The sequence below is a fragment of the Apteryx mantelli genome, chromosome 15 (assembly GCF_036417845.1).
Source record: "Apteryx mantelli isolate bAptMan1 chromosome 15, bAptMan1.hap1, whole genome shotgun sequence".
Lineage (NCBI taxonomy): Eukaryota > Metazoa > Chordata > Aves > Apterygiformes > Apterygidae > Apteryx > Apteryx mantelli.
The window spans coordinates 14,511,781-14,655,959 of NC_089992.1; the positions used below are offsets into that span (position 1 = coordinate 14,511,781).

The 144,179-nt window shown below is 40.6% G+C and overlaps 3 protein-coding genes and 1 long non-coding RNA gene across 12 annotated transcripts; 3 read left to right on the top strand and 1 right to left on the bottom strand.

Moving 5' to 3' along the window:
• Positions 1-14,620: 14,620 nt before the first annotated feature.
• LOC106496558 (tropomodulin-2) lies at positions 14,621-50,223 on the bottom strand. The gene is made up of 10 exons (XM_067305606.1): positions 50,168-50,223; positions 39,946-40,154; positions 38,050-38,206; positions 25,740-25,862; positions 23,421-23,507; positions 20,516-20,646; positions 19,761-19,868; positions 19,351-19,494; positions 18,879-19,023; positions 14,621-18,089 (listed from the first exon to the last, which is right to left on the bottom strand). The coding sequence occupies exons 2-10, from the start codon at positions 40,069-40,071 to the stop codon at positions 18,055-18,057; spliced, it is 1,056 nt and encodes a 351-aa protein (XP_067161707.1). The 5' UTR covers positions 40,072-40,154; positions 50,168-50,223; the 3' UTR covers positions 14,621-18,054.
• LOC106496559 (uncharacterized) lies at positions 38,144-52,538 on the top strand. Its single transcript, XR_001294633.2, has 4 exons — positions 38,144-38,242; positions 49,589-49,719; positions 52,186-52,302; positions 52,389-52,538. It is a non-coding gene; the product is annotated as an uncharacterized lncRNA (long non-coding RNA).
• Positions 52,539-57,811: 5,273 nt separating this feature from the next.
• LOC106496488 (tropomodulin-3) lies at positions 57,812-83,511 on the top strand. Of its 6 annotated transcripts, XR_010885737.1 has the most exons (12): positions 57,826-57,874; positions 64,176-64,229; positions 64,902-65,088; positions 66,496-66,652; positions 73,456-73,578; positions 74,205-74,294; positions 74,802-74,932; positions 76,108-76,215; positions 77,517-77,660; positions 77,999-78,143; positions 79,250-79,390; positions 80,389-83,511. XR_010885737.1 is itself a non-coding variant. In XM_067305740.1 (10 exons), exons 2-10 carry the CDS (start codon positions 64,963-64,965, stop codon positions 80,418-80,420), a joined length of 1,056 nt encoding a protein of 351 aa, XP_067161841.1. In that variant the 5' UTR covers positions 57,812-57,874; positions 64,902-64,962; the 3' UTR covers positions 80,421-83,511. The 6 variants fall into 6 exon arrangements, 1 of the variants encoding a protein (XP_067161841.1); XR_010885734.1 differs by lacking the exon at positions 64,176-64,229 and having other exon boundaries at positions 57,812-57,874; XR_010885736.1 differs by lacking the exons at positions 57,826-57,874; positions 64,176-64,229 and adding an exon at positions 58,332-58,527.
• Positions 83,512-85,910: 2,399 nt separating this feature from the next.
• LEO1 (LEO1 homolog, Paf1/RNA polymerase II complex component) lies at positions 85,911-100,503 on the top strand. 4 transcript variants are annotated; one of them, XM_067305222.1, is made up of 12 exons: positions 85,911-86,000; positions 87,232-87,957; positions 88,219-88,326; positions 89,103-89,197; positions 89,821-89,966; positions 91,530-91,614; positions 91,970-92,064; positions 92,355-92,489; positions 93,092-93,227; positions 93,557-93,743; positions 94,010-94,107; positions 98,232-100,503. In XM_067305222.1, exons 1-12 carry the CDS (start codon positions 85,943-85,945, stop codon positions 98,334-98,336), a joined length of 1,974 nt encoding a protein of 657 aa, XP_067161323.1. In that variant the 5' UTR covers positions 85,911-85,942; the 3' UTR covers positions 98,337-100,503. The 4 variants fall into 4 exon arrangements, with proteins under 4 accessions (XP_067161323.1, XP_067161325.1, XP_067161327.1 ...); XM_067305224.1 differs by having other exon boundaries at positions 88,222-88,326; XM_067305226.1 differs by lacking the exon at positions 93,557-93,743.
• Positions 100,504-144,179: the final 43,676 nt, after the last annotated feature.

Consider the following 144,179-nt stretch of genomic DNA (forward strand, 5'->3'; position numbering starts at 1 on the left):
TTTTTCTTTTTACTCAACCCAGTTCCATGTATTTAGCCATATAGATTAGGTTGGGCAGGTTGTTGATTGCCAGTGTTTAATCCATGAGTTGAAAAACAGGATGTACTGAACATATTAATTTCTTAACTGTCATTAAGGACCCAGTTGCCATCTACTTTCGTTAATTACTAAATCAATTATGTCTGTCACAGGAAAGAGATTGATTTTCCTTCATTAGAAGTAAGATTTCATACAATCAATATATTTCTGCTTACTCATATGACTGATCAGTGTGAAAAATTTAACTTTAAGGGCAGAGTAATCAAGAAAAAGGAACTTTTTTTATGTAGGATATTACATATTAATTACCTTTCCAGTTGAGGGAGAAGTTTGCTTATGTGATCAGCCCAACTAAGAGCTGGGGAGAAGTATGTTACATTATCTAAGAAAAATCAAGGAAAAGAACCTGCTAATGTCATGATTCTCCCCAAAAGGTGTAATGACTGTGGATCTCAAGTGGGTCTGAGCGCATAATTTTTGTGAAGTTGCAGGGATTTTCACCCCTTATTGAACACCCTTAGTAATTGCAGCGAATATTAGTGCAAATGGCTCAAACAGCATGAGAATCCCTTTAGTAAGCAATTATACTCTTCCTGGGGCGATGATGAGTGCATTAAAATTAGCAGGCAGGAGGATAATGTTCAGTATTGCTTTTGAGATGCTGGCTCTGAATTAGATATTAAAATGAGAAGCCTGTTTCACAGCTTTGATTAGCAAAAAAATGGTTTTGAACAAGAAATAGTGTGGTGTTTTTTTTTTTTTTAAACCAGCAAAATAAACCTGCTTGAAGGGAAAGGCGTTGTGAACTGCACCCTGATTATGCAAAGATCTTTCAGCTTGTACTGTGTTTTACTGAAGTAACATTAATAGAAATGTTTAATCATCCAGTGAATTAAGATCATTATTTTAATATAGTCATAATTGCAGAGAAAAATAATGGTGATCACTGAGATTGGATTAGGCAGTGACCTTTTCAATTCATAGTGTTTGCAGCTATTAGACTTGTTTCAAAGTATCAGTCACAAAGCATTTTTAGTAGAGGATGTTTTGGAAATGCTTTAAATGCTTCTGTCCAAAAAAACAGCAGAATCAAAGAAAATGCTAATTTCCAGTTATTGGTTTTTGAATTCTTCTTATAATCCATGCCATAAATGCATAGGAAGTTCTTCAGTGCCTCAGTAAGGGCCCTGAAAAAACAGTGGTTTTCAACTTTTGTAAACTTGTGATTTTTTTCTCCTTTTTATCTTTTAAAAGGACTTTGTCCAATATCTGTTGACCAAATGTTTTGATTTGATATTTACATTGAAAGTGGAAACAAACCAAGTTCTTTTAGGCAGACCTTTTTCCCCAGTAAAACTGCAACTTTACCTTTGAGTTCTAGCTTGGTGGCTGTGACAGGGCTAGTTGGTTATATGGGATTTCTGCGGGGAAGGCGTCCAAGACCAAAGAAGGGTTTATATGTAGGGCAGTGGACTAGGACTAGGGGATGTCTTCCTTGCTCTGCTTCAGAGGCTGGGTGGGATCCCAGGGGAGTCAATCAGACCTGAGTTGATCCCATCTAACTTCAGTTGCTTTAATGAGGCTGCCTAGGTTTGAGGTCACTGCTCTTACTGGAGAAAGCAGAATACATGAATGTAGATGCAACTAGGCTGTGTTGCAACATTAGGTGTGATGGAGCTAGACATGTGTCTGCCATTTTGAACTGTAAAATAGAAATAATAAATCTGCCTTTTTAGTTTATAATCTCTCTGGAACAGGAACAATACTTTTGCTGTGTATTTGTGCCCTCCATGGCACACTGAGGCCTTCCATTCAGCTGAGACTGCTAGGCTCTATAAAATATAAACAGCTGTTACAAATGCACATGCAAGCATTAGAGCTAGTTTTGTAGCTTTTAATTGACCCGAGTGATTATCTGGGCTACGATGAGAGCACTACCTGGGCTGCTCCAGTGCAGGGCTTAGACTCATCTTCTTAAAAGCCTCTTTATGAATCGTAACTCTTTCTGCTCTTGAATAATTTAAAACCTAACAGCATTGCAAATCTTAACTGTCCAAGCCCCTTAATGATGGTTGTTTTTGATGCACATCTGAGGAAGTAGGTATCATTACTCATCCTTGTTTGGGCTAATCCTTAGGTCCATTTTCTAAAACTGTGTAGCTCTGTTTTTTCATCACCAACTCCTCACCTGCCTCTAAACAGAGAGGCTTCTGTGTTGAATGTTAAATCTTGCAAACACGTAAATCAAGTAGAATGTGTATTCAGGACTTGCATTTCAAAGGTAAAACCTATGGAGATTAAAGACTAGGATACCCATTAACTTTGTTTTTCTAAAAGTGATTACACTAAAATGTATTTCTCCACAATGGAATACATTATGCCATGCTAGTCATTTATTCACTAACTAGAATCACTGGTCTGGAATTGTCAAAACAAATGTGTTTGCCTGCAGGTATGGTCTTCCTTGCAAGGATTTCTGCTTGTCATCAATTGTCAACATCTCACATATGTGTACAAAATTTACTTTTAGTCTCACTGAAAGTCTATAAAACTTCATTTTAAAGTGGCAGCTATTATGTTAATATATCCTTGGTGCTTTTATTCTCTCAGGCTCTCTGGTCCTTCTTGAGTTTCTTTCTAGACTCAAACCTTAAGCAGAGTAGTAGCATTTCCTAATAGAGAGCTCCGTTTCCCTCCATCTTTCCTGCATGTGGCTTTGTTTTAGTTGGTTACATCTGGTTTGGAGATGAGGTTACTATTGTTTCAGCTGTGTCATCATATAGAGAAGCTTAGTCATTCCTTATAGCTAAATGGCAGTTACTGTTTATACTGAATTTCCGGGAGACTTATGCCAGTCTCTTGCCATAAACTTTATCAGTTTCTACCTGTTTCTGTATTTTGTCTCCTAACAAGAACGTGAATGGTGATTTGTCTATGGTGTAAATCACCAAACCCAGAAATCTTTCAAGTCCATGTGAATTAAAATTAAAAGCATGATTCTTCTCAAAATTGGAATGCATAAATGGGATGATATCAAGACAAAAGTCGTTCTTGATTTTATTGATGTAGCTGGAATCAGAATCCAGTCCTGATCCTAGAACATTTCTTCAGCTGACCTGATGCTGGATGACCATTTAAATTATCCATTGTGAGTACCACGATAGTGGCATGCTTGGGACCCTGGGACAGAGGACGCTAGTGATAGCATCTTAGGTGATCTTGTTCCATAGTCTCATGAAGTGAACCTTTTCTCTGGAGAAAGCTACCTGTAGTCATCTTTGCCACCAGCTAATGATGCCATAATACGCTGTGCTCAGAATAGATGTTAAAGAAAACCAGATGCTGAGGAAAAGAAAGGTGACACGTCCTGCGTAGAATCTCTCTGAGAGTCCCTCTCCTCATTCCCCAGGCCTTGTGCTGTGCTCCCAGGTCGGCGGGTGCCCTGACGCAGCACTACCCCCTCTGCCTTGCTTTCAGGGCAAACCGCACATGCCACAGTTGGAGAGATGAGGTCTGTTGTGCCATGTAGCCTTTGATGACAGAGTAAGCAGTTGCTGGTTGCAAAACCGTCTCTGAGAATTATAAAACATTTTCTGATTTACTGTATTTCCTGTAAATTGATGACATGAATAAAAATCTTTAAATGCAAGAAATCTGATGAATCTTATCTTAGGGAAAAAAATAACAAGCAGCATTATCCTTTGTGAAGAGAATGCAAGTTTATTACAACTGGACTGGTCATTTTGAAAAAAGTTTGATCTCTGTGTCATTCTAGCAACAATACCTTGTAAATTGGTTACTTCTACCTTGTTAACATCACACCCCCTTGCATCTCAGTCCTGAAGTGAAGGACAAGATAATGCCTTCTCGCCAAAGACAACATTTTGTTAGTCATGTTTTTCATCTGCGCCTAGACAGGTTTTGCATCTGTAACTCCCATTTAAGAGGAGGCAATATTCTGGAAAAATAATGTGTCCCTACTCTTTTTTGTGCCAAAATGAGTCCTCAGCTCTTTAGACTGTCCTCAGGAATTTCTGCTGGGCAGTCAACCTTTTGGCCCTAACAAGATGTATAGCTCTTGCTGAACTTGCCTTAGTGTTTTCTGGGAGACAGAGCAAACTACATCTGAGCAGTGGGGTAGAGGGGGAAGTCCAGATGCTGATTTACATCACTAAAACATGCTCGCATTTAAAATGGGGAGCTCTGAACAAGCCAGAGCTTTTAGCTAAAGGCTTGGCTGTGTCTGGAGAAGAGTCTTGTCTTTTGTGCTATCTGCATTAAGGGAAAAGAGCACTTCAAAATACGAGCCTTGAAGTCAAACTATAAAGTCTTGGAAGCAACAGAACTGTGGTGTTATCCCCCCATACTGAGTGACTGTTGGCCACCTGCCTATGCAAATCCTTTTTTATTGGGGACATCAGGCAAAAGGGAGAAAAAGCTGGTCTTGTTCTTCTGCATCCTATTGCATGCCTGGTATGTGTTAGCAGTACTATTTATTTTAAATCTATTTTATACGTGGGTAAAGTAGAGATCAACTTGAGTACTTTTGATTAAAGGGAAAACAGATTCTCAGTGCGATGCTGTTTGCTGCTGCTGGTAGATCTGCAGCCCTTTCCTTAGCAGTGTGAAGATGGTTGGGTGCAGCATATATTAACTGGACAGGAAGCTTAGAGAACTGGTGAGGAGAACTGGGCTCTGTAATATGACTGGAAACTTCTTTTTAATGATGTATCTGAACATGTGTAGACGGGATGAGCATCAGTGATCATATGTATATGGTGTGGCATATGTAATGACCTTGTGATTAAGAACAGATGAATACTTTTTCCAGCTGTTAAGAATAGTCATCACTCAGGTACCAATCCTAAAAAAACCTGCAGATGGTATCTGTGCAAAGGCCATGTACTCAGAGTAATGTTGCCGCTTCATTCGGCTGTACTGGAAGAACATGACCTAGCAGAACAGTTTTGAGTGGTTACAGTGGGTACATGCTATTCTGGATGTACAGTGATTTAGTCATGAGTCAATATTAGTTTAAATCAGGCCCGTGAGAATGCAGGTTTTCATAACTGAAAAAGTAAACAAATTGCATCTTATTTTAACTTTTTAAAAACTATTTGAGTATTTTGTTTTCTTGTCTGCCCTGACACATTTAATTTTTTTTTCCTATAGGAGCTTATCATAGACTGATCTGCTAGGTGAACTGCAGTTCCTTTTAAAAGTGGATTCCTTCAGTACTTCTTATATACCTTCTCCAAAGTTGCTTAATCTCTTTCCTAAAAAAAAAATCTATTATCCACTCTGTTTTCTTGTGTAGCCCTAAGAGAACTTTCCCTGTTGTAGCTGGAATTTCCTTTACTATATATTTTGAAACTGTCATTGTTAAAAACTACAAATATGTACAGGGTCTGTCTGGTTTTCTGTTTTTGATTTGCATTTTGCGTTTCTTTTCATGAATGATCATTTGTATAGACCTTCACTGAATACTGAATCAAAACAATATTTCCTGCTGTGTCTTCATTTTTGAACTCTCTGTACTAAAGTGATTTCCAGCCATTGATCTTTGAATTCCTGAAGGTTAGTAGCCTACTTTCAATTTATCAGAATAGATAAGCTAATTTCTGGTAAGTCTTAATTCTTCTACTGAGAGGAGAATGGGCAAACCCTGACCTCTTCCTTCCCTGAGCATTGACGCAATAGAGGGGACATTTGGTGAGCTTTCTTTTCCGAGTATATTCTCTGCTCTATTTTCCTTCCTTACCCTGATGCTGAAGGGACTTCCTGAATGTTAGAGGCTGATCTGATGCTGGTAGTGAATCTCAGGTCTTTTAGGGATGAGTATAACGGCACAAGGCAGATCTTCTCCTCAGCATCTATCGGGTGGGCACTTCCTTCCTTTGAGGCAGTGGTTAGACTAGTGGTCCAAGGCTGGCCCCGCTTCAGCACAGCTTCTCCAAGCTCGGTGGCTTTCTCCCCTACACTCTTTGGACTGCTTTAGTTTCTGCTGATTGCTGCCTATTTGAAGTCTTTTAAGTGGCTTGCAGGAAATGAGGTAAATGTTAAGACTGGGAAGATGGAGAAAGAGAAAAAGACCATTAATTAAAAGCTACGTAGTCTGAGTAATACAATGGTTAAAAGCACTGTTGCCGCAACAGTGCTGCCCCTAGATGCTCCAGCATGAGTCATGCTCCTGCTCCCCATTCTGTGTTCTGCTCTGCTTGGGTGCCTGGCTGCGTGCGTGCCGCGAGGGTGACTCTGCTCCTTGCTCCTACCCAGACAGGGAGTAAAGGCTTCGGTGACTCACAGCAGAGATCAGAGGGGAAAGAGAAGTATTACTGCAGCCCCGATGAGCTGCGCTGGAAAACCAATGGGTGCCTAGCAGACAAATCTTGATTGACAGGGAAATGCATCAGGCACTACAGGGAACCTGCAGGTGACTTCTGTTCTTAGCATTTCCCCCAGTGAATGGGAGAAAAGTATTGAATGTATCTGTGCCTCAGCGTCTGCCTCTATAATATGTGAAGGATGCTTACAGTACTCAGTGTTTAAGTACTTTGAAATTTTTGGGCCAAAACTGTTGGGCAAACTGCCACGACTTATGATTTATTATTGATTTAAAGAAAGCCTGTAGACTGAAATATTACCTGTACCAGTCAAAGGGGGAGTGCAGTTGATAGCTGGGACTAAAGCAGGTGTTAAAAAGTGTTTATTTTCTAAGTGTAAAAATCCTCATCAGAGGGGATTTTCTGAGGATCAGTCCATGTGAAGATACATCACCCCAAAAGTATTCTTAATTTTTGATGCTCTTTATTTGTTCTACTGCTTTGCAAAAAATCTCTGAGTTTACAGTGAGGGCCACACATTCAGCCCAAATCCCTTCCTGCCTCCTCTTCCTCTACAGTTATCCATAAGTAACTTGTTTGTCCTCCTGCTGTTTCTTTGCTGCTTGAGGCAGACCTGCTGTGCTCTGTCCCTGGGAAAGCAGCAGCCAGTGCTAATCTACCCCATGCCATGGTAGAGTGCACAAAGCTGTACCGTACAGGGAAGCCCACTGAATGCTAACATTTGTTTCAGAGCTCTTGTTCTTGCCACCTGTAAAATTTGCTGAGCTAACTTCACCATTGGCCTTTGCAATACATTGATGTTAATTAATAGTAGGTGACTGTAGCATTCCCAGTGCAGTGCATGTACATCCCCTGTTAAAACCCAGTGAATTAATCACCATGCGGTGACAATGAACAGGAAAGAATGAGCAGTAATTTGCTGCTTGCTTCGGCTTTCCCTAACAGTTTAGAAACTCTGCTGCTGTCCAGTGCAGCAGGTAAGAGAAGATTTCCATGTATGATTCTGCCCAGCAGCAGTATTTATTCTAAACTCTTAAAGGTGGATGCAGTCTGCTTAGGCACTATCAGCACATGTTATCCAGGTTGGATGTGGTCCAAGTGAAATCAGTTAAAAGGTGCTTGCTAACTTGGATGGTTATTAGATTAGACTCTGGTTATGTGGAGCCCAGATTCCTCAGACCTGGGATGAGAGTTTTACCCTATGCCTTTGTAGTATCTAAACTGTTTTTGAGGTAAATTTCTCTTTCATCTCGGAGCTGTATTTAGGGGAGGAGATTTGATGGGTCATCCAGGGGGTTGATTAGCCTGGCCCTAGTTTACACATCTACAAGTCAGTTAGCCTGCTGAGAACTCCTTTGTTAAGTTCCAAGGGGAGTGAATGATTGGACTCAATGTGATCACCGGAAAAGGATCTAGAACATTGGTGCCAATGCTCTGAACTATCTCTGAAAGCTCCTCTTGTGCCTAAGTGGTGTGTCCTGCTCGTGTAGCCAGGGTCAAGTTAATCACCAGCTTTGAGCTGATGTTTCCCCACCAAGCTGGGCTGGCAGAGACCTTAGGCTTTTCACTTTCTCTGTAGCAGGTGGATTTTACTTTCACCTTGTGCAAATACTAGCATATATTCTGCCTAATTTATTTCTGCTATTATATCACTTCTGTGATATATCGCTATCTGTGATACACAATTTTGCAGTTTCAGCTTTTTTGTTTTATTCCAAAGGATTTAAGTATTTGGTCTAACTGAATTATAGGCTGGATACAATGTATTGTGCCTGCGGCTTAAGAATATCAGATACACAAGAGGCCTGACTGGGTGATCCCATAAGTCCCTGTGATGAAAAACGGGACCCAAAGGAATCATTGTTTCTAAAGCAATAAGCAGTTTCAAAACAGCAAGAGCTGACAGTAAACCACGGGCAAAGCAGTCACGTGTACCATCAGGGTGATTAAGTACACACATGGCCTTTGCAACAGATCATCTGACACTGATATACATGACATATAATTGAACATTGCAGCCACTGTGTGCACCAGCGGAAAAAAATAAGACTTTTTACAAGTCTGTTTTTACAAGCCTGTTCATGTCTTCCTCAGCACCTAGAGCTCCTCCTTGGATTTTCTTACAGTGATTCATTCTGTCTCCAATCCAGCAACACAGCCCAGTGAGTCCTTCACAATAACAGCAGGTACTTCAGCTGGTGTTTCTGGGGATTGCTTCTCTTGGTGCTGGCCATGCACAGGCTTGTGTCCCAGCTGGCTTCAGGACATACAGGATCCTGCCATTTCTCCTCCGAAAGGGAATGCTTTCCATTGTACAAATATTAAAACTAACTTAGAGTTCTGACTTGCTCCTTTAATTATGGAGTCAGACTGAGTGTCTCAAAAGTCTGAAAGGAAATCATTTTTTTAACCTATATTTTCTATTTTTGTACCTATGAGAATAGGAAATAACATAAAGATATTACGTATAACTGTATCCAGTTTTTAATGAAAAATGTGCAACAAATGGAAACCTATACATTTTTGTTTAAATGTCATCATTTATCTTCATTTAAAGCTTCAGTTGCTTTCTCATCATAGAAATGATCTTTCAGACTCTGAGTAATGCTGGAAGGGACTGAAGCTTTTGGCAGGTGGCATAACTACTTATGTCCCTGCTGTCCGGGTCTGTTGCAGCTGCTGAGCACTTTTGTCTGATCACAGCAATCAAACTGCCGTTTCCCTTCTGTGATGCACTGTGTTGTTCTTCTCCATGTATGGGATACAGTGCTCTGCATAAAAACATGGTAAGGGGAACAACTGAAATGCGAGATAACTAAGTCTAGCTTCATAAAAGGTGTTCTTGACCTTATTCCAGTCTTAGACTGTGCATTTAAGAAGATACCACAGTAGTTAGCTGGTTCAACTAGAGCACGTGAAGTATGAAGTGGGGGGAGAGCTTGCACTGAAACTTTAATCAGCAGCCCCACAGCAATTGGTTCTGAGCACCAAAATTTAAAGGTGATGATTTTGAGGGGCTATTCTTATTTTCTGGTGGGCTTGACACATTGCGTGACACATTTTTTTTCCAAACAGCCTAAAAGCATGCAGAAAAACATCTCAATGGAGTAGAGCGACCGTGCCGCCTAGTGGGCAAAGGCAGCTGCTGGGGGCTGTGTGGGCTGGGCTGCAGTGGGAGATCCTCTGGAGCAACTCCTGCAGATGTCTTTTTTTCTTTTTCTATCCCTGAACACAGAGCTAAGTGACCTGTCATAATAATAAGAAAACACATTCAACTTCTAAGCAACCTAATTAATTTGGATGATGAACACCATGTTCAGTGTACCCCCATTGCTGGGGTACAAACTAACCAGGAATGCCAGCACCCCAGTACACCAGACACGTGCACCTAGTGATCTCTATTCCTCCACCATCATTATCTGAAAGCTCCTAATGCTGGTTTAGATAGTTGATGAGTATACAACCTTTTCATGGACCAGAGACAGAGTTAATGTAAGATTCTCCAGTCTGGGTAGTTCTTACATATAGTGTTCACCAGCATAGATTGACTGAGAGTCCAAGCAATGTTTAGAAGCGACCTGCACCTGTGGTGGCAGATGGGAAACAACAAACAATTTGCAGTATGAAATGTTGCTTCCAGATTCTGTTGTTCAATATATCATCAATGCAATCGTTATCATAAAAGATCAGAGAGCAAAACAATACATGCAGTTGCTTTATCTGAATGCCTTGTTTTTCCCTCCCTTGCTCATTTAACAAGTCTACCTAATGTCAGACTCAGTCAGGCAGCTGGCTATAAGAAGCAAACAGACCCTCATTAAGGGAGGTCCCTCGTGCTTCTTTTGTTTGTACTCATCTGCTCTACTGGAATGGACAAGAGAAGCATGAATATTTAAAACACTTTACTGAGGCTGGGAACCATCTGAGCACAATTCTGTGGTGTATTTTTCCCCTCCTCCTCTTCCTCAAACAGCAAATCTCAAGGGCCATTGACCATACTCCTTTGCTTGATCTATATCAGGTGTTCTTTGAAGTTTGAACAGAGGTTAGAATGACAGAGCTTTCTTGGTTATGTTTAATGTGCAAAAGCTGACATTTAATAAAATGGTTGAAAAGTCAATATTCATTTATGAGAGCTGCATGTTTAGTGATTGCTGTCCAATGTTCCCTCACCCCCAGCAGAGTGCCGTGTGTATGGCCATTCTCCCCAGCAGTGAGGGCTCTCCCCAAACTGCATTTCGTTGCCAGCCTTCTGCAGGTTTGGCAGCAGTTCAACATTGGACGCAGAATGCAGAGCTTCTCGCCGCATCTAGAGGAGCGCACACAAAGAAACAGATCAGAAATACTTCAATATAGCAGAAAATTTAGTCAACTTGCACCTCTGTTTCTTGGAACTGCCTGTCTTGCGTATCAGCCTAAACTGAGAACATCTGACTTTTGAATAGATATATCAAAAGAACAAAATCAATGGACTTTTTGCATGGTAGAAGCAGGAGATGACAGGCCAGCAGTAAATTCAGCTTGCTGCAGTGAGGCTGTCACTCCATATCAATTCACGTGGGAACTGGTTCTGCATTCCTTGTAGAAGATGGAGCACCTGGTATTTGTGCTGCTGTCACTCAGGCTTGGGAGAGGAGTAGAGAGATTGGATTAGCAAAGAAATGAAGACATGCTCAGAAACTGTAGGAATAGCATCAATCCACTTTTTGTAAATGAGCTATTTTTCAGCTGTTCATATTTGAAATGTTCATTCTGAAAAGAAACAGAAATGAGAAGAGTCTGATTGCTAAAATAAAAATTTAGAGTGAGAAGGTGGGATAGAGTAGCTGTGGTCCTTGGCCCATATCTCATTCACAGCCAGAATTCCAGGTGATGTCAACACAACCCACGTAACAAAAGAGATGCAGGACCAAGACCAGTCTTTGAAGAGCCCTTTTCCTTTGTTTGAAAAAGCTAGGAAGTATGTAGAAATAATATCCTAGCTTAGGGATAGGAAATGGAGTGCATGACCTTACAAGCTTCTCTGCAGCTGGATTCTCTCTTACATTAAGATCTGGGAGTTCTGCTGCATAGTTCCCATGACCACTTCCTCTAATGTTAGGCCCTGCAAATCCCAGCAGAACCACATACTGGGACACAGAGATATGTATCTTCTCTCATTGTGAGATATTTCCTCATTTTCTTGAGAAGTCTCTCATCAATTTTTTTGGCATGCAAGAGAGGAAAAGTAGAAAGATACTGTGAGATTTCAGAGTTAATCGAAGTATTAACAGAAATAAAGGCAATCTTTAAATGGGCAGGGAAGATGTTTTCTTTCCTTGTGCCTTTTGTTTAGTCAACAAGCAGGAGGGAATGTGAATCTGCTGGGGAAAGAAGGGTTGAAAGCAAAAAGTTGGCCTTCCTGAGAAGCCTCACATATGGAAGTTGGAGGCAGGCATTTACACTCTGTTGCTATCTGCATACCAGGATGAGATGTACAGTCCTTCACTGCTCCTCTGGTAGCTGGAGGGTGATCTGTGCAAAGTCTGCAAACAACCAGAATTATAACTGGCCTTATTACAAGTGAGGTTTATTGAGGATGGAGAAAGGATACCCAGTGCAAACAGGAAGACTGATGTGTCTCAGTGAGTAATACCATGTTGAGTCCATTTAGGTTTCGTTCCAGTGACTGCTGGAAATAGCTTTGTTGATTACTTTTGATTCTGAACGGCAATCGCTGTGGTGGCAATACAGATTAAATGAACTGAGGATAATGCATGACTTCTCTCCTTATGCTGGCAGATCTAGTTAGCAGCATGGGGCCTCCGTAGAAGGTGAGAACTTCTACTGATTTCTTGCTACCTGCAACGTTGTTGTTTTTTTTTTTTCCTCAGCTCTGACAGTGTAGAGTTTTTACTGAGTTTTTGGTTTTCACACCTTGGCAGACAGATGATGGAAGTTGTATTTGCCTTTAGATATTCTCTTGGGGAACCCAGACTATTTTAGCACCTTATCAGGTTGCATCCGGATTGCAAAGAAGTAGCAGTGTTTAACTTCCCTTGTATTAATAACACAACTGAATTGCACTTAAATTCTGAGATAGAAGCTATGGGTGACTGAATGAAGCAGCGCAAGCAGCAGGTTAAAGTTTACCTGATAGAAGTGGGATGGGCAAGAAAACCGAGAAGTAGGAGTTACTGAGGCAGTTGTGACGTGAGCTTGAAAAGGCTTGCTATAGCTAGCGCGATATGCAAAAAAGTGTATTTGCCTAGTCTAGAAATTTACTAAAAGCTTCTTGGCAGAAAGGTTTATCCATAACAGTTGGAGAATATTCGTAAAGGTCCTTTCAACTGAAAAAGTATTTGCAGATTAGCACATACTCTGGTGTGCAAAGACCTGTTTTAATAGACTGGGTGTTCTCAGAGGTGACTCCTAGTTGCTTGACCTCCTTTGTCTGCCTGTTCCCAAATTAGTTCATATTTTGGGTAACTTCCCTGGGCTTGTGGAGAGCATATCATCTGTGAGGATACGTTTGGGTGTGTGGTGTGTGTGGTCTTTCGTTTCTTTTTTTTAAGAAACTGCCCCTCTTCCCCCCAACACACACACACTGTGGACTTCTTTTTATGTGTGGCATAGGTTCTAAGGGTCAGCTTAACAACTTCATTAGGGGGCCTAAGGGCATAGACTGATGGCTTATAAAGCCATCAAAGCAGGCAAAGTGCTCGATTGCCATGAAGCTTGTAGAGTTCTCTAGACATCGGAAGGAATCCGTATATGTTTTTAGTGTTAGAATCTAATGAGGTGCAATATGGAAAATTACTGAGACATCATGTGCTGAGGAGAGAGGGCAGGAGATAAGTAGTCCCTCTCTGCCTGATGCTCCTGGAAAACCTATTTTGCAGGCTTTCTGAATAGGAGCTGAGGAAGGATAATTTGATGTAGTGCTTGTGCTAAATGTTTTGGATGCAAGATCCTGACTGGACAGTATCATTTTTAGGCTTATGACTGCACATACTTTTTCATCATGTCCCTGTAAATAGTTATCCTTTCAGAACTGATACTGACTGGATTTTGTTTCTATATTGTATAAAAGCTTCTGTAAATGAAGTCACATATTGGCCATTCTCCATTAAATACCAATAGGTCTAGATTAAACCTGCTTACATCAAAAGATGGATTATCTGATTAATTTTTATAAGGAATAGGAAATGGCTCATTTTTTAGAAAACTTCATTGGCTTCACTGGAAAATTTTCAGCTCTATTGAGTGCCAGTGCAGATGTGTCAATGACAGATAATTCTCAGTGGGAACAACTGATATTTGTTTTTTAAATGCCAAAGCCAAAATTGTGAATTGGATTCTAAATTTTGCATAACAGTGAAATCTCTCCCTCTCTTTCTCGCTCTCTGGAAAAACTGAATTCATGATGAAGGAAACATGAGATCTAGTCTTTGCAGCTCCAATGGCTGGAACTGTGCAATAAATTGCACTTGTTTTTACTTCAAAAAAGAACAGCAGCCTGCAGAAATCTATTACTGCTTTGTCACATAATTTATCAGAGCTGTAAAAATCAAAACCAGAGCTATAGAAAATATTAAGCATATTCTAATAAGAGTTCTGCTTTTCAGTCTCCTTCATTTTTCACTGTGTACTTAATTTTACAGCCCTGACATATTAAAAAAAAGGCTAGTCTTGGAATATGGGGCATTACTTTCAAAAGCATCTAAGATGCCAAAAGGGGGTTGGACACCTGGGCCAGATTTTTATGATAAGAACAGAAACCAGTATGTTATGTAATTAAACTTACATTACAGTTGGTGAGAGTTGGTGCGTAGTCACTCCTGAAATCCCGTGGGTTTTTCTGTGCAGCTTTAGATGCCTAGATGCATCACAAAAATCTGATCCAAAGTATCTCAGATACTGACATATTCTGAAAATGGGAGATTTTAACTTCCTATTCAGCTGCTTTTGGAGAAACGTTGCATCTTCCTTTGAGAATCACAGGGAGGTCTGTTAAACCTGGGAAGAGAATCCAGATTACTCTGTTTCCGGGCCTGGTTGCAAGCACACAACAGTGATTCAAAAAGTTCTAGCCCAGTGTATGCAATGTGGGGGAGAGAGAAGCTGAAACCTTGCAGATGATCCAGACCAAGCAAAAACTGCAAGAGCCATGGTGGAGAAAGCTGCTTAATCTGATGTCAAGCTCTGAGGCAGGCTTGATTCAAGGCACAAAACCACAAGAAAACACAAAAGCCAGATTCTTTATGAAGATTTATTTAGAAAAACCACATTGTTGGGGAGTCACTGTTACACAGAGTGGTAATTCCCTTCCTCTTGAGTAATATGCACCACACTGTGCGCATGCAATTATTTATGTTCCAGAGATAACATCTTCATCTAGCATTTGACATGTACACCATACTGTCCTTAGTGCACGCTACGATACACAAAAATGTTAGGACATGCACAATGTTGAGCTTTTCCATGGAAAAAATGTATAAAAAATACAACCCAAACCTAAGCTGTCAACACGAGAAGCAATCTGCAAAAGTAGACAAAGTTACTCCTGAATGTTTGCTTAAGAAAAAAAGGCCTTATGTCCCTGTGTCCCATTCACTTGGAAGTGTAACAGATGTTGTTCAAAAGTGGAACTTTAAAAGGTACTAGTCACATCCTGACCCCCTTCATGTTAGCTGCAGGGATTTTAACCAACTAAATCATCCTGTATTAAAGTTTATATGAAAATCTGTTGCTGTCACCAGTAAGGGTGCTGATTTGCTGTCGTTGTATTGAGCAGACTCTTATATTGCTGCAACGTTTGATTTGAGATGCTCAAGGCCGGATAGCGACCAAGCTCTTGTGTGGAATGTGCAGAAGAGAGAGGACAGCGATGTTCCCCGGGCAGGCCCGGCAGTGGCTGCGCTGGAGCCCGCTGGCTAGACAAACGGGCCGGGGATGAGGAGCTCGCCTTACACGTGCTGGCAGGAGGCAGACCTCCCAGGCGCCCAGCCGAGGGGTGGACAGCTCCAGGCGCTGTCTCCTAGTGCATAGTGGGACTAGTGTTTGAGACCCTGCTCTCAAGTGCCTGAGGAATCCTCCCTTTAGGAGAAACGTGCCTGTGCGAAGAGCATGGCAGATGCAGGGAAGAGGAAGCCGCTGGGCCTTCCCCAGCCGGTTACCTTGGTCCGTGATGTATGCTGTAGCTGACCTGGATGGAGCCACCTGACAATATAACCACTTGTGCGTGGCTCTGAGCAAAGCTATACGGGATGACATGCTGCAGACATCATGAAGCAGCCAGACCAATCCATCCTTATAAAACTGCTGCATGCAAATACCAACACTTTAAATGGCAATTAAGACTAGAAATGGATTGCACTTGTTTCCCTTGAACATATACACACATCCTTTTTAAAAAAAATTAAGAAATCAAAATATATTAAAAAAAAACAGTCATAGGGACTTGGGATTTCCCTGCTTTGATCAAAACACAAGGAGAGGAAAATATGGACAGTGTGATTCTAATCACTGAATTTTGTCAGCATCCAAAATCATTTGGCTTTGGAGATGAGACTTCTTTCTACTCATGTGACTTGATGCTGCAAGCCCATTATCACCCTAGTAATCCTCACGTTTTTAAGGGCTATTTACCTAAGACCGTGCAGAGTTATGACTTTGTTACAGAATTTGACATTTTTTAATGGAATATCAAAGCTTTTCACAGCAAATCCTGCATGGATCTAGGAAAAATCTCAGCAAGACTCCCTCATGTGTTGTGTTTTTCACTTGTGAAGAAAAGGTTTTAGCCTTAATCTGAGGAAGGGAGGGAGAGATGGAAACTAAGGACTGGGAGCTCTCCAGGGAAGTAAACTGTGGATCCTGTACTTTAGACCCCAGTTCAGCAGAGCACTTTAACAAATTATTTTAAGTGGGATCTAGGTGTACATTATTCAGTTAGGGCTCAAGTATGAACATCAGAATCCCCCAGAAACAGTGCTGCCTGGGACCTGCTCATTTCCATTACAAAAGGCACAGAGGGAGGGTTCAGCTGCTCGCTTGCACTGCAGTTAGGCTCAGGAAAATGCCAGGCTCAGGGCAGTATGCCAACCAGCTGCTCCCGGGGCTACCCGCTTTCTAGCCCTGGGTGCCCAGCTGTGCAGCAGATCACAGCTCTCCCCTAGGTCGGGCGTGCAGCGCAGTGACGCTGACCCCCGCAGTCCCTCTGCCACCACAGCTCTGCGAGGAGAGGCTGGTGTTTTGCAGGAGCATGTTAGCCCCAGGGAAATTCCTGCAGCTTTCTGAAAGCAGTGGGATCAGTGAAACACCTAACTGGAGTCTCCCTTAACTCTTGCAGTATGTTTAATTTTGACCAAAAGGAACCTCTGGCTGCTCATCAGAGACAACAGTTGGCAGTATAAAGTAGTGGTAGAGAATAATGTTTTAGACTGTGAAATGCATAAAATAAAACATTATGGACTAAATTCCTACTAAAATTTTTATGCTGTTGAGCATTGGGGTTAGCTGCTGCTTCACAAGAATTTTCCACTGGCTTAAGAACATGTACAGGAACTGAATTAAGGCCCTGATTTAGCAAAGCATTTGTGCATATGCTTAAATCTGCCCTTATTCAGCTAAGTACTAATGCAAATACCTAAGTGCTTTATGATACAAGGACAAACCTGAACTGGTCTCTATAAAGGAAAGTTAAGTAGTTGGTACAACTACGTTCTTACTGTTTTTTCCTGGTAGCACAGCTGCTGTCCTGGATTAACTATTTAATTAATCTTCATCTAAAAGGTCCTGAGTTCTATGACACTAACAAATGCACATAAATACCAGAACTAAAAAAGGTCAAACACATGGCTCAAAGCAAAACAAATATTGCTGTAAACTGTGTGTTCTAGTAACAAATAAAAACTCATTGGACTAGAAAAAAGCTAATGTTTAAGGTATCTAGGATTGGCAATACTACTACTACCTTCCATTGTGAAGTAAGGTTAACAAATCAGTGTAGCATTGTGAAATGATCCTCCTAGCGAACCTCAGCTTATGTAAACAAGTAGGCTTTGACAATGCTTATACACCTAGGCGTGATCCTGCTCTTGGACCCGCATGGGCAGAGACCCACACGAGGTAGCAGGGCTCTGTCAAACGCAGAGTTCCTGCTGTCCAGGTTGGAGAGCAGGAGAGAGGCCCGTGGGTGTGATCCTGCAAACCTGCACTGGCATTACTGGAGCATCACATTGAATTCAGCAGGACTACATACATAAGTTAGGATTATTCAAAAACATAAGGCATTGTAGGACTTGGCCCTAGAATTCCCATTTTAAGCAGAGTATCCCTTATCCATACACAAGATTATATTTTAACATGGCAAAAAGTGTCTAAAATAAAGGTCAATGTCACCATATGTTATGCTCAGTAACACCGTAACATTCTGCTTATTGGCTTCAGATATTGTAAAACAATTTTTTCATTAATATCAAACCAATGATCAATTTTTCTCATAAAAGTTGAATTAACTGAAAGTTAAAAATGATCAGGCTGCATTTTCAAGGTTAAAAGGAAACATTAACGGAAATGAGCAACTCCCATTATAATGGTTTTCCAGTGTCTTCCCTTCTGACCAGTGAACACTGAGATTGCAGTTGTTGGCTGCCTCCAGTCGTGTTTTGCATCCTCTCTGGCATGGCTACTGCCGCTCTCCTTCCACTCGCTTTTTCCGAACTGCACCAGTAGAACAAGGGAAGAGTGTTCGCTCTTGCTTTCCTGAGAATCTAAGCATTTTTCTCAGTGGTACTCTACACTCCCAGTAACATGAATAGGAATGAAGGGGCTTCTACAAGTATTCTACTAAAAATTAAAACAAAGGATCTGAGTGAAAGAAGTGAATTCTAGCTCAATTTTTATCTTAGTTCTTGCAGAGAGAAACCCAAGCTGAAGCCAGTGAGGATTTGCCTCAGTGGAGGCATCCCGGTTTGACACTACAGTTGAAGTGGAATTGATTAGTAACACATAGGGTCCATTTTTACTGTAAGCTACTCCTGCCCAGTCAGCTCCTCCGTATTTCGTGTATTGAGCATGCAGGGCAAAGCACATCACACTTACTCGGGTAGAACGTGCAAAGCTTTATTTTTTATTTTATTTATTTATTATAGTCTTTGCCTGTGTTTGGTCACTCAGGCAAGTAAGTCTTTCTAGTTCCCTTGTTGACCAGGCTTGGCTCTCTCTACTTACTGGCCAGAACAGCTGACTGGGCAGCTGGGAAGCCTGGGTGCTCCAAGGGAAAGGCTCACCTTTCCTGGGAGAAGAAGAATAGTGGCTCTTAATCACAATAAGATCATTGCTATCCTCTACTCTTGAGGTGATGGAGGTATGCATCACCCCTTTCATATAGCAGATTGGACATTACAAAGTTAAAAATCAGTCTTACGTATGGACAGGAATAGCTACGTCTAGGCAAGTCGGGGCTTGGCTCACAAGAACAAATGATGAGTGGATGTAGTAGCATCTTACCCAGATCATTGTTTTTAGTGATAGCTGCTGCCACCCTGGTTCTTGGCCCTTGCTTTGTGAACTGGTATCCAAACTTGAGAATCTTGGAGTTCTCTTCCAGCATCTTGGCAATCTCCATCTCTACAGCTGTCCCCAGCTGCTGCCTCTGTTGGTGATGAGATGAAATGCCCCCAAAAGAAAAGAAAATACTTAATCTCAAATGAAAGAGAGAGAGAAGTGGTTATATTTCAGTGTCATACTGCAAACTCCAGGGAATCCCATCTCTGGAGATTTTGCTCTGGGTTTTGTATTTGGCTTTGACTGGTTTTATTTAGATGTTTTCCATTGTTTGGTTGCATGGGCATGGGACATGAGCTGCAGAATAAGCGAGCCGCCAAAGGCTGCCTTGCCTTTGCCAGACCCTCTGGGAGAACTTATGGAATCTGTCTGGAAGGGAAACAAAGCAGACTCAGGTTCAGTGCTCTCTCTTTACCTGGTTGTCAATTTTAATCTCTGTCAGGGATTCGTTCTCTTTTAGTGCATCAATCAGTGCCAGAATACCCGTCCCAGTGATGAAATTGGATTCTACATTCAGACTCTTCAGCGTTTTGTTCACTTTCAACATATCTGCAAATGCCTGAGGGGCCAAAAAGAGGGAATATGAGATCAAATTCCTGAAAGCTTCAGGAAATAACAGAGAAGCTGCAAAACGTGGCTTTGTACCTACAAAGAAAGAAAAGACAAATAGGCTCCGAATAACATAGAGGTGGAACAGAATAGATTACCCTGCCAATATGCATTGTCACAGGGAAATTCTGCAAGGGAAAATGAAGGATGCATCCTACAGTAGACATAGGCCTGCTTGAAAATTGATATTTTTTTCCAAACAGTGTTTATACTTACAATAGCTACAGGGTCATTGCTTCGAGTAGCTGCAAGGCTGAATGTCTTCACATGGATGTTGCTTTCCAGAGCTTTTGCAAATTCTTTCAGTGTTGGAATAGGAATATTCTACATTAAGAAAAAGATTATATCCAGTAATCAGGAAAGCTAGTCATGTCAGTAGACACCGATTCTAATTATTACCAGACTGACTGATTAACAGCCACATGCAATAGTATGCAATTTAATCATCCTCAGTGCTTTTAAGAGTATCTCAGAGTGGACAACTCATTCTTCGCTCATAGCTGCCCTCCAAGGCCCGCTGGAGGCCTGCGGGAGGACGCTCTGTCTGTCAGCACCACCTCTAATCAGGTCAGGCCAATGCAAGCACGTGACCAATCTCTGAGCTCCTTTCCTATTTTGCTGCTGGTTGTTCAGAGTCGCCACATCCCAGCCACTTCTCTATTTGCATGTGTGGGCTAATTGAATTAGGCCAGTGATGATTATGTAGTGCCCATGAGATATCTTGCTTTACGAGCTGCTAAAGAAGGGCAGCCAGAGGGAATCACCCCTTGGGCTTTTAATTGGTATCTAATTCAATAGCAGGCATCGATGACCTTGGAGCCTCTAGAACAATTCCCTCCACAGCCCTTTCCTGTGTGTCCTGCTTCTCCTGTACCGGAAAGAGAGAAAAAATTTGAAGATAAAAGACAAGGGCTTTGGAAATATTTCAGTAAACCCTCCTATGATGACAGAAATGAAACCACAGCATCTACCTTTATGTTGTTCAGATTAACTTCTACAAGACTAGGATCGTTTGCTTTTATCCTTTGTAAGCTTGCTTCCACATTGGTTGGGTTAGGTGGCTCCTCAAAAATGGGCTTGACCTTTTCACCTTTGACCACATCTGCAACACAAGATCTCATTAAATTTTGACATGAGAAACAGGCATCCTCAGAAACGGTCAGGCTTTTCAACTCTCATTTAGGTTTGTACTGTAGTGTTCAAGCAAGGGTTTATAGGAACCAAAAAACTTGTAACTAGGAGGATTAGATTTATATCCCTGCCATGCCATCTTCACCTTCTGTGCATCCAGAAGCATGGTACTTGGGAATGCAGTCACAGTGGCTGGGCAGCATTGTTGAGGGAAAATTCCTCCTTTATGCACGAAAGTCCCAGTGCAACTAATTTGAGCCAAAGCAGCTTTTAAGACTACTGTATAAGATGTAATATACTGCAAGGGCTGCTGTGTTCTTAGCCTTAAGTCTGCAAAGCAAGGTGCCCTCAGAACATAACCATTACATTAGTGAGAAAACATCTCTGCACCTCACAAATAGACTGTGCTAACGTAAAGGAACATGGTCAGGAGGCCCCTCAGTTTCCTCCTCTAGTTTGATGCTACCAGCCTTACTATAAATTCAATTAACTCTTGTAAAATTGCAGCATCTGCACTTTCTAAATAATAAAACTATCAAAGAATGAAAAGCAAGTCTGTCTGCCAACACCAGGATTTATGAAGTCTTTGAGTATCTGTGCTCCAGAGATACAATTTTTAATGTTGGCAGCTATGAGCTATAAATACTCTTAGAGATGCATAAAAATCATAGCTTAGAACACAATTAGTACTTCTAATTCCCAGGCATATAGTTGTGGAGATTAATTTATAAGCCCTGACCACCCAAGCCACTAGAGGCAAGAAAGGAATATGTTACTGACCACAAGTATGTTTAAACCCTTTTGTTTTACGCAGCAGACAGTGAGTTATTTTGCAGTCTTGTGCTCAAGTCTCAATGTACTATGCATTTCTGTTCAATGCCATGGGTAAAGTTCATCCCATATTATGGGCCAACAAAACCAAAATATTTTTTAAAGCCCATGCTTTTAGTAAAAATGAAGTGATACATAAACTGTGAGCTGGCTTTTACTCTGCTTGCTTGTACCTCGACCCATTTTTGCTAATTCCCTGAGAGATCTCACATATGCCTGCATAATACTTCAGCCTTCCTAGCGAGTTGGAAATTGGAAATTGCTAGTAAAATGCATTTAGAGCATTTACCACATCTTAGATTCATGGCTAAAAAGAACAGAAAAATCAGCAAAGCATTTTTGTACTTGTAGAAACAGCCTGCTGAGCGGGGAGCCAGGGAGAGACCTGGACCCGGTCCTCAGGTTCGAGATCCCATTATACCCAGTCTAGAGTTAGCAGTAGTTTTCTTTTTTTTTCTTCTACTTATTCTTGCTTCACAGGAGTTTTATCTTGTTTCTTTAATCATGGTACTGTTTTGCCATATTAACATGCAACTTTTGAGATGTGTCTCCTTCTTCTCCTGAAATGTTTCACTTGGCTAGGGAAAGGTATTGCTTTTGGACCAAAGAACAAAGTGATCTGACAGGGTGATTTTCTGGTGTTAAATCTGTGATTGGAGCATAGTTTAGCAGACTCACATAGCTAACATTTTGACTCAGTACAACAAAAATAGTCCCAAATCTATGTGGATTAGTAATGCATGCAGTTGCCTGTTAAGAGATAGATGGCAGCTTGTACAGGGCCCCACTGTGGGGGTTTGCAGAGCAGTCTTAATCCTGAGAAAAATGAAGAGACATGGTGTCCTGCCTACTTTCCCACCTCCCCTTCCTTTAGGGAAGGATGGAAATGAAAGTCCTTGGTAACGACAGCTGCTGTTCTCATGGCCTTGCAAGAAGAAAGTATTTTTTGAGTACTGCTTCCTGTAAATTTAGTAAATTCTACAACTTTGTCTTGAAAAGCAAAGTTTAGCCTGCTTATATCCCTGAGCTTGGAGGTGAAGAGCTCTGGATCTAGGCTTGGCAGCTTTTAAATCTAGGACAAGAAAAACTTGGAACTCACACTTACACGTTTCTTCCCCTCAGTGTCCTGTCAGTTGTTGAGCTAAAATCTGATACGCCAGAGTATATTTTATTTAGTGTGAGCATTTCTGGTTTTGTTTTTAATAACTACTTTCCTACTTTCTGTTTTTTTTTTTTTTTCCTGAGTGATTATGCTTTCTGTGGACTGTACCTAAGGAGTCACATAATGGACAAACTATAAAAACATTTAAATATGCCACTACTGATCTGAGGTGGAAGTAACAGATCATACAGAGTAGCCAGGGTAGTAATAGTGTCATACAGTCTTTGCATGACTCTGAATGCAGATTAATGTGAATTTGGCCAGAGACATGACCTTGCCAGAAAATCTGCCGAGCTAGAGCCTAAAAGTTACAAGTCATTCTTCAGTTACATAAATATATATACTCAGGGTGAGATGGTCTCACCTGCATTGTGGCCTTGTGGCCATCTCTTAGCTACAGTGCAGTATGTTTTCTGTCTCATGCCTAAACTAAATTGGAATAAATAAATAAATAAATAAATAGGCTTCTTAAATGCTCCCACTCTTTCAAGCACCTCCGCAGAGCTAGATGTGGCTTCCTAGGAAAACAAAGCTCCTTATTAATGATTTATTTGCATTTCATTGTTGTCATTATAGATAATGAATTTTTAGATTATATTTACTTTAAAGAGCTCCCTTTCATGATTAGTTGGATCAATCAAGGTAAGTAAGGTCAAGTTACACTAAACTAAATTAGACCAATAGACCCAACCTATAGCTGTATAATTCCCTAAAGATGACATATAGCCCACAAGAGAAATCTGCTTGCTTACTTCTCACGCTTCCTTTTCCATCTTTACTGCGGGCTCCTCCTTCGTCAAATTTTGGGTTGTTGACCATGTTGTGCACGCCAAGAACAGCTACAAATGTGTAAATAACAGCAAGAGAATACAATATTAATAGGAGAAACAAATTTGCAGAAAAATGTCTGCTACAAATTCTAATTTAGGTCTCTAAACAGATAACCCTTATAAAATTGTGACTCTCTGATTGCTTGTTGGGTGACTCTTTAGGGTTTAAATACTAGAAATGTAGACATTTTTAATATAGGTCATCGAACAATCATTGCAGTATGCATATCATAGAATCATAGAAATGTCAGCTGGAAGGGACCTCTGGGCGTCATCTTGTCCAGCTTCCCACTCAAGCAAGGTTGTTGCCAACACTAACCAGGTCAGCCACGGTTTTGTCTAGCTAGATCTTCAAACATCCAAGGATAGAAATTCCACAATCTCTTTGGGCAACTCATTTCAATGCCGCTCTACCCTCCTAAAGAATTTTTTTGCTAATGCACAATCTGAACCTCCCATTGCCCCTTGTTCTATTGTCTGGCACAACCGAAAAGTGTTTGATTTTATATGTGGTTAGCTTAATAGGTTTGCATTCATTGTAATCATCCTGCAGTTTCCCAAAGAAGAACATGGATGCTAACATGCTTGGGGAAAAAAAGAATATATTCCAGTACTTTAAAATAAATAGTGAGGATATAAACTATTATGAGAGAAACGACAAAAGAAACCAAAACTCCATAAAAGAAGCTGTAGGCAAAATTATCTTTCATACAAATTAAATTCCGTAGTGTCAGAGGATAAATCATGCAATGCTTGCTGATACTTCTCTGATTAACTGTCTACTTGGACTTTATTCTATAGGATCATGCATGAATTAAAAGTTATGGACTTAAGGTAGATTTTTACCTTTATCATCAGATTTTTGTTATGAAAAATACTTTTTGTTCCATAAGCAAATGACTTTTTAGTTGCTGCTGCAGTCTATTTTCAAAACTCTCTTCAGTAGGTGTGTTATTCATTGTTGTTCATTAGACTTTGTTACCTATAAATTCTAGCATGAAATACTGGGTACTGATCAGAGCTGAGCAAAAATTGGAACTTCATTCTACGGAAGAAGTGCCAGCTGCATTGTAATTCTGTGATTCCTGTGATACACCACATTGGATCAATCAGAGCCAAGACTATGATGCATCCAGAAATATGTGGTGTAGCCAAGAATCACAGAAGAAAATGGTGAGATAATGTCCTTCAATGGGATAATAAACTCTTCAAGAGCTTAAGTTTAATGTTGATCTAACCCAAAATAAAATGCTTTAGATTAATCAAATACACTGAAATATTTTATTTAGATTTTCCTAATGAAAAACAGAAAATTGTCAGTGGAGTTGAAATTCTCCCACTAAATCCTTGTATAGACAAGAGCCACAAGGCATATACCATGCACCTCAGACTGCCAAGGGAAGGATCCACTTCAACTGGGCTGAAGAGGCAGGAGAGGACAATGGTTCCATAGGGGTCTCTCAGCTCTGGCTTGAGTAGCCCTTGCTGGTTTCCTTCTTCCCAAGTTAGGGATTCAGATGATCTTTTAGGAGTATATTCAGATGACATACCCATGACATGAACCCTTGAGAGCCACAGACAGCCCAAGAACTATAGATTGGCCTTTTGTATTGTAGGTTTAAATCTTTATTCATGTTTATGTGAGAGGATTCACTTCAGATTTATCTCCCATGTGCATACTCTGGAACTCTAGGTTCTGCTTGGGATTAAAGGAAAAGAATTAGAAGTGGCGAGGATAAGCCAGGCTTAATCAGTGTGCATGTAACTCAGAGGCAACCAGTTTTCCTGATTCAAGGACATGGATTCCAAATTTCCTCATGGAAACAGGATCTTCATCCATCGCATCCTCTGACCTGTCCATACTGCCACGTGGGGTGTTAAGAGTGGAGAGGGGGTAGCAGTAGTGCACTGCAGACAACGTGGATGCAGTGGCATCAGTGGTCTCCACTAGAAAGCAAACACCCCAGTCTGCAGCCTACCATCTTCACCCATCCCTTCCCCAAACCGCATTAGCTGGTATATCTTCTTCCCTTGCCTGCCACATCGGTTAGAAGTCAATGAGAGAGGGGTAAGGAATGCAGCAGCTATCAAGTCATGCATGAAGTGCTCACAAGCAATGTGTGGCCCACAGGTTGGCCCATGTCTGTATAGTGAAATAGCTGGTTCCTGGGAGATGATAATGAGACACTCTTGGAGGAAGGTCCAGGCAGAGGAGAACTAGTGTAGGGATCATTAGCTAACCTGCAAGGTCATAGAGTTCAGTGTCTGAAGCGCTGGCCAGGGCTTCTTCTAGTTCCGGATCCAGGGTCACCTTCTCTTCTGTACGAGTTTCTATGGGCTTTTCTTTAGGGATAAATATTTTTCCTAAGAGAAGAAAAAAGTCAGCATGAGAAATGAATTATTGGGACAACTCACTTGCCTCCTGGCAGTGGAGGGAATAGGTCTGTGACAATGGAACTGCTTGGAAATATATCAAGTGCATGTTTTCCAGTTTCTTTCTTGGTGCTATCCTCAACACCAGGATCTTAAAGAGTCTAAAAATAAAAGGTACAGACTTCTGCTCTGTGTGGGTGATTATTAATATAGGAAAAAATTTCCTAAAATCAATCCCCAGGATTGGTGACAGCTGGGATTTTTCTGAAATGCTTCCTGTTGGCTTAAATAGGCAGAATCAGGTTTACACAAAAAGCCTGCAGAAATCTCATCCTTATATTTATATGAGGCACCAGAGGCAATTAAAAACATCCCAGTACAGGAACCTTTCAGTTTACCAAATTTCATACAAGATCCTGAAAACTCTGCAAAGCTGTTCTCCTGAAGTAATGCAGTTTAATTCCCAGCCTTTCCATCAGTATCTCCCCTCTTTGTTTCCTGGTGATCATTCACATAAACCGCCTTCTCCTGATCACCTGTGCAGGCCTGAAAAGTCTGAACTGAACTGAACCACATCTTCTGAGAAAGGCCTGACCTATCTATTTTCCGTGCTTCATCTCTCCTCATGTGCCACTGTTACACTGGTGTTAGCAGGTATTTCCATGCAACATTCCCAAAAGACTGAGATCATCAGTCCTTCTGCTGAAAGAAGAAAACTGTAGGATAAATCCGGAAACAAGACAAAACATCAAACTACTGCTTTGTCCTATTATTATACTCAATATCAGCATTGTAATGATGCAACTGCAAAGGCTTCTACTGAGGTCCTTTAAGTCAGAGTTAGGGCTGCACTTCAATCACCAGCAGTGCCGCAGCTTTTCTCCCACTCAACACTTCCATGTGCCAAACCCATACAGTAAGTAATACATTAGATGATGCTATGTGCAACAGATGGTGTCATTGCTCTGATAATTCTGTGAATTTCCATTTTCTGTTGTCCACAGCTGAGTGGTTCCCCTTACCTTTGTCCCTTACAACCAACTTTCAAGCAAGCTTTAGTTAATGCCGTTGTAATGAAGCTGTGATGACCTTTGGATGCAGGTGGCTTTGACCCATTGTAAACTTTAAATTGTCTTATTTGTGCAGCTCTGTATGATCTAACTGAAATGCTTGAAGCACATCCTATGGTTTCCTGAAATGGTTCTAAAATAGTTTTATTTTCACTGTCTCAGTGATGTTATTTTCTCACCATTAATAAGTACAGTTCTGATATTAAGTGTTGAAGTATAGACCCTCTGCCACTGGCTTTTCGACACTGGCATCCTTCTGTAACTTAAATCTTTTCCCATTATGGTCCTAAGTATCATTTTTATGCAGATAATACCCAATTCATTTATCTCATCTTACAAGTCTGTCTGCAGCAATCTCTGTATGGTCAGCTTCCATGAATGAGGTCATTGAATAGGCTCAGAAGAAATTTTAATGGAAATTTCTGAAATTCTCTTAAGGTTTACTGATGCAGAATTTGACTTATTTACCTTAAAGATATTTGTACTTAGGTGAAATAATTTCTGAGGACAAAACTGTACAGAAGGTGATGTAGAAAAACAAAGTATATTTTATGATTAATTTTTCCTATGATATTTTAAGCTAGCCTCTTTTCAGGAAGAGGCTCTTAGAAGATAAATCCCTTGTGGGCCAGAAAGTAAAAATCATTTTCACCTTCACCATTCACTAGGTGATATGAATCAGAGACAGCAATATCAAACAAAAGTCAAGTGAAAATTTGGGGGGAGAAATACTCTCACTCTGTGAAGATAGGTTAGTCATGCTCTCCAGATTTTGTAACAGCGCAAGTGCTAAGATTAAAGACTCTCTCAGCATTACCATGTAATCTTAAGTGTTGGAGGGCAGCCTGCAAGACACCATCCACTGAGAGTTAACTTTATGCCAGCTTGGCTGGTGAGGATAAGGACAAGGACAAGGAGACAATTCATGAATATGTTGGGAATTTGAAAACAACCATTAATTGGAATATCTGAGTAACAGTCAATAGTGAGGGGTACTGGCTGTAAAATGTTCTTCCTTCCGGATCACTGGTGGGTCTCCACGAATTTCAAGTAATCAGTAGCTGCTAACACCTTGAGGGTATCCTACCTATCTGTATCCTGACTGATCAGATTATCCCCTCTGCTTCACAGGGGCACAAACTAATATGAACCATCTCAAGCAGGCAGTAAGTGATTCTCCAAAGATGAGACCCAGACCCCAGCCAGACTGTTAACAAATCCTGACACAAGTCTCTGCTTTCACACTGGTCTCCCCATGGCACCCATCACAGGGAACCCCAGACCCCCAAATGTCTCACCGGTGTCCTGCTCCTGATTCACGGCAGTGCTATTCAATCCAGAGTTCCCTTAGAAGAGCTTTGCAGAGGCATCTCTTCCCATGTAATGCTAAAAACTGTCTAGGGAGGAGTGACACTTCCATTCCAGAATCTCAAACTGATGCAAGTGGAGGCTAAATAATATTTGATGTGGACATAGGACCCCACGTCTTAGGTAACCTGAACACGGTAAATATTTCAGCTGGTGCTTCCCTATGTACTTTGGAACTGGATGGACCAAGTATCCTGTATATAAGAAATCCAGGGCTAATGGAAACCAGTACAGGCAGTTTGGGTTCGTACTTTTTCCAGGCAGTTCACATGTATCGGAATACACGGTTTAAGCATTTGTTTCAGGCATGTGTAATTCTTGGATGGCAGCCCAAGTCTTTTTTAAATGTGCATATGACTCTCAATGATAGTTTCATTTAAAGCATTCTTGGCAAACATTTCAGAAAAAAAATTCTATTACTGGTTAGATTAAATATTTAAAAGGGTAAGGTCATGTCAAAGACGATAATATATATCTTTAATATATGTGGGCCTTGCTGGCATCCAATGGCTTTATAAAAATATTCTTTTTCAGCTATCTAGATAAGAACATACTTTTACATTAGCCCACTGTGAAGAGATTCTGTAGCATAACAGAATCAGGTTAAAAGAGTTTATGCATTTAGCACATTATTAGAAATTAATTACCTTTCTGCCAAGGCCAAAAGTGTGTGCCTGTGTTTACAGACAGCTATCAACCAGTTTTCTTTCATTATTTTGAGGACAGAGTTTAAAGATCCAGGAGGTGCCTCCTGGTCCCACATCCATCATAAATTCATTACATAGCGCCATCGTGCAATTCAGTGACAAAAAAAAATGCGGATTCTGGCTTGCTTGTTTCAGTGGTCCTCGTGCCAGTTTGCAGCTGTACTGTAGCTTAAATTTAAAATGTATTATTTGTACATACTTTGAAGCCTAGGAAGAATAATGAAGGGTTTTTTTATTTTAAAGTGAGATTTTTGAAGAAAGGCTGCTCTTCTTGGTACTCTTTGTATTGCTGTTTATATTCATGCTATGTTGAAGGTGTTGTATGAAGTATTCTTATATATCTTCATGGTATGAAGATGCTTTATTAGAACATTCCATGGGAGATGAATAATGTTGGCTGTGTTACATTTGCCTCCAAAATTCTTAATATTCTGTACTGAGTCTTAATAATAATACCCTACCTTTCTACCAGTGAAAAATGCAGTGACAAGTTATGTTTCTACATGTCATACTTGAGCAACTTCAATGTTAATAACACTAAGTTAAGCATATTTATGTACAGAAATAATATACTCTTGTGTTTAACTGCAAAAAAAATCTCCATTTCAGTAAAAATAAACCAGTAAGCAATAAAATACCATTGCATTTTTACACATGTACAGAAATCCAAAATATCTGGAGTCCAAAGTGCTTTTTTTGAACATGAAATTGTCAGTGTAAATCAATTCCAGGGAATTCTCCCTTTCCTTCTGTCAAACTGGGATAGCTGCCTGTGCTGCCCTGGATGACGACTGAGGTGGCCTATATAACCCAGGGGACTTCCTGACTGTGAGTGCAGCAAGTAGAGGTTTGTCCTGCTTCAGTATAATAGCAGACTATTCCAGTGTCACACACTGCACAACTTCTGCTCAAAGTGAAATAGGATATGGTTCATGTTTTGCTCAAAAGAGACTGGGGAAAAAAATCCATTGAAAAACAGAAAGAAGCAGTAAAAAGGACTGAAACAAATACAGAGAGACTGAGAAAAGCAGAGTGAGATAAAAGGAAGACAAATACTATGAAAAGAAGAAATACACTGGGTACAGTCATAACACCATTGACATAGTTTTGCCACTGGGTTGCAGCAGGCTGTGATTTCCTGCATTACGCAAATACCCCCTTTAAAGCAAAACTGAAGTAGAGCAAGGAAATTAGACATAACCCTAGCTCCACCTTCCTATCCAGCAATAGTTAACTACACAATCACATATGCACATCTAAATATGTAGGAAAAAATGTATTACTTCAGCAGGGAACTACTTCATATGTATTTTCCTAAAGTAAGTTTATATTTATTGTTGTTTATAGGGAAGGAAAAAAAAGGAAACCAAATAGCGAAATTGGCAGGATTTTACCAGTATGTCCATAAAAAAAGTCAGCTTGAGGATTTCATCTTCATCTGGAGTTTATAGCATTTGTAACATCATTTCTGGTCTGTCTCCTCTCTGCCCTGCTTCTTACGTCATTAGCTTTGCTTCTTATGTAATTAGACTTTTGCAAATAGATACAAATTGCCACCATTTTTATTTAGTAATGTTTTGTTCCCACCTTGCACAAGCCAAAATGACTCAACAAAGTGCACAGCAATGGGAAGTAAGTCCACTGATCTTAGCTGTAAAAATGTCCTTTCTATGTTTTATTAAGGACAGTTACTTAATTTTATAATACAAATACATTTTCCACCATAATTGTAAAATAACAACGTCCTTTCTTTTTCCTATAAACTGTAATTCAGATTATTGTACTTTTAAGAAAATGTCTCGTTACATTCATTACTTCTTATTTTTCAATGAATCATTGACTAGAGTGAGTTCCTGTTTATTCTCAGCTAGTAGTTGAGAATGTTGCACTGCCCTTAGGAGTGAAATTCAATAATCTTGGGATTCTGCCTTGCAGAAATCACAGACACACAGTTCACTTTTTCCACCTGCACTAGTCTTTCCTTTTGAGACTTACTTAAATTCCTCTCTACAAATATTCTACAAAAATGTAATTAAATTAATTCTTACCAGGAATACATTTGAATTATGAACAAGAAAAAAGGCCAAGGTCAAAGAAGTTTGAAGCTGCAAGCTAGTAGTAATTAAAACGCAGTATTGTAACTGCTGCTCTACTGTTACTCTTGGGTTACTGACTGCATATTAGATGCCTAAAAAATTATGATAAAGGAACAGGAAGGTTGCAAAGTTAAGCTTTCCAAAGTCGCTAAAGCTGTCGTTGTGCATAGACACAAAGAACCAAGTTAAAGCTGCCCAGCATCCTTGCCTGAGATCAGCACGTTTGGTTTCTGCCATGTTAACAAGACCCTTTTAGGACTGCTTCAGAAAAGCAGACTTTCTCAAATAATAAGTAAAAGCGAACCCATAACCTTTAAAACAGAAGAAATCCCAGAATTTTTTCAGACCCTCACATGGATCACCAGAGCAGTCAGGATCCCTGTGCTCCCACAACCATCCTCAGGATTAACCCCCGGATTAACTCGGGCACCGACAGGAGCCGAAAGCTCTTCGTCTGTGTGCAGTGTCAGTAGAGGGGGACAGACCCAGCTCTGCTGCTGCGTTTCACCTCCTCTGGCACATCGGAGAATATTGAAACTTGGGCAAAACCAGATTCCGCACTAATTACGTACCTCTGTCCTCTTTCCTCCCCCCCTGCGTAGCCTTTTTCCCTCCGTTCCTTTCGCCGCCTGTCGCCTCCCCATCCCGGGGATGCGGCTGCATCTCTCCCCTCACTCTGAATATCTTCATTCTGCTCCTCCAGAACGAATCCCTCCACCGCTCTGCCCCCGTGCTGGCTGTTTCGCCCCTCTTCTCCTTGCAGGGCCCTCCAAAGGCCGGGGGCCGCGGTGGGCGCCGGCGAGCGTCCCCCTGCCCGCCGTCGTGCCACAGCCGGGGCCTCTCCGACGAGCAGTGTCGCGGACGTGCAGCGTGGCCGAGCCAGGTCCCGCGGGGCTGCCGCGGTGGCCTGGGGGCTGCCGGCACGTGGGGGCAGGAGCTCTGAGGGCATCACATCGCTAATACCCACTGCAGGGGGAATATCTGGAGAATACGACAACAAACTGGATGTACAGAAAGTACAGTATTTTGTAAAATGCCACATTCAAGCGGGTGTCCCTGGGGATTGCAGAGGGCACACATTTCAGGGCCCCTCTTCAAAGCAGGGAGGCACTGCAGCTCATAAAAACAGCTGGAAACGTTTACTCTACATGGCTAAAACAATGTGTTTTCTCCTAATCTTGTTCTTGGAAACAGCTGAGTCCTTTTTGCTGACACTTTCTAAAAAAATTCAGCCTGAGGCAGAATCTCAGCATGGGAAATTTCAGTGTGAACTGTGTGAGTTTGGCAAAGTCACAAGCAGCTAAAACAGGGTCTTACAAAAGAAAGCAGAGAAAGACATTGACCATAGGCATTACTGTCAGCAGCAGCAGCAGCGGCACTTTTAGTGTTTTAAGAGAATAACATCAGTCCTAAATTTAAGCCTCGAAGAACAGGAGGAAGGTGACAAAAATGTAAACACATGTATTTCAGCTTTGGGAGTGAAAAGGCTGCCTCCGTCAATCCAAAAAAGATACCATGTCTCTAAGTTAAATCATAATGTTCTTATATGGGGTCTGTTACAGAAACCAAAATTGGAATTCATTAGCATCTACTCTATTGCTGTGGCCTTCTGAAAATGACTGTCATCATTACTAGTGCTGAGTATCGATACTCTGCCTGGCACAGCACAGCACGCGAGATAGGTGGTCTCTGCCAGAGCAACTGAAAACGGGTTTGGCCAAAAGCGTTCTGGTTCAGTCATCGTTTTCTTCCTTTTTGCTTTTATCAGTTGGCTGAAAATGTTAGCATTTAATCACATACAAGTGTGTTCCCCTTCCTTTTCCAGCCACAAATAATAATGGCCCAATCCACTGGAGTTTTTCCATGACTTTGATGAGAACTGGATCAGATCCAAAATGAAGTGGTTTGGCAAGGATTAGAAGACCTTGTAGAAAACAGGGATAATGCTGAAGGATTGAAACAGCAATCCTTAAAGCAATTAAAAAAGGCATAGCCAACTTTTCATATCTAATGATATTTCACAATAACAGAACTTTTTTTTCAATTACGTCTCATTAGTATTGTGTAGTAAGAGAACCACTGCAACAAAGCAGAAACAGAAATGTCGTTAATAGTATATGTTTATATTACAGTAGCACTCAGATCTTAACTGAGATCAGATGTACATGCACTGAGTAAGAAAAAGCCTCTGGCATGTCGCAACAAAGATAAGCAAAGAATAGAGGATTATTATTCTTTCTAAAATTGGACAATTTGGGGAAATTTGGGGACAATCACACAAGAAGGCTGAGAGACAACTGCAAAAAGGTGTCAAGTGCTAACTGAGATGCTAGGACATAAAATTATCATTTCCTCTTTCTCAGACCTTTCTGCCTTGAACAGTAACTCATGTGTTCTCATTCCTGTTTCTTCTCATAATAGTCACGTAGCATTGACATTGCTGTTTAACATTTTGGGCCTGTAACATTAGCCTGCTCTATCCCTGACTTACCAACCTTCCCTTTTTATTCCTTAACCTTTCATGAACTTGCAAATGATACAGAAAAGGCTTTATAGTGATCTCAGTGTGATAACCAGTTGTTCCAGCTATATATGTTAAACGCAGTGAGTCAGTCTGCATTACTTCTGTAGTTCATTGGCTTCTATGTAAGGATTTCTAGAGCATCTATCATAAATAGGAACTAATCCAAAAAATACACAAAATAAACACTTACAAACTGCCAATCGCTATGGCTACAATACGGCGTGCTCACTCCCTCGGCCTCCACTGCTCATGAATACCGAAGCCGCTGTTTATGGGAATGGCTGATTAACCAGCTGTGTTGCACGACAGTTCTTGAAAGCCACCAGAGCTTTTGCATGCGACAGACGGGCGCAGACACTTGTGACGGGGACACGCAAATGACGTACCCACTCCCTGGCTCGTGGAGGTGCAGATCGGGGAGAGGCAGATGCCTGAAAGGTCAGTGGGGCTCCGAGAACGCGGGGTAAAGTGGTCTGAACAAATGGTCCGTTGGGGTGCGAGCCCATCAGGCTGCGACCGCTCTGGTCCTCGTTCAGCACAAAACTGAGGGTTTCATTGCAATTTGAGAGCTATCCCATACAAGCTTAAAATCTTCCTTTTGTACAGCAATTAATGTAGGAAGTTACCAAGCTAAAATATGGCAGAGGGCCAAAACTCTAATGCTCGCCATACGTTTGGTTGTTTTTGCCAAACACTTCAAACCTCTCAAGAACATGATTACAATCAAAACCAAGGCAATTCTCTGCACGACCAACTCCCCCGAGCTCATATTTAACACTTCCTGCATTCTAACCACTCTCAAAATCTCCATTAACCCTGGAATTTGTTTTGGCTTGTTTTCGAGCACAATCAAAACCTTATGGTTGTTTTGAGCATATAAAGACCAACACAGGCAACTGAATTTTGTCCTTCAGCAGTTGTTTGGTACTGCTTTCTGTTCAAGAACTCTCCAATAAAACATTAACCAAAAAAAAAAAAAAAAGGAAGGCAGAGACACTGGATAAAAAATAATGATGCATCCCGGACTCTTCTGGAAGCAGGTTATTTCAAATGCCACCTTCTTTTCAGCTCACCACTGAGTTTCCAAGTCAGTACCAGCTTTGCATGATAACCATAGGAATGGGCAAAAGTGTCACTTAACATATGGTAGAAGCATTCCACTTCCAAAATTTGAAAAAAATAGATATTTTCCCAGTGGAAGGCAAATATCAAACTACAGTGACAAAAGCTGAAACAACACTTGACGTATTCTAATGCTACTAACACACAAATATCCTCAGGTGGGAAATAATGCCAAATGGCCTATTGGCATCCACACCTCCCGTTTCTATTTATATACAACCATACGCATTTTGGAGCTCTCCCAGTGCTTAATTTTTAACTAGCAGAATTACTTTAAAATTAATTTGGGACTATTTATAGTATGGCTACATTAGAGAGCTGCTATAAGGTAAAGAAATCTTTTAATGGGCATATATTTAATGTAATAATAGAAATATTTACCAAACTGTAAAGGTACTTTAGAGTCCATCACCATGCAGAAGGTGAAAAGTAAGCTCTTCCCCAAGAGATACTCTTCTAAAGTTTCTTATGAGGACACATTTTCAAAATGTAAATTATTTATCCTGGACTAATTATGGAGCTTTGAAAGAATGTCAATTATTCTCTAATTAAAGTGACTTAAAATCTAACATACAGTATCATATGCTGGAGAGGCCTTTGCAGGATTGTTTTATTTCCCTGCACAGAAAATATCTTACTATAAATGAAAGTCAACTCACTGATGTTTTAATACAGTCACTCCATTACTGCTTCTTCAATCAAGTTTGCCAAAACAAATAACGCCGCAGTTCGAAGCACCGATTCTAGATACGGAGCCAGCCATGCACGCCCGGCCTTTAGGCAGCATTCAGCACATTTCATCACGTCCACCCAATCAGCCAGATTATCATACAATTTGTAGGAAGACTTCAGTAGGTGTTTATCTGGCAGATGGAGATTTCAGTCGTCTGTTTTCCGAGACTCAGATTCTGAGCCTTAGAAATCGTGATGTCTTTGCAGGGCAGAGCAAGGGGAAGGAGAAGGAAGGGAGGCAGCAAAGCAAAGCGCAGTGCTTGAAATCTGGTTGTCAGTCTGTAGGAACCTCCGTGCCAGGCAAGCCAGAGGGCAGCAGAAGAGAGGCACTAGGACCAATCTAGGACATGCCAAGCTCAAAATAAAAAGATTCTTTTCCAAAGCCAATTCCTTGAAAACAGCACAAAAATGATGCTGCACAGTCTATCCAGTTCTCAATTATCAAGGTACTGAACACAATGAATTGTATCAGGTTCAGATTAATTCAGTTATTTCTAATGTTAACAGAGAAGCAAAGAGTATTTTCATGGCATGTGGCCTTTCAGTTCAATGAAAATTTATTAGAATTCTTTGTGTTTAGTTTGTAATTGTAAAATGATTGCATAAAGCAAGGAACACATGGTTGTTTTCATGTGATTTAATCTGCTAGGGCTAATATTAAGGATTTTGTCTGGGATAAAGAACTAATATGAGAGAACAAGAGAAACTGAGGGAGTAATTCCCTTAGCCTAAAATGCTGTAAAAAACCCTCATAATCATAATAATTCCTAAAACTGTAACTGATGTAAATGATCACAATGAAACAAAAAACAAAGTAAGAATAGCTTTAAGTGCCAGGATGTCTGAATTCACTCTGTGCTGAGGGATAACTGAAATGTGTGGTTATTTGTGTTTGTAGAACAGTGGTATTTCCACCAGAGACACCAGGAATTAATAAAGAGCATTAATAGGAACTTTAAGGACATCTGGGGGCAAATTAAAGAATAATGCTGCTTTAGCCTCATCAAAAGAAAACTCAGGTAGAAGAAACATCCCAATATGCAGAATAACACTGGCATGGACAACACAGCGGTTAGTTTTATGCAGATCAAGTGTGTCCTGTGGGTATATACAATTCCATGCACCACTGTTTGCTTTTTGTATACGTTTCAGACATGCTTAGAGATCTCAGACATGGCTACAACGCAAAATGGCACAGCTTAGCCCTAAGCCATTAAAGATCAGCAAGGTGAGACCTGACTGATGGTGTTGGTATATATACGCAGAGCCTTCCAGCAGTGACTTGTATTGCGTTAACACGATGGTCTATAAGAGACTGGAAAAGAAAAGCAATTGGTAATAAGTTCATGTGACAACGAACCATTTTCCTTTCTGTACAGTATGTGCCTGATTGCGCCTGCTACCTGCAGGATCCCTGCAATGCTACTGTATTTCAGCAGGCTCAGCATCAGCCCTGTGAATAGCATTAAGCACAAGTTCTGATGGAGGAAAACCTAGGGAAATGAAAGTGCTGCATGATAAAAAATGCGTCAATCAGATCTAGCTGAAAACTGTCCCTATTCTCCAAAGCCATTGTTTCAAAGCGTGAAAATACAATGTCATGATAGTAACAATAACTCAGCCTGCAAATGACATTTTATATCCTTTGTAAATAGTAATGATACACAAAGTAAAAAATGTTGCTCTTGACTCTCCTGAAATACCTGCTTACCTTTAAGCAGGTCCCATTGAAATAACAGGAAATTTATCGGATGTTTGGAAACCGGCTGGACTTAAGTTCCTTCCTGAATGAAGGGGTGGCCTGAGGTGGGTGTTTTTGTCCACTGTATACAGATGAAGAAAGGGAGGTAATGGTGCTAAAAGAACACTGTCTACTTAAAAACATGACTGTAACTACCCTAAGGTTACCCAACCAATGTCTGAGTGATTAGAATTAGTTTTTCCTGTTTTTCTCCCTTTTTTTCCCCTGTAGCTGTAGGACAAAGGGAAACAGAGAAACTGTGGGAACAGCATTGCCAGATGTGCTAGTAAACAACCGGAAAAATACTTATTTTTTTAAGTGCACTCTCTGAACTATTACTTACAGTGATTGCAAATAAAGCTTACTTAGAAAGGTATTTGAGACTTTTCCTCCTAACCACCTCCCCTAGTACACTACCCATGCATGAGCCTAAGGCTTAATATAGGAGTAGTCCTCGTTAAGTTGATGAAGCTACCTGGGACCGTGCTTAACTTCAGGCGGAGGCATTTGCTGGACGGGAAGCTGCTACTCCAGCCCTTTGCTGGGTTGGTGTCAGCGTGTTCGCAAACCCCCTCATGGGCCTGATCCAAAACCTGGGATTATAACTCCAGAGGGGCCAGGCAGACCAGCCCAGCGCAGATAAAACCACCGCTTTACCTCCTCTAGCAACAGCTCTGACTCCGGCTCGTGAGCCTCACCCTGCGCAACACGGCCTCCGCCGCTTTTGCGCCGGCCGCTTTCACAAAGCAGCCGCGCAGCCCTGCCTGCCCGCGTTCGGGTGGCTCGGCGCTCGACGCGGAGCCGGCGACGGACCGTACCTTTCTTTTCCCCCGTAAATGGTACAAAGTCTTCTCTGTCCTTATGCTCGAGCGCTTGCTTCTCCAGGTACGAAAGGAGGCGCTCCCTGTCAAAGGGGCCGGTGGCAGCTTTGGTGGTCTGGTCCTTCTGCCGGAACCCCGCGGGCAGCAAGGCGTTCTGCGAGCACCGGGAAAGACAGCCACGGACACACAGGTGATGGCGCAGTTTCACATAGGGTCCCACATTTAATTTCAGTAGTGTGTTTTTTTTAAGTGAAACTATTCTTTGCATGTTACTTCACATAAGGCTCTTTGGTGACGGCAGTTATACACATTATTCAAATGTAATCATTAAAATCAGTATCTTCAGGCTTCTCACTTCTGCCACCTCGGAATATTTTTATTAACCGTATTTACAAGCCTAGCACCAAAGACCTGAGCAAGATGAGAATCCTTTGTGTTGTGCCTCCTACAACCATATAGTTTAGAGTCCAGGTAAGTGGAACAGGATATGTTTTCTCTACCTTTCCTCTCTTCATTTGTTCTTTTGCCCATTTTTACCCCTCTCTTTTCATTTTTCAAAAAATTAATGTCATTCTAATGCTGTTTCTTGGACTTCAGAAATGAGTAGAACGCGCCGAAAATAACTGGTGAATTATGCGGGGTGTGCAGGAAGCGAGCAGGCGAAGCCCCGCTTTCGCCAGGCAGCTGTGCGGCCGTACGACTGCACCTGCATCGCGGGAGGCAGGAGCATGCCCAGGGCTCCGCGTTTCTGCCCAGGAAACGCCAGAAAGGCTGCCGGCACACGGGCCAGCAGCGCACACGCAGTAGAGCCACCGTGCTGGGGCTGCCCCGGGGCGCTGCCGAAGCGCTGCACAGCTGGCCGGCGCGCGCGCGGGGAGGCCGGTGTGCGGCAAGCGCCCGGCCGCTTCTGAGCTGCCAATGAACCCCAGGGGCTGCGTTGACTTGGGCACCACCGCCGTGTCCGGAGTGGTACAGCTGCACTGCACGCCGGGGATCGGCTACAGAGGCACTGTGGCTTTTTTTCTGGAATGCGCTGTTTCCATTTGAGCTGCCAGATACCTGAACTTACCCGAAAAACACACTGAAAAGGTGGCTGTAGTGGAGAGAAGTGGGCAGAAGGGAGGGGAGGACTCTAAAGCCCACCCTTAACCTCCAGGTAAATGTGTGCTACAAAACTACAGCCTATAAACCTATTGGTTTTTCGCACTTTACTTTGTCTCCAGAGTGAATGAATTTTATCGGACAGATTATCTGCTGGTTTTCAAACTCCCACATCAGCCCAGCAGCTTTTGTGGCAGGTACAGGCAGACTTCCCACAAGAACACGTGGGCCCTTAACCCACTGCTGTGGGACCGAGCGGTGCCCAGGCCAGAGGTCTTTAGGCACTCTGCAACAGTCTCCTCAAATATCCAAATTATCCTTGTTCTCTAGAAAATGACAGCATGTAGCTGAGTCTGCCTTTCCTAAATCATGCCTAAATATATTCTCCTCAGTTAAAAATATCTGCGTTGAATGACATAGTCAACAGATTTCAGAAGTTCCAAAGATCCAATCTTCACAAACACCCATTAAGTTTGTTTGTTTATTGCTGGGCTCAGAAATAGCAGCCACATAAGGCGTCTCATCCTACTGCCGTGTACAAACATGATTAAGATTTACAGCTCAGACAAGCTCGTGCCTAAATAGACGAGGGATGGAGGAGGCACCGCGGCTTGTACAAAAGCAAGTAGTCCATCACAGCAGGAGCAAAACCAAAATGCCCCTAGCTGAGCTGTTCATCCTTCAGAGCACACTGCCTCTCCCGTGGCACAACGCAAATACCAAATGCTGCAGAACATGGCATTTGCAGTCGATAGCATTTGAAATATTAGTCCCCTGGCCCCTAGCACTAACCTCAGGATCAAGGTCGTCAAGAACATGTTCTAGCTGTTTCAGTTCATCCTCCGAGAGTTTGCTGAGTATTTCATCTTCGTTGATATTCTTGTATTTCTCCAACTCTTTGCGGAAGGGCAGAGACATGGCTCCTGCTGCACTGCTCAGCGGATGCTTCTCTTCAGGGTTTCGACCATTCGGGAGCACTGCGCGTCTCGTGGTTTTGGTCGCTGTTAACAAGAAGGCATTTTGAGTGTCTCCATTTAGCAGATACAGTCGTAAAGGGCCCACATGCTGAGAGTCGCATTTACACTTTATTAATGAAGACAAAGAAACAAAATGTTCTGGCTCAGCTCCGGTGTGTGTGTGTGTGTGTGTAAGTACTAGGGCTGGCTAGGCAGCAAGTATCCTAGGAACAGCAAGGACTGGTATATTCAGGAACTTCAAGGTTCATGGCAAAGAGAAGCTTTAAGACTTGCATAAGAAAAATATTGGGAGCTTATCCTCTGTTATAGAGATAAATCTGTTTTATTTAATTTGCTTGGAAACAGAGCATCTGCTTGTTCTTTTGGCTAAAGGGATGAAAAGGATCATAGCAAAGTGGCAGAGTCATAGGAAACAGTCCAACACCGACAAAGAAGAAACAAAACATTATGCCTTGAGGTATTCCGTCTTATTCCAGCTTTGCCGATGGCTAAAAGCTTACCCACATCATTTTGGCCGGCTTTTTGGTACATCTTGGCTACCTGAGAAGCCTTAAAGTATGCTGGTTTGTAGCAGTAATTTGTAACCAATTTTTGCTACAAGTGGTAGCAGTTGTCACCAAAATAAATCCTGGGGTGCGGATGTGCTCATTATAGCCCCAAAGATCATTTGTAAATTAGCCTGCTGCACGGGGCCCCTGTGGGCATTCAAACCGTGGCCACGAGCAAAATATGGACTTAATATTTCATGAACTCTAAGCTTTAAAATTTGAATGTGGTCCCTTATTATCCCAACTGATCAGTAACTGGAAAGTCATTCACTGGCCATAAATAGTAAGTTGTTGCCATATGATAGGTCATATGACAAATGACTCTTTTTCTTCACTGGCTCTGGTTTATCTATCAACCGCAACTTTTGGCCAGGTCCTCAATTGTCATAAGTCTACAAAATCCATGCAGGTATATGTGGCTCCCTATATGAGCTGGAAACTTGATCTTTATTTTTCTTTTAGTCAAAATTGAAATGAAAATTTTGCATTTAATTACAGTTTCACTATTAAAATATTTATTTCCACTTATCTGAAAATTAATTAAAATAAAACTACGATTTTAAACCAGAAGTGGGACATGAGTGGCAGAAAAACAGACCTGATCATTAAGCACTTTAAAACATATCTCATTTTTCTAAATGAACAGAAATCAACAACCTATAGAAAGGAAAGAGAATAATTAGTAAAATCACATATTTGAAAAATCTAGAATTATATGAATACTACAAGGCATGACAAGCCTTGATCTGAAATAGTTAAACATCCTATTCCATGCAGAAGCATTACTTCCCCTATATAATCTCATTTATTTTCCTTATTATGGCTCTATTTATTACCTTATTTTCATAGCATTACATTAAAGTCAAGCCATTCCAAATGTCATGGTAGAATTCAACTGTTCATTAAATTGGTGTTTTCTTTTAGGAAGTCAGTTGGCATCTGAAGTTTAACAAAGTTACAGAAGTTGTAAAAAATTCTTAAATTATCAAAATCCTGCTGTATGTCATGAGTGTGAGATGCATTTTGGCAAAAAAAACAGCCCAAAAAGCTCATGGTTTTGTGTACTTGGTGCTAAAACAGAACATTAGCTCTACAAAAGTTCTGTTGATGCAATTTATTACCCAAGTTACTTGTTAGACAATGTAAGTATTTTAAATAGAAGTAACATTTTCTTAAAATTATAAAAGCAGATTCAGATGCAGTACAGTATTTCTATACTAAGGCATCAGGAGCCTTCTCAAAGTTTCTTTGGATAAACTCGTTAAACACATAGCATTTCAGCTCGCAGTCATTAACGGGGATGAAACATTTCTTTGAGGGGATTAGGGCTTTTTAAAACTCTATTTAATTGTTTAAGCGTTGATTTTATTAGAGTTTATTCATGTTCCCCGGAAAAGACAGAACTGTAATCCCGAGGTTAGGTTAAATATCGTTGGAGAAGCAAGCGGTGAGAGCGCCCACGTGCTTTCGCTGGCCGAGGCGCCGCGCTCCCGTCAGGCGGGAGGCTGGTGGCCACGAGCTGCTCGCTGGCGTCACTGGGGCCCCGCGACCCTGCGGTGACGGCTTTGGTGAAGGGAGTTTGCCAGATGAATCCAGCTGCTCGGGGTAATTCCCGCAGGGTACAGTTTGTGTGCACTGGACATTTCTGATTTTTTGTGTGACTTGTTTAAGTGCACAGCATGCCTATCCATAAAGGAAAGACATCCCAGGAGACACTTTTCACTACAGGACAGTTCTCAATATTGTATCTCTCATTAGCATTAGGAAAAGAAGACATCTGACCATGTGCAGCAAGGATACCAAAGACAAATATAAACCCAGATGCGTAACGATCCATCAGTTAACTCCTCACGGCACCAAGCGCTGTGCTGGACAAACCCTGTTAGAATTAGTGGGGCAGGGAAGAGAAGAAATAAGGCTTTTCTTGCATGCATATAATTTTGTGGCAGAAATTACCTTGATATTTTCCCTTTCTGTATCTTATCTTTGGATAACTGTGTCTTATCCTTGGGTGACTGAACAGAACCAAGCTGCGCGGCGCAGGGAACGCCCGTGGCCGCAGCCGCTGTCAGCGGCAAAGCTTTTCCGGAGCGTCCGCCCCGGCTGACAGGCTATCGAGCGCGCTGCTGACCTGCCTGTTGTGTACTCGCTGGCTTTAACGCTCTCTGTCAACCTCTCACCACCATCGCATTATCGGAAACCGAGGGAACGGGGTAAGTTCAGCCTCAGCCAGCCTGAGAGGGAAAATGCTGAAGTCTTGAGTTCGCATACGCTGGAAATCACTGTGTAAGGTGATGGTGACCATCTCCACCTTCTTAACTGGATCCCATATTGTTAATTTTGTGTATGTAAACAGGGCCATACGCCGTCTGTGCTGCTTCTTATTGTGGTTTGACTTTTCCAAGTGCGCACGTACCATTTGCTTTTTAGAGGTCAACCCCCCCAGGTTTCCTTTGTTATAATTACTGTATGAAATAAACATATTTCAAGCTTGAATCAGTTAAAAAACCCCAATGAACTAACCAGCCGCCCCTAGCTATTGCTATTCTGAGCGTGCAAAGCAGAAGGGGTGCCAGGCGGTGCAGGGGACAGGCACGAGCCACCTGCAGAGGCAGCGGGCTGCACTGCACGAGGGGCTCTGCGGGGAGCAGAACGGGGCACCGTGCATGAGAATAAGGAGTTTCTCTGAAAACTAACTGGGAAGAGTGAATAAGGAGAGTAAGGAATGGAGCAGCACAAATCCCATTTGTTTTTCCATTTAGTTGCAATGCCAAGCACCATAGTTTATCATGGGCTCAAATATATTAACTGTTAAACAGCAAATGACTGGTAAGCAAAACATGCTTTTAGATGCCCAAAATATAAAACCTCTGCTGATGCAGAATGGTGCAAAACTGTGAGTAGTAACATTTGTGCTAATGCCGTGGTACTTTTAAGTCTTTGTGGAGCACAGATGTTTCACGGTGAACTTCAGTGACTCTGTGACTGTATTTTTATCCTTGATTCCTTCTAAGGAAAGAAATAGACACTTCGGTTTTATTTGGGGCAGCTTCTTCACCCATGTCTGTCAATGCGAGGATTCAAAACATGTTTTTCAAAGACTTCGAGAGGAGTCTGCCTGCATAAAACTGTTACTGGCTGTATGCAGTCAGCACCTGCTGGGTTCTAACTCCTCTCTACCAGAAGTATTTTCTTTGCTATAATCCTTGCATGCTACTAAAGGGGTTTTCTAGAGTAGCCAGGCCATAGTTTCTGATGGTACCATAATACTGTAATAATTTTCTACTGCTGATGCAGATATTTTTTTCTGAAATGGTATCAGTCCTCTACCAAATTAACGTTAGAAGTCAGAGAGCTCCCACCCTCATTTGCTTCAATCCCTTGGGAAGTATTGGAGCACCCTGAACCATAGGATTATAGGATTAGGAACCATATAGGGAGGAGAATACTGTGACACAGGTGATGTGAATTTCTAGTTTTTATAGTGTCTGAGAATGAAGTTGCATGGCAATGTGTATTTAGATGAAGGGAGATGCACTAAAAGGAAATAATCCAACAGAATTCTTTGCATATTTGTAGAAAAAAAAATTACAATTACATTAGAGAAATTGCTCTTACTGTTGCAAATCGTGGCAATTGATGCTTAGAAAGAAAATCCTGATGCATGATTTATTTTAAACTATTTCCATAGAGTGGTGGATATTTGTCTTTTAATGAATCGCTCTGGAACAGATCTGTAAATGCAGCAACATCCTTCACTTTCTTTAGTCTCAAGTAGCTAAACAAAGAAGCGAGAAACATGGGAATAAATCCCAAGTTAAATCAATACTGGACCAAATAAATGGGATTTGGTCCATTGTGATTAAGAGCGGTGTTTGTGCAGCACAAACAGATGTTCAGTAGCAAGAGGCTGATTGTTCCCCACCACCCGGGCAAAGGCGGACTCCAAACAATAGCCCTAATCCAATCCCAGACAGATGATCTCTCTGCTCTCCGGCAACTGCCATGGAAAACAAGGCTGGACTGTTGAAAACCAAAACTTCAAAAAAACATTTGGAGGAATACTCCGTTATTTGACATATAAATAAGGTTCCTTTTTATTTGCATGTGTAAATGTAAAAAGCAAGACCAATATGTGCTTTCCAACTGTGAACATGAGGGAGATGTATATCAGAGATCATGTTTTGTAGTACAAGATTTCTTCTTGGTTTAGAACAAGATGGTTCAGAACTCTCAGAAAACATAAAAAGAATGCATTAGGCCCAGCATAACACAAAAATATAATATTAATATACAATGAAGCATTATAAAATGGATTGTTTGGTGTGTATGATGAGAATGGTATTAGCTACAGGTCTGGATGCAGACAGAGACAGCAGACAGACAAGGAAACTTGCAAAGGCAGAAAATGGAAAAGAGGGGTATACAAAAGGATTTGGTGTCTAGAGCACCCTCCATTTATCTGCCCATTTCCCCCCAAACTTCCTAGGAACTCATGACAGGGTGAGGACTGGGCTGTACCTTAGCGGCCTTGGGCACCTCTTCTAACTCAGCCCGTCAGCGACACAGCGCGATCGCTTGGTGGATCGAAATGAATAAGCTCTCGGGGGGCTCTGTGGAGGACGGTCCGTGAATGAACACTCAGCCGCATACGGCACCGGAGTCGGGACCGGCACTGTGCTTGTGAAACCTGCTCTGTTACCACACTGCTTTTTCATCTTTCATTATACCTTAGCAATGAACCCTTAAAAATCCTTATATATTTAAAATTAACTTCCCTTGAATTGCAGGTTTCCCTGCATGGCTATACAATAACTGAGTTCTGTTTCTGACTATAATTTATTAGAAATTTCCTTAATTTCATTTACTGAAAAAAAAAAAATCCCACCAGACTAGATCTTCCCCACCTGAAAACATAGGTGACTCTTTCACAGAGCTCAGACGTCTCCAGGCGAGGTGATGCACATCCAGCATCAGGCGCTCTGGTCAAAGCATGAGCTGAAAGTTTTCCAGGTGTCTAACCTCAGACTACAAAAGGTTTTTGCTTATTTGTTCATTTTCACAAGCAAATTAGAATTAGTATCTGCCAGTAGAGTTTCTAGGCTTGCAAATTCTCTTCTATAAAGCACCGTTTTCCTTTTATCCCGATTTACTACAATATGAACATACCAGGTAATCGGATATCCATTTGATTACTAAAATTACCAACAAATGATAGTAATGTGTCAACAAGGATACATTTCATCTAAAAAATAATGTGGGATTCCTGGTTTTATCTTTGGCAAATTATGTCATGAAATTTCCATGTTTAAAACCCATTTGACAGAAAATGCCACTCTCTATAAAATGCTTTTACTCCCTAGGGCTACTCTAGGGTTAGTTTATGCCCTGTTCCCAGCAACCGGTTTAGTCCCATACAGAGTTTGGTAAATAATTAACAATTATGTTGTATTAGACTATGCCTGAACATTTCGGCTGACCACGCAGTGATCAGAAACTCCATTTCATAATTGGATGAGCTTTTCTGAACCTTGATAATGCATCTGTCACTCTGTAGTTTACATTAGTTAGCTTCTTTAATGAGGGACTGACAGCTCCTATTCAAATAAAACACTAGACATCAATTCACTTTAATGGGAGTTAGATCATGCCCTTCACAAGAAAATAACCATCATGTAAATTGAAAATTTTTCCATATGAATGTACTGTTATTTATAGAAGATATAAAGGGATGGCACTGCCTTTGATCTGGATAAGATGAAAGTTTTTTTCACTGGGGAGTTTAAAAAGAGATGAAACATTAATGCTTCTCCCACTTTGATGCAAAATAAAGTTATGAAATAACTAATTTCATATTGTTTCTAAAATAACATTACTGGAATTATTCATAACTATTCAAAACATGGAAGTAAGTCTTGAGAAGAAATCCATTTTCTTTACACTGGCTGATGAATTTATAATCTGTTTCTGAACGACATTCTGGTTTAGATCATAACCACTGGAATTGTTTCCATATCAAAAATTATTTTTAATCATAAGAATATTAAGTAGCTTGTCTAAAATTGAAACATAAAATAGTGTCCTCAGCTGAGGATGGTGTAAAGTGCTAGCTTGAAAATCCTGGGGAGTCAAGTCTTCTTTTTCCTCAGACAAAACGGGCTACGAGACGGCAGCTCTTTCCTGCTGCTTGTCGCCTGTAGGCTTCAGCTCTGCTGTGAACAGAAACACCTTGCTGGCGAGCGGTACCCATTGCCTGTTGGTCACTGGGGCCAGATTTAATGTTAAGGTAGACCAGGATTGCCAGGAGGGATGCTAGGCAGTTGCACGTGACTACACAAGCGCCCGTGCGACTGCAAGGGGAAGCAAGACACCCCGTTATTCTCCGGGGCACCGGTGATATTACAACCCTTTCAGTCACCACCCTCTGTGCGGGATTGACTCTGCTGCGCAGAGGTGCCGATTTCCCTCGGAAGGAGAGGCTGCGCCCCCCGCGCGGAGCAAACCCGGAGCACGCCCGCCCCGGGCTCGGGACACGGCGCCCGAGGGGCTGCGGTCGCCCGGACAAACACGGGTAAGTTGCTACCCGATGCTCATTGCGGTCATCGCTGTGATGTTTAGAAGAAAGTGTCTTGTATCCAGCTAATGGTCTCCTGGACTCCGCGTGCACAGAGAATTATAATTCCTGCTGTCATCACTTCTACCATGAATGCAGGGCAGAGCAGGCGCTGGGGCCATGAACTATCCCCAGCTTTGTACCTCGGCACCACGGGGAAGCCGAGGGCCGGATGCTGGTACCTCTCTGATCGGTCACAGTTACATGGAGCCTGCCCCTGCGGTGTCTGAGCCACCGCCAACTAAACGAGAACCTCGCCATGTTACTGACCTGTCGGGGGAAAGAAATACTGTGTTCGAGGTCAGATGGAAAGTTTAGGGCAAGACAAAGAATTGAAGCGAGGTCTCCCAAGTACCAAGCTCTGGCTATGTGTCCCTTCCCCCATGGGGAGTCTCATTCCTTTAAGTGGATCTTTTAAACAAATGAGACACCCTAGGTGAAAATATGACAGAGAGAGAACCAACGGCTGGGTTAAGAACATACAATACTGATAGCAAAGCTGTGCTTGTTGATAATGATAACTGTTAGATCACTTCTAAAAAAACCTCTTCTTGCATCTTTCCTAAACTGCTTTGTCTCCTTCTTAGGTTTTTGGTTTTTTTTTTTTTTCATTTTAGCTATAAACCAATAAGAGAAACCATCTGTGGTGTGCACATCCTGATAGCTGAAACAGTAAATAGGAGAAGGAATTGTACCCTGAAATAGACTTTTTATTTTTACAAAAAAGCAGATCAGACTGGTCCTGGAAAAGACAACACTATTGTTTATTTTTCGCATGTTGGAAACACCCATAGGAAAAAAGGAAACTGCGTAATATTGGAGAAAAGTATTGTTTCCCCTGTACTGACAACAGATAGCAAATGATGTGCTACCTTTTTATCACTGCTGCTCTCAGACTTCCTTATTTCATATTGGCAGCTGGATCTTCAGACCCAAATGCTCCTTGAAATAATCCCAGTAAAGAAGGATTTTAAAAGTATCCTAATGAAAGCAAGATAACAAATCTCTGTAGCACCAAATAACGATGAGCAAACTGCACTGTTAAACAGGAGCCATGACAGCTCTGCTATGCTTGGGTGTTATGTTCAGGAAATAGAAAGCATGCATTCACCCCGGCATTAACCTAGCATATGCAAATACCCCTGGGTGAAGGATGCTACCCAATGCTTTTCAACGCAAAACCCTGCACAGCTACCACACCTTGGTCAAAAGGATACCCAACCACACTAAAACATCAAACTATGTGAAATGAAGTCTGAATCAATAACTTAGGAATGCTGTAAACAAAACTTGAACAGGTCATAACAGCAGAAACGTGTAAACTTTGCTTGCCAGAAGCTGTAAGATAATGGAAGTGAACAATAATAATTTGCAGAAAAAAGAAAAGTTATGGAATGAGATGGCAAAATGTGCCATTTTGAACATAATTATTTAGATTGTCAAGAGGAGAGAGGCTACTGGCTAAATTCAGAGAAATGCAGCCAAGCTAGATGAATGGGAGAAGGGATACAGATGGAATTTAGGTCAGCAAAGCCATGGAAATGACTCACATAACCTTCTTAATTTTTTTTAACTAATGGTAACAATTTAATAAAGTCTATTGTGGAAGCTCAGTTAAGACAGCTACACAGCATACAGCACCACAGCAAAGGCAGATAGTCTATTAGAAAGCAAACGGGTGTAGAATAATGCTGAAAAGATTGTAATTTCATTAGTAAAATTCAGTGAGACACCTGAATACGCCCCAAAATTTGCGTTCTTTTTTCTAACAAGCATATCCCTTGCACAGGATTAAAAGATGTGATGTCTGCAATATTAGGCCAGTTGGTCCCGGGGGGTTTCTCTCCAGTTGCACATTCCCCTGTCCCCAAAGTGGATGGCAGAAAAGAGGAAGTTCAAGGACAATTTCTGAGAATAATCAGTTATAGAAAAGCTTCCATATGATGAGAAACTGAAAAGACTGGACATATTTACCTCAAATACACAGAACAATAACTTACTAACACTTCTTCAACCAAACATTTTGAAATGCCTAGACCCCATACAGTGTATCATTCATGATAGAAGAACATTATGTCTTCTTCCAATTGTATTTTAAATAGATATTTGATATTGATATATTTCGGAATTTGTTTCATCATTTGTGACGTTAGAAGGTTTTCCCATAAGTTTATATTACTCCTAAGCTCAAGGTGGTCACATGAATCTAACCAGTTTTCATTTATTTTTCATAGTTATAGTCCTCAGATTTCACATTTTTCATTGATCAACTGTAGATTTTTTTTCCCTGGCACCAGAGATTCCCTCAAAGCTTCCATCAAAGGAAAAAAAACCGTGAATTAGCGCAGGAACGCCCTGATGGTTTCGTAGCCCCGAGATGACAAGACAGAGCCCATGCGATGCCGAACGCCGATGCGCAGGTTCTGAGGTGCGTTTTGCCCGTCAGGACGCTCCCGACGCGCCGCGCCGAGCCGCCCGGACGCCGCTCCCGCGGGGCTCCGCGGGCCGCGGACGCAGCCGGCGCCCCGCCAGCGCCGCCGCGGCCCCGGCACGCAGCGACGGCTCCTCCGCACCCACGGAAACCCCTTCCCGTCTCCTGTTTGATCCCAGTTTTGTGGTTTAATGCCCGATGTAAAGGGCGTGAGCGCGCTAGCACAGGCACAAACGCGCTGCGCAAAAGGGGCAGAAGCGGTTCGCGGCGGCACCGCTCTCGCCGCGGCTGCGGGCGGCCGGGCCCTGCGCCCTGCGCCGCGGTGCTCCGCGCCCGCACCCGCACCGCCCGCTCCGCGCCCGCCCGCGCCGCACCGCACCGCGCAGCGCAGCGCGGAGCCGCCGCCGCCGCGCCCGGCCCGGCCCGGCCCGGCCCGCAGCCTTACCCGGCCGTGGGGCCGCCCGTGCGCCTGTCCGTGCCCGCCGGCCGCCTGCGCGCCCCTGCGCGCCCCGAGCCCGGCCCCGCCAGCGGCTGCGCGCCCGTCCGCGCCCGAGCCCGAGCCCGAGCCCAGCCCGGCGGCGGCAGGTGGGTGCCCGGCGCGCGGCTGCGCAGCGCGGCCCGCTGCCCTGCCGGGCACGCCGGGACTCGTAGTCCGGCCGCCGCCGCGGAGCCGCCGCACCCCCGCCGGCACCCGCACCCGCACCCGCACCCGCACCGCCAGCACCAGCACCAGCACCAGCACCAGCACCGACCCCAGCAGCACCACCCTCTCCACCAGCACCAGCATCAGCACCACCACCAGTACCCTGGCACCAGCCCCACCAGCACCACCACCAGTACCCCAACATGAGCCCCACCAGCACTGCCCGCAGCGCCCCTCCTGTCCTCGCCCTCGGCACCTTGGCACCCCTCCTCCACTCACCACAGGATCAGGTCACCCCCCCTCTCCCCGTGGCCCCCCTCTTCCCTCACACCTTTACCATTTCTTTCTGCCCGAAGACTGCAGGTGAGGCCTGACCTGTCCCACCACCAGACATATTTCACCCTCCTGTCCTTGACTTGTCCTGACGTAGCCTCAGTGTTTTCCCTCTCCTGCGAGTCTCCTCTATGTGGAAGCCATGAAAACAGGTGACACTGGGGCTCAGATGCTGCACCCGTTGCACCAGTGGCCCTGCCCTGTGCATGTCTCGCGCAGCTGGCTGCGCACGTGCCATGTTTGGACACACAGCCTTGGCAGTGGTGCACGCGAGCCCCGGCACGCTGCTGGTGCCTGGCCCTGGGAAGCACCTTTGCGCTGCTCGCCAGCCTCTGCGACCAGCCCAGCCACCCAACTGGCCAGACAGGTCCTGCAGCAGAGTGCAAGGGCCCCCCATGGCCCTGCACGCATCCAGGGAGCCAGTGCTGGAACAGAGGGTGCTGGGCACTGCCCAGAGCCTCCTGCCTGGACTGGGGCCAGGGCATCAGGCATCAGCTTCCTAACTGGTTCTCCATCTCCATACGGGCTTGGAGGACCTCCCCTGGAGGCCTAAAGAACAGAGCATGTGTGTGTTTCTGCGCGTGGTCCTCAAAGGTCAAGGCTTCTCTGCCTTTGAGAAGGCAATCGCCCCCGCACTGCTCTGCGCTGCTTTCGGCTTGGTGGCTCTTGTCGAGGAGAGCTCTGGCTGTATCCCAGTGCCGTGAGGTTACTGTGGTGCTGTGAGGTCAACACCTCTTGGAAGACCATGTTGATCTTAACAGAGTATAGGAAGAGACCGTTTTGATGCTCCTCTTCTTTCAATTTGCTTTGACAATTTATGTTTTTACATCTACACTGTATTAATATTAACTTATGCTGGGCACTGTGGTTCAGCTGAACTGAAGCCCTTGGTTCTGAGCACCAAGTGGTGAGTCACTAGCAGCAGCAAAGCTATTCCAGTGATTAAAATGTCTTTAAGTTTCATGACATGTCAGCCGGAAAACAAGAGGCTGCTTTGTTAAGAAGCAGATGCTGCACCAGAGCTGAATTTTCCTCTGGAAAAAAATTGCAGCTAGGAAGTGTAATGACTTCAGCTTCACTCCATACCCTGCCAACCACCTCTTGTATCTGTGGCAGGACTTCTGGCAGGAAACTCCTATTAGTATCAGGGACTGAAGGGTTAGATCGGGCATTTTGCTCCTGCTGCTCAGGAAAACACCTGCATTCACAGTAATGCACAGAATGCACAAAGATGGTCCAAAACTGCATTTATCTGCTTGGACCCTCCCTGTCTCCAGCTTCTTATGAAATAAGATATTCAGCCATAAGTTAACAAAGCTTCTGCCAAACATCCAAAATGTTATCAAACCAACAGAAATGGAAAAACAAAACAAAACAAAACAAAAAAAAACCAGATCAATTTATCCCACATTCTCTCCCCTGCTGCAGGGGTTTAAGGGTTCAAATAAACTGGGTTTACATCCATGGTTTTGTTTGTCTCTCTGCAGGACCAGACCACCTGGAAAGCCACATTGAGTTCCTCTGAAATCTGCTGTGCTGCAGCATTTGGGACTGTGGCCGCATTGTGAACATGGCTGGATTCAGTCTGCTGGATGCAGAAGTGTGTATGTGATTTTTAGAAGGGATTGTGCTCTTTTGGGGTTTAATCTTGGTCTCAAGGACTGGGGTTAACTGAGTTATATTCTTGCAGCTGTTGAGGACCTGGTTACGTATACGACTGGAAAATGACTGAAGACTTCACTTTTGCACCAAAGATTGGTGCCAAATCTAGGATGATATCATACTTATTCAAGTACTGATAAAGGAAAATGTACAATATCAACAAAGAAACAAAGTTAACTTGGGGATGTTTATTCTCTGATAAACTTCTGCAAGTTTTTTCTCAGTTCTTCTTGTCATGCCTTAAACTGTATTTGTTAATTTGAAACTATTTCTCAGTTGATATGGATGGGGAGAACCCCTCCCATGCTGACTTCTCCATTTGCCTTATACTGTATCTGCTGACAAATTCACTTCTTATTAATTTCTGTTAGAAATGTAACAATCTAAGACCTCTACAGGGAGTGTAGGACTTGGCTGGAGGCAATGTTCTTCTCTCCTTTGGCTGTGATTTCTTATTGTTTCTTTCTTCCTTTTACCTCATACACAGTTTTGCAATCAAAAAATTAGAAATATGAACAGTCTTTGTCTAAGAAGAGATATAGGTCAACTGTATTAATGACATACAGACAAAAATATACATAACAAATATATTAAATGCAGATGTACACAGCAGTATACCTACATGTCTAGGATTAACATTTTGCTCAAACTCACAGCATACAAAGTAAACCTTACCACATTTCAGTTACTTTGTGTACAGAGTGTATATTCTAAATATATTCATACTTACCAAACCAAGAAATTAAAAAACAAAAATATACAACACATTTCACAAATCTAAGAGGTATTATATCCCATAATATGGGATATATTTGCAAAGATATATGACTGTGACTATCTTGACTGAGACCTTATTTCCAACGTATGGGACTTCACAGACTAATATCCTGAAAGCATATCTAAAACGCACTACTGCAGGGGTAAAGCTCCACAAATAGTCCGGAGAGTCCTTTTTCCCTAGTAGGAATCTTTGCATAACATTTTGTCCATCCAGGCCATTTATCTATTTATCTATTTAAGATGACTTATTGAAAGATGCGCAGTGGCAGAGTTAACACCATCAGGATACAATACGCATGGGGATCACTATTCTAGAAAAAAATTTGCTCCACTATGGGGGACACCTTTGAGAAGCAGCAGTCCTGTGGATTCCTAAGTAAAATATTTCCTGGCTTTATCTTCTCTTTGACCCCAATTAGAGTTTGTTTCTCAGCTGTTGCATGGTGAATGTAGTGTAGAGATTTGGCACTTTTCCAGCCCTACCTAAAACTGAATTTACTACCTGCAGGTTACATCACTGTAAATCCTTACCTGGGGCATCCAAAAGCAAGTTTTATTTCACTAAACTATTTATAGCCAAAATGTGGTCAGTTGTTTTGAATTATTTATTTTTTTAATGAGAAAGCAGAGGGACTGTTGTGATCTTTTCATCTGATTTCCTTATAACACAGCTTGCAAGACTTTGCTTAATTAATTCCTGCTTGAGCTAGAGTATGGCTTTTAGACAAACATCTGGTCTTGATTACTGTGTTGTGCATATTTTGATCTCTTCCCTTAAAGACCAGCTGTTGATCAAACTCAGTGACCTGTATTTAAAAGTTCTTGGTTCAATGACTGATTGGCAATCTCAGACCTAGGCTAAAGATAAAATTTGACTCTTGTTCACATGTAAATTGCTGAGTTGCAGTCGCACTTCCTGAAATGGTATTTGAACAGAATCGATTTATGCAATCAGCCCTGGTTCTTAAGGGCTGGGTGGTTCAAGTCTTCCAGTGCTGGCCAGCAGCATGTCAAGTGGTCAGACTGCAACTGCAGTTTGGTTTGGTTTTCTTAATTGCATTGGTTTGGCAGACAATAGGATTTTCTTGGACTGTTTTATAAGGCAGAGTACAATACCTTAATTAGCACTAATCTAAAGCCAACTCAGCCACTATGGTTTCACCAAAACTTAATTTCTGTGGACTCCTCTATATCCATAGTATACTAAATCCTAAAGGAATGCATTTAGATTTGGACTCTGTGTTTGCCATGGTAGTAATAGTAATAATAAATACCACATCCTGAACTATTCATTTTCAGCAGTAGATCTCAAATTGTATCATTGTTTCCATTTTGCAGGTGTGGAAAGTGAGACAGAGGCCATTACTTTAAACTGGGGGCCCATGTGGTGGGCATGTGATCAGGGACGGGAACCAGAATCTCCTGCTTTGGGACCCCAGAAGGCTGCAAGTTGAAAGGAGCCGCCCAAGGACATAATGAGACTTCTGCGTGTCCTGGGAGGAGACCCCACCTACTCGCGTCCTCTGCATCCTGCTCGCAGAGCTCTGCGGAGCTGCCCTGGTCCCAGCAGTGCTTGCCCAAAAGCATGCTTTGGTGGGCTCACTCCTTCCCAGAGCTACTCCCGAGGGTGGGCAACAGGAAATCTGCTCCATCCATGAGATACGGGTTGCTCCTCCACCTATGCCAGCTCTGCTATATATGCTGGTATGAGAAGGGGGAAGCGTTAAGAGGTACAGGCCAGCTCTCCGCTTCCTTTCTCTGGCCCTTGTACGATGGCTTGCTCCTCAAAAAGGAGCAGGAGCTAGCAGCTTCTGGCCTCTCTCTGCAGGGTCTGATAATGGTGAAGATCTTTCTGCTACATCTCTGCCTTTGTGAATGACTTTGCAGGGCAGCTTGTTCAGTATCTGAATTTCCTTTTTTACCTAAAAAGCCAGAGGCCTAAGCTGAGATAGAGTCCCTCTGCAGCTGAGCAGTACGTAATGGGTACATTTCTCTTAGCAAATGTTTCTTTATACAGCCAAAATGCATTGAATCAGGTCATTTTGGATACGTCTAAACTGTCCTGACAGGGCACTCCAGGAACGAAGCGCATTGAAGTGTGGTCCCACACAGGGGCCCAGGCGCCCCTTCCTAAGTGCACAGGCCCTGTGGGCCAGCGCAGGCAGCCGTGGCGAGCCTAATGCTGGGTGCTCCAGCTCTCTGACCGGCGCCCCACAGCACGCTGTCGCAGGCTGGCTGTAAGGTGAGCATGCATGCAGGAAAATTCGGAAACACATGTACACAGCCACTCTCATGGCTTCCCATCCCATCCCAGCTGGCTCATGGGAATATGCTAAGTATCAACCTTTCATATCAGAACATAAAATTCTCAAGGAATTAGGGTTGTGTCTCAAAAGAACTATGGCTAAACTTTTTCCTTTTCCTTTTCTCCTAGTGGAAGGAAGAAATTTGATTTTCTCACACATATAATTTGTTTCACTCTGAGTTTGGCCACTCTGTGAGGGTGGAAAAGATTATATGAGTGTATTATATATGAGTAATATATGAGTGGAAAGATTATATAGGATAGAGGGTCTTGCTTTTTATTGTTATCTAATTTACTGACAGTATCCTTCCTGCCTTCATCATGTTCTGACTCTCTAACCAGGAAAATATGTCTCAGGCTGTATATACTGAACCCATGGACTTCATTTGCACCGCATCAGCATTGTAGTAAGTAAATATATTATGATTTAATCAGTTTAGGATTATGTCTGAGGCTTTGCATGTTCCTCTTCTGCCATGCACAGTGCAGTTCAGCGATGGCAGAGAGGAGAGTCTGGAACGTGTCCACTCTTCAGTTTTCACATGAATACTCTCAGAACTGAGGAAAGTTCAACTGTTGTCCAGGTCTTCGGCGTCCCTGGAGGTTCTGTATTTGCTACACTTCTCTCAACCATGTTTAATAGTCTTAAATTATAACTCAGTCTTTGAAAAAGAAATCCCTCAGCTAATCCTTTTGAGAACATTATGTTTGCCCTCTGATACACACACTGGACTGTCAGCTTGGAAAATGCCAGCATCCTAATGACTGAAGGATTATGAATCCATCGCTAAGCATTTGCAGAAGTGCTCTTGCAGCTATAAAAGTGTCTCTTCATTCACCCGTAGGCTGTGTGCCAGAATGGCTCGGCTTTGCTTTGTGGGTCTCTGGCCCTGGGCACTGAACAAGTGAGACTCTCACAGCTCTCATAAAACCCCGTTAGATCACCCCCCGAACGCACCCAGCCTTGTTACTGCGCGTACACTGGGGGTTTCATTCTTTGAAACAAAGTACCAATAGATGGTTCAGCCTGATGTGTTGGGCTGCTCCATTTCAAATTCACACAATTTTCATTTTAATACAATTTAACAGATGAAATTGTCTCTATTAAAGTTAATAAGAGCCTTGTTAATGACTTCAGCACAGCCAGGATTTGGCAAAATATCTTTCATTAATGTATTACTTATAAATTACTAGCAGTTTAGGTATTTTAAATAGGCTCCATATTAAATAGGACAGATTACATATGTTACTTTACACTGTATATATTTTATGAAACTGAAAGGTCTGAAATTAAATCCTGGCACTACTGAAGTGGATGGCAGAGCTCACGTTGACACCAGTAGGCCAAGGTTTCACCCACAATTTCTTTTCCTGAATCTGCCAATAATTTCCTATGACTCTTTGAAGAAAGCACCTAGAGAAACTCAGTGTCTCAGTATTGCCTACTACGTAAGCCTGGGAATAATTTTTCTCTAGGTCACAGAGGTATCGTGGGGCAATTAATATCTGTAAAATGCTTCGACATGCAAAGCGCTATAGCAGGACTAATGATTATTATTATTTTCATGCTGCAAATGCCTTATCCTAAAGATGAGAATTGCACTGTCTAATAACATATTATTCTAAACATATTAGCGCTGTCTAATATGAAGACAACTCAACGGTTACCATTATAAGACTCTACTTTCCACTATTTTAGCTTGCCAAGACTTAATTAAAACGAAGGCAGATGTCTAGCGTTGGGCATCAAACCTTCAACTTGACCGGCTGCACGTGGCCCTGCGGGGGAGCCGACCCCAGGGAAGGCCGGGCGTCCCCAGCCGGGGCCGGGCTGGGAGGACCGAGCGGGCGCCCCGAAGGCCGCCGGCGCTGAGGCCAGGCCGCGCCGGGCAGGAGCCCGTGGAGCCGCACCGTGGGTCGTGTGGCGGTCGGGAGGGAGGCCTACCGGGGCGAGGGAAGGGGCGAAGGCTTCCCGAGCAGCAGGAGTTTCTGGGACGCCTCTGATCCACAAGGGGAACAGCGCTCGGCCATTTTGACGTTACGGACAGCAAAAACATGTTGCGGCTGCTTCAGAGCGGAGGACTGGGACACAGCAAAGCCAGGCGCGTGGGCAGATCTGCACTGTATTGCATTCACACGTTTTCCAGCCAGAACCTGCCGGCTTTGCCGCCTTGTCCAAAAGCGCACCCGCCTCCGCACAGAAAGCCATTCGGCGAGGCCGCGGGAGGCCGAGGCGGGAGGCCGAGCGCTCCCGCGCCGCCCCGCGGAATGGCGGCCGCCGCGCCCCCCGCGCCGGACTACAGCTCCCATGATGCACGAGGGCAGCCCGCCCGGCGGGGGGGCGCGCATGCGCGCGGGGCGGGCGCGGGGCGGGCTGCCCTGTGGAGGCTGCGAGGCGGCGGAGGGAGCTGGGTCGCTGCCGCCGCCCGGTGAGTGCGGGAGCGGCGGCGCGGGGCGGCAGCGGGGCCGGCGCCGGCGGGGCCCGCCGAGGCTGCGCGGGGGAGCCCTCGCGGGTGGCGGGGCGGCGAGGGAGCGGGCGGGGCGGCGGGCAGAGCCCTCCGCCCGCTGCCCCGGCGCCGCGGGGAGCCCGGCGGGCCGGGCCGGGCCGGGCTGGGCGGCGGGAGCGGCAGCCGCCGCGGCGCGGGGAGGGGCCGCTCGCGCTGCCCGCCGCGCCGGCAGCCGCGGGGCCGCGGCCGGTCTGTCGCCGCTGCTCGCCGCGCCCGGAGCCTCCGCGCGGGGCAGGGCGCTGCTCGGCGCGGCCGGGCGCAGGGCTCGTCGGGGGGAGCCGCGGGCGGAACCCCTGGCCCGGCCCGGCCTCGCCTCAGGGCGGTGCCGCCGGCCCGGCCCCGGCTCCCCGCGGCTCCGCGGGGCGCCGCCTCCCCCGAACGCCGTTTTTTCTGGTAACGAGGATTCAGCAGCGCTCCGCAGCCCTCCCCTGCGGGTTTTGTTTGTATATTTGCTTGTTTCCCCCCGCGGCCCCCGTCCTCGCTGCGGAACCCGTGCCGCGCGCGCCTACGCTGGGCAGTTGCATCTGGGCTGCAGGTGGCCGATGTGTTGCTGCGCAAATGGAATTAAAAGTCAGGCGAGTGTTTGAGTGAAAAGGTCAAAACTGTCTCCGTGGAAAGCTAAAGTGTATAGGACGGGGGTTTTATATTTACAGTGGAAAACTAACTCCTGAGCAGTTCAGTTTTTCTGTTGGTAACAGTTAAAATGACTTTGTGGGTTCAGAACCTGAATGTAGAGAAATTGAGCGGAGTTCAGTGGGTATTTGGTGGGTATTCAGACAGAGGATATTTGTGATTTTTTTCATAGCCAGCACCCAACTTCACCATGAAATCTAAAAACTGTAACGTTAAAAATTTTGCCTGTAGATCTGTTAGCATAATTCTTTCAGCTTGCTTTCTACAACTTATAAATCATGCGTGTTAATGACAATTACCAAAGAATGTTTTTCCGGTATATCCATGGTTGAGAGAAGGGTATGTACTCTACGTAGCACTAACATAAAAGTCTTCCGGTAATGAGAACTTCTCTCATGAGACTACGTTCAAACAGGAAATAGGCCTGTTAGAAAGGTATGTTTGCACTGAGAAATGACCAAGGCCCAGAAGGCCCCTTTGCATGTCTATGTACTTGTTTTCCTATACTTCTAGAGAATCTTGCACATAACTTTTGGAGGCCAATACTGAAAGCTTATCTGCCTGCTTCTTTGCGGGGTAGATGCAAATTGTGTGTTGAAAATAAATGCTGTTCTAGAGAAGTTACTATATGCTTTAAATTTGCTATAGTATGCTTAATATATTCTAATGTTTTGCTAGCATGTTAGATTTGCAGATGTTGAAAGACAGTAATTGAGGCAGTGGAGAATTTGAAATTGGCTAGTACTTGGAAGTTTACCCCTTTGCTTCTCTTGCACATGTTAAAGTATTAAATACAAATTTAGAATACTTAGATGACTGCAGACACCCAGCTTCAGATGTTCTAGATGAAAGACAACAAGAAACAAGCAACACAAACTGAATAAAGTGAATTTCTTCTATTGTTCTGTTCTAGGCTTGTACATTTTGCCACTTTTCTAATGAATGCAAGTGTCTGAATGTTTTTATGAATGTTCAGATAGCTCATATCTGGGGTTGCTTATTAACTGAAATGTCCCCGGGCAGTTCCTTGAAGAATAGATATCATGTATCTGTTTCTATGGGTGGTCCATATCTGTTAAAGAAAATCCAGGCATTGTCTGAAAAAAATTGTAGTCAATTTATTTATTTATAATCCTTATTCTAGACCTTTTGTAATGCCTGATCCAGTGGTGTTGCTTTGTGTGTATGTGAGCGGGAACAGATAATTGGAGCAAAGATTTCTGCTGGAGGAACTTCTGTTTCCTCGGGGCAGTCAGTAACTGCGGTAACTGGGATTTTTAGCTGTTATAGGAAAAGTGTAGCAAGCCTCTTCAAAATTTTTCTGAGGTGCTTATTTTTCTGTTCTCCTGTCCAATCCCTGTATTTATTTGTGATCATAATAGCTGCCCTGTAGCTAGTTTGATGAGCAAGTCTGGAAGTGTCTTTAAGATGGTTGTGCTGAAGTACTCTCTGCATACCCTTTTCACGAGGTGTCACTTCCACACCACAATTCAGGTTCTTGAATCTGTCACCTCTGTTGTTTACCAGAACATATGGTTATATTTATACAGTCTTGTAGTGTGGATGATTGTTCTTCGAGAATAGGCATATAGAAATAAGTTTTTATTGGACAAAACTAACTTGACAACTTAGTCATCACTCAGTGCATCCTACTAGCAAGATAACTGTGTCATAATTCTGTGTAGTGGTGTACAGGAAGTATAAAACAGCAAAGCAAACTTTCTTTGCTTCCCAAGCGTCTTCTAATATAGAGGAAAAGCTAGCAGGACCTGGAAATAGATTCTCCCATTAACAAGTACATTGGCAAATACCTCTTTATTCTTTGTTGTTCTTTTAGTTGTTCTGCACTAGCTGTCTGTCCATCTTAATCCTCTGCATTGACAAGTCTCAAATTGGGAAAGCACAGTTTGCCATGTATAAAACTTAGTGAATTATTTCTTAGAACAGAATGAAGCCTTGAGTTTGTTTATGTAGGAAAATAGCCTGGAATAGCCATTTCTTACTGCCTGGAAGAAATGCCTTACTCTGAGAGAAAGTGTAGGCAAAGATGAGATGCCACCTACTGTTTATACAAAGCCTCAGACTTCTGGTGAACGTGCGCTAACGCAGTAGTCAACAGGACCAGTGTTAGGTGTCATACCTCAAGCTGGAAATTTGGAAGGGTCAGGTTAGTTCTTAAGAACTTTCTGATAAGAAAACCACCGTTGGACTGTTCAGCAGAGGTATTGTAAGATATTACAAAAGCATCATAAGAAACTTGTTGGAATTACTGTAATAGTGCCCATATGTCTCTTCAGTAATATTTCTTCTGGTTTTGTTAAATAAAGATAACTTTCAAATGTAAATACAGTGTTCATAAACAGTTATTTATGTATGATCTTGCACAGTGAAACTTAAAATTGTTGGCACTGTAGGACTTCCCTGGGGAAAAGCTTAGATTAGGCTCCATTAAGCATCTGGAACTGTTTCAGGGCTTTGATGGATGCAGGAATGCTGCTAAACTCTGCCTGCGGACCCCCCTTCACCAGTTAAGGTTCATCGAGAGGCTGATTGGAAGAAGATGCTAAAGTAACACATGAGATTAAAGTGAACTCTGTGAACATGCTGGCCAAAACCAGCTCAGTTTGTTTTTCATGATGTCACTTCTATTTTAGAATCCAAGTTACGGAAACCATTTACAGTGGACTTTAATAAGACTGTAGTTTCCTGTGGGTAAGATATTTCCCAAGAGTTAAAGAAAGAATATTAGTCCTTTTGACTTTTACCATTAAAACGTTATGCATGTTAAAGGTAAGAAAGATACTTAGAAGAAAATTAGCTCTGCTCATAAAAAGGGTAAAGTATTTGTAAAGTTGAAATTATTAGTTTTTGTTTACTATTTTGCAGTAAGATGTGCCACAAATATTTTACAATCTAAATAACTTCACTGTTCCTTCCAAGATTTTGTACTTAATTAAATTATGCATGTATTTTTTTCTCCACACTACACTGTTACAGTGACTGATGGAAAGCAAATGAGAATGTCAGTTTAAAAAGTATGGTCTTAATGTGTTTAATAGGAAGTGAAGGGTTTTGTTTGATGAGACTATAGCGTCAGCTGGCCATTATGCCCTATTTGGGCAATGAGAATTCTTGACGCCTTTTTTAAAACCTGATTTTTAGAATGTTATATGTGCATGTTTTATATGCCTTATTTTTTTTTAATGTAGGGAATGATCTGAAAGTCATTGCCAAGCAATTCCTGTGTAATACAGATGTGCTAAGCAATGTTACAGTCATAACTTTTTAAAGGTGTCTCATGTTAAGTATTCTATTGTATTTTAAAAATAGTTCAGTTCTGATTGATAATATTAGAAATTGGGTTCTTAACTCATTCTGTGGCCTCTTTTAAATTTACCATGCCCAAATGATTCTATTTTGTTGCTAAGGAGAAGACTCAGTTACAAAATTAGTGATATTTTTGCTATCCTTATTTATTTTTCACTTTTTTTTGCATGAGTATTCTAGTCTACTTACTAATCCAGCTGTTACAGCTAAATATATAGTGACTGGACTCCAGGTCCTCTCTGAATTTTGCAAATGGATGGAAAGACTGAAATTTCATCTTCGGAGAGTTGTACTGGCATTTCTGCTATTTTAGAAGTTCAAGTCTTAGATGACCTAATTGTTTTTAACACCTCAAAACTCATCTTGTGATATGACATGCAAATAATGGTGCTATCAAGTCAGCCAAAACAGCATTTGAAGCAAATACGTTGATCCTATGATAAAGACAAGTGAGACCAAGGGCTGTGACCTGAACATTAATGTATTATAAAAGATGAGTAGTTTTTCCAGTGTAAAAGATATAAATGCAGTAAGTAAAAGGTAGTTATGTGCGGGTGACTGCGTTTCTCAGCTGTTAATAGAAAGGAAGTGTAGCCTACCTGCATGCAAGGTATGGTTATGCAGGCATGTAGTAGTACTCTTCATCTGAGTAATGGGAGCATTATTCTGCAGTATGCTAACTATTCTGTTCCTTATAATTACCATTTAAAGCTGTAGCTTTTAGTATTTGAATGTAAATGGACATGCAGAAACATGGAAAATAACAGTATGTTGATTTAGGATTCAGACTGTGCAGCTTGGTCACGAACAATGCTGTGTAACTGGCTGCAGGAAATGTTTTATGATAGTGTGTAATGGTTTAAATTGTAAGGAAGGGGAAGACATTAAGGCTCTAGGAATCAGAAGTTTGCATGCAGATTGTGTGGCATCCACTGCAGCTATAATCTGATTGTTCTTCAGCTATTGTGCATCTCTAGAAACAGAAAGACCACAAGATTATGAAAACTGTAGCATGTGGTGTGATTACTTTTGGAACATTGCTTTGAAAAACATAGGTATGCTACTCTACTTTTTCTGTGTCTAGTAAATTCTGTTTCTGACCTTCTTGTCTGTGGCCTCTTGTTAAAGGTCAAAGCTCTTTCAACATGGTTGGCTTTAACCCAGGGTAAGCCAGACACTGTTCTCTTGACATAATTTAACATAAAATTGAGAATTCCTTTTTTTTTTTTTTTAATTTTAGAGACCTTAACCTAAGCTTGGTAGTTTAGTTTTAGAATTATGTCCTATCAATGTCAACTGTGGTTTACAAATAAGTTCTAGTCTTAATATCATTAATATTTTTCATAAAGAAACATCCTGAAAGTAACTGAAATACATTGCTAACTCCACATTTAAACTTTTACCACATTTACCACATTTACTTTACAAGCAAACTTTATTGAATACTGTGGATGGACCTTTGTATGCTCATGTCTGTTCAGTGTCTCTGAATTAAAATATCACAGTATATAACTATGACAGGCAGTATTCAAAGGGAGACCTTTCTGTCTGTAGACAACTGAGATCAAGGAATCCTGTAAGCAGGATCCTATGATATAACATGGCATGTAAATACAGCTTTCCTTTTTTTTTTTTTTTTTAAGAGGCAGTAACCTTAGGTTGATCTGTTTTCAAAGTATAGTTGAAGTATAGCCTAACTTCAGATATGAAGTAATGTGTAGTGTATATGATGTGAGCATCTGAACTGGACCTTTGGCTCCATGGAACAAATAATTTTTGCTGTATGCCTGACTTCTGTGTTGAGTATTTTTATTGGAACCAAGAAAAAGGTTAGAGAGGGTAATAAACCTGAAAGTGTGGGTCTAGCTTTTGCTCTGGAAATACATCATGGGTGCTCTTCCTCATTTGTAGAGGATCATTCAAGTTACCTTTTTCTTCGTGTGTTCAACTGGAAGCAAAATTTTGGCTGAGGAAAAGGTAAATCCAAGAATTTCTTACAGAAAAATGAGAGAAATGAATCTGTGTGCTTAAACGTTGTAGTCATAAACTGTGTGTTTTTCTAAATCAAATGCTCAAAACTTTTGACTATCAGAATCAAGGTTGCCTATGCTCTCTTTGTAAGCAAGAAGTACTACAGACTTAAGTCTTTTGAAGGACTCTGATTTTCTTCTAAATACAACACTTAGTGAGCAGCTATTCAGTCTGTTCTGTATTTTTGATGGTGAATTTTTGATTCTCTTCATCTTTGCCCTCTGTTGGTCAGCTGGGAAATAAAGAAGAATAGGGTAGGATTGAGTGGACCGCAGTTACTTAGGAAGTAAGTATGTTTCCTAGGCCTTCCATCAAGGTATTTTAATTTTCATCTGACAGAACAAAATGTGACTTCCATTGTAGTGATATAATTAACTCAGGAGGCAAACAGCCTTTATTTCCTCTGTAGTTATTACTGACTCATGTCCTTACTTATTACCTAGTTCACGTGTTTGTAGTGTAGTTCTCCTATACTGTATCTTTCTTAGTCAGTTTGTAAAATTGACCTTAAACAGCAGCAGCAACAATACATACAAAGGATCTTAACTGTTTGTTTGACTTCAGTATCTGTAAAAACTGATGGCAGTAAGCTGAGCTCAGAAATACTAGGTATAATTTTTTGTGGTTTCCCCTCAGTCTACCTTGCTCTGTGGGAACACCTTGGAATTCTGATTAAAGAAACTAGGCATTGGCATTAGTCTATAAAAATATATATAGCTTAACTTAACTAGTTTTTTTTTTTTTTTTAATTAATCGCAAAGGGCATGGCAGGACAGGATTCTTGCCAGTGAAGAAGCAAGGCATAGAGAGCTTTCTAGTACTCTTTTGATTGTAGAATAATAAATATAAATACTGGATGTAAAAGCTTTCCTTTTAGAAATGCATTTGGAAGTTGAAGACACTTATAACTGGGACATTTACCTGAACTGTGCCTATTTCTTCTAAAAACTTTCTGTAGATCTGATTAAGAAAAAGATTTGGGTTTTGGAGTGTTGGAGCAACTTCCTACTGCCCAAGTCATGACACTCCCATTTCGAAAGGACTTGGACAAATACAAAGATCTTGATGAGGATGAAATTCTTGGCAAACTGTCAGATGAAGAATTGAAACAACTGGAAACTGTTTTGGATGATCTTGACCCTGAGGTAGGTATTAGCCAAGAGAAGTTCTGTTTTTTGTTATGTTTAGAAACCAGTCTGATGTAACTTGAGCCTTTTTTTTTTTTGCTTGAATTCGGCTTGTAGTTGGTATACTTTTGCACAGAGTTTTCTCCTAATCTGCTAATGATATTGCTCAAAAAAATATATGTGTATGTGATGTCTCAAGTGGTTATTTCCTTTTGCAACATGAATGCGACTGCAGTAGAGGAAAACAGCAAAGCGGACTGTCAGGAGAAGCTCTTTGGGAATTATTTATAAATGAAAAATTATTGTTAGCGACATTCTTGAAAAGAAAGTTTATTTAGAAAGACCGGTTTAACTTTCCTGTTTCCAGTGTTGTATGGTAAACAACCCTTTTGTATCCCCTTCTTATTTTGTTGCTTCTACTGTTGCAGTTTGAGGGGAGGGAGGTATTAAAGTCTTCTAGGTTTCTGGTCCCATATCTCATAGCCTACATCTGCTCCTGTTCTCTTCCTGACTTTGCAAAGAGGAGGCAAATACTCTGTTCCTAAACAATTATGTCAACATAGGGTATTGCATAATTAATATTTTAGCTTTCTGTTATGAAGAGCTGAGTTATATCCTCCACTGATATTACAGCTAAATTCTGAGTTTTCATCTTCTGATATTTTCACCTTCTGAATCTTTCTCTGCCCTTGCTTTAATAGGACCAGGTTAAGGTTAAGCTTGATATTCAATGATCACTGTAAAAATTTTAAGGTCACCTATTTTGTTGCATGGCAAGATATTCCTGATGCTAATTGGCTTTGGCTTTATAGATATTTTAACCAAAGAGAACTGGCAAAAGCGGTTGGTCATTTTTTATGACAGTCTGTAATTCCTCATGTTCTGTTCTTTTGGTATGCATATCCTTCCCCCCCACCCCGATTTTCATCCCCCCAAACTGAAACAGGATTATAGTAGCAAAAAACCTTGAGTTACCCTCAAAAGTAGAAATACATCTCTGTGTTGCTAACTGAATGAGAATAGAATAGGCAATTGTCCTCAAGACATGGAAACATATGGACATTAGTGGTGGAAGAAGCAGCCTTCTTACTGTATGTCTTAACTGTAAACAGGTGAGTTTTATTTACTCCTTCCCATCTAAACAGTTCATTCTGGAAAAGAAATGCAAAGTAACTAGCAAGTCTAGTGCTGGGAGCTGTTGTGCTTAAGAAAGAATTGCTTCAGTTCTGCTGAGAGTGCAGTATACTCTAAATCACTGGTATCTGAAGAATAGATACCCCCCCAAAAAAAGTTGTCAAGGAATTCAAGATTGCCTAAAAAGTATGATGTATTGGGTTTGAACCTCAGGGAGGGGGGAATTGATCTAAACAGGTGTTCACTAAAACTGTTTAAAGCTGCATTTGTTTGCTCCATTTTGTTTTGTAGAATGCACTTCTGCCTGCAGGCTTCCGACAGAAAGACCAGACTGCTAAAAAGGCTTCAGGTCCTTTTGACAGGGAACGACTCCTTGCATATTTGGAGAAGCAGGCTCTTGAGCACAAAGACAGGGAAGATTATGTGCCTTTTACAAGAGAAAAGAAAGGTAATAACACCCTTCTCTCTGTAGGTGGTTATGAAATATGTGAAGTGGACCAGCCAGAACTCCTCTGAACCAAAGTTTATTGAAGGAGTGGCAGCTCTAATGCTTTTTAGCTGGTGGCATTTCCCAATGAGTGCTGCTGTGCAGAGGCAGACTACTTCCTGTTCAAGTGCGTTGTGGTGCTGGGTTTGGTGCACATTTGCACATACTGTGGGAAGGAAATAAGACTGAAAGACTTTATCAAAGGTTGCAAAGTTCTGATGGGGACTGTATCCCCAATGTAAGAGCTGCCTGATTAGTATCAATAATAACAGATGCTCTTGTGTCTGTGGCTTTTGCTCTGGGCTGCTGAGGACAAACAGTAGCATTTGTAATACTATGTTGAATTTAAAATATAGCAGTAGAATGATTTACCATGGTAGATACCAAATAATCAAAGATGCTGCAGGTCAGTAAGGCCAGGTAAGTGGTCTATGCAGTCATGTTGTCTTTCTAATATCTTTGCTGAAAGGTTTTAATAAGATTGCATCATTATTATTAGTTAATAATTACAAATAATTACATAATTAACACTGCAAGAAGCTTTGAAATCTGGCAATGGTTTGTGGTACAAAAAGCTTGGAAAAGTTGACCTAATAGAGTGGACACATTACTAAGGTCTGCTATTTTAAATCTTTGTTTTGGATTTTAGTCTTCTCCCTGACCCCTGAATTCTTATATTGCATTTTCCAGTGCCTGATCTAGTTTCTAAAAGAATGCTGTGTATAACCCCCCCCAAACAACAACAAAAACACCCCCCCCATGCTTTTAAACAAGATTTAAGGCCTTAAGTCACATTCTGTTCCAATTAAGTGTTGAACCATACAGTAAACCATTGTTGCCTGAGAAATAATTCAGGCCAAGACATCCATGAAACCAACTTTCTCATGAAATGCCATTTAGAAAAATATGGTATCTTCAACAAAACTAGTTTTGTCTCAATCTCTTTACGTAAAGATGTAATAAGAATTTTGCAAGACACTTGCAAGAGAAGGATCTTTTATCTAAATGGTGAAGCTAGACTTAAGCTTGGGGTTCTGTTGCTCTGAAGTGTATTCCATACATCTGAGCAAATCACATAGGCTCCTCATGTCTCTTTGGACAGCAGCATATGAGAATTATCATGCTTAATGTGGGACAAAAGCACATCTAACCTTTATAATGTACTTTGTGCTGTGGAGTGCAAGGAATTAGCAAAATATTATATAAACTAAGCTTTGTATTTCAATGTTTTGTGCTCTTCTAATCATGCCATTTTCCTTCAGACTCTCCATCTGCATTCTTACTAAAATAAGCTTGTTCTATGTAGATTTGCTTTTCATATAGTGTTTTCAGCTTTAACAATTTTTTTCCTGCTATTTCAGCCAGAAGGTATTGTCAGGCTAAAATTGTAGTCACCTGTCTAGAGCTTTTTGGGATTGACCTGCACAGTTGGCTTGTGTTGATCTAAATTACTGTTTGCTTTTTTTGCAGCAGAATTTGGGATGTTGTATTCTCTGTTTGCCTTTCAAACAATCACTGGTCTTTAAAGGAAAATGTATATTATGTGCTGTGAAATGAAGTTAAGATCTTGTAGGAGCTTTGAAGAAACAACTTGTCGAACTGACATTCTCCATACAAGAGCACTGGAACAAAATAACATGTTCTACTAGCCTTAATGTAAAACAGTTTTCTAACTCACTGCTACATGTTCTGTAAACAGATAACAAAAAATAGTACAGGCTCTGCAGTGTGACACTGGGGAAGTTGCTTGCCAGTTGAATTTAAAAAATCGGTGTTAATTTGTACTCAGAAGTGAGTTGATGAACCTCGGTCTGTCTCATAGTAAGAATTAGTGATTGATGAATTGTGGGTTTTATGTTCTGGATTGATGAAATCTCTTCACTGAGCGTAAGACATATAGAATGTGCCAAGTATTGCTCTTTGTTCTTATTCTTGGAGTCACTGCTAATAGGAGATTGTATTCAGTTGTCCTCAGGTGACACTGGATTCCTTTTCCGCAAATAGAATACTGCAAAATTGATTTTAGACTGTGTTCTGCTCTGCCAGCAAGCAGCCAGCTTGAATGAGCGCTGGATTGTGCTTTCATGGGTGTAAGAATAGTACTAACAATATAGAAGCATGTGTATATGCTAAATGATTTGACTTTTGCAAGACTTTCAATCTTATCTTAGATATTATCATTCTATATGTAATGTCTAGTACCTTTCAGTAGACATGATCCAGCTTTTCTGGCTTTTGAACAGCGCAGTCGTGTGTGATTCAGAACTCAGTTCATTTTATTGCAAGGAAGGCCTGTTTTAGAATTAACCCCAAGATGTGCATCATTTAATGTAGTAGCTAAAGGCATAAAAGATCAGAATATATAATTATTACAGAAACTACTATGTAAACATCTCTGAAATTTGCCTCTTTATATTGTATTGTTTGAAATTTGTAGTATCCTTCTTGGCTTAAAAATAACCAGAATATCATGTTTCTTCATGTGATCAAATCCCTGATATTTGGAAATGTTCCACTTCAGGGCCAAGAAAGCTATTTGTCTTATGGACTGTACAGATGTGTACGTTGTGTTTTTTTTTTTTGTTTTTTTTTAACTTGCAATAGTAAGGGGTGGGGGGAATCCCAAACCTGTCTTGGAAACAGGCCTTGAGTTTAGATCATTGTCTCCTAAGACACAGAGGTCTTATTCTTTAAAGTATTTGTTCATTACCTGGAAGTGGGGAGCAGGGAGAGACAGCTGCTTTCGTGTATGAGTTGTAAATCTCTGAACTCTGGGCTAGGGTGAGATAAAACTAGTAAATGAGAGATTATATAAACATGGGTGTTACCTGTTTTATAACAAAAACTGCTACTGACCCAGCTGACGTGACTGGAGTTGGCTGTAGTTAACACTGCTGGAGGGAAGCAGCCTTTAACATTTTTGCTTTAGTAAAGGCTGCAGTGTTGGCTTGAAGTCTATGATGTTAAGTGTGCTAACTGATGTTTATGTTTGTTTGGATGAAGAAATTGCTATATACTTTATCCTTCTGCTTTTTTATTTTTATTAACTTATTTTAAGATTCAAACAAGTATGAACTCTTTTCAGAAGCAAACTTTTAGAAACTGAGGTTCCTAACCTGTGAATTTAAGAATTGCTGAAGTTGACAATAGAAAAAGTAGTTTTTATTTGTAGGGGCTGTGTGGTGAACCAGACCGGTAACTGCTCCAAGTTGAAGCTAACCTGGTATAATAAATACATTGTTTAAAAGTTGCTTTTAATTGAGATCAGTTGCTTTCACCCACTTCCTGCCTGCTGCACAAATGCTTGTGGTAGGGTAGGGCACAGCACAGGAGTCGGTAGCTGAATGGATTTGAAAGGAGGAAAAGGGTGGTGAGGTTTGGTTGTGTGGTGGTTTTTTTTAATTGTTCACAGAGATAAGCCTGAAGCGTTAGTGTAACTAAAGCATTAATGGTGAAATGAAGATGGATGAGTGGATTACTTCTTGGACTTCTTTCTAAAATGAACAGAAGAGGCTTAGAAGAAGCAAAGTTAAAATTGTGTGAGGAAAGATCCCACAATACTGCTAAAAGCAGATTCCTGTGCTGCCTTTTAGATGTTGACACTGTACTGTAACATATGCACTGAAAAGTATCTCCAAACATGCACTCCAAGACTGCCTTTGAATGTGTTCTGCACTCTGAAAATATGAGAACTCTTGATTTAAGTAACTCAAAGTAATCACAGAAGGTGATAGGGTTTTCTTGGAGGACGGAAGAGCACAGGTAGAAAATATCTCCAATATCAAAAAATGCCTTTTAACACGTTTTTAGGAAGTATGCTTTCTTAAGGTGCTATATAGGCACTTGTTGCTACAAATCTATACCCAATTTACTTTTGCGTGCTTTCTTGCATAGGATAAATCCTTACTTCATCTTGAACATGGATGAGAAAACTTATCAACAATAAGTAAAATTCTTTTGGAAACTGTGTGCACAGATGATCTCAGAATAGACAAAATTTGATTATAATTCATGTTCTTTTATGTCTATACAAGTGTAGGACTTTTTTTTGACAAGACTGGTTATAAAAATGCATGACTGAGATACTCTTTAAGTTCTTAAGGTATGCAGGGTTTTGTGGATTTCTGGAAAGAAATCATGTAGTTCATAGAAGAAGCCAACTTTAAGGAAAAAAAAGTGTGTGAAATACACCGATGTTGCAGATCAGGACAATATGAATAAAGGCTCAGATGCTCAGACCTCACTGTTACCTTCTCTTCTCCCTCCTCGTAGTCTGAAATCCTCACTTTGCTTGATAGTTGTATTACTGAGGGAAAAACAATGGAAATATAGACAGTGAAAGGCATTAGATTGTGTGTGTCTGTTCTGAGTGTTTCAGAGGTTAATGAAAACCTGGTCAAACAAATTCTCTCATCTCTTCTGTAAATTACAATTTAAGATGAAAGTTATTCTTGCCCCTTTAAGTGATACTGGCAAAATAAAATTTGGGTACTGTAACCAAAGTACTGTATCAATTATATCAAAGTAATCTTGTATGTTTTTCACCCAGGCCTTCCACTTATGAAGGTCTTCTGTTAATCTTGAATCACCACAAACAGTTTATTTTGCACTGTCCATCAAAATGGTGGTATCTGTGGTAATGCATTTCAGCTGGTTTCAGCTACTGTTTGTAAGTCAGAACAGTTACATAAGGAGATTTAGTTTCTGGTTCTAAATATGGATAATGACCATTTATACAACTTTCCAAAGTGATAGCAACCCAAGAACAAAAATACTGTGTTGCTAGCAACAAATCTTTGTCGTCATACTGTGTTGTTAAGGAGAAAAAATTGATATGCTTCTATCTAATTGTGCTAACAGTAATACATAATTTCCTTTAAAATGAAAATGGTCCACAAACTATTGTAATCTAAGATGGAAATTTGGGGGGAGAGAGAAAAGGTGGATGGATTTTTGTTATGTTTTTGCTGTAGAACCTGGAATGTATTTTCAGATGCTGGTTTCCAGAAATGTTGAAACCAAAATCCTGATTTGTCTGAATTTCCCAGAATTAAAACTGAAACATGCCTATAAAGTTTCTTGTCACTAGGAGGTATTTAAGAATGCTAAACTTAGTCTTAGTCCAAACATGTAACAAGATACACTTGTATCCAACATGAAGGAAATTTCTTAGGCTTCTGGCTTGTGACCAGCTAGTCTGATTCTGGTATGTGATGGCTACTGTCATCGGGTAATTGGAATGAGCTGGAATGATTCATTTGTATGTGCATCTGAATGTCCTTAGAGAGGAATATGGAAGATGGGTTGCTGAATTACCACTGAGACTTTATAGGAAGATTATTGACACTTCCTACCTTGGAAGATAGTTAAAGAAAGTTGGAACCAATTTCCCACAGTTCTCTATCTTCTAACAGCTAAGGCAAAGAAGCTGAGTGCTAATGTTGACTGATACATCAGGTGTTTTACAGACATACCAACAGCCAAGATCTACTGTGTTTTAATTTGGTCTAGTAAATTGCATCTTATTAACGTCATTAGACCTGTGTGTATGCATGCGCATATATATACACGTACATATATGTGTATGTATGTATTAAAAATGTAGTATTTCTCTCAATCTTTCTCTCATTTTTCTCAATCTTTAACTACATGCAAAAAGTTCGAATAACTTAAAATTAGATTAACGATTTTCTAGTTGCATGAATCACTTATCTCAAAGGGATTTAGTTCTGTCAAACAGTACCAAAGCTTTCTGTATACCATGTTAATTTGCCCTGGAACTAAGCATATGTTGCCTCTTGTCAATTTTATGCTGCTGTAGACTTTTTTGTTCTGATAAGCTTGCCCTAAATCATTCAAATCTGAACTGTTTCAAGAATAACTGTTAGAGTAACTCTCTCATTTTCTGGTTCTTACGCTAACTTTTCAGCAGAAATTATGCTACCTTTCCAGACTTCTATTTATAATGCATGTCCCCTAAAATAACTTTTCCCATTATCTGTCTGTAATAGCTAAAAGGTTGTTGCAGAATGTGATATTACTACTGCTCTTTTTTTCCCCTCATTGAATCTTGTGTGACCTTTCTATAGGTCAAGTATCTTCTATGGCTTTCTACAGTTTAGAAAATAGCCTCTTTGGCAATTTGTGTTAGAATACGAATCTAGTATCTTGTTTTCTGCTACTCACAAACTTTGGTTTTCTTAAACAGGTCAGACATCCCTTTTTTTTTCTTTAAAATTCAGTTAACATCCAAAATCAGAAGTAGAAGGTATGCTGTAAAATTGCAGTGAATATTCTGGTCCATATTTTTAGATGATTCTTGGATATCCCACTTATCTGACATATTCAAATTACAGCTCTGCCTGGGTGCCTTTCTCCATTGATGCAGTTAAGCCTATCAGTCATTGTTTTCTAGCAATACTGAATTTTCTTTACAGGCGCGTTTTCTAGGGTGTTTAAAATTTATAATGTAGGCTTGTATAATGCTTTCTAATACTTCAAAGAAACAAATAAGATTTCAGGAGTCTATATCCTGACTCCAAGTCTGGAATTTTAAGTAACATGGGACTCCTGTTTATGCCCTTTTCTCATCTCTGACTTTCAAGGACAAACAGAAGAAACCTCATTGCTTTATGTTGTTCCTGCTGCTCTTGTTCTCCAGATTTACTAAACGTATCATGTATTCCATAAGTATAGGAAAGTTTAAGGATAAATAGTTATATAATACAAAGTAATATCAGACTTTTCATTTTCCTTTACTCCAGGGAAAATATTTATCCCCAAACAAAAGCCTGTACAGTCTTATACAGAAGAAAAAATATCTCTTGATCCAGAATTGGAGGAAGCCTTGACAAGTGCCACAGACACAGAATTATGTGACCTTGCAGGTTAGCTTTTTAAAATGTGAATGGGCGGGTGCATATTCAGACAAGAATGATCTTATAATTAATGTTATGATATATTTGTCATCTGAAACTTGACTATATGAAGTTGTAGTTGTGGTAGAAACTAGATCATGTTATGTGCCAATTCACTCGTAGCACATCATTGTGGATTTGTGCTAGCTTTTAGCAGGCCAAAATAATTAACCTGCTGATAGGTTTTGAGTCTGAAAATCAAATGTCTTAAGTTCATCCTTCAGACTGAGGGGTTTTTGTTATGTGTACGCTACTGCTTTTTCTTACCTGCAAGAATGTGTTGCTATGTGCTTTGTAGAACTGGACTCCTGAAGTTTCAATCAAGAGTTTTGTGCATTATAATATCATGACTGATTTGCACTTATAACTATGATGCCTGAACCTGGTGAGGTTGACAGCCTTTCTAGGTGGAAGGCAACTAAAAAGTCTGTATTTAATGAAATTTATTTCTACTTTTAAGTTATTAAGAGATTAAATGGATTATTTTACTGATGATCTGGTGTTTTACACCGATCTGTTGTTTTTTTAAAGGAACTCTGCTTCTGAGCTGAATTGGCCAGGAACAGTAGATTGTTCTGTCTTTTTTTTTTTTCCAGCTATACTGGGAATGTCCAACTTGATAACAAACAATCAGTTCTGTGATGTAGTAGGAAGCAGTAATGGGGTTGGCAAAGACAACTTCTCAAGTAAGTATTTATGCAAGTGCTAAATAAATGAGTTCTTTGTACTGCACATAGTCGTTACTATAGCATTAATTACTTTCTGTTGTACTAGCGTTCTTGATAGTGTTCAGTTTTGAATTGGAAACATGCATGTCTATAACATTACTGGTTGAGTTATGGCAAGGGTGGACGTAAAATACCTTTATCTATACTAAAATCTATTCTGCAGTTAATCCACTTTGGGGTAAAAGTGAGTGTAAGCCCATTTGTGTGTGTGTTTGTAATTCTATTCCTGTGTGCTTTCTGAAAAGAACTGGTGCGCGAGAAAAGCAGAATGAGGCTGTGAAGGCCTTTGGAAAAGAATTGAACTTTATGAAAATATAGTCAGGAGAGGATGGTATGTTTTTGAGTGGGGGAGATGTAAAGACTGATCAAATGATGTTTAAATACAGTTAATATTTAGTGTGTGTATTACTTGCTATGCAAATACATGTGACCTGTTTGATTTCAATTGTGTGTCTTACTTTTCAGATATAGTAAAAGGTGAAAAAATGTTGCCTGTTTTTGATGAACCACCAAATCCCACAAATGTGGAGGAGACATTGCAAAGGATTAAAGATAACGATTCCCATCTTGTTGAAGTTAATCTAAATAATATTAAGGTAGTTACCTTAAGTCTACAATAAATATGCTGCCTTTTCTCAGTAAAAGATGCTTTAAGTTGTGAAATTCTGTAAGACAGTCTGATAACAGAAAGGCTGCCATACTTAAAGTAAGCCTAAATGTTGCAATGTGTGCAATCTCAAATCAGAAACCTGAAAGTAAACTGATAAGCCATTTTGGTATCTTTTGCCAAATGTGTATTTAAAATGTCTCGGAACTTCATCATAGAGTTAACTATTTCTTTGAGTCCTTTGTTCTTTATGGATGAATATATTCTCAGTTACAGCTATTGCAAACAAAGTCATACTTGTACCTAACATCCTTTTGATTCTTGTACAAAAGAGCTGTCAGCAATTAAGGGCATTTCTGCTCATAAATGTAACAGTTGTGTTTTTTAAACACACCTAAAACTTTTATTTATTTACATGAATGAAAACAGCACTACAACATTTTGACTTACAATGTAAAGAACAAAATGTTAACCCAGGCTATTTACTGCTCACACTAAAGGTAGAAAATACAATTTGTGGTTTAAGAATATTGTACAGTAGAGAGAAATACCAGCCAAAATAAATGCCTAAAAAGGTAACAGAAGTACACTAATATAATAAATTGAGAAATTTGCTATCCTAATTAATGTAATTATCTAACATTATTCCTTTTACACTTGGTTGCTACTAAATGGCCAGAATTTTCAAACTGTGAATTGGCATAGTCTGGAAATATTTTTAGTAGGACACAAAGGATGACATTCTGTTGCTTTCATCACTTTAAATCTTTTTTGTTATATTGATGAGAAAAAGGACTAATTCTTGAATTGTGTGAGATTAATTTGATATTGATAGTTAGAATGTTAGTTTGCATAAATTCTGCTTTTCAGTAACAGTTCCAAGTCAGCTAGAAAGCATTTTTAACACTTCTGTTGTGGCCATGATGTATGTATAGTAGAGGTGACTTTGTTTTATAGAATTGGTGGCTTTAACAGCTGTTGAGTCTTACATACAGCTCTGCCTCATATCTGGGCCTTTACTGTGAGACTGTTTGAGACCAATGATAGTTAATATTATAGTGTATTTAGCTGTAAAAAGAATAAGATAATGGGACATGTTGAAGGGGGGAAAATAAACATAATAATAAATATCTCAAGAATGTAAAATGCTGTTTTTAATTCAAGAACATCCCAATTCCAACACTGAAAGAGTTTGCAAAAGCCTTAGAAACCAACACACATGTGAAGACTTTTAGCCTTGCAGCCACCCGAAGTAATGATCCTGTTGCTGTTGTAAGTGAGATGGATTTTTTTGCTAATGTGTTTAAGTGGGGAACAAGGGAAGTTAGTCTGGAAAGAAACTGGTAAGGGCTGGAACTGAATCCTGTTTAAATATTTGGGGATGAAAATGGTTAATTTCTGTTAGATCATAAAGTACGTTTTCTGTTTTTAACAAACATTTGTTGTATCACAGTTGTTAAATACTTACTAGTTCACAAATGTGCAGCAAGGCATAAGATGTATGAGATGAATGAGAATTGATTTGATTTTCTTCAACCCCTTTCTGATTTTTCACCTAAAGTCATTTTGCTAACCTCCTTCCTGTTCTTCTTCCTTCCTAATGGTTTACCAATGTTCATTCCATGAGTCAGTAGTATGTTCAAAACTTACATAAGAATCACACTTGAGAATTGAAAAACTCATAATATTTTTCAACTAACTGTAGTTTAATTGTAAAATATGTATTTCTCTGATCTCCCTGCTACCAGAGATTGGCCCAAAGCAATGGTATATTAAGCATGATATTAGTGAAGGGTATCTAGATTGAAATAAGTTTGAAACATTCTATTAAATGAACATTTGAAAGCTATGTTCTGGGTCAATTAAAACATTCCTTTTCAGTAGAACTGAAACATTTTGTAATAAAGTGTAGAGGTCTTTTTTTTCGCATTTTAAGTTAATACAAAAAAAAAATTAAAGGTTATGGTTATGAAATTAAAGGTTATGATAGTAAGCATCAGGAATTACCTGCTCTTATTTTATCAGAAATAAGATCAGGTATTTGCCATTTCCATTAAAGTACTTTTTAAGTACATATTAGTATTGCTTTTTAAGGCTTTGAATTTTACTACTTAACCAAATCAGCAGACAGAAGCGTTCTGAAAGTCAAATCTCCTGTTTACAAATTAACCATATCTAATTCTCCTTTCAGTTGTCTAAACCCCCTTTTTTGTCCTTTTACCACTTAGCAGCTTGCATTACTCATTGTATGCTCTGAAGGCCTACAAAATGGAATTAGTCCAATATGCTAATTTCAGACAATTTATATTCTGTGTATGTTTTTAGCTTGTAACAGAGTAAGACAGGCCTTTTCTTGACCATGTACTTTTAAACAGGGGGATGCAGATAAAGCCTAATTGAACATTCACTTCAGTCTCAAATAATAAGTGCACACTTAATCATAAATGCATAGTGTAACTCTACATGTTGCTCCTACTGAACTAGTTAGTGCAAATAGTTATCACTGTCTGTCCCACGGTTTGATGTAATATAGCACAATTTAAAGTTTTAATGATGCTTTCTTGCATTCCAAGGCTCTTGCAGATATGTTGAAGGTAAACACAAAGTTAAAAAGTTTAAACATAGAATCAAATTTCATCACTGGAGTTGGAATTTTGGCACTGGTCGATGCACTGAAAGACAATGAAACATTAATGGAGATCAAAATCGATAACCAGGTAAGTGAGGTGGGGGTAAAATCAGTATTTGTGCACTGTCTACCCTAATTGACTGCATATTTTCAGATGGTAGCTTGTGATAAACTTTCCAAAATATTTTGCTTTTAAATACTGTAACCCCGTGCATAATCGTCTTTAAGGGTCTCATAAGCATCCAGTTGAAGCTGATTCCTGGTCACTTCTGTGCTTGCTGGTGCTTTAAGTGGACAAGCAAGTGTTACGAGCTTATGCTTTCCAGTTTAATACTTGCTGACTAATAGGATGAAAGTATTCTGATATTTTTTTGTGAGGAGTGAATAAACCTAATTTCTAATGTCTTATATCCTTTATTATAATAGAGGCAGCAGTTGGGAACAATTGCAGAAGTGGAAATTGCCAAGATGCTTGAAGAAAACACCAAGATCCTTAAATTTGGATACCAGTTCACACAGCAGGGACCTCGAGCCAGGGCAGCTGCAGCTATCACAAAAAATAATGATTTGGGTAAGACCCGTGACTATTAAATGAATGTGGCACAGGTTCTACAGGTGATTTTGTTCTGCATTTCTGACATAATAATGATAACAAAATGTGAGTAAATATGTTTCAGATTTCTTCTGTGCTTTACTCCTATTCTTCTGTTTGCTGCGTGGTGTTCTTTTATTTTGTTATGGGGTGTTCAGTGTATGAGTTTTGGACTTTTTAGTATAGTCTAGAACAAGGAAGAACACTTGAATTACAGGTAAGTTGTGGCAAAAGGGAGGTCGTTTCAATCGTTCAGTTTTGATTCAGATAAAATTCATTGCTCCTTAAAAGCACTACTAGAAATTATTAGTGTGAGATGCTCTCCTCCCTGCACATACACGCAGTCTTATTTGGAATGCAGAGACTGAATTGTCTGTCATCTGCAGTGGTTGGGACTGGGTTGCCTGTTCCCTTAGAGTTCTGTTAACGCACAGTTATCTTCCCTGCCTCTATGGTAAAGGTAGCTGCTAGCAGTGACATCTTAACTGGCTGCAAAAAACTTTGCTGGAGCTTAACTAAATGGGACAGCAGAAAATTGGTTAATAATATCACATGTGAACAGAAATCATTTATATAATAATGTGAAATATTTGAAGCTTTTTACTATAACCAGATAATATGGTCAATCTATTTAAATAGAATTACTTTTTAAAACTCCGCTTAATTAAACTTCTTGGCTTTAGACGCTTTGTAACATTGTAAGGATTTCACATCTTTTTGGTGTGAAAATGGACCAGGGAGTTTAGTAGTAGTAGTCCTGGAATAGATGAGAGCGAATGACATGGGAAGTTGGAGTCTGATTTGAAGATCTGCTTCCCTCTGAGTAAAGTTCAAAGTGGAAAAGAACAGCTCTGAAAGAGAAGGGGGAGAGTAATAGCTAAGATCATAGAGGGAGAAGGAAGGCACAGAGACTCTATGTAACTGTTTCTCAAAATAGATTTCAAAATTTTTTTTTATGTCATAACGTTTCAAGTGTCTTTCTCCTGTCATTAAGGCTTCTCTTTTTGCAAACTCTCATTTTAGCATTTGACTGTTGGAAATCTATGTTTCTACTGATATCTTGCCTTTTTTCCTTGCTTTCTTAGTCTGGAGTATGCAAGTAAAAATTTCTGCAAATGCCTTTTCATCTCTCCAACCCTGAAGCTACAGAGACAGGTTACTCTGATACCCAGTTGGGTATTGAGCACTGAAAACTGAGATGTTTAAAATCTCACCTCTCTGTCTTTGTACGTTTCTTTAAAAAAAAAAAAAGTCTACCTCTTTCTACCTTGTTCACACTGTGTTGTATTACTTCCCTGTTCTCGTTTGTCTGAAACTGTGTACAAATTGCTTTTAACTGCATGATTGGAGAAGTCTAAAGTTAGAATCTTTTCCATCCATTCTTGCAATTTGGTGAAAATAGGTATGAATAACTTGTCACTGAAGAAAACAATTTGGATTAAAATGGAGATTAAAAAGTCTATGGGTTTCTCTCAAAATAAGTAATACATGGGCTTTATAGAGAGTCAAGCTTCAGTGTTTTAAATATGAGACTTAAAGCATTAATTGAAAACCGTTTATCCTACTCAGATTATATTTTACACTATTTAAAGCATTTCTTGACAGGGAGGGAAAAACAAAACTGCTTTCCCTCTGTTTCCCTAGGAAACATAATTTGCTATGGAAAAAGAAAGTATCAATCAAAAATGCTACAAATACTGAGCAAAACTCCAGTCATTCAGTGAATCTTGCATATTTTTAACTGAGCAGCATGTGAGCTTTAGTGATTTTATTCAAAAATTTTTGTTGCTCTTGCAGTTTCTGACAATTGAATAATTTTTATTAATAAATGGAATGCTTTTAGGCTATTGAATATAACATCCTGAGTTTTTTTGCTAAATGTGTAAGTCTTAAGGTATACTGTGAAACTCTTGTATTGTTTTTTGAAGTCATGTAAACTTAATTCTCCACCACTAGAAACTGACAATATAAAATCGTGTAGCTTGTTAAATCTGCTAACCAAATGTAAAATGATTGTCATGAATAACAATAAGCATTGCCAAAGCATAAATTTAAATGATGGATAATACTAAGTGTTAATAATCTTAAGTTGAACTAAGTGAAATTAAGACACAAGTGGGGAACCACTAACATGGTTCCCTTAACTACTGATGTTGTAGAAGTGCTTAAAGTAGTTTCAGTGATTTTAAAAAATAGTAAAATCCTCTTTTCTCTCCTATCACAGTTCGCAAGAGAAGGGTTGAAGGAGACAACTAGTAAATCTTGTTGCTGCCAGAACTGTGTTGAGACTTCAAGGGTCTTCGAGGCACACTCATTCACTGTGGGCTTTGGCAATCTTGGACTTCATTTACCTGGGTTAGAAGGGAAAAGACTGGAAACCCCACTCCTTTTAAAGCAAAGCTATATTAATACTCTGTGTGGTATGCATCACGTTTTTCAGACTGAGACAGAGTAACTGCACCAGTCTCTGTAATGTAGTTTTTTAAAAAAACTTTTTTGTATTTCAAGACCTCTGCTGTGCTTTCCACTAAAAATATAAACACAAATCAATGGAGTAATTGTCTGTAGTCAAAGAATGGGACATTCAAGATCACTGGGCAGATAACCCAATTTAAATGTTTGCTGGAAAATCTAGGCGTGCTTATTTACGTGGAGGGATGTGTATATTCTTAAGAACAATACTTTAGTGATAAGGGATTCTTCACACAACAATTGGACTCATTATGTAGAGCTACTCAGCCTTGTTCATATGCACTGAAGAGAAGTCTTTCACAACTATCTTATTTGTAGTTCTGCTCTTTTGATTCATTCTTGATACTGTGATTAAGTTTAAAAGACACCCCTTTAAAAAGCAAACAAAACATAAATTGGTTAAGGACCTCTTGTCCCAAGAGATTTGTGAGGGACTAATAAAAATTAAAGTAGGAGCCTTGCAAACATGACAGTATTTCTATTGCACCTAAATCTTTAGTCATTTCTAAAGTCACAAAACTGTATCTTGCTCTGTATCTAAACTGGACATGTTTTTAGACTGAGTTCATATGTTCATCATCACTGTTTAGTTTATATTCTTTGTTTAAAAATCCTTATCTAAATAGATAAATAGTATCAATTTCTTTAGAAGTAGTGGACATGCATTTGTTAAAGTCTGCATAATTATGTATTGGAAAAGCAGCCTTAACTGTAAAACTAGTGTCCTAAGTAAGTGGCAGATGGAAAAATCCTTTTTTAACCTGTTGCATTAAACTATTATCCTTCATATAAATCTATCAGTTTTTATAAAACAGTAAAGTAACACTTTTAAGAAAGGATCTTTCTATTCTACTTCATGTCTCGATGTTGAAACACTACATAAGACATGCAGAAATTAACCAATATGCAGTGTCAAATCTATATCGCATAGTACTTACTAAAATATTTAAAAAGTTCTGTATCTAAGCAAACTAATATGGCAACAAGAATCACTTCAATTTCTGTACACAATCACAGTGGACTTCTTTGATATAACATGAAATCTAGAGGCTATTTGATGTAAGTTTATTTGGATTGTACTGTACTAGATTGCTCAATGTTTTAACGAGATCATAAATTCAGAAACGTTCTGAAGAACTGCTCAGCTATATTTATAGCAACAGAATTCAACTGACTTCATCAAAGAATCATAATACAGTGAGCATTTTACGTATAGAAAATGTCAAGGACTGAAATTTTTGCATTAGGTTGTATGTTTATACTATAAAAATTCAATAGAGCAATTCTCTCTCACTGTGCCCATGTTGTATTCTGCTGCAAATCATGTTTTAGATCTTTAAAGACAGACTTTATTCTGGAGGTGACTTCCAATTTTATTGCAACTGTACAGAGAATTTTAAATTATAGTACCTTCAATGAAGATGTAAATAACTGGTTTATAATTATAGAAGGACATTTCTTTTCTTGTTTCAGAATTGGCCTTTTATTAACTAATTCCAAATAAATGCGGGCTCTGAAAAGCAAGCTGGAATTAATTCTATTAAAACCAAAGACTTTACATACTATAAATTTGAAGCAACTAGAATGATCTGATGAATAACAATAGAAAGGGCTTCTTTTATTTCTGGCTTATATAAATTTTCAAGGACTTTTTTTAGATGCAGTTTTGAATTTTAACTTCTTATAGCATGCATACACTCACAAGCTAAGTGGACTAAGTGGGTGGTTTTTGTGCTTTTTTTTTTTCTTTTTTGTTCTGTTTTTACAAATAGTGCTGTATAAATATGGCCAAAACATGTCATGTGCAGAGTTGTCTAAAGCTGTGCTTGGTGTTTTATCTACTAGGCACCATAATCATTTTGTGTCAAAAAGCAGGCTGTAATATCTTCCTTCATCTGTTGAAGGGCTACACGTTCATGAAATCTGTTCACATACTGTGTTTCTATGATGATTTATTGTGTCATTATCTAACAAGATTATGCAGTTATCTCCTACCTGAAGATGAAGGAGAAAAATGAAAGTCTGGATTATGGAAACGGTAGCCAAAATCTCTTCTTTATTTTACTTTTAAAATCAAGTTTATCTGCTTAATGGTCTATACTCCAATCAAAGTCAGAGGCTTTTAAGTTGCAATTCTCAGGTGTCCTGTCACAGATGGTAGTAATGGAACTCTTTTAATTGGCTTAGCTGTGTAGGTAGCAGCTAAATATTTGACTGCTTGTTGGCACTTCCAGGATAGAAATCTGACAGACTGACCATAGAAAATTGGCTTTTTCAGTCAGAAGGGTCTGGCCCTCTGAATTATTGAAGGACATTTGGCATGGTGCATGGAGAAGTTACGACAATTATTTTTGTGCCTATGATGTACACCCATTTTGGAATAAATGAAGGAATTCAGTCTTTAGCCAGGAATCATAAACAGTCTCAACAAGCAAAGTGAATATTCTGATTTAATGGTTTCAAGTGTAGTGAGATCTTGTGTATGATTTCATTTCTGAGTGCAGAAGTGGTATCACTTTAATAGCCAGCTACCATAAACACAAGGTCCATTTTCCAGAAAAGATGGTGTGTGTTTTTTATTTTTTTAGATTATTTTCCAGGCTTAATGCAGGAGTCAAATGACTACACATTATTAATTATGTTGGGTTCCACTCTTTAAGCATGAAAACAAATTATATTCCAAAAGAATTATCTATTTACTGTTGTGTTTTAAAGAAATAGCCTCATTCTCTCTACAGCTTAATACTGTTTGTAAGCTACAAACGAGCAAGTGTTCAATTTAAATTTCCATTGAGGAAATATGAATTGAGTGTTTTAGCATATTGGCACTATATGCTGTCAGATTGTAAAACAGTAAAATTTTTGAATGATTAAAGTTCTGTATTGTTCTGTTTTTTTAATAGTACATGAACTTGCACAAAGTTAACCCATGCATATCTGTCAAACTTTTTTTTCCCCCCCCAGTGGGAAAGTGGATTACCAAATGATTCTTGTGGAAGTAAAGGGCTACTGACCTGGAATTTGATTTTCATGTAGCATCTGACAAAAGAATGTGTAAAAGTCCATAAAAAGACTGAGAGCATATTGTCAATCTAATTCAAATCGTACAAGCAAGTAAACGAGAAATGGGGTGAGATTTTAGGCTGCTTTGTACAGCCTTAGGTAGTAAGACAGTTCATGAGTTGTTTGCTATTTTCTACCCATTCCCCACAAGAGCTTTGCTAGTTGGCTGAAATGCTTGTAAATAGGCCTAAGGAGAGGTCCCTGGGAAGCTCCCTGCCTCGACAGCCACTGCCCCTCTCCACGTAACGCACTTGCCAGCACCGCTGCTCCCTTAGAGATGGTTGAGACTGGGACTGTGGTAGGAAACAGGTATCTAACCTCGTAGTCCTTGCGGATGTAATCTCTGTGGCGCTGAAACAAGAAAAGTGTTTGTGGAGCAAGTCTGTGCCATTCACTAGACCTAACTTTGCTTCCGCCCGAAAGATTTCTACTAAAATGTGTTAAATCTGTTTCCTCCTTCAATTCCCAGCTCTTGCTGCAGGAAAATACAAATTTTACTACAACAGCTCAGTGTTTTCTTTGAAAACAAGTCTTAAATACTTGTGCACCCTTCTCTGAGTTTTGAACTGTCTTATTTCAACCAAATTTGACAGTGTGTAGGCATAGAGGGAAAGAAAAATAATTCTTTCACAGATATAAGTAGATAAGAGTCCTCCAAGTGTCTCATTTAAAAGTGCGTACTAAACCAAATTCTTGTAAATGCCTCAAAAATCGTTATGTTGTGCTCATGTCCCCTCTAATGTCAGTGTCAATCAAACAGGAGCCAAGTCTATAATAACATGGTCTGGAGGATCATTAACATTTTGGGGAGAGAATACTTGCAAAGTAATATCAGCTAGTCAGCTGATGGGTTGGATACCTACAGAAAGTTGAACCCATGAATCTTATTTTTGTTTTGCTGCCAAATTTCACAAAGATTGCCATGCGAATTGACTTGCTTATTCCAGGCTGCTTTTGCTTCTATAGGCTTTAGATTATGAAAGTGTTGTATAAAAACTACTAAAACATGCATTTCATCTTTTGTGCTGTAGTTCTCACTTTTCTCAGAGCAGGGGGATTATTTGAAGATGAAAAGCCTTTCCGAAGGCTGGCATGTAAAGGAAGTGCAGAGCAACGGAGGACAGGGTGCCTTCCAACCACTCTAACAAAATGCTGTATTGCTGGGAGCAAGAGAGGAGAAGAAATAGCAGAATTCTGCAAAATTGTAGTGCTGGGGGATAATCACTGGAAGTCCTTCTTGGCCGTGTGTGCTATGACGATGTGCAAAATCAGTCATAAACAGTACTGAGCTGTGGGAGACTAGGGAATGTGGTCCCATGGGAATTATTTTTCTCAGCTCCTAAGGTCATATTCCTCTTATAACTTCTTTATTATCAGTATATGGAGTGGGGGAAATGTCAGTTTTAAATCCACAGCATGCTTAAAGTGTGAGTGACAGCTCTTCCCTCATTTGACTGACGGTGACTGAGGGTGACAGAGCACTGGAAGAGGTTGCCCAGAGAGGTGGTGGAGTCTCCTTCTCTGGAGATGTTCAAAACACGCCTGGACGCAATCCTGTGCAACGTGCTCTAGGTGACCCTGCTTGAGCAGGGGGGGTTGGACTAGATGATCTCCAGAGGTCCCTTCCAACCTCTGCGATTCTGTGTGTAAATATGACCGGTGTAAATACGACGGCTCTACCAGCAAAGCGAATTTACCTTTAGAAGGTAGATTCAACCGTTCAAGCGAGCTCTCTGCCCCGAAGCCAAGGGCAGGCAGCGGCTGCCGCGGCGGGGCCTGCTCGCACGCGGGGAGGGGAGGGGACGCGCCGCGCCGCTCTGCTCCGTAGCCCGGGGCGGCCGCGGGCCCCGCCTTTCTCCACCGGTCGCTCTCCGTCTTGTTCACACGCCCGCAGCACGGCCGGGGGCGGCCGCAGCCCCGCCGCCGCCGCCCCGAGGGCAGCGGGAATCCCCGCCCGCCGGCGGCGCCTGGCGGCTGCCCGAGCAACGGCCGCGGGGCGCCGCAGAGGCGGCACTTAGGGGCTCGGCCCCTTTAAGAGGAGCCTCCTCCTCCTCCTCCTCCTCCTCCTCCTCCTCCTCCTCCCCTCCTCCCCTCCTCCCCTCCTCCCCTCCTCCCCTCCTCCCCTCCTCCCCTCCTCCCCTCCTCCCCTCCTCCCGCTCCCGGGCGCGGCCGCCGCGCGGCGCTCCGTCTGACGTCACTGGCAGGCGCCGGCGGGGTGGCCGAGGGCGCGCGGCCGTTGTGCCATGGCCGACATGGAGGATCTGTTCGGCAGCGACGCCGACTCGGAGGCAGAGCAGAAAGGTGCGGGGGGAGGTGCGGGGGGAGGGGCGGGCGGCCGCGCTCCCCTGCCCTGCCCTGCCCTGCCCTGCCCTGCCCGGCGCGGCGCGGCGCGGCGGGGCGCCCCCGCGGCTGGGCCCTCCCTGCCTTGCCGCGCTGGCCCGCTGGAAGGCGGCGGGGCCCGGCGGCCGGGGGGGCTGCGGGGCGCGGAGGAGGGTGTCGCCTCGTGAATCCGGCTGAGCGCTCCCCCCCCCCTTCTCCCTGGGTTTCTGCGGCAAGGGGTGCTGCCCTGCAGCTCTTGGCACACTTCGTTTTCTAGCCAACAAGCACAGCAGTGTGCGCCTTCATAGTTGTTTCCCCCTTTAAAGTGCTTTACTGTAGTAAAGGTATTTTAATTCCTTTTAACAGTTAGTGCATGAATTGTTATTTACATACTCTAAAATAAAGATCCAAATCAATGAACAAACATTTTCTATTGACTCTGTCCTGTCACCACATCCTTGGAAAACTCTTAATCGGAAACAAATGAAAAGTTTAATTTTGACAATGAATTTGATAAATGGAAGTTTGATCATATGTTTGCTTAGAGCTGCTTGGGTTTGGGATGATGGGAATGAGGCATGTTTCCTGTTTGCGCCTTTTTATCTGGAAAAGTTTTAGCTGTCATCAGCATCCAAGGGGAAATGATGGAGTGCATCCCCATAGATACTGTTTCAGAGTTTAAGTCATTTGCGTATTTTCAGAATGCTATTCCCAATGTGCATAAACGATTTTTCAAAGCAAATGTTCTTTTTTTTTCTGATTACAATTGTATGCCACAACCCCAGCACTTAGGAGTAGCTCCACTGTAGCAAGTGTGTCAGGGTACAAAGAAGGGGTGGGGCAGCTAACTTTGATTCAGAAATGATGATAGTTTTAAATTTGTACACTTTCATAAACACTATATATATTTATTTTATGCCCTTGCTATTTCAAATTTTATTGTCTTTTGTATACCTGCATATTCTTTCTACGGGCTTACATCTTAAGTAATACATTGTGGTTTGAAACATTATGTGCTATCCATCCTTTTTCATTGTCTCTTTCGTTGCCTGTGCCTTTGTTTGTATCAGTAACGTTTTGTTGTTCTGGGTAACTTTTACAGTTGTTTCTTATAGTTCTCTGCCTTTTATTTCTTTTAAAGCAATACACGTCTCTTTATTTTTCTCCTTGTAGGGACATTTTAACTTTTGAAAGGGTGACGTTTGTTTTGCAGATTCTGATTCTGGATCTGAATCTGATTCCGATCAGGAGAATGCTGGCTCTGGCAGTAATGCTTCTGGAAGCGAGAGTGACCAGGATGACGACAGGGAAGCAATAAAACCTAGTAACAAAGAGTTATTTGGCGATGATAGTGAGGATGAAGGAGCATCACATCATACAGGGAGTGACAACCACTCTGAAAGATCGTACAATCGCTCTGAGGCTTCAGGACATTCTGAGCACGAAGATAATGATCAGTCTGATGTGGATCAGCACAGTGTTTCAGAAGCTGCTCATGACGATGATGATGATGACAGAGGGCATGGATCAGATGAAGGCAGCCATCATTCAGAGGGAGACGGTTCTGACAAAGCACATTCAGAAGATGAAAAGTGGGGCAAAGAGGACAAAAGTGATCAGTCAGACGATGAGGAGAGGCAGCAGAACTCTGATGATGAGGAGAGGCAGCAGAACTCTGACGATGAGGAGAAAGTGCAGAACTCTGATGAAGATGAAAGGCCACAGATGTCTGATGATGAGGAAAGACTCCAGAACTCTGACGAGGAGAAAATACAGAACTCCGATGATGAAGAGAGGCCTCAGATCTCAGATGAGGAGAAGATGCAGAACTCCGATGACGATGAAAGGGCCCAGCATTCTGACGAGGAGAAGATGCAGAACTCTGATGATGACGAAAGGGCTCAACACTCTGATGAGGAGGAACAAGAACATAAATCTGGTAGGACTGAATACTGTGGTAATAATTTGCCTCTTTTTTGCCAGTTTGATCTCTGTTGTTTCATTTATATTGATTGAAAAGACTCAGACTTAAATGTAAAGGCATTGATCACTTAGCTTTCAACTATGGTCATCTTTGTAAAGGTTTTTTATGCAGCTTTTTAAAATTCCTTATCATCTGAATCAACTTTATTAGTACAAAGGAATTCTAAAATATGTGGAACAAAATTCTTAATTTGCTGAGAATAATTATACTCTCTAGTAGAGTCTGCAAGGGGCAGTGATAGTGAAGATGAAGTTTTGCGAATGAAACGAAAGAAACCAATTGCATCAGATTCAGAAGTGGACAGTGATACAGAAGGACAAAAAGGTAACTGGTGGGGTTGTGTGCATGTGAGGCTTTTGTGGGTTTTTGGTTCATTTGTTTTTTAATCCTTGTCTTAAACTTGCCTCATTCATCTGCCACAGAGCTGATACAATTAATATTGTTTGCTATATAGTGTAACTATAATGTCACAGAAATAACAAAAAGGTACAGCAAAAATTCCATGTGGGAAAGTATGCACTGTATTTTTGGTGGTTAGTTCTGGTTAGCTCTATCTGCCTTTCGGTTTCCTCCATGAAAGGTAGAACCTTTCTTACGTAAATGTTGGTTCACTCCTTTGTTTCTGAAGGAGGTAAAGAAATGGTGCATATAGTCAGAGGAGCCTGAGAGAATATACAGTGTTTTCTGTGATATTTAACTGTCTGAGAAATAGGTTTTGATTCTTCTCAGAAGTAAAATTTCCAAATGTATAACAAAGTTGCTGTTTACAAACATTTATATTGTTTATTGAATAAAAAATGAATTTTTAATCTTGATTTTTCTGTTGCTGTTTTTCAAGCAGATACTCCCACTTAATAGACCATTTCCAGGACAAACATAGCTTGAATCTTCAGCTTAAAAATACAAGGGAAAATTTTTTTGTGAGATGAGAGAATAATCTTTGCTTCATAAACATTTTCAATTTTTAATCTTTGTAGGTGATTTTAAGTGGTAATAAAGGCAAAAGATGTGTTAATCTTTCTTCTGTGTGTGTGTTTGTGTATATGTATGTCTGTGTGTGTGTACATGCATATTTAAAAATAATAATTTTTCTGCTCAAGAACATACAGATGTTATGGATCTGTTTGGAGGTGCAGATGACATTTCTTCAGGGAGTGATGGAGAAGACAAGCCACCAACTCCAGGACAGCCCATTGTGAGTAGACTTGACTTTTGAAGTAATTGACCTGCCGTTCCACTTTGAAATTTGGAAGACTGATTGAGCTTGATACAGCTTAGTGAAAAAAAGGCCAACAACAAGTGCTTAAGTAAGAAGCAACAGATAATTTCGCCCTAGCTAAAATTATTATTAAAATTTTACGTGTAGCACTGTTAGATAGATTCATTTATCCATCTTCCCCCCACCCCTGCCCCACTTTTCATATATAAAAGAAATGTATTGATTGTCACCAAGTAAAGTGTGAAGTCATAACTGCCTTTGGTACCTTAGTACAGCAGTTTGACAAATATTTTCATTGTGAGTCCTGATGATAAAAGACAAAAACATTTTTTCATCTACGAAAGTTATCCCCAACTGTTATTTTTATGTCAGTTCTTTGTTTTCTGTGTTTCCTCTCCTGTTTGAAATCATTGTAAGTGGGGTATGAAAATGCTGAGTTTGATTACTTTCACTGAGAATATGCAAGTTTTTTTATCAGAAGCTACCTCCTCTCCATCTGTGCATATGGATGACGTCTTCAGACAAAATGCAAGCGCTTATTTTAACAACAGTGAGATTGGCATTTTTCACTTATGCTTATTTTGCTTTTTCATCATTAGGATGAGAATGGGCTGAGTCAAGAACAGCAGGAAGAGGAGCCTATTCCAGAGACCAGAATAGAGGTAGAAATACCAAAAGTAAACACAGACTTGGGTAATGATTTGTATTTTGTGAAGCTGCCCAACTTCCTTAGCGTGGAGCCCAGGTAATTATGTGTTAAATACATATTTAATAGGCTTTTTTTAGTGTTTCACTATATTGCTTTTGTTTTAGTAGTAAATTAAATATGTTGGCCATATTTAAAATGGTTAAGATGCACACTTTTTGTGTGGTCAATCAATAGTAATCTCCATTTGATTATTATCTAATCAAGAAATGAGTGATTTTTCTTACAAGTTTGTAGTTCAGCTTGATTGAGCAACTTTTCATCTTACCCCCCCCAAATATGCTTTAAATGAAAGTATATACTGTCAGTTGAATTCTAAACATAGCTTCAAGCTCTCAGAGATATGAAAGCAAAATGTACTGATTCATTCTGTACTGCTGAGTAATTAAAATTTTATTTTGAATTTTAAAATCAACCTATTTTTACCTGTGTGTGCTACATATACTATTTTAGTATAGAAGTTACATATATAAAAAATATAAAAATATATACACACACACTATATATCACACACACACACACACACACTCTCTCTTTCTCTCTCTCTCTCTCTCTCTCTATATATATATATATAAAAGTTACTTTATGATTTATCTAATTCAAGCTAAAGAAATTCTCTGGATTCATACAGAGAAACAAAATAAATTAAGAGTCCTTTGTGATATTAGGTGTGGCCCTAAAGCCCACCTCAAACACTTCTATTGAACTGCTGTTAAATCCGCCTCTTGAGTGTTTCATCAAAAAACTTTATTGGAGATTTTAATAGGTGTCTTCCTACCTGGCAGTGCAGCATTGTTTCTGTCATATGTTAGTCAAATAATTCTTCAGACTGTCCTGCTATAGGCTGTTTCAGGAGAGAATTGTTAAAAATCTGGTTAGTGGCTGTAATCAGTGAGAGAAGTCCTGAGGATCTTAGGGGGTTGGTCAGATAGGACTGAAAATGGAATTCTACAGTAGCAGGGATTGTATTACTTATTATTTATTATTACTGTCATTTATTTTCCCTTTCAGCAACCTGGAAACTATTGGGAAGGAGGCTAGTAAATGGGCACTTCTTTTTTTTTTTTCTTCAGTCATCAGGTTTTTGAAGGAAGAGAGGAAAAATTATCTCTTATTTCCCTTTGTTTGGTTTTGTGATTAAAATAAAAAATAGAGACTTAAACATTGTACTGGTAGAAAATCCCTAATTCACCAAATTTACAAGATAATCATTTTTCTTTTGACCTTCTCTGTATAATATATGTATTTAGTTCCAGACTTAGTTCCAGACTAGTTCCAAACTCTGACCTCATCATCCTGATACTAAAGAAACAGTATTTTCTGAGGCAGACTTGCTTTCTTTACTAGAGCCATTTATAGAGTCTGAATGTTAGAAGTTGCTATAATTGATGGTAGTGAAGACACTTGGGTAGGTTTCCTGTGGTGTACAATCAATGCAGTAAATTCCATTACTGCAGAACTGGCTGTCTCACAGCTGCAGTGCTTAATGTTGTGTGCCGCTTATAATTTAAACATTTCAAGCACCTGTTATTTTGCACAACACTAGAATAATCTGAATAAATTTTTAGAAGAATAAAGACTGTGTTGTATAATTTATTGCAGACCTTTTGATCCCCAGTATTACGAGGATGAATTTGAAGATGAGGAGATGCTTGATGAAGAGGGTAGAACTAGGTTAAAACTCAAGGTATAATGTTAATTTTCCTATTTTCTTTCATAATCATCTAGCTATGTTTTCTGAAGTATATTTCAGATATTGTAGAATGGTGTTTTGAGTTATGACTCAGATTATGAAGGTGTGGGCCAGTTCAGCACTGAAGAAAGTTGGTCAGTGTTAGTAATGCCTAACATTTTCTTACTTAAAAAAAAAAAGCTTAATAGCTGCATTGTGTAAAAGTCATCCCTTTCATCTTCCTTTCTTTGCATCATGCAGCATATTATCTAGCCCTTGTAACCATAATTCTTGACTTCTGTAGAGTATATTTTACAATTTTACAACAGTATTCCTTACTATGAGTTAAAACAATTTTTTGTTCTCACAGGTAGAAAACACCATACGGTGGCGAATGCGGCGAGATGAGGAAGGAAATGAGATTAGAGAAAGTAATGCACGGATAGTCAAATGGTCGGATGGAAGGTTAGTTTGGACTTTCTGCTGTTGAAGGAGTGCAGTAGTTGTCTTTCAGTGAAATGCCCTGGCATGCAAAATTAGAAGCCCAACAAAGTTTGAAGTCAGTTCTGCACAGCAGTAGTTAATTAAAAAGTCTCAGTGCTTTGAAAGTGTTAGGCTCTGCTTCGTTTGAATTGGAATATAATTACTGGCTATATATAAAAAGGAAACAGGAAGGCTTCCTCCGTTTACAAGTGAGGCAAACAGTAGAATGTAGTCACTTTATAAAGTAACCGATAATGTGAATCTCTTTTAAGCATGTCACTGCACTTGGGCAATGAGGTCTTTGACGTATACAAGGCGCCACTGCAGGGAGATCACAACCATCTGTTTATCAGACAAGGGACGGGTCTACAAGGACAGGCTGTTTTCAAAACAAAGTTAACCTTCAGGTAAATGTATGATTCCGTATCAAATGGTGATATTATTTTTGCAATGAACTGTTGTAACTAACATATAAAAATTAAGAGATACATTTTGTAAACCTTCAGAGCTAAGCAGTTTTAATAAGAGTGTGCTGTTTTCCACAGTCAGTATTTGGATAAGATTTTCCTAAGCTAGGTCTCCCAGTCTGAAAGGCCAGTATGCTATGCACTGCAGTATCTATTACATTTTTTTTAAAATTGTATATATTTTAATTTACATTTTTAAGTGGAAGGCCCTCATATGAATCAGAAAGAATATTAATGCTCTCTGAAAGAAACCTTTTTTCTGGTTTATGATTGCCATCAAAATGATGATTATGGCTTGGGATATTGAACTGAAATGTGAGGATGATTATTTAGGCCAGTAATGGACTGTGGAGTGATTGCTGGGAGAGGAACTGATCTTTCCAGTATCTGTTACAGTGCATGTGACTTTTAAATACATAATAGCGCTTTCACTTTTGTGCAGATGAATATTTGAATTTGTAAGTGTGCCTGCCCAACAGTTGTCCTTAGAAATTGGATACATTCTTTTAAGAAGTATTTAACGCCTACCAATTTTGTAACAGGCCACACTCTACGGACAGCGCCACCCACAGGAAGATGACTCTGTCCCTTGCAGATAGATGTTCAAAGACCCAGAAAATCCGTATTTTGCCAATGGCAGGTCGCGACCCAGAGTCTCAGCGCACAGAAATGATTAAGGTATTGTCACATGGGAATTTTTTTATTTGCTGATTTGATCTAAAAAATCACAAATATAATATAGCTGAACATGCAATGGCTTCCTGAAAAACACTGCATTTTGGAGATATAGACAAGAGTTGTTTAGGCATGAGTGTAGTTTGAGCATGCCATCTTTTTTGCTTTAAAATGGCTTGTTTTCTGGCTTGATAGTTTTTACACTGCTGTGAAGTGATTTCAAAAGCTTCAGTAGAATACTAGGTGCTCAGAGGTTTGGGGGTTTTTGGGTTTTTTTTGTTCCTCAGATTTTATACACTGTGTGTTTGTTTGTTTGTTTTGGGGGGGGACAGAAAGAAGAGGAGAGGTTAAGAGCTTCCATTCGTAGAGAGTCTCAGCAGCGAAGAATGCGGGAGAAGCAGCATCAGCGTGGTCTGAGTGCAAATTATTTAGAACCTGATCGCTATGATGAAGAGGATGAGGGAGATGATGCAATCAGTTTAGCAGCTATCAAAAACAGATATAAAGGTGGCATCAGAGGTAATAAATCTTACCAGCAGGTAAATGGGGCCTGTATAAATCAGATGGAATAATTTCACAGGAGAATCCTGGTAAGACTATAGTTTTACCTGTCCATTTGAGACATGAGAAAACATGAATTAAACTGGTATAATTTTTTTTTACTCTGGGGTTAGATTCTGCCTGCTTTTTGTGGGATGAAAAGTAAGAGAATTATTTTTAATACCATCCTTTCCCCACCAGTTTTGGATAAAGATGAATATTTATCTTTTCATTTTTCTTTGTAGAGGAACGTGCTAGAATCTATTCTTCTGACAGTGATGAGGGCTCAGATGAAGATAAAACACAAAGACTGCTCAAGGCAAAGAAACTTACTAGTGATGAGGTAAAAAAAGGATTTTTGTTCTTAAAAGGCTACTTGTTTTTGGTCATGAGCATTTCTTGCCTAAATCCAGTTCTTAAAAAGCTGAGATTTTTCTAGTCTCATTTATGCTGTGATGAATGTATTATTTGACTTGGCATACTTTCCACAGTAATTAATCATGCTAATTTCTCATACACTGCATTAATTCATAGACCTGAGTAATTTCTGAAGGAGGTCGCTAATATTATTGCTGTTTTATAAATGGAAAAATTAATGTAGAGTTATGTAAAATGACTTCACCAAAATTATGCAAGGAGTAAGAAAACATAATATCAGAATCTTCATGCAGTATTGTCTGCTAAGGTATGTATTCCTCTTCTGTTTATTATGGAAACCAAGGAAGCCTCTTCGTATAGCACTTCTGCAAAAACTGGGGTGCAGTTAATGCATTGCTAAACAAACATTATCCCTCACCCAAATATCATCCTAGACATTAGGCCATGATCAAGGCAAATGTTAGCTACAGTGGTAGTACTGTTTCTCCTAAAATTTTAAGGATTTTTTTTGTTTGTAATTGATCACTGCTAGGTGTACACAAATGAATCTGTGTGTATACCACATCTTGAGATTTGTTCGTCTATGGTAATGTCACTTTTCCTGATATTGCACTGTGGTGTAATACTTTTTAAAATTGACTGATACCATTTTTAAGATTAAAAACTTTTCTCATCCAGTGGCAGAAGTGGAACCAAGAAGTATGTGGACTCTATTCTCCATCAGCTATTCAACTATACCTCTGTATACCTTCTTGACCCTTGCTCCTCATCCTGAAATGCTTCTGTGGCAAAAAGCCACAAGACATTTACTGTGCGCCCTCGGGAGCTGAGAGGAGAGCAAACTTTTGAAATGGGCAACTGACCCTAGCTCCCTGGCTTACTGCTGCCCTGCTGCAAGAGGGAGCTGGTTTGGGCCCAGTCTTTGGCCTGCTTGGTTTCAGTACCCAATAGCTCACTTCATTTTAGACACAGGCTGTTCTGTATTACTGTAATCCTGCTTTTGATCAACAGGGTAAAGCCCTGAGTTGGAGCTGAGCTTCCACTTCTTCCAAGCCAAATGTGCCTTAGCAGAGGTAGTTTGGGCGCACTTGAGCTCTGCTGATAGCCACCCTCACTCTGTGGGAGCATAATATACCCAAACTTACATGTCTTCATGGGTTCTTATGACTATCTTGTAGAATATAAAAGAAGTGTTATTACACTTGAGTTCTAGTTTCACTAATCTTCCTGTCCTGCTTTATTTTAAATTATATTTTATTTTAAATTAAATATTTATATGTAGAATAACATACAGAAGCCTAAAAATACAGGAAGTTTGAGTAGGTCAGTGTAAGCTTTTGGAATATCTTTCAAGGCTTTATTCAACTTTGGCTTTATATCACCATTTCCCTTAAGAGATGATTTGAACTATTTCAATTATTTTAGCTATTGGCCTAGATTTCTTTGCAATTGATTTCCTTCAGTGCTTTCTAGTGCGCTACCCTGATAGCTACTGAAGTAGCTAGCATCTTACTCTTAACTTTTAGGGGCTTCTATAATAAAACATGCTTTTCTTTTTAAGAGGATAATTTTGCAGTGTAGTTTGGTATGTGTCCTTTTAGTGAATGCAAATCAGACTTCTGTAATCACAGCTGCTGAAACTCTGAAATTGGCTTTAAATGACCTCTGTGTGACATAGTTTTCAGTATGACACATAACCCTGTACAGGAAGGAAGGAATAAGATTACTCTCATTTGCATTTCTATATTGTGCTTCATATAAATTTCTCATCAAGTGTGTCTTATTTCCCAGCTGTTGGGATGTTTGCTATGGTTCTACTCTGAATGTGTGTTCTTGTAGCTGTGATGCTATTCTTCTTACACCGTCAGCTGAGCATTTGCACTAAAAGGCACTGTAATATGGAGGAGAAGCTAAAAGTAGTTTTTTTTTGAAATTCATGATTTTTTATTATTTGTTGAGTAAATTTAGTATTTCAGAAAATATGACACTATTATACTGGGGAGAGATGTAATTTGAGTTAGGTGTGTAAATAAAAGTAATTTTGTGAGCTCTGTTAATGTTTGTTAGTATAAATTTGAATTCTTTATTGACAAGACACTGCCAGATGTTACTTTTATGATACAGCAACATCAAAACTTTGCAATTCTAGTCTCTCAAGAGAAAACATTTAGCCAAACAGATTTCTCTGCTGCTTGGGCAATGATAGCCTCCATTTTAAAATTATTTGATTTAAAGGTGATATTCCCATCATGGCCACGGAGGGGTGCTGCGGTATTTAAAAAGCAGAAGAGCATAACTACTTATTTTCAGCTAGCACATATGGAAGTATGGCTTTTATAATATGTAATATTTTAATATACAGGTAGCATTGCACTCCCTTGTGCACGGATGTGCTTTTGTGTCCTGTCAGTCAACAGCACAGCACAAATCTTTGTGCTGGTAACAACTTGTCTTCAATGCTGAAAATGTCAATCTATTTTAATATACTTTATCACTAAGTGGCAAGTACTTCTGTTTTTGTTGTAATTAATGGGGATATTCTGCTAAATAGGATGATGAATCATTAACAATAGCCTAGCTAGATTACAAGAACCTGCTTGTTCTGAGGAAGAAGGTATCACTGAAATTCCCACCCTTGATAATTTCCATTTTCCATGCTTACTAATTTCCTCCTAGGTCAGATTCTCACCCCCTACTAGTTTGTTAATACAAAAAAAAATGTTTTGAATAAAAAATAGCTTATTACAGTTTTGAAAACCTGTGTTGTCTTTTGCTGCTTCTTAAACTGCAATTAGTATGTGCTGTTGTAAAAAAAAATAACTAAAATGGAAAAAGATATGAGGTTACTTAGACTTGAGAATATATTTTAAAAGACAATTCTTTTATAAACAATAATTGAGTTACTATTCATTCTTCACATCAAAATTGATGAGTTTTGCATTAGCAACTAGTGAGATGTGATGTGAACAAACATTTTCATAGCATTCTGAATCAAACTGTTGTTTGGAAAGTTGATTTAAACTGAACTGGTCAAAATGCAAATAGGTTAAACATCAACCTGTCAGCTCTGTATTTGGGTGCTAGAAATTGGACATCTGGCCTCTGAAAGGCTTTGTGGTATTGCTTAGAGACACAGTACGACAAAAAACAAAAACAAAAAAAAGGTTGAATTCCAATATGAATGGGTTATGAAACAATTCAGGTCTATGTTGTAGGCTACTTGACTAATCAAAATCTTTTTTTTCCCCCTCCCTATTCTTGTATTCACAAATAGTTGTTTTCATAAATTTAGTATGAGTTCTAGAGCTTTGCACTGTGATTTGCTTCACCTGTTTCTGGTATAAGGGTTGACTTTACACCAAAAGGAGAGTTTTATCATGAAGTTACACATTGTCCTTCCTTTAAGAGATATGAGATCAATAACTATTCTACCTTATCTTCTTAATCTTTTTACCTGCAGAAAAACATTGTATGTTAGTTTACTTCACGCACTGAAAGCCTGTATTTTAGCATTTGAAATAAATGAGGGATTTTAAAATTATATTAAACCCCTCCGTATGTAAACTTAAATTTCTGTTCTTATGATTTTTAATTTGTACCCAGTTTACTCCATGGAGAGTGTAATACAGATTTTGGTAGTAGGCTTTTGGCACTGTTTGAAGAGCGTGTCCTTTAGGAGTGCATCTAAAATACCAAGGCATTATATTTCTAGAGGCTTATTTCAAATTTATCCACTTAATTCGTAAGTGCTGAGAATAACAGTGCACATGCCATAAATCCAGGTTATGATATCAATTACTTTATGCCATAGTTGACTTTGAAGCAGGTGTAGTTATATACCATTGAGGTAAATGGAGTTACAGCTGTATTATGGACCCTCTCCTGCTGGGGTCTGTGACCGGTAGCAATGTTGACTGTACTTAAAGAACTGAGAAATAGTCCTGCATCGGACTACCACAAATGGAAAGAATTAGAACAAGTAGTTTTGCTTTTCTTTCAAGAAATACTTTTTGGATGTTTTACTGTTCTGAGTTTTTGTTTTAACTTGAATTATGGGTTGGCTTTATTTTTCTTCTCTTTTGCCTTCAGGAAGGTGAACCTTCTGGAAAGAGAAAAGCTGAGGATGATGACAAGGCAAGTAAGAAGCATAAGAAATATGTGATCAGCGATGAAGAGGAAGAAGATGATGATTAATATTGAGATAGCACAAAAGCTGATTTTTTTAATATATATATTTATATATATATTGTACAGTTCTCTTACAGCAAAAGTGTAAGTAACCATAATGGGGTTATTTTGATAAAGACATATTCCATTGACGTCTATGTTTCTGGTGTGAATAAAGTTTTCTGACTTTCTTTTATTTTTAAAATGCTTTATCTTTATTGCATCAGCTGTTGCACCAGGCATCACAGTGTCCTTTTTTTTTTATCTTGTACAGTACATTTCAGTTTTGAGAACTGTAGTAAGTGGTTACCCAACTGCATTAATCACTGATGTTAATAAGTTTATTAGGAGAAATCTTTATAATCTTCATAAAGAATGCTTAAACGATAAGCCTGCTCGACGAGGATATGGAGACTTAGCTTATCGTTTTGTATGGAGGAGTTGGAAGAACATATGAGTAGTACAGTACAATACTAGCTTTTTCCTAGACATTCATTATTTTCAGGTGACTATGGACTGTACATTATTATGCTGGTATATTTTAATGACTGAAAATATTTCTTAACCTGTTTGTGTAACCTGTGAAGTTGCTGCAGTCAACTATATTTAAAACAGGACTCAACCCTTAACCTAGAGTTGTAAACTGTTCACATTAAGACATGTATTTTTCATTTTCTGAAGTCTGGAACAAAAATCCCTCTCTTGCCTGAGAGTTAAAAGATAATAATGAGCATATGCTAGTGATGTAAGTGTTAGAGCAAAAGCACTTATTTAAACAAAGTTGAAAAATTTCTGCAAGGAGACATGAACGTTTCCTTTAAAAGGTGCTGGGAACCACAATGCAAATATACATCTTAAATACAATAATAGCATTTCATAATGTCATATGATCCTTATGGTGCTAGTTCTTATTATTCCTGGTTGGCTTTATGAATTGGTTTGCTGAGCTAGGAAGTTATTGGAAGAGAATATTGTGAACAGAATCATTGCTTTTTTTGCATTATTTCTGAACACCTTAATTGATTATGCAATGCCAATTGTAAAGTGGGGAAAGGCTGCAAGTTTAAGAAGTATCTGAACTTTTCCTCACTTTTGTTCTAAGATTAAATATCCCGTAGGTAGAGTTTCCCTAGTTGGTGAGATAGCATTCAGATGTTATCTGTGTTGCTTTTTTAACAGACTTTTCACACAGTCCTACAGAGTTTGGATGTGACTTGAAGAGATAACAGAAATAAAAAGAGAACTAGCTTAATACCTCTTTAAATGAAACCATTGACTGATGCTGTAGAAAGCTGATTGTGTGGATTTATGTTACATAAGACAAAGTAGGTAATAGTTGTGTAAGAATGACTATTACCCATCTCTGTCTTCCCCAGCTGAATCTTGCTTTTCTGTAAAATGATAGAAGGTTTGAGTGCCACAAGGTGAGCATTTTGCTGTCTTGACAGTCCCTGGTGTCTTCCAGCTATAGCTTTTAACCTGGACATCTTGCTTCTGTCACCTTTAATTAGGCTAGTAGTTTACCAAAGTACTCTACCTCCACTTCTCCTGCCTGGAAGGTGCAGGGAGCAGTCTAGCTGCAGCAGCACAGAGCTCTGCATGTGCTAATATATTCTATTGAGGAGCTGCCTGCAGTATAGACATTTGCAAATACGGAAAACAAAGTGAAGAATTTCTACTCAGGAATTTGAGTGCCTGAGAAACTGTTATTATTTTTTTTTTTCCCTGTAATTGGACTATTATCTAAGAGTTCCTCTCTCCCTTTAATGTACGGATAACACCTCTTTCCATCTGCTGGAATTTTGACCCGGTAATCCTCTTAGTTTAGACCTCTGCTGGGAGACTGATTCCCTCCATGAGGTTACCTGCTTTGCGCGCATCACTTTCTCAGGAAGAAGCCAGCTGTACAGAGATGTGAATGTAACATGCTGTACTTTCACATAAAAGCCTCCCAGATACCTCTTAAACAGCAAAGCTGGCATATGCAACACACCACAAGTTCACTGATCAAGTGTTTGCTTTTATGTCAGTTTAATTAAAGTGTGTTGGCTATTTTTATTTTTCCTGCACTCCTAAGAGTGAAAACGTGTTAATCACTTTCATAGGTTTGATGCTGACTAAGCCTTTACTTACTAAATGGCCTGCTTCAGCTTCCAAAAATGAAGATTTCTGGGGATTAAAAAGATTAAAATAAGTATTTTTTATACTGTCTTCTTTTATAAATTGCTCTTTTAAAGTCTTATTTAAACATGGAATTTTAGAAACAGTGTTTTCTGAGTTTAATTTGGTTTAATAATCATATTGTAATTAAAGTCATTTGAATGAACTTAGTCTTATCCACGGTATTTGTTAGTTATGAACTTAATGTATAATTTTATTTAGCTTGAAGACAGTTTTATGCCATTAAATTAAAAATATTAAACCAAAAGCAAAATGGGTAAGGAGAAGGGAAAGAAATGTTTACTCTTGTGCTTGATGAGTCAGAATACTTCTTCCAGGAAGAGTATGATTTGGACTACTTCCAAAAAAAAAATTCCTTTGAAGAGCTGATCTTAAGCTGTCTGAGTACTAGATTTACTGTGCTAGGATGTAGGATAAACTTTCTTAAAACAGTTGCTGAAAGATGTTCTTGACTATTTGGTTTTGTTGTTGTTTCAAGATATTCTCTATGCTTTCCAACTGTTAAACTGGCATTTTCTTTCTTGTACTGGATAGCATTTTCCACTATGCGTTTTTCTCCATCATAGCTATGCAGCTCGGCGTTGTTTTCATGTTGCAGCACATCTGATGGATTGCTAACCACTGGAAGGAACAGCTGCCCATGCAATCCTTCCTCCTTCCTTGCAGCAGGTTTGGTGATGTGTATCCCAGCTCAGTGAGTCAAAAGTAAAAGCTTGCTAAATTGGCAGGAAACTTCTGATGAGTTTTTGAGTTTTCTGCCACGTGGACCAACTGAATTGGCTTGTTGGCCATGTGAACATCAAAACTAGCTCAAAAAGTTGGTGTGATCATGAGTTAAAGGACATGGAAGGATGCTTTCTTCGGCCAAAGTAACCGTTGGCTTGGCTGTAGAAGGAAGTGAGTAGTTTCCTATTGGTGTATCTCCCAGAACTGGCATACTGGAAAGTCAGTTGTGACTTGAGGCGGTGCAAGGGGAAAAAAGTAGAGCAGGACAATTCCTGTGTATCACAGCAAGTTCTAGCTCAGCCCTGATGTGAGGCTTCAGCCTTAGGAATGTGTTAAACATGAGATGGTGACTTTCTTATGAAGTCACGAATATGTATTTATTTCTCAGCCAGTGGGCATAGATGTCCTAGGTATCAGCCCATTCTAGAAGTGTGCTTTTCTTTAACAGCTTCATACTGTTAATCAAGCTTTCTGAGTGTCATTGAATGCATAGAGATTGTTACATGAGAATGATTGAAAGTTGCTTTTTCTTTTAGTAAATGTTCTTTCAGTTTTGCTATAAGGGATCTTGTACTGTACACTTGTGAAAATTAGGTAGGCTTTTCTAACTCTGAGGCACTTGTGCCTGTGGCTTCACTTGAAAGTGCTTCACAGAAAACCATGTGACTAATACCTAGCGTTGCCTAGTGATGCTCTTTGACTTGAGCTATGGGTTTTTTTTCTTTTTTTTAATGCTTGTCTGGACATGAAAGACTTAAAGCTGCAAACTAGTATATTGATTACTAGCTTGCATCTCTAATTGCTTCAAAACTCTTAGGCAGTCTGAGGAATTGTATAAGCTAACTAGATGAGGGGATAACATAAAATGAATAAATCTGTGCTGAAATGTTTCTGTACCAGAAAGCAAGCTAGCTAGCTAGCTGGCTAACCTTTCTTTCTTTCTTTCAGAACTTTCATAAGCTTTTTTTTTTTTTTTTAGGGTAATTTATCTTTACAGTCTGTGAAACTTAGTTTAATGGACTAACGTCTGGAAAAATATCAGTTATTAAAGTGGAAACTTAGCTTTAGAAAGTGGCTTTCTTCCATTAAAGCTTAGTCTTGAAGAAATGAGAGGTTGTAGAGCCAGCCTACCAACAACAGTAACTTTATGTCTCTGGGCTATGGTTCAAATTTTCTGGGAAGCAATAACATTCATTCAGTTACTAACAATCATGCAATCATCTACATGTTGTATTTTATGTGTTTTGTAAATTAAATAAAATCTTCTAAAAACAGTGGAAGTATTAACTGACAAATACCCTCTGCTTTTTATATCCTTTGACTGAATCGAATGACATCTGATTTTATATCATTTCATGCTTCTTGTTCTTGTCAAGATACTTCAGAATATAACCGGAAAAGACATGCTACTCTTATCCTGGTAATTTGGCAATTTTCAGCTTTTTCATCTGCCAACGTAAGGATAATATGGTCAACATTCTTCATATGACAGGTTCTTACAATAAAACTCATTATTGATCTCTGTTAAATGCATCTGGGAAAAATTTATGTGGATACTGAAGGAACACTTTCATTTGCAATATCTAAAGGAATTTAACACAAGATTTTTGGCAACAGCAGTAATCTAAACCCTTCTATTTGGGTGTTAATATACTTGTATTTAGTGTTCACGTTGGGGTAATCCCTTTTGCTTGCTTTGGGGGTTGTACTTTTGAGATCTACAATCCTACTATTGCTGTCTGTCCATATTAAACAGAACTCCCTGTTCTTACTGTATTTACTGCCAGCAGCTTTGAGTTTTGCTTACTGGGATAGAATTAGGTAACTTCATTTAAACTGCATGAGCTTGCTATCTCCCAGTCTTATTTTTCAGCTTACAATAAACTCCTACTTGGACTATGCTGTATCTGTGAAGGGAGAAGTATATCACAGAGAAGATAAGGATTAAGCCAAAGTGTCATGATCAAAACTTGGTTGGTTGGTTGTTTTTTTTCCACAAAAGTGACTGGAAAAATCTCAAACACCAAAACCAAACTTATGTAATTAAAATCTGACCCTGGGCAGCTCTGGCTTGCTTATTTCAAAATTCATACCTGATGACGTTAGGGGTTTTCTGCTTTCTTGCAAATGAGTTAATCCATGTTAAGGGAAATTGTTAATCCAGACTCTGAAAGATATCATTCTTTAAAGAAGGATATCTCTCTCACATTTTCCTTGGAAGATACCTCATTTTTATATTAATATTAAAAAGCCTGAGTTATTTCCCTTGTTCAGTACCCTTCTCCACACAATGTATGTCAGATCAGTAATTTATCTTTTGGATTGAATTCTCTGTTTTGGTTCTCTTTCAGTAACAGTTCTGGTGATTAGGGAAGGAAATTAGAGTATTTTTCCTTTGGGGGGGAAAAATGCAAAGTGCCTACTATGATTTTGAAAAGTATTGGTGGTAATTTACGGCTCTTCATGTCTGATGATGAAACAAGGAGGCTTAAATAACAAGGACAGAAGCAGCTGAGTGTGAGCTTACTGACTGAAAGTGTTCATCTCTGATTCTTCCCAACAGTTCGGTGAATTGCCTTGGGATGTAGCTGGTGTTCCTTTTCTCTTTGTGGAACTTAAATGAGGGCTTCATTGAACATGGACAGTCTTAGGATAATGTAAAAAGCTTATGATTTCATAGAGCTGTGAATTTTGCCCCATATGTGTTTGAATCTTTAATCAGACTTCTGAAAACGACTGGGACAAATTCTTATGTTGGGACTAATTACATTTAGATCAGCCTAGTGGGAAGACATAGGATATTAACTCTACAGATCAAACTCTTGCAGTGCATACAGTAAAGATGCTTAATCCCATAGCAGACTGCTTTAATTTTAAAAAGAACTAAATTTATGAAGATTAGAGTGTCAAGTTACAGTTGTAAGATATAGGTAAGTTTTGTAACAGTCCAGATATTTATAAATTGTATAATACATCTAAGATGCACAATTTAATGGTCAATATGTAGCAATGAATGGAAATCAATTTCGAGGGCAACAACCTTCAAGTCAGCCAACTGGCTTGACAGGACTATGGTTTGTAAGGAGGGCAGATACTTTAGAAGCGCTTGGGCTTGGGGGGAAGGGTGGTGGCCAACCCAAGCCAAAGTATTGTAAAGATAAAGTGGTCAGCTTCTAGAGTAAACACATGAGATCCTTAACCCAGTGAACTTTGGGCATTTAGTGTAGTATATGAAAGCAGCTTTTAAGGAAAAAAAAATCTGTTAGTCTAATGGTGAGTGCATGAAGCATGTTATAGTGTCTAGTGAATATTTATGGTAGGTTTGTAAAAGAATGAAGCAATGTGTTTTACAGTCAAAATACTAACTCAGCCTTGACCTGTCACTGTGTGACTAGGCATTCACTATCAAAAGCAGAGATTTGTTCCAGATAAGGTAGGAATTACGTCCCCTGCAAAAATAAGTTTTTGTTTTCTTAAGTGTGATGTTAACATAGAGCTTGTTTGGGAAGCAAAAGATAGGCAAGTATATTCAGTAGAAAATACAGGAATTTTTACTACCTGTTCTCTCTCTAAAGTTATTGAGACAAATCGGTCTTTATTTCAGCATCCAATGAAATGTGCAGTCACCTTGACGTGCTGGTCCCTGTCAGTATTAATTTCAGGTCTGTACTGAAACTTTTCCAAGAATTTACAGAATGAGTCAGCATCCTGCAATACAGATGCCACATCTGCAGATTTTGAATGGGGTCCATCAGAGTCCAGAGCAAGAAATACACCATTCTGAGAGGTAGTGATTTCTGGTTCCCAGTTGGTTTCTACAAGCTTATTTAACCTTTAATCTAGGAAACAGGAGTCCAGCTGGGCACAGCACCCTTAAAACATTGCTATCCACTGAGTTAAAGTATTCCAGTATAGGATTATATCTTCAGCTAAGCACAGGAGCATTTTCTTCTCTTACAGTCATGCTTGGTCATGGAAAGCAGAATATACCACAGAGAACAGATGTTATCCTGCCAGCCAGCTGGCTTAATTTGGTTGCTCTTATTCTGTAGTCATGCTGGATGGAATGTTGTTGTAAATAAAGAAGTTTCATGGGTATTAGAATATTCATGCCTTATTTACTTAATTGTAACTGGATGAAAAAGTTACGGGGTAGGGGAGTATTCGAGGATAGCAGGAGTTGCCTTATATTGACTGAATGAGGTCTAGAGTTTTCTGCAACTCTAACTGCCCCTGTTCTTATCACAGAAGTAACATCTGTGCACTCATTTTGGTTATTTATGATGCTTCTCTGGTTGATAATCAGGTATGTGTGTGTAACCATTTAGATGACATTATCCCAGAATTGCCACTGACTGGTACAGTATTCTGCTTTTAGAACTGGGTGTGGTAGAAGGGTCCTTCAGAAGGACCCCTCCTTCTTCTCCTTCAGGTGATGTCAGTGGTTAGATGCTTCAAATCTTCTGCTCAGCCTACTGGGCATTAATTTTGAACTGTGTTTTTTTTGTTTGTTTGTTTTTTTCTTCTCCATAGGAAAGACTTAGGGTAGAGGCGGTTCAATTCATAATTGCCATGGGTGGAGGCTTTTCTGCTGTGAGCTGAATGACATTACTGTTTTCATAGTAGTGACAGAGCAAAGATCTGGAAGTTTCGTATCTAAGCCATTTGTTAAGGACCTTGTCAACAATGAACTCGGAAGTCCTTCAGAACTGCTAATTGCAGTAGTTGCATGTATGGTTAAACATAAAGCTGTTTGCCTAGTTTTAAGAAACTTGCATCAACACATCATTTTACATTCAGTATGAACTGATCATAGATAATATCATGGGTTTTGTCCACTTAAACAATTGGTATTGTGATTATATTTTTAAGTATTTTGTTTCTTCTGGTCTTATTAAGAAAGAATCAGTACTTTAGAATATTAATGTCATGTTGTCTTTGCTAAGAAAGGGATGCTGTGGTCTGTTGATGTGTTCGCTTTGTTAATATTGGATATGGTTGTGGGAGAACCAAGCTTCCTGTATCAATAAGCAAATCAGCATTTGGATCAGGGGATAGATAAGGGGACAAATGGTGTTTTTTGAATACCATTCCCAAGTTTTAAGTGTGAAATTTACAACTTCATATAATGCTAATTTCTCTGGACATGGTCGCAAACTTTCTTTATACCTACAGATAAAAATGCTTTCAGAACATGATTACAAAGTGACTGCACTTAAATTGAGAACATTTCATTGACCTGTGGATATATTACTCTTTTAGAAATCCTGTTTGATCTCTCAGAACTAAATAGGATTATACTGGCTCTCATACTTTCCCAAACACTGAATCTGGAGTAGCTGCTCACATGTAGCAGACCACACTGTGTATGTGTTTGTCTTTATTAGGATTTAATCCTTCCATAGCATAGTATTACTAGATGCTGAGGGAGGGAATTAAATCTGTGAATGCAGCACTGTCAGATTGAAGACTTGAATCATTTTGTAATTTGGCAATTTAATGCATTTCAGGATAGCCATTTTTATTAGTTATTTAGTAACTTTGATCCTGCATTATATAATTTTTTAAATTTTGAAACAATTTCCCCTTCAGTCAGAGAAGTTTGTTGAGTAAGCAGGATAGTCTGAGCTGTTCTAGGTCAGTTAAAAATCCTTAATACATGTGCCAATCAAATCTGTTAAACATAATTCTGGATTCGCTTCATGTGAATTATATAAATGTATAATGCATTGCAGTTGCAATATGTTCATTAGAAATACATCACTGTATAATTCACATAACTGGATAGAGCAGTGTTTTTAAACCTGACTTCCTTGCGCTTTGTCTCTGAAAAGCTGGCCTGTTGTGAATAGGCTTATGTCAGGTATGCAGAAGACCTAATATTACTACTAAGAACTGAGGCTGCAAATCAAAAGAGATTGAGAGCTGCTGACCTAGACACTAGGGCCAGTTCATATTTCTATATATAGTACTGTATATCGATGTGGTAGGCATCTGCAATACATTTGACTATGTACCAAAGAACAATTCCCAGATAAGTTGGAAGGAAACTTTTTTTTAAGTGAACAAATTATTTTAAGGTATGTTTCATAAATTCCTTTTGAGCTAATCTTTATCTTCTTTTTTTGCCTTCCTTTCACAATGTCTTATTAAATCTCTTCGGACTTTCCTAGGCTAAACATATTTTTGTTGTTATGTAACATCATTCAGGGTGTACTGGCAGATTGGCTAGGATTGCTGGGGACCTAGAAATGAGAGCTCAAACTTTTTGACATAGTTAAGAAAACAAGTTTTCACATTTGAGCCGGGGGTCTTTGGGAACAGTGTAAGTCAGATGCATTGCAGCAATCAAGTCATGCTATGAGACTGAACTTTGGAAATGTCAAAATCTGAAATACTCCCACAGCCACGTTCAAAGAGGGGGAGGAGTCTTGCTCCACTCCTGCTTATCTGGGATTGCAGAATCTGAGAAGCAAGCCCACATTTTCTTTTTTTCAATCTGTGATTGTAAAATTTAAAAAGAATATATAGTTTTCAAATGTTATTAGAGATTGTAGGTAGATGGCTTCCTGATGGCCTCTGGTCTTGAAAGGGTCTGTTTTTCAGCAGATATTTCTTAAATCAGTCTATATAGACATATCAAAAACCTGAAAAGCATTTCCAGGAAGTCTGAAAAAAATTTGGATCTATGCGGTGGTTAGCTGAATTTTGTGTGCATGTGCTTTAACTTTGAATATTTCCTCTGATAACTTTTCAATACCAAATACCTTAATGTCTTGTCTTGGCAGTATAACCCCTCTTGTACAGAGGGTTTTATCGCAGCTGAATTTGAGAGACACAAAACATTATTTCTCGCTCTTTGGAAAATGTGGTAATTAATGGAGAGAGGGCTTACAAATAAAAAAAACCAAGCATGCCCTGTCTTTCTAAATACATTCTAATTACTCAGAAGTACACAAGTTGTCTGCCAAGAGGATGTGTTTTTCAGCACATGATTCCAGATGGTTCTTTTTAAACCATATAAATATATGTATTTTATAACTGGTAACAAAGAAGACTGTAAAATAAACTGAAAACCCTGAACTTGCATAAGAAAATGTTTAGAACGTGTATTGGTGCAGTTTAGGTGGAAAAAATAAATGGATCCAACAAAAAAAATGTAAGTGTGTGTGTGTGTGTGTATGTATATATGCAATATAATATCAGAGAAATCTCTTGAGATGCAAAGCAGATTAGCCCATATGGAGCCCGCTGCCCATGCACGAGGGTTCCCTAGTGTGCAGCTCTCCGCGCAGGCCTGCCATGTAGACATACCCTCGCTTGCTGGCCACTTGTTTATCATTCCCTCTCAAAGGCTAAACTTTGGTGGTGGATTTCTGGTCTCACGAGGCAGGACTGTACTTTTCTACACATAAAATTTTTGGATGTTGCATAAGTTATGGTCTCTTAACTGTTATACAGACAAGGTACAATTATGTTCTCATCTAAGAGAGTCAATTTATGTGCAAGGTTCCTGTGGTTGTGTGGAGTAGTGGTTTCAGTGGGGTTCAGCCTGTGTGTGAAGGCTCTCTTTGAGGGTCATGTTGTGAGATGAGGGCCATTGTGTTACACGACAAGGAAGGAGCAAGCAAATGACATAGTATTAGAGGGATGGGAGCATAGCATACAAATCCTGTGAAGAGTTTACTTAAATATTTAGAAAGCAGGAAAATACTTGATAAGGTGTATAAAGCAAGTATTTAGAGCCCAAATTCTGCAGTGTAAAATTGTAGGTGCTTTGGTTCTTGGGTGCTCACCATGAGACACCAGTGATTTTAGTTTCATAGGAAAATAGGCTTGCAAGTGAACCTTTGAGAGGTTATGTAGTCCACCTGCATCCTCTGAGACAGGATTAATTTTACTTAAGTCCTCCTGGCAGATTCTTCTCTATAAACTTCCAGTGGTGACTGTGCTGCTTAGCTGTCTTTAAGCTTTCCAAAGGTTTTCTGAATCTCACCTCACCTTTTGCTGCAGTTCCAGTTAGTACATTTCCTACCCTTAGTGGACAAGGACAATAGTTTGAATCCTTCTTTTTGCAGCTACTTCTTAAGAGTTTTTCTAAATCTGGTATTATGTCTCTTATTCAGTTACAGAGCACTGAGCTCTTGCCAGCTTCCATTTGCTTGGACTTCTGGATTATTACTGCTTCTGTAAAAACATGTCTTGAGGCCTAACAGTTTAAGTAGTCTCTTGTCTATCTGCATGTGGGGACTCCATTTGTAAGGATGAAGCAACGGCTGCGTGTTGAATTAAGTCGTTTGGAGGTGGGATATGAAGCATATTTACGCTGTGGTGTGACCCTTGATAATGCATTGGCAGAGTTTTGATGTGAAAAGCTTAGATTGCTGCTTTGGGCTGGTTGCAGCTAGTCCGTGTTGTTGTTCATCAGTTTTAGGGTTTCAGAAGGGAACAGGGCAGATTAGGAGAGAGTAGCACAGAAAATTTTTGTCTTTGGGCAGCTTTTTGGTTCTTGTGACTGGTTTCCATAGCAGGAAAATACGCAGCTTTGATTAAACCTGTTACGTGTGACTTTATTATTGTGCTTTAAAATGGTTCCTGTATTTAACAACAGTGTTGAGCAGTGTAAAATCTGCTGTTGCCAGATACCAAGTGGCTGTTGTGCCAGTTTTTGCAGATAGAAACTGCTCCTGCAGCTGAACGGCAGCTGGCAACTCTCCTGCCTTGTCATGTGTGTTGGCGCGGTCTCTGGCTGCCAATGAACTGATTCACCACCCCAAAATAATATGCTAATCTGGGGGTTTATTGTGAACCCTGTTGGCATCTCAGCATAATCAGGGGTATAAGATGAGTTTGTCTCCTCTGTGCCATTGGTAGTTGGGAGTCTCTGTATCATTAGTACTGCATATGAATGAGTTTCATATTTTGAGCTGAAGATCCCAGTGTAGACTGGTATTCCTGTTGTCCAAAACTGCACATCTTCAGGAAAGCTAGTTAGGCAGTGATTTTTCTGCCCACATCTATCAAGGGGGTCCCACCAATGTATTTCCCTGGAGTCTGATGCAAGTATGGGGGCTTGTGTGCCACACGTGGGGAGATAAAGGATTTTTATGCTCTTCCATTAGTAAAAGAAGCTTAGCAATGATAGTGTTGATCAAATGATCATCTGTTCAACAGCAACTCCTGTTGGCAGTTTTTCTTTTTTTTTTTCTGAAAAGTATGCTAAGTCTATACAACAATAACAGTGGTTCCCAGTTGCCACTTGGAGAAAGATGGAGGCAAGGAAGGATTTAAGATTTTGTAGAAGTGTGTAATATTTCTGGGGAATGCTTATCTCTAGTAAATATCTGATAATTTTCCCCCCCCACACACAAATTCCAGGAACCTTCTTTTTGAAGAGGAGGAATAAGTCACATATATTACTTTCTTCTGTTGGATTTGGGTAGCCTGTTATCTTACCATCAGTTCTTTGAATGGCCTCAGGAAGTTACCTGTACATCTGTTCAGCCCTTCACCTTGCCAGGGTACTTTCTGTTCTTCACTGCTATATTCCTCTATTTTGCTTTGGGTTCCCTAACTTCTGTAAGGAAGTCAATACTATTGTTTACTTCTTTTTGCTTGCTTTACATTTTGGATCTAAGTCTGTATTCATCAAGAATTTAATCTCTTATTTTTTTCTGTCATTTTTGTTTTTGTTTTCAAGAGTAGCTAAAAGCCTTGTTTCTCTCTAACCTTCTACTTCCCCATCCCTTTGTAGGCAGCTAAGGATCTGAATCTCTCTATCTGTGATTTCACTTGATAATAGTTAATCACAGCCTTTTGCAAGTATACAGTGTATTTTCTTTCTTTTACTCCTCTGCTGGCCTGCCCTTTTCTCTTTCATTTTGATTTATAGCTATACATGTGGGTATGTTAATGGAAAAACCTTGAAGGGACAGATTGTGTATGCACAGACAGCCACTTCAGGAAAAGTATACATTTAGCTGCTTAGGTTTCCACGTATGCTTCATTATGGTTTAGAGGAGCAAGTGGGGTATGCATTTGATTTAGTAAATGTCTTTGCTAACCTGCCGCAGTGCTGCATGTTTTCTCTAGAGCATATGTTCTGATTGGGCCTGTTGATTCAGCAGGACTGATGGTAGCCCGTAGAACTGATCAAATACTCCAGAAATAATTTATCAAATAAATTATTCATTGAATGTTGCCGTTTCTTATCATGTAATGTGTTTGACCACTCAGAGATTGGTGTACTCTTGTTTAGAAGCTTGCTGAAGGGGGCTTTATGTTCTGCTTCACTCACGTTTGGTGCAGGGTATGAAGGTCTCCTGCACACCAGCCAGCAGTGGTGCACCTCCAGGGTGTGATGGGTGGACTGAAAGTAGAAAACAGTCTAGAGGGTCTGTTAGAGACTTGAAGTTCTGTTAAAACAATTCCCAGTTAGAGCCATGCAGTTAGTGAAACCACAGAGAGCCACTGAGAGCGTGTTAAAGATATTAGCACTTATTTCTGCCCACCAGTTGGAGGTTACCATAGTTCTGCCAGTCAAAAGGATCATGGGATTATGCACTTGGTAGTGACTTGAGCTAACCTGGCTAGCTTTGCCTTAAGCTGATCTGAGAGCACTTACACAACCTCTCTGGCTGACGGAGCTGTGGGAATGGTAACCTTCAGCAGAAAGCCAGCTGGTCTAGGAGGTGCCTTTTTGCCTGTTCGGAGAGTAGAAATCTAGCCATGTTGCAGTGTATGGTTGCACAAAGCTTTGCCAGCAACAAATCAGTTTAAGAAGTTCACATAGTCCCTAATCATTTATTCATTCTTGTCCCCTGCCACAACTGTAACAATCAGGAAAATGATTTAGGGCTGAAAGTCCTCAAAAATGCCTTTTATTTATTCATCTATTTATTTAAGTGTGAGCATTCCCTGGCCTTCTCCCTTGGGTGAAGACAGCCTGTCTCCGTCTCTCATATTTTCTGTAGAAAGTTTGTTTGCTTTCTGAAATACACAAACATTACTTTGACCAAAACAATCATCTTTTGGCAAGACATGTAGTTCTAGAGCCTCTCCATATAAGCTACTGCAATTTAAAAATGCTCCCAGTTGCGTAGGTTGCTGGCAATCTGATGGATTTTTTATCTTTTGCAGGTATCTCCACCTGAAAGAACCAGGTTGCCAGTGAAGTCGGCACTGGGGCTACTTTGTAGTCCTAACGTAACCCTGTTAACGTGCTCAAACGCTGTGCTTACTGACTGCGTAGAAAAGTCATTTCTATACTGCCTGCCTGATCAGGCAACTCCTGAGCACGTGCAGGTCAGACAGTCCTTTCCCCTTCCAGGGAACGATCCAAAAGAAGCTGTGCCAGGAGAACACGAAACAATTTCTGTACTTCTGCAGGTCTTCCCCCTGCAGGAGAATGTCAGGGCTGGTGGATTTTGCTTTATTTTTGCTGGTCCAGGTAAGTTTTTTCACAGAAAGCTTAGGCTTAATTATATGAATATATATCTTATATAATACTGATATATGAATTATATATCAAACACTGTAGAAAACTGTGCACTTAAAAGATCTTCTGTTTTCTTCCACCTGTAGTTGTCACTGTCATCTGCCTGATTTGAAGCAGGCTTCCCATAAGAACAGTGTTTTTCCTTTCACAGTGGTGAAGTCAGCTTGCTGGAGATATGCAGCATCAAAATCTGTTTAGATGCTGGTGGGTGGTTTGAATGTTGATCTAAGTAGCAGTAGGCAGTAATGTGGACAGGTACATGGGGAAGTGGCAGGGAAACCCCTAACTCATAAGAATTTTTTCCAAAGGAAATATTTATTGAATTGCAATTGAAATAGCTTATGCCTCTTGTGATTAGCTGCCCAGCTATACTTTTATCCTGTGAACACCTATGATGAAAATCCCAGCTTCCCTCTTAGAAGGTGAAGAAAGATCAGGCCTTCAAATCTGTTCAGGGTAATAACTTGCCTGTGCATGGTGAATTTGCATTGCAGATGTGGTTTCCTCATAAGCTTTGGGCTTGAATGCAGACGGTTTTCCACAGACAGTCCCACAATTTTCCACACCTATTCTTGACTGTTCTGCACCACCTTGCCCCTCAAGTGCCTTTAAGCTCTACAGCTTTTCAGAGCTGTCTCTTCAGTATATTAACCCATCTTTTCCCCTGGAGATTCTGAGTGGCCATAGCAAGCAGCTAACCCTTGTTCCACCAGCCCAACTCTGGGTTTCCTGGCTATCTGGCATGGAAAGCAGAGAAGCCTCCTAATCAGTGTCTGGTGGAAATGTGGCAAGCGTGTTGATTTCAGCTGTATTTATAGATATATCCAACCTTGCTTCCTTTTTGAAACAGTTATTAAGGAGATATGGGGTCACCTTAAGTCCATGAAGAAAGGCTGTGACAAGCAAAGGATGTGAAGCTGTGATCCAGGTAGTGCTTCAGAATACTGTCTTTGGTGCGCAGAGCTTTAGGAGGCACCATGAACATGATCACCTCCCATAACACTGTTCTTTTCCATGGCGACCTATTTTGCATGGAGGAAGAGGGGAGAGGAGGCTCTCCTTGAAGGGCTCCAGGATATGACTGCAGTATGAAGGCTCTGCTTCACTGCACAGCTTGGGAAGATTCTCTGGGGACTTGGTCAGCCGGGAACCTGCAAGGCATCCTGAGTCTCGACCCTGTAAGTACTGCTGTCACCTTTACAGTTGTTCTGCGGGAAGTTGTGGGATGAAGGACTGGGCTGTTCTTGCAGACAGCTAGTGTGGGTGTAGTTTCACAGTACCGGCACTTTGGTGGCAATGTTGGTTTACAGAATCCCTGCTCCACCCTTGGCTGCTTGTTCCTGCTTCTGGAGTTTAGTGAATCTCCACCTTGTGTTGATGCAACTGCTTGTAGGACTCTGCACTGAGCAGGTCTGCATTAAAAACAAAACTGATTTTAGTGTTATTGTTTTTATTATTTTTGTTAAGATCTACATCTATTCATTAGTTAATGAAGCCCCATAAACAGTTGTGTCACTAACAGCTGAAGGGGCAGCGAGGTGTAGGGTGAGAAAGGAGTTGCTGCTGGAGTGCGGTAAACTCCACTTTACTGCAAAATCATGGAGGATTTTCATTTTATTGGTGAGTGGTTGTCTTTAGGTTAGGTGGAAGTTATGATGAGAGTTCATGTGGCAGACTGTGCTGCTTGTACCTTCTTGTGCACCAAGAATTGGGCAAATTGTTTGGAGAAGGAGGGATTTAAAAGTCACAAGCCAAGAGCTAAATGTCCCCTAATGTTTCCTCAGTGATTGTAACTACCATTGATTACACACCTCTTGGCACTTGGTAGGGTGGGATTCAACCTGTTCTTTTTAATACATTGGTCTGTATAAGTAGAGCACATGTGAATTTTGGTCTATGAAAGTATTTCACTGAAACAAAATGTGACTTAAGGCATAGCTCAGTACTATGTTCTCTTCAGCAACCAAACCTTTCGACAAAATAAACCAAAACCATACAACAAAACTATCCTTGCTCTAGTGGCCTGGTCCTGCCCTAACACCACTTGGCTGATAAAGTTGCCTGTAGGGCTACAGTGTAAATGGGATTATTGAAGTAATCAGAGTTTAAAAAAGAAAAAAAAAAAACCCTCTAAAACAAAAGAACATTTGTTCCTGAACTAAACTCCTTTATCCGTGAAATGTTTTGTCCTTCAGTAGATAGCATGCGCTAATGTTAAAAAGCGTTTGAGATGGTTACTTGCCTTGCAAGTATGTTTCTGTGGGATCTGTCTCCACCCTGAAACTGGGGAGAGGAGGCAGTGTATTTTTGGCAAAGGTTCCATCGAGTATTTATATTTGCTGCTGAGATGAACTGCCTGTAATAGCAAAAATCCAAGTGATTCAGTTCTTTTTTTCCTCCAGCCTTGTGGTAGTTCTGCAGCACCGAACAGGGAAGCAAATCTGAGATTGTTGTTTAAATATTGCTTAGTTTGGCAGTTTATCAAGATCCTTCTTGATCTTTCCTCCTGCCAGCAAAGCAATGCTTAAGCACCTGTTGTATGGCGAGACTTCAAGTTGATTATTAGGGTCAGTTTGCTGTTAACAGTTGGGTAGACCATGCTGGACTACCTCAGCATCCTCAGGGCAGCGGTACCAAGGGTACTTGTGATAGTATAGTTGGGAAAGCTCCTCTGAAATCTAGTTACGATATCAGACCATCCTTGAAGCTGACAAAGGCAGGTAACCTTAGAGGAGCACCACTTTAGTCCATTAGCCTAGACCTTGCCTTGTGAATATCAGACTGTCTAGTTACAGGCCCTTAGCAGGCTGTGGAAGCCTAACTCCCAACAGTGACTGTTGGCAATGTCTGTGGCTCCCTTAAAATCTGGCAGAGGAGTGCTGGAGCTGAATCCTCGTGTCCTCAGGGAGATATTTTGGAGCTGTTGTTGAACTTTGCAACATTTGCAATGCAGTATTGTCCCACCATGCTGTGCTAGAGCTCTCTGTCTGAATGCAGCAGTGTATCCACAAAGCTAAGGCAATAATCACTGCAGTGATTGTTGTCCAAATCTTTTGTCTTCTTCTGCACCTTTTCTGTGCAGTATGTTAGTGTGGCTCTATTTGTCCTGAAAACTGCCTGAAATCAAATGCTTGGGATGAAGCATCTGACGCATGAAACAGAGCATCACCCTGTGCCAATAATTGTTGCGCAGTGGTGGGTTAAAATAGCTTCTGCCTCTGGGGCTGTTTGAGGAAGGACAATTCCAAGAAGAGCAGTGCTAGGAACCTGGGACATGTTCCCACAGATGTTCCAAGAAAGATGGTGTGGATAACAGTAAGTAGAATTTGGCATCTGTTGAGAAACTTTGTTTGAGAAGAGAGCTGTTTGCAAGACTCAAGTTTACAGGGAAAGGTGTGAACCTCATAGACACATCATTGTAGACATGTCCAAGGCCATGGATTGTTATCCAGAAGGTATGTTGTTTACTTCCAAGTTGTTGCTTTGGGGATTTGTTTTTTCTTTTCTAGTACCTGAACATCTTCCTCTCGTGGGAATATACTGTAGCTGTACTAGACAGAAAGGGGCTACCTCTTTGGAATAATAGTAATTTGGGCATTGCCAGGCATTTCATTGTCACACCAAAGGGTTTTATGTGGTATGAAAATAGGATGGAGTCTGCTACATTCTCCATCCTCAACTTCAACAGGAGATTCAGCACGTATCAAGGACTTCGAGTCCTGACATTCATTCTGAGAAAAACAGTGACACTAAATTGCCATACCAAACAGGTTAGTCACAGGTAACTTAATCCAGCAATACTAAGGGAAAACTGGCTTGAAAATGAGAAGGTCGTGTTGAGTTGCTTCTCTGGTTTCCCAAGCTAAGGCCCACTGTGTGTCCCTGAAAGACCTAACTAAAGCTAAATTTAAGTCACTCAGATAAATATTTATAGTAGATATGTTAAGATATAATCCTCAAGGGGTCCAGTTGCTCTATCTGTGCTCTGAAATGTACTGAAGGGGAAATAATAGCACTATAAATACAGTCATCTTTAGTTAGGTCATTGCCTTAGGGGTGTTTATGAAAGTCCTCTAGCAACTAAACTTGCAGCAGTGAAAAACTAACATGGAATTGAAAAACCGGTAGAAGGTGATCCCTTTGGAAAAGATACTTCAGTTATGCAATGATTCATCATTACAGTAGCAATCAGGTTTAGAGTCCTTGTATGTGCGAGTCATGGCAGTAACTGGTGCAGCATTCATACAGGCTGATCAGGCCATTTTCTTGCAGATTTTTTTGGAGGAGTGTACACCATTAACTCTTTGGGGTGGGGAGGGAGGTCGTTTTGTTTTTTTCCTGTATTTCTTTTCCTTCATATTGGAAAACAGAACAATGCACAAGATTTTGAAGATTCCGACAAAAATAAAAAACTTGTTATTTTTCAACTGTCAGTTTTCCACACCAATTAATTTATGCATCTTCCAAAGTATTTAATATATTGGGTATTTCTATACACAGACGAAAATGCAACTTTCTGTAGAAAATGAGTTTCTTTGGTTTGGTTTTGGTTTTGTCCTTTATAAGAACAAAACTTGGTGAGCTGCTGAATGTGTGCTTCCCCTGTAACAGGCTGCTCTGATTTCAATGATAAAATGGGTCGAGTTTGCAAGAATTAAAAAAAAATGGTTTGTACAGAAAGTAGAAGGACCTAAGTTTCATAAATTCGTGTTAGCTTCTATGGGAAAAACTTCAAGGTTAGTGTGCTGCTCCTTTGACCAAGAAGTTCTTGTTATGTCCTGCATGAAAAGTCTTACTGAGAAATGTTTAGGTTTTTATTTGGTATGATCATCCCCCTCGGAAGGCAGGGGGAGGCTGGCTTCCCGGGTTAGGAACGTGGGGGTGTGCCTCCTCCCCTGTGCCTGCGGAAGCCTTTCTGCTTACGTGTTTGGAAGCTTCTGTCCAGAAGAGTCAGGAGGGAGCTGTGCAAAATGATGCTTGTTTTATTTTCCAAGGGGGAAGCCAGCATACGTGCAGGGACGCTTTATCCTTCCTCTTTCCTGCCTGGTAATTTGAGTCCATGTTATCTCCTTAATGCCATTTAGTCTGTACTTGTTAGACCTTAGCAACCTTGCCTCCGAAATTGCTGTTTCTTCATAGTAAGTTTGAAATTAAGTTTCTGTAGTATAGCAGCCATTACAGCAGTGTAGCAGTTTTGGGTAGGCAGGTATTGCTTATCCTGTAGATGACACCAGTACTAAAATAAATATTTACCTGGCCCATGCATAGCGTTTTACTCTATGCAGACAGTAAGTGGGATATATTTAGGGTCATGACTATATTCAGTCTGTCTTTCTGAAACATCTGACAGCCAAAAGGTCTGTTTTGTAGGGACTTTGCCTTTTGAGTATCCACAGCAAGCTGGAACTGCCACACCGAATCTTTCTCCTATGTAATCAATGTTAGGGCTACATAAACACCAAAGGCTTGTTTCTGTTTTGGGTTTATGTCATCATTCTGTTGTTACTTCTGTTATCTTTCTGTGCCAATAGGAACACTGGAAGAGAAGGAATAAAAATAGCTTTCCTTTGCTGCAAACTGAATGTAGCAGCACTGATGTGGAAGAAGTGGTAGACAAGTATACCATGAGCTGTATTCTGGGCTGTGGTTCTGGGGTCTTCAACCTGTTCTCCCAGTGTATTTGAATCTGTGATTGTCAGCCTGATAGAAAAGGGCTCTGTAAGAATGACAAACCTGCTTGCCCTGACCCAGAATTAAGAGATCTTGTACCCACGTTTTTCTGAGTTTGTTTCTTTCTTTCCTTCCCAGGTGTCCAGTATCCTTTGTCTGTTGAGCTGGCAATGGGAAATAGGTGGGGTATAGCAACTGCAGAAACTACCTGGCTTTGTCCCCTGGAGTGTATCCTGCAGAGCATTCAGGGCTTGACTTCACCAGGTTTGTTGTTCTCAGCCCCTTGAGTGCTTCTTTCCAAGTTTTTCTTTTCAAGGAACTAGCCAGGAAAAAGATCATAAATTGTTTCAGTACAGAGAGCACTGAACTGTGCAAACAGGAACCCAGGCGCTCTGAGAAACGCGTTTACAGTATCTTTACAATCACAGCAAGCAAAAAGCTTGTGCCAAATATGATTTACACTAGAGAAATGAATTTATCTAGCTTCATCATTCATCTTCACATCTAACTTCCTACACTGTTTTTCTTTTGACCTCTGTTTTGGATCTTTCTGTTGTGGTTGTGTATTGCTGTGCTGAATGAGAGGCCGCAGTCACTCCCCCGAACACCTGCTGAACTCTGGAAACGTATCACAGATCAGTCAGAACCACGTGGTGGGACTAGACTGTACTGAAACAAAATTCTCTTTGTTTCTCATTTTCCAGGTGGATAGTCAAAAATAGCCTTGTTCAAACAGACCTCCCACAGAAGTCTCTGTGAGTCTGGCAGTCACTAGAGATTAAATAAGAGCATCATGATTTGGTTTTGACTTAATAGTTTATATCAGCATTTGGAAAAAAAATAACATGACCTCTTCACTGAAGAGCTTTCAGCTTTGTGCCTGAAGACTGCATTAATCTGATTGTGTGCAATAAGACTGATTTTCGTGTGATTTCCTTCTAATATCAAGCTGTAAAACAGCCTGGAGTCTGATACCAGCAGACCTTACCTTGAGTTGTTTGCTGGCTGTGGCAAACGGTGCTTTGTTGCAAATAATTAAATCCCTGGGGAGCATCAATAGCTGGCTGGCTAATACCACATTTAGATAAGAGGAAAGAACTGTTGGTGATGCAGGAGAATTACTTTGAAGAATCTGCTGTCTCTCTAAAGCACCTTCTACTGAGGGTAGATATCTATCAAATCTTCCTGTCACCAGTTAAATTTAGAGTTGAAATTGCTGCTACTGTAAGAGCTTCGAGAGGTCCAGCCCTTCATGAGCACATCAGTGTGTTGCCCCAGTCATCTTCTGGATTCGTGCAGGCTAAGGCTGTGATTAAACATGTCCCAAGGTACCACAGATCTGGTGTGCTCTTAATTATGGCTGCCTGTGAAAACTACATCTGCAAGGGCAAGAGCTGGAGTCAGAGCTTTCTCGTCAGGCACAACCTGTTCCCATCCCTGTTCAGAAGAGCCACCTGCTCTAAAGCCTACTGAACCCAGGGCTGCACATGCTTCTCCAAGCATCTACTCACACTTGCCCCTTCACATCGGGAGCAGGAGCAGAAACTTACTGGATGTGTCTTGAGACTTGAGTAGGAACTGGGGGTGGTTAACCCCTTCTCCATATATATCAAACTGTTCTGATTGTTTCAGAAGAGCTAAACACTCATAGCTTTTGCCACAGTTAATGGCAACTGCAATAAGAGCTTAGGAATCAAGCCTTAAATTGTACTCTTGGGAAGGCAAGTGAGATGTCTGATTCTGCCAGGAACCTTTAAAAGCCTTGGTAGTGAAGTGGAAGTGGTTTGTAATAGCAGGAATTCATTTGTTAATAAATTTCCCCTTTACTTGTCCTGTCACTATTTCAGCACAATTCCAGTCTGCTGCCTGTGCTGTAAGGTGGCTGGTGCTCGAGCTGAGGAATAAGTTAGATGTTTCAGGATTTTGGTTGTATCATTGTTCTGAAAAAAAGCTTCCTAGCTTATTTCAGTGTAGATATGGTAACAGATAAACCTATTTATTAGCTTGACTGGCAGCTTGTTTCCTTCTGGAGTATATGATAGATATATATGCACAAAGAAGGACTATAATATTTTTAGGAGCATGAGTTTAAAGAAAAATTACAAAGAAAGGGGCTTGGCTAAATAAAGCACTAACAGGCAGCAGTCTTGCACTGGCAGGGAGAAGAAAAGTGTTTTAATGGGCTTCCCTCATTACTGAGGAAACCCAAACTTGCTTTTTTTTTTGTTTTGCTTTTTTATGTATCGAAAACACAAAGGCATAGAGCTGGAAGGCAGAGGGTTAAAAATGTTCTTCAGCCTCACATGTGTCTCATGCCCTCTCGGGAACAGTTCTGCTGGCCCTGCTGGTGCTGGTAGCTTCTGCAATTCTGTTTGTAGCAGAAGCCCCCCGCCGCAAAGACCTGTCTGGTGCTCTCCACCACTTTGGTGGTCCTCAGGCCCTGACTCCCCATCCCAGAGCAGGCAGCTGCAGCCGTTGCACAGTGTAACCTCCAGCTGTCCTTTGGGCTTCTCAGGGCAGCAGGGAACATGTGCCTGCTTCGCAGGCGCTTCAGTTCCCAGTCCAGCATCTTAGTGAAAACCTGTCTTTGCTGGTAGTTGTGCTGAACCGGGAACTGAACTGTCTGAGATGCAGACCCAGGAATGGCTTTTTCCACTGGTGGGGCCAGAAAAGTAGCCAAGGAGGGTAACGCTTCTTTGTGCTGCTGCAGCCGGATCTGCAATCAGAGCCCATAGCCGTGTTGCTCTCCACTGTTTCTGGCTGATGCTGCTGCATTTTCTCTGTTCTTGAATTTTCCAGTGACTTGTTTCTCCTTCCTATTTTTGGTCTCTTTATAGTCTCTGACACAATTCTACTGCAGCCTGATTATTTGCCACAGGGGGTCTCCTCATCTAAACATCATTGCCTTTGGGAACATTATCAAAATTGTGTTTGCTCTGACACGAGGCAGAATTTGCTGTTTGGGCTGTCACACCAGTAGTTTATATGCAACATGAACGATGACTGGCCTTTCTGCTCCACTTGTCAGTGCATGATTGACTAGAAGTTGTTTTATAATTAAGCTATAAGACAAGACAGGCTGTGTGTTTCTGAATAACTGAGGCATGCCTCAGGTGGTGGTAGTTCTGAGGCAAGAGGAAAAAGTGACTTTACTGTAATAATCACCTGCCCTGAAGTGCATTGCCAGAGCCTCTGGTGTTTTTTTAATAATAATGCTTAATGCTGAGTACTTAGCACTTTTCATCTTCAAAGCACCTTGCAAACATTAACTAATTAATCGCACAACACCCCAGTGAGTGAGGGAGATGAGATCAGGGAGGGAATTTTAAAAGCAGAGTGGATCCTTGGGGAGAAACTAAGTGGGTAAGGTAGGTAACATTTTATTAGACTTCCATTTTAGCGCAGTGTAAAAATCCAAAATGAAATGTATAAGTGAGAGTAGGATTAATGCATTTCCTGAGCATTACCGAGGCAGGGATGATAGGCCCACCCGTTCCAGACAGCCCGTTTGTGCCTGGTGTGCCGAACCAGTGCTCTTCTGCAATGCTGCTCTCACAGCCTGTTATTACAGGGGTGTTTGTGCACATCAAGGCTATGTTTTACAGTGCTCATCTAGAAAACTCAGGACAAGGACACAAACAGATCTATTTGCAAAATGAGAGTGGGACTTTCACTGTCACAGTTTCCTAGAATTTTGTAGCCTTTCTGATTTAGTAAAACCTTCTACTTTCCTTAATAAAAAATTGCTCGAGTCTCCTGACTTTAGGAGTAACCTAAACACGGCATCTTTGCTTGAGGGAGAGGAAGGTAGAATAGGGCTGGTATTCCTGGAAGAGGCTGGAGTATTCAGTTATTTATGGTTAGCCTTTTGGAAGGATGGAAACGGTGTTCTACCAGAACACCTCTTTGCATCTCATCCTCTCCTGAAAATCAGAAGTTAAATGTCTACTCACAAATTTCAGAACTCTGTATTGTGTTGGCGGTGGTTTAAGTAAGTCTTGTTCTTAAAAACTAGAGAGGGTTAGGAGGTTGATTTTATTTTCGGAATGGCATTTTAAATATGAATGGAGAGGTGCTGCAGAGTCTTCCCAACCGACAGGGGTTCTGTCTGGGAAGGGACAGGAAAGCAAAACAACTGTCACTGAAGCCCTGTACTGTGTCATGGTGCTAAGTGGAAATCAACTCCAGAGCAAAGTAGGGCATAGCCATATTTTCCCTTACCTGTTTCTATTTATACTGAACTAGTGCTCAGTCTGTTAGGTCAGGACACTGTCAAATGTAGTGCTGAAAACACCAATGCAGGGCTTTGGCTAAGAAGAGCTGTCTTTTGTGACCAGTTCAACTGTGATTTGTTTTCATGATCCGCATCCAAGAGAAAATCATGAAGACTGTTTTGTCCAGTGATTGGACTACTGCTGTGTCCTTTCTTGGGACTGACCTTAAATTCAGCTGCAAACAGTGTTTGGTGCAGCGCACTGCTGCTGCTTCTTGAGTGAGGTCTGATGCTGGGGAGTGCATGGCACTAGAGCTTTGTCATCTCCGTTGTTGGTTGAAATCTGGGTATGGTTGTGACACGCTACTGCCAGTGCCGATTTTGGAGCTCCTCTATTACTTGCAGGCAGGAGCTACTAGCAGAGGGATTTCTCTAAAAGGTTTCAGTGAAGGAATGTGCCACTTCAGGGAGGAAATATGCTTACTCTTCTGACATTAAGGAAGTTTTGTGGAAGTCACCTCTGGTATAGAAAAGAGGAAAGGTGGTGAGGAGGAGTGTACAAGAGAGAGAACTCTGTGTTTCAGAGTTGATCTTGTCAATTGTTTTGATGCTGGTAAGTTCCTATTTATGCACTATTGTTAGTGAGCATTTATAATTGTATTTAAACATTGAAGGGATGGCTTTTTTTCTAATCTTACAGTCAAATAAAATAAAATTATATAAAGGACTTTAATGTGGCCATTACTAAGCTAGCCTTTTGGCCTAAGGTCCTTTATAAAGGTGAATGAAGGCAGCCTCCAAGGTCCCCTGAGGTCAGAATTATGGTTTGAAGGAAATGCCAGCATGATTTGTACATGCTGTCATAGAAAGTCCAGAGCTCCTGGTCTTGGAGTGGCTCCAGGAACTCTTGTGCTTTATGCACAAGCCTGTCCTTGTAAGGACTTGCTGTTTCCTGATACTCCTGGAAAATAGTGTCCCGCACTGACATAACAAAAAGTCGTTAACCTCGGCTAGGATTTATCCAGACATCCAGTTTATTATCAATGCTCATTTGTGAGTTCTGGGAACAGATGAGTCTGCGGATGTGCCAAATTCTTCTATGGGGCTTTTCAAGCCAGAATAGAAAAGTCTTTCTCTACTTAGCTCATATTATTTGAGGGAAGAGAAGAAGAGTGGGGAGAGAGAACAGAGAAATCTATCTTTTCCTTCTTTCAGTTGCATGTATTTTCTGGATGAATTTCCCTACTCTGACTCAACATTAGTAAACTCTTGTCTCCCAGTGTGTAATTGTTTACTGCTGATAGAGGAGGAAGAAGGTTGTCGTCATGTGCAGTTGGTGAAATGGCCTCTGACATTTCTGTTAACTTGTTTAAACAAATACATCTTGAAACCAGTTTTGCTTTAGAGGGCAGTGCACAGAGGTTAACTCTAAGTGTGCTGGTGAGTGATTGTGTATGATGTCAGGTTACTCAAGGAGGCATAGATATATTTTCATAGAGCTTGAGTTCCAGGCAGCAGCTAATTTTGATTGCTTTACAAGATGTAGCTCCATTGCAAGTAAGTTAACGCAGCTGCACTGTCTGATGGTTGTGGTGTTTCTCCTGCTATATGAGTATAATGAAAATATTCTGTTTGACTATCAAGCTTTCCAGATTTTCAGGTATTTTCATGAGTGTATTCTCATTTGTGAAATTGGTGAGATTAATCGTAATATTATTTTCTTTTTCTTAAGCAAGCTATGGGCATGAGCTATTATGAATTGACAAAAATTGCCGAAGAAGCCTGTGACAGAGCACTTTATGTGCTTCGTTACTGAATGCATATACTCTGCTTTCTCCGAACAAATTCATAGCATCCTCTGGTTAATCCCTTGGACTGCAAACATTCTGGTCTCATGTTCATGCATGTCTCAGAGGGCGAAAGAGGTGTAGTCTGTGAAGAAACAGCTGAAAATCGGGAGGGATTTTATGAATTACTTTCTGTCACTTTTGTTTCACTGACTAGTTCCAGTTTACTCCAAATAGCTGCTGCCAGTTCTCCAGGACCATGTAAAGACTGAATATGAGGAGTAGTGTGGTCTTTTTGAAGCCCTCTGTGTTTTCTATGCTACTGGAACAACATGATGAGCTTCTAGATGCCTGGCAAAAGGTTTCTAAGTGAAATAATGCCCAGGCTTGTTCTGTTTCTGATATCCAACCCACCAGTTCTCACCCTGGCATCTCAGATGTTTTGTGAAATTCAGAAGCTTGTGCTGTGCCCTGTGTGTAACAGTTTGCTTGGGGGCTTTTGGAAAGTCCCTGACGAAGTCCGTCCTTGGTGTACTGAGATAGAGAAGTCTTTTAAGGATTGAGGTTAGCTAAATTGTGATAAGCTGCTGGAAGAGATTTTTGGGGTTCTGTTTATTGTTGAGGGCAAGGGGAAAAAAATCTTTAATCCACAAATCATACCTTGTTGAAGGAGCTTTTGTTTTGCGTAATTGGTCAAATGGCAGGTTTTCTGTGTTTTCATTTCTGTTCAGTGCTTGGGAAAAATATTAGCCTATTTGAACCCTGAGAAGAGTTGTACAGAGGCTGAAAAAAAGAAAGACCTTTTTCCGTAGAAGGAGGAACCACAAGACTTAGAATTGCATTGTGTGAAGGACAAAAAATTAATGAGTATGGATGTGACTGTGGCCCACAGGGTCAGAGTGAGGGAACTGGAGAAGAAAACAGAGCAGAGAACTGTTGGTGGTACCTGGTGATCTGAGAGGAGTCTTCTGTCCAGATTTAAGCATGCTTTGGGGGCTAAAAGGACTCCTAATCACCACAAAAAATCCCACTTCCCTTTCCACTGAACTTCCGGCACTCATGCCTCCACCACGGGTGAAGTCCACAGAAACGCAGGTAGCATCTGCAAAGACCCTAGTATTTGAGGAAACACTGCAGTCCTGAAGCAGACTCAGACAGTGCCTTTGGCCCCTCTGTCGAGACCATCAGCAGGAATCCTGCTGGGAGCTGACTGTTGAAGCTCCTATGTGGCACATTAAGTAGGGCTTTGACAGGTTGCAGTCAGCCTGTGGGCCTCAGAGAGCTCTAGCCTGCATTTTGGCAAATGTTTAGCATTTAGTAGCTCTGTTTGTGCCCATAGGATCAATCTACCTAAACTGCTCAACAATCAGTATGCTTTGCTCTTGTAGGAATCTGTCTGCTGCTTTGATTCCTTTCCAGTGCCCATCGGCATAACTGGAAAATCTCTCCAAGAATCTCCTTGTAGTGTTACCATTAATTTTAGCCCTAAATAGAACCTTCTTCTCTGCCAATTCACAAATTCTTCCCAAAATGCATCCTCAGTCTTGCTTTTTTTTTTTAATGCAAACATGGCCAGCAAGCTTTCTAGCTAACAAACTTAATTTATGTGGGTTCAGATGACCTTGACGTCAGAAATAAGTTCTTGTGTTGCTGGTTGTCTTGCACATAAGTGTTTTATACAGTTAGTTATTCAGAAGTTTGAGATTAAAAGGATCCTGAGAGTGGAACCTTCATAAATACAATTCAGATGAATTCACTTCCCTCCAGTGAAGTGCTGCAGGGAGAGTACAGGGTGTTCAGAGAGCGTTCTGTGCAAGACTCACTGGACTGCTGTTTATAATTCAGGCAAATATAGCTAATCAGTCTTTAAAGCCCCTCAGCTTTTAAGCTAACAGAGAACACAGCTTGCTTAAAGCTAGGTTACCAATTATTGCTGATTAGAGAAAATTTCCCACAAATAAGAGAACTGCTAACACTCAGACTGCCCCTCTAGCCTGGATCATTTTGCCTGCAGTGAACAGTTAAGCAGTTCTCCATTGTCTGGAGAAAACTCCTCGTCCTCTTCAGTGGTGTGCTTGACATGTCTTACTACTGAGTGTCAGTCGGGAGCAATGGGTTGAGAGCTAGGTTTCTGACTGCAATGTGTCCTGAAGATACATGAGGTTGAACATGTTTAGCCACCTGAGTGCACTTGTAAGGTCCAAACCACAGCTGATGTGAATAGGCTTCAGCTCCATGCAAGTGTCTTTCCATTACCAACGTGATCTCTGCACTGGGGGTGGGGAGAGCCACTCTTGGAAAACTGGCAGTCAGCTGAGAATCCTCCCTGCAAACTGCTGGTGAAGATAAATCCCCTCTGCAAAGCAGTACTCAACCCCTTGTATATTTAGACCAGAGACAGCTGGCCATCAGGGACTGGTAAGTCTATTCCTCCCTTATAATATGAGAAGTTGCACTCCTGTCAAGGCTTTGTGCCCACGGGGAATAGAAGTTGTAGTGATGCAAGGGAGCTCAGAAAGCCCTGGATGCAGTTGGAAGAGCTGGTGCAGAGATACAATTGCAGGCTGTATCTTGAAGGTTCCCGTGCAGCCCTGATGCAGGAATAAGGCTGCTTCAGGGATTAGGAGTGCCATCTTCCAAGCCAGCGCAGAACGGGGCTGTAAATCCCTATTTGGTGTCTCTTCAGGTGAAACTGCTCTTCAGAAGTATTTTCTCTGAGGCTTGACCTGCAAGCAGCTTTGTGCCAGTGTAGCCAAAGAAGTGATTTTAAACTAATATAGCACAAAATCCCCTCTGGACTCTTATCTACTGAAAGCTAGTGTATGTCAGTTGGGCTTGGACTTAGAAGGGCTTAGTCATGGACTAATACATTCTTCCAGCTCCTGCCTTTGTAGCAGAGCCATCAGGGAGGACATAAGTGAATGCTCCCTCATCTGCTTTAATACAGAATCAGCCAAGTTAGTCCAAAGCACTGATACTGGAAGTTAAGGGTGAACAGGCAAACACTGCTAATAGAAAGAAGTCACTCCCCTACCTCTGCTTTTATAGAAGTTTCCTCAGATCTGCCATTGGAAGTGCCAAGTCTCCTTCAGTCAAAATGAATTGGTCTTGGAACTGTCATTTGTATGTTTATACATGTAACTTCTGTGCATAGGTGGAGCTGTAAAGTTTAAAGCAACTGTTTTCCTATAAATGTTACTTGAAAGCTTGACTAATAAAGATTCATATAAGTGTTTCATAGCCCCCTAGTAATGTCACGACTTGAAGGCCAATGGTTTGGAGGCCTATTCTGCGGCAACACAAAAATTCTTGAAATTTGTGCTGTAATATCTTGTTTCCGGTCACTGGAGTGATGTTTCCCGCTTAGTGCAGTGGGAACAATCACTTCTTTTATTTGATCAATGCTTCAAAGCAGGGCTTTGTGAGGTAAGTTCTGTTTGTGCAATAAGGGCCCATTCAGCCATGGCACCCAGCAGGGACAAATGCTACTATTGACCTACATCCAAATAATGGTTATTCTGCTTGCTGCAAACAACATCTACAGTGTGCGGGTCTTAACGGATAATGTGTGGTGTTGAGGTTTTTGGACAACACTGCTTGGAGGATGGATGACCCAGAAGTGGAAAGTCTTTTTTGGTGAATGAAATAAAAACCTCCCAACCATAATCTCAGAAATGTTCCTAGCTAACATATGTGATATATTCCTATTTTGGGTTTTTTGTTTGTTTGATTGTTTTTTATTTTAGGAAGTTGAACTCAGTTCGTGTGGAGGATTGGCTGCCTGTCTTTTCTTTCACTGACTTTTGGACTCAGCATGTATTTGGAACACCACTCTTGCCACAAGAAAGTGGTTATGGTTTCAGTATATGGCCTTGGGGAAGATACCTCATGAGTTTGTCTTGGTTCCCTTTTGGTATAACAGTATTAGTGGTGTCTCCCTCACTGTCACACTGAATCTGTTTTGTAAGTAATGACATGCTTCAAAGTGATAGTTTTTAAGTACGGACTGTCACTATGGGATGAAGTCGTATGAAGCTCTTTAGAAATGGAAAGAAAAGGGAAATCAGTTGATCTCTGATTTCTCTGTTGTGAAGCATCTTCACAAATCAGAGGAGTGTTGCATTGGGATTACAGAGCAATCTTAGGTCCCAGGTATTACTGAAGTTTCTTCTTTTGATGTTACAGCACCGTGTAAAGTTGGATGAATTGCAGCAAGTCACCTGTAACATGTCTGAGCAGGCAAAAGAAGAAAAAAGGCTAGTATTCTTGTAAGTCAGCAGATGTAAAGTCTGACAGTGAGTATGTCGGGCATACCTCAGCTGGCTTTATCCTGGTTAGTTCAGGTTGGATAGCACTCTAGTTTATCATGACAACGTGAACTTCAACACAGGTTACAGGAATTGGCCTAAGAAACTAGGTAAATACATACACAATTATTTATGGTAAGATCTTATGTTGCTGCAGGTACATTTCTGCTAGAACCCAAACAGCTGTGCTTTAGTTAGGGGTGTCTGCAGTGTGACGGAGCCCTGCTGCTTCGTGTCCTGTAAACACTGCTATTTTGAGATCACTGCTCTTGTATTGTAGCTGCCTTTGCGCCCAGTTATGTTGTTGCTTTTGAATATTCTCTAGCCCCTTGATTTGTTCACTGTGTTTTCTCCTGGTAGATGTTTTGACTTTTTTAATTTAAGGATTTCTAACCTTGTTTATGTGGATAACTAAAATGAGCAGACTCGTATTACTCGGACACTTTGAGAGGCAAAGCTACCAAATAAGGCAGCTAATTATTCCTGTCCTAGCTAGCCAAGCATTATTCCACTCAGTCAGCCTTCACGCCCATTGCTGGATCCACACCAAGGCTCCCACCCAAGACTACGGTTACCGGTTACCGTACGTACCATTGTTCTCAGGTAATTGCTTACTTCTGTAAAGAAGTTGAATTTCTTTGAACTGCAACACAATGCGACACCAGGCATCACGTTGCCTCGCTCTCCCGTGACATGTAGCAACCTGATACAACTAGGAGCAAGATATGCACGTGGCTGTTAAAGTCAATGTGACTTTCCTGTGCTTTATGAGAGCATTGCACAGAGAGATGCTAATGTGATGTGGTCTTGACCGAGCCTTCGTTGTTGTTTGAACTAACTAGACAGAACTCAGTGCACCTGGTCTTCTTCCCTGCCTTCAGACAAGCTAAACTGTATTAATTGCTTATAAAGAAATAACACAGTACAATGTGGTAAGCTTTCTGAAGGCTCAGAAACACAGGAGAAAAAAGCAGTCTAAATGGATTTCTCAGGAAGTTTTCATCTTAGTTTTAACTGGACTAACCAAGTCCTGTTGCAAGCGGTTTGTCTTGGGTTTCTTTCTTACCCTTGTAACTTACTTATTCTCAGTCTTTCCTGGTTTATTCTCTGTTTCCCTATGCTGACAGCCACTCAGTGGTGAGGCTTCCTTTGGACTTTCAAGTCTTAGTATCTCAAAGTCATCCTTGAGCAACTTTTCTCTCTGGTTGCTTTCACTGCATTCCTAGTCTCTTACTTGACTATAGCATGTCAGGATGTAAATTAATATCCCATTGTCCAGCCCTTTCCTTTGGCTCTGGTGATGTATTTGCAATCTTAATGCAGCTGGGGCATTTAAGGTATCTCCCAACAAGAAACCTTACCCCATCATGGTGTTGTGTCCTGTCTGCATTCCAGCCTGCTCTGGCACGCACAGGTGAGACTAAAGCATTTTCATTGGAAGTCCTTGTTTGTTTTTTTGTTTAGAAGGATTGGAACACAGGATCATGACTCGATTGTAATGTGATTTGTTCTTGTCCACAGCAGACAAGAACAAATGCTGCTGTAATTCACTACCCTCACAGGATAAATAATGTGCAGATAGGCCTGCAGTCTTTTGAGAGCCATTTGTATCTCACAACTCGTATAATGTCCATCCTTTCAAGTGAAAGAGAGGGTGTTTCTTCCTAGCTCAGGTCCCTTTTGTATGTCTGCATGTAAATCCATGGTTATGCTCTCTAATCAAAGAAATTGTGAGGAGTCTCTGAAGCTCTGTAGGTGAATCATGGCAAATTTTTCATTTTGGTAATGTTTTGTTTTTAGGCTGAGGGTTGTGGTTTTTTTCCTGTTTGTTTGGGAGATTTTAGAAGCAGAAATAAATTTGCCCTATTTTCTGTGAACTGAAACTGTGTGCAGTAGCAGTGGAAGATCCATACATAAGAATCTTGTTCCAATTTCCTTGTAATAAAGATAAATTTGGATGCACAGAAGAATGTTTCATCGTTTGGGTAAGAAGTGATTGGACAAGGTTCACAATATTATAGTAAACATGAATACCAAAAACCTTAACCTTGTGTATGAATTTGAGAAAGCAGAAAGAAATCTGTGTGTCTGTAGTGCTACCAACCTCGCCACAAACAATTCTGGGTGATCAAGCTGGGGCAGCATTTTTCTCTCCTGTATACAGCATTACTTGGCTCCATGGCTTCACCTCTCAATGGCACTAAGGTTGTTTGTACTGAAATTTTCAGTCAACCGTGTGCTCTCTGCCCAGCTGGAAGTGTCTGACTTTAAGGTGTGCTGGGCTGGGGTTTGGTGTTGCTAGTACTTTCAAATAGTAGGAGATCAATGTTAGGTTTCCTCACTGTGTGTTCTGGTATGCACATATGTTGCTATTCAGGATTTACACAGTGTTAAGTTAATTTCATCTTGGATTATTCCCAAGTGCTTCAAAATCTTCCATGAAAGTTGATTCGAAAGCAAAAATGAATTCAAATCTCCAGACGAATAGGAATTAAGGCAAGTAACTTGTTGATTTAAAGTATTTACCAAGGAACCAAGATACCAGGGCCCTAATCCTATTTTATGACGTCGGTTTGTTGTGTCACTTTATGTAAATTGAGTTTCTGAAATCTCTATTTCCTCCTGTTAAAACTGGGGCACTGCTACTGCTGTGGCTCAGGAGAAACATTACTGGAGCTGGATGGCAAAAATCCCACTGCCCATTAAAAAAGTTGTAAGCAAACATTAAACTCCTGTGAAGGAGTATGAAACAGTAGTTGATCCCCTATCTAACACACATCACCATGCAAAAAGCAGGTGTGTAGGTGGAAGGGATTTGTTGGGTATTACTTAGACTAGAGGTTGTGCGTGTGTGAAGGAGAGAGCAGGAAAACCAGAGAGAAAAAGAGAGGAGCAGAAAAGTAATCAGAGCTGTGCAAGATTTCAGGGTGCTATTCTGGAATGACCATGCCACTAAAACTATTTCTGAATAACTTGCTATATAGACATTCATATTCCAGGATGAGCGTGTTTTATCGTGGATTAGCTTAATCTATTTTGAAAGGCATTTTTGTTCTCAAACAGCAGCTTCTTTACCGTTAATCCAAAATAATTATTTTACTTTAATTCAAATGAAGGGATAATTTTAACTTTTCCAAAGAAAGAGAGAGAACTTCTGGGGTTAATTGGTAACTATCACAAAGAAAATTGGAGCAAAGAAACTGGTTGCTGCCCTTTTGGCACTCAGGGCCTTTGACGCTGGTGCCTTTGCCTTTGGGTCGCGTTAGGACTCAGCCCATACTGTTGCACAATCAAATGTCGTGGCCAAGAGGACCCCTGCCATCTCCTCTCTGGGATCCGCACCGTCCCCCCCGCTCTCGAACTTCGGCAGTTCGTAGTGAGCACCTTCTCTCCACACACAGATTTTCCTGTAGACTTGTAAGGATCAGACAGCTTTGCTGTCCACCACTAGAACATGCAACCAGCATATAGCATATCCACTCCCACAGTCTAGTCCAACTGCTGAATTTATGGTTTGAAGTAAAATTAGTTCTCACAGAATTACTTTGCCTTGACTGGTGACCTGGGAATAATAATAAAAAGAAAAAAAACCCACAGAATTTGATCCGTTTCACTCCAGCCCATTTTTAGTAGGAGGTGTACTTAAGCCTATTACACTTGGGAATAAACATGTATGGAAAGGTTACTGAATAGAGAAGGACAGATATTTAGAGGCAGTCCAAGGAAGAGAACCCTGGATTTCCATATTTGTTCCCACATAGCATGGTTGGGGCCTGCAGTGATGTCTCATCATTTGCTGCTCATCATGCAAATTTTGTAATTACTCTTTGCTCTCATTTTATGGATCCCATTGGACTTAAATGTGAAGATTCCATGGATTAAAATTTTATATTCATTGTATGAAAGATAATGATAATAAAATAAGACAGTTGCATAAATAAGCTCATCTGAAATAAGTCCTTTTTATTAATATTTGTCTCTGCTTGAATGTAGAAGATTTTTAACAATCAGAACAATAATTTTCAACAATAGTCAACAAATGGTGGTGTCTTTAACCCCCAGCTTGAACTGCTTCAGATTTTATAAATAATTGTTGGTGGGTATGGTCTGTTAGAACAAACAGCGTTACTGCTGGGCTCTGCTTATTCTGAACATTTTAATAACTCTGGACTGGTTATGTAATGGCTGCTGACAGCTGCGGAGGGTCCTTCTTCTCTCAGTGTCCCTGCGGTGATGGTCTTTAGTCAGCATTGAAAATAGTCTACTGACAATGTTAATCCGTGTAACCTGAAACAAACAAAGGAAAATATGAACACAAAGCATGTGGGATGTCCTGCTTCTTTGAAAAATGCACTGTGAGATTTGAAAATACCCTGAACCTTTTTTCTCCACATACTGAAATAAAGTCCTGGATGGTCAAATAACTGGTTAAAAAGTTTACCTTTTCTAACGATAGATGTCTGTGCCTCAGTGAGGAAATCCAAGTCCTCTCAGATTAGTTTACTGGTTAGACCTTGTGGTAGCTCTCTTTCCCCCCCCCCCCCCCTTTCTGTTTGTTTGAGATTTTTTTATTAGCCCTGTAGAGAGCTAATCTGCACTCTGCTTTGCCTAGAGCTGTGTATCATCAACCAAACTGCCAGCTCAGCTTGATTCTTGATTGTGGATGGTCAAGGCTGAAGCAAGAATAAATTGGAGAGATTCTGTCCTCCCTCGTTGCTGGTTCCCACGTGCTGCAGATAATAACTCTAAGATAATAACTCCCATAAAGAGAATTATCTTAGGGCGAGTACTACACTTGATAGCTATAACTGGCATTATGTTCCTCTCCACAAAGCCTTGGCCATGGGACAAACGGAGTTGCAGGGCATGAGACGCATGATCTCTGGATGCAAAGACTACAAAATGGCTTGTGATCTTGGCCAGGAATCATACTTGTGTAAGATATTTGAGAATGAGGGTAGGACCTCTAGCATGAGGACTGTTTGCTTATTATACAGCTGTTTGAGCGTCAGGATCAGACACTTTCCTTGTTACTCAGGGAATGAGTGAGAGTGATCCAGTGATTTTTTTTGTTTTGTTTTGTTTTTCAAAGTTAGGGCATGTGGGAAAGCCTTTTGGGGAGCCTAAAAAGCCAGCCTGGGCCTTCTGATTCCACCGATCTTCAGATTGGGGGTATCTACTATAAATTCTGATTACAATTTAACAGTGTTAGAGATAAATGGACATGCAAGTGTGAACCTTCACACTGAAATTGTGAAGCAAGTCCTGTGGCCTGTGGAAGTCACAGTGAACGATCACTGAGTTTTCTCTAGCCTTACAGTCTAGTGCTTTGTGGAAGCAATGTTGACTTTGGCTTCAGGATATGGCTAACAGTATAAGGCAGTGTTAAAAATTATTGAAATTCATCACAGCTATCAGATTGGTTAAGCTGAGTCTTTGTGAATGGATTTTTTTTTTCTGGTGAAAAGCATAAGCATGTTGTTCTTACTGAATAGTTAAGGTCAACATGTAAGTATGTATCAGTTACTAAACAGAAAAAAATAGGATTGTGATCCAGAAAGAGAGACCGTTCTGGGCTGAAGTTTAAGAACAAATCAAAAGTTCCGGTCTGGAAGTTCATAATTTTTCACAAATAAGCTGAACTATGACTTCCTATCACATCCCTCATCTGAAAGGGTGCATGAGATATATTCGTAACTACCTCTACTGTGGACCTTAGGTATTTTTGGGAGATGGGTCTTTTGCAGTGCAGTGTATGAGCCTGATCTGGGAAAGAATAAGGGAGCCGAAAGGCAAGAGATGTGGCATGCAATGGCAAATGCTGCAGTTAGACTAGGCTCTTCAGCTCTTGCTGCTTTTTCTTCTGGAGGTGTGTAGACTGAAATAGGAAATACTCTGTGCTGTTACTAGTGTAGATTTTCTACCTGGTGTAAGAGGAGGCTGTTTCAAGATGAGCATAAAGATGGTGGGTGAGGCCTGGGCAATGGCTGGCAATGAAGGGGCTTCTTGTGCTCAGTGGGTGCATGTGTGGGAGGACAGTGAAGTGGTGTCAAATTTAAAGCTGCTTTTGATCTCTTATAACGAATTTTCATAATAGTAGATATTTAGTGGTTTTCTTTTTTTAATTCACTTATTGGCTTTGAAATATCATAGTGTTTTAAAGTTCTGCTATGTAAGTGAGTATGTACAACAGTGATTTGTTTGGGAATTTCTTTAGATCTTTAGGGTTGCCAGTTTTTTTCTTGACTATATAATAACGTATGAGAGCCCATCTTGGATGAGGAGTGTGGTAATTAGCTTGTTTTGGTATAAAGCTGTTCTAACAGTTCTCTGAAGCTATGCCAGCTGACAGAACCCTTCAACTCAGGGAAATGCAATATGTTGAGAACTGCAGGTTACTTTATTGGTGTTAGTCTCTAAAGCTATTGCAAATGTTGCAGACAGCAGAGATCCAGATGAATTCTGGTGGATTCAAAGACTATAGCAAGAAGCCCTATTTAAACAGTGAATTTTTCTAAAAATATTCAAGATCAATCTTCCTTGCAGAAAGCAATATGGAGTGAATAAACTAGGCAACAATGGTGTAAGTAAAAAGAAAATTGATAAAACTCATCTGTGTAGTGAATGTGAGATTGATTAACTAATAATTAAATCAGAAATTGGTAGGCTCTGTATTTTCTTTTGACTGTATTACTGTTCCTGCGATGATCATAAAAGCTGGATTGTTTCCAAAAGTATTTATCTTTCAAAGGCTTCGAGCAGTTAGGTGAAGTTTATTTTTAAAGACTATTCAGAAGATACTTCAGATGGAAAAATTTATACCTGGAAAAGGCAGTGAATAGGGATTGGCTTTATAGTGAGAGCTGAATCTATTTAAGGAATCCAAGAATAGGATTCCTGAATTATCAGATGTATTTGTGTGTGTTGTTCTAAGAGCCTTTCAGAAATGACTTCAAGATAATTTTAAAGTTCCTTTTCTGTAGTAACGCAAGTCTTTTCTAGCACTTTGGCTATACTTCCTTTATTTATTGCTTCTAATATATGGCTTTCCTTGCTATATATATTTTCTTCTTGTAAGTAAGTAACACCTCATAAGTATTCAAGATTATATCTTTAAATGAAAATATAATACCCCATGTTTGTCCTAAAGAACAAACAGCTACAGCACAACGTATTTACCTTTCTGGGTTTGAGACAACAAAGCTGCAAAGAACTTTGATGTTCAACAGTGACTACAGTTGAATACAGGTAGTTTTTAAGACTGCTGCTTCCTTGTCTTTTATTATTACGTGTCTTTGTTTACATTATATTCTTAAGAAAGTCTAAAAAGAAAAGTCTGACTACTAGTCAGTATTCATCTCCTCAAAATGTTGTAGAAATACATACCAGCCCCCTTCTCACGTCAATGACTTTAAAAGCTGCATTACTTTTTAGCTTCTCCATTGGCCACTAGCTGTACTGGTATGGAGATCTGCACCTAAAGGCCAGTAAGATCACAACGAGAGATTGCTCTAGTTATTCTTCATTATATCTGACCACATTACAGCTCCAGTGAGATTACCACTTGCATGAGATCAACTCATGCAAGAAAAACAGCTGCCATGTAAGACAAAGATCGTTCTCATGGACAGAAGAAAGTGTTCTGAAGAGTCTTCAGACAAGGTGTGGTGTCCCTTGGTTGAAAGTACAAAGCTATAATTGTTTGATTCCATCTGTAATTTAGGAGTACTGTTGGATTTCTCAGTGCTGCTAAAATTTCTCTCAATAGTATCCACTTGTCTGCTTTCCAGTGTCTCTGATTGGCTTGGAGTTTTGACCCATTTCACTAATTTTGTCAAAAACATTCCCACAAATGGAGAGTGTTATGAAGCCATAGTATTCAGTGTTTGCTGGACATTTTTCAGCCAGATCTAATAATGAGATTCCACCCCAACTCTTAGCTATGAGCTGCAGCAGGGTAGATGGTGCAGGAAAATAGACTGAAATTAAGCAAAGCCCTTCTGTCGGCAGCCTGCCCCTCAGCTGCTGAGGCCATGGTTGTCCTGGGGGAGCGTGTGGCACAGTGCCCAACAGAGGTTAAGGAGGATTAAGCAGATCCAAACTACTAAGATGATGGTTACCTTTTGCATCCCTTCCCCCCACCATGGGAATGTTGCTTTATTGCTCTACAAAGAGTTTTACTATAGTTTGTCTAAACATTATGGCAAGGAAGGGCACACGTTGTCTACGTGCTTCTGTAACTTTCCGAAACAGCAAAGTGTGAACATTCATTGGTCTCAGTGTAGCTGCTGGAACTCGTATCAGTTGGATCCACACTCTGCATTGCCAGAGGCGTTCTTTTAAATGGGGTATCTTTGGCCAGGATACCAGGAATGAGGAGAAAGTGAAATGTGTCTCTTGTGCTTGTTTATGAGAATATGCGCTCAGTTGCTCACGTCTGTGGTGGTAGGGGAGTGGAGTTAGGCTTGCCCCTGAGCTGTGGATGAAGCAGTGTTGCCAATGCATATTCTTCTCTTTGCTGATCTTCACAGCCTGAACACAATTTGAGAGCTAGTTTGGGAGGAGTGTTTTAAGTGGCTGTCAGCAGTGTCTGCTGTTGATTTAAATGTATTCTGCCCTAGTCCCAGCCCAATACCGATTATAGGTCTCCTAAGAGACAGCAACATGCATATCTTTGTGTCATTACTGCTGACTTTTACTGAGCGAGCGCATCAAATTTGTGAGGACTGTCAACAGTGCTAGAGATGGGGTTCTGTTTTGTGATGTTAAACATAACAGCTGCCTTTCTTGCTGCAACTGAGTTCCCCTCCATTTTGTTGGGAGATACCACTGATCTTGTGCTAATGTCCTGTTGCTTGTGCTTTTCATATGGGGAAGTGAAGAGACAGAGAGGCTGCATGGCTTCTGTTGACATTTAACAGAAAGTCCGCGAGTCCCTGTTCTGAGATTTAAACGCTAGGTCACATGGCTTCATTTCTCTTTTTATATATATCGTTTGCTAGGGCTTGAGAGCATCCTAGATCAAAAGGACATCCTCATCTGGTACCTGCCACAGTTCCTTCTTCAGAACTAGTTCAAATGCAAATTAAACATATGATATTCTCTCCACTCTCGGGCCTACAGTGCTTGTTAGGAACTCCTCCTGCAAAGATGGTTTTGGGGAACTGAGAGCATATTTCTCTCTGTTAAGCTTCTATGCTTTACTAAGCCTCATGTCCCCTGTGTTTGCTACTCTAAGACATAATCCGTCTTTACTGTTTGGTCTTAAACAGGGGACAGAATGATTAGCATGAAGAAATGAGATGTGCTCTTTTAGACCATGGCCTTGAACGCTGAGGGTAATCCAAATGTGGACAGAATATCTATTGAAATATTTGCAAATTTGCTTGAAAAGAGACTTCAGGATTTGCCTGGTAAATTCAGGCAGTTCTCACCAGTTACTGTACGTGTCTGCTGAGCAGTGCCTTCTAACGGTGAGCATCTGGAGCTGGTAGCTATGAATCTTAAGAGACTGCAGTAACATTGATATCTTCAAGGTGAAAGTTATCCCCAGACACACTACACAAAATACCTAGTCTGTGCTTCTCAAAGGCTTAAATATTGAGATATGAGAATAAGCTATCAAACAGAAGGCTTTTCTCTAGATATATCATTTTCTTCCACCTACAAGTTTTATCTGAGCAGAAGATGAAAATTTTGGAAAATTGTTGGGGATTCATGGATGTCTGAAAATCCAGGATGTGCCCCTGGGCAAGTTCTTACGTGGAACTCAGTGCTTCCTGTCTGCTTTGGACCTCTTGCACCTCCCTGATAGAGATTGGCCATGCATAGACATGAAATCTGATGCATTTGGTGTATCAGCCATTTTGCACTTTTGCAGCAATCTGTACAAGTGCATTCGCAGTAGGATGGAAACATCTCAGACACACTGGAACTCATTGTAGGTATGCTGCATAGCATAGGTGCACTCACAGCCTGGGAGGTGTGAATGGAAATGAGGCAATCCTGCTCCAGACAAGAGTCCTCCTGGATGCTGTGCTCCCTGCAGCAAAGGAAGGAATACAGGGCAGGGTATATGATATATCATCCATTTCAGCACTTCCTTTCCCTTGCTGTGAGGGCTAACCAGTGCCAGGAGAGGGTCACCGCAGCCTCAGACAGGGACTGTTCTGCCATAGCAAGGACAGTGAATTGTATTGCACTGGTCCTGCCAGCTGGCCCTTGTGTGTGCCTTGTAAACTCTAGCAGCGTTTCTCTGTGGCGCGAGAGCCCTTTGCTGCTCCCCAGCAATGCTTGGAAGCTCTTTAATGGTGTGTGACTCCAGCAGATGGAGAATCGGGCATGTCTCCTTGAGGTGCACTGTTGTGGCCTGCCTAGAGTGATCACCCTTGCATGAAAGCTGGAACGTGAGACTCTGAGGGAAGAAAAGTACAATGGGACCAAGGTTAAAGAGCGATTAGCTACTGTTTTGCCCAAATTATACCTCAAAGAGACAAGAAATGTGAACTGCAGATGCCTTGCTGTCTGTGCCAAAATGAATATCAGATATAGGCCAGGTGAGAATGGAGGATTTGAGTAGCTCCTCAGAAAGTTCTTCTGTAGTGTGTCTGGGTTTGTAGTGCAGTTCTGGGCTTCTGTGACATCTCTAAGGGGATGACGAAATCTGCCACTGAATTTCTCTTGATTTCAGAAGAAGTATTGCAGTGCGCTTGTCCTATTTTCATGCTCTTTCCTTGGTTTCCTTTACTGGCCAGTGTCAGAAAGAGGGTTAGGCCAGACTTGTTCCTAAAAAATGCCATTAAATCATAGGCCCTGTTCTGGAAGTCCTCGCTCATTAGTCATGTCACACTTGAAAGCTTGAAGGATTTGAGTTTTTTTCTTAAATGTTTACCTAACCCTGCAGAAACTAATAGGTGCGAATGGCCCCACAGGGTAAACAGGACTTGTAAGGCTGCCTGTGAGGAGAGAGCAGCAGGAGCAGGAGTTTGCCTCACTTAACAGCATTGGGCACCAGGGCAGAGATACTGTGTATTTTTGGGATGCAGCTCACAAAGTCTGCTGCGGTATGAGGTACGCTGCAATTATATAGTCTGGTGCTATGAAACATGCTTAATTTTAAGTATGTGACTAATTTCGGTGAGTTTAACAGTGCTGTTCTCATCTTTAAAATCAAATGTGTGAGTAAGTAATCATACCTTTGGGCTTTAGGAAAAAGTGCAATGTTTTTCAATGCATTTCTCTTGATACTTTTTGGTGACATTTTTCCTTCTGCCTCCCCTCAAGAAAAATATATTAGGTCAATGCTGGGCAGGTGCTGCAGTTGCTTATTTCCCAGCCACACTGCTTTGGTTCAGGCTTTTCCTGTCCTCCTGTGCAGTCTTATTTCTGAACAGAGCTTCAGATCTGTTAGTTGGCTGTTGACCTGTTTCACAGTGGAAAATTATTCCATGAGCGTTAGTTACAGGAAGAGAACGAACATCTTTAAATGATCTGGCCTCGTAGGGAGGAAATGGATCATTTTGTCAAGTATACTGTTTACTGGAGAGCAAATGGCATGTCTCCAAAATACATACTTAGCCTGAAAGAAGAAAAATATGCAAGGTGATTCAGTTTTTATCTCAGTATCCAGCTAGTTCATAGCTAACAAAAATGTGTATTTTATGTGGGCTAAAAATGTCCTATCCTGTACCAGGAAATCAGTAAAACCAAGTTTTAAATTTCTTTTAAGTAAGTACAAAATCCTGGGTCTTATATGGCTTGCCAGGTTTCATTCCACTATAATGTTTTATAGCCTTATTATAATCCCCTGTAAGCCCTCTGGTTTATGGTAGAAGTGCTAAACCAATGTAATTTCTCTCAGTAATATTGATAAATATCATACTTATTTTACTCAGTAATTATAATGCAGCAGCCCCCTCAAGAATGCAACATGATCTCATTTTTATGAAGAGCTGATTTCATGATGTCTTCATTTGAAATTAGAGTTTCCGATACTGTCTCTTTGGTATGTCAATCTATTTGGTCCAACCTCAGACTTAAGTGAAAGTGCCACATTCCCTAACTCAAGAGTGTTTACATGGATTCTGTGAAAGTTTAATGCTGCTTTGGCTTTAGATTATCTAGATCAGACAGTATCCTGTAATGTGATACTCATTCATCCAAATTCAAAACACTATAATTTGGCAAAACAACAAAAAAAAACAGTCAAATGCAGTATTATTGAGGAGCTAAGGCCAATTTTTCCTGTGGCATAGATACCAACACAGTTGCCAGGGAAGGCAATGACAAGTGAACATGTGTATGTGTGTGCCAAATCTGGTTATTGACAATTAATGCTTTTAGAGAAACTCTGCCTGATCATAGGTGCTGTAAACAGTACAAAAATGCTTGTTGCGTTCATTACACGGGTGCTCATTTGCTTCATACTGTTTAGAGCAAATTTCTTCTTCTGATAAACTGTTAAATGTAAAAGAAAATAGAAAAAAGCAGCAGAAACCTCTGCAGGTAGAGTCCAAACCCCATGAAAGTATGCAGTAAGTTTTGTTCTTCTCTGAACATTAGTAGTTGGTGAAATCCCCAAGGGTCATCCAAAGCTGCATGGTCCATATTTCACACCATATCACAACACAGGGAGAATTCTGCATGTATCTGTGTTTCTGTATCAATTCTGCAATCTATAACAGATTTGGTTTGGTAAGTTTAGTAACTCCTTTTTCCAACAAATAGGTGTTTGCACAGTGGATAACATTTATCAGCCTGCTCCAGAGGTCAACTCAAACAGTTTGGTAATTTTAGCAACATCTTCATGTGATTCCAGTGCAACTCGGTTAGCAGTTTCAGGCTGTGACTCTTACTTGGAAGTATGTCCTAGGCCGTGGCAAACTCCTCTGGAACCATTCTGTTAAGCAAATTCCCATATCTCTAGACTTTGTTTGGGAATTACAAAATGGCTAGCCAGTTAATATTTATCCTCTTGTTACTGAAAAACAGAATTCACTGTGCCTTATGTTGGAACAAGTATATATGTCACTAGCAGTTATGGGCTGTTTCTCGAGTTAGAACCTCCAAACCTAAATTAAAAGCAACTGTGGCTTGAGCTAAATGACTAAAGGGCACATTTTCAAAGGCAGCCAGTCACTTAAAGATGCAGCCAAATTCAGTGCCAATCACCTAACTGTTTGACAGAGAATTTCATTCCTAGTTTACTATGAGACCTTTGAGAGTCCCTGAGGACATCTGCCCCCCTAAAAAAAATATCTTTGAAAGTCTGCTTGAGACTCTCCTCTCCTGATAACTTTTTCAGTCTGATACCTTCTGTGGATAACATGCGGAATGGCACAGACCACATCCTCTCAGGAGATTACGTCACTCCATGAAAAGCAAAAAAAAACAGTAGTCAAGGAGAGAAATAGTTCCAGAGCTGTTCCACCATCTGTAGGTTTTACTATGTTTTGAGAGTTTTTTGATACCCTGAGTTAAAATGTCTCAAAGGGACAAGATTTGTGCCAAGTCTGCTGCGAGACTGTGAGTAAGCCCAAGGAATGATACAAAGAAGGCAAAGGAGGTTTTAATCTCTCTCCCTTGGCTGGAGATTGCAATGATCTGTGTGTAAAAGAAGGCACATGGCTTGTGTTTGCCTCCTTTCAATTCTTTGTGAGCTGTGCTACTATTCTTAACCCACAAAGTGCCATGGCTGTCTCCTTTGCCTTCCATACCATGCACGTTCCCTGTGTGATTTTGGGAGGTGCAGGCTAGGGACAGTAAGAACTCCCTCCTCCACTTTTTGTGTTGGGCAGGTTTCCATCAGCAAGAACCAGTCTGTCAAAATGCAGTTTCATGCTCTTGAGTGGACTGTCAATGGATGAAATACTCTGGATTGCCAGTGTGGCTTCAGTATAAAATTGGCTGGAAGACCTTGTCACAAGGCATCTTCTTATTCCCTAATGTAAAAGGAGTAACTTTGGTCCAGTTTGGAGTAAGTTGGATTGAGGGCCAAAGCAACTCTGAATTCAGATGATCAGGCTTTCCTCATCGTGCTATCAGGAAAAATGTGTGACCTTGCTGTCTGTGGGAAGAGAGCTTGGCCCTGGCATCTCAGGTACAAGATGACCCTGTGCAACTAAACACGAACGGAAAGGCCTTTTTTCCTCTTTCAGATTCCACTTTGTGTTGCTCTTGCCTCGCTTGGTTGTCTTTGTCTCTGCGTTGGTCAAAATGGTTGCTTTCCCAGTACATGCCAGTAACATAACAAAAGCCATAAATGGTCACATCCTAAACACTTCAGCCTCTCACTCACCCATCTTCCTGCCCATACCTAGTTGCCTCATCGAGTGTGGAATCATAAACACATCTTTGCCCAGATGCCCATTTCCAGGGTTCACAGATGTTTCCTCTCCTGCAGACTTCCCTTTCCCCACAGTGCTCCACTGCCTCTGGGAGGAGGCTTTTCTTCCCGTTGCTTCTCGGTGTCCTTGCTTACCCACGCTGTCTGCAGGCTGCTAACGAGAGGTGATTCAGGCGAGTGAGCCACTGCCCTGTGAAGCTGTAGCTGGCCACACAGTTCTGTGCTGAAGAACTGGAAAAAATGACTTGGTTAATGGGATCCAGGCTCACGAGCTGAATCAGCCTCAGCAGGGTTTTTGTTGTTTCAACTTTTTCTCATATTGAAAACTCAGCCCCATGACCATCTGTGAAGACTGGCAGTATACCAGTGGTGTCGAACCAATGCTAATGATCAGAGTTAACTGAGGAGAGCAATCCCATAGCATGGGGAGGGAAGGGAGGTGGAGAATGGCAGTCTAAACCTTGACCCTTTGCTCCAGGGCTGCTCAGCTGAGGCAAGGGAAAGCCAACAACTCGGCGCCCAGAGCCACCAGTGGACCTCCTCTACCCCTGGCAGCAAAGTTCAAACTGCAAAATGTATTTTTTGTGGAGAAAATGGAAATGGAGAGAGAGAGGTTGACAGCTGTTTCAGCTTACACTGCGTTCTCTGTGTTATTAAGGTTTTGTGCATCAAACTCATACAGTCCCTGGTGCGTCAAAGCACAGATTGCAGCCACAGCCATCATAGGCTTTTGTTTGGTGAAGGCAACTGTGCTCTGGGCTGTGCTCTCCAAGGATGCTTTTGGGAATCAGTGGGGCTTGCAAAGAGAATTGCTTCTCAAACCTCCACTTCCCCTGACAGGTTGAAACAGACAGTGAATGGCCAGCTGAGAGAAAGGGTGATATAATCGTGGAGTATCCCAGCAAAGCACTTGCCTTCCCCAAGTTCCCTATGGTCTTTGCCTTGTCTAGACACACTGAAATTGTACAATCATATTATATAGACTGCCAGGGGACATGTGGTACAACAGGGACAACTGTCACACTGGTACAAATAAACAGAAGTGTAGCCTGTAAGACCCAGACAAGTGATTCTCCTGCTCTGTTTAGCAGAGGTAAGGCTACAGGTGAAATACTGGGTCTGGGTTTTGCACATTGTAGTTCAAG

Coding starts and splice junctions, on each gene's coding strand:
- LOC106496558 (XM_067305606.1), bottom strand. CDS start 40,071: ATGTCTCTGCCCTTCCGCAAAGAGTTGGAGAAATACAAGAATATCAAC. Junction 19,869..20,515: donor TTAATCTGAACAACATAAAG/GTAGATGCTGTG, acceptor TTCTTAATGTAG/AATATTCCTATTCCAACACT. Junction 19,024..19,350: donor AGATTAAAATTGACAACCAG/GTAAAGAGAGAG, acceptor CATCACCAACAG/AGGCAGCAGCTGGGGACAGC.
- LEO1 (XM_067305222.1), top strand. CDS start 85,943: ATGGCCGACATGGAGGATCTGTTCGGCAGCGACGCCGACTCGGAGGCA. Junction 92,490..93,091: donor AAAACAAAGTTAACCTTCAG/GTAAATGTATGA, acceptor ATTTTGTAACAG/GCCACACTCTACGGACAGCG. Junction 93,744..94,009: donor ATATAAAGGTGGCATCAGAG/GTAATAAATCTT, acceptor TTTTCTTTGTAG/AGGAACGTGCTAGAATCTAT.
- LOC106496488 (XM_067305740.1), top strand. CDS start 64,963: ATGACACTCCCATTTCGAAAGGACTTGGACAAATACAAAGATCTTGAT. Junction 66,653..73,455: donor TTTTACAAGAGAAAAGAAAG/GTAATAACACCC, acceptor CCTTTACTCCAG/GGAAAATATTTATCCCCAAA. Junction 76,216..77,516: donor GTAATGATCCTGTTGCTGTT/GTAAGTGAGATG, acceptor TTGCATTCCAAG/GCTCTTGCAGATATGTTGAA.